The following is a 144,179-nucleotide window of genomic DNA, read 5'->3' as shown; positions in this document are numbered from 1 at the left end:
TTTCAAAGGAATGTTGAGAGGATTGGTCTAAACGTAATAACAAAGGAGACGAAATTCATCTTCCCAAAGCAAAGCTATAGCGTATCGTTTAATGAGAATACTATAAGAACATAAAATATGTTTTTGAAAACATGCTATGAAAACATAAAATAACTAGACAACATTGTAGACATCAACCCACCCAACTTCCAGTTGTACTTCTCTAAAAGGCAAAAAACTTCACCAGTTGTGACTGAACTGAAAAGCAAACTGTAGGGTATTACATGGCAGTGTGTGTTTAACTTAGCCCCAGCTTTTAAAAGTAAAAACAGCTGTGATTTTGGTTTTTGAGCAGAGGGGGCAAGAAGAACAGAAGAGGTTAACTCACCTAAACCATTTCTTTTCCTAAAGGATTCTAGACATGAGTAACACATTTCTGTAATCTAAACAAAGGAGAGGGAGTGAGAAAGGAAAATGGTGAGGGAAATTTTGAGCAAAAATGTCAAGTGGGGCAATAATTAAGGACCCCTTGTCTCTTGGAACACTTCCAGTCAACATTGCAATTTCTTGAATGTATTTTTCACTAAAAAGAACTTGGGCTGCTGTTACAGACATGTGCCTAAAATGTGCAATTTGCCTCCCAGTCCTATTTGCACTAGCAAACGATATGGGAGAGCTGTGCATATATCACACTGTGTTAATAAAATTTTATTTCACTGAATGAATATCCACAATCAAGATAGAGATATTATTCCCTCAAGTCAGTAAGTAGCATATACCTTCCATCCTGGCCTGTCCAGTGTTGATCTGGAGATGGCACTTGGGGTGAATTTGCTGTGTGCATTTTCATGCACAGGGGTCTTTTGTTTCCTGCCCATATGCCATTGGTGCGGCTTCTGCTTCAACTTGGCCAGGATGTAGTGGTAAGAAGGTTTTTTGTGCGAGGCTGTGTGTTTTGCATTCAGAGCAGCAGACATGGGGGCTGGAAAGAGGCGGCAAGAGAAATTGCCTGATTGCCCTTTCCCTCTCCCTGGATCTTCTTGCCTGCACCTTTACACTCTCAAGTTTTCCTCGGCACTCATTCATTCTCGGCTCCCCTTTTGCAATCAGAGTGGCGCACTCAAGCTTGTAGGCGAACTTTTCTTTTGCCAGGGAGCCAAAAGGGCATTGCCTTGGCTGGGCTGAAAACTTGTAAAAGGAGCCACCGCAAGGAGCCTTCTGTGGGGTGTGAGGTGTGGGGTGGTGCGGGTGCAGCCTGCCCTCCCTAGCAGACAATGAAAAGGTTTGAGTTTTCTGTGTGCCAGTGAGCTGGCCTGGAGAGTCACAGAGGAGTGTGTATTTACTAGGAGGCAAAGACCTTCAGAATGACCCTTTTATTTCTGCCCACTTGTGAAAGTGCCCACCCACCAGCTTCTCCCCTTTGGCTCACAACCCTACCCAGCCAGCCAGCAAAAACCAGTCCAGGAGAGGGGATGGGCAGAGAAGAAAGGAGATATGTCTGCCCCTTTCAAACCTAGCTGGGATCCAGCAGCCTTCCCTCTCAGGGAGGTTTGAAATGAGTCCACTTCTCCATCACCCAGAAAAGTGCCCCCCTCTCTCCTACCCCCTTTGGCCTGGGGTGAGGACAGAGGCGTATCTAGGGGAAATGGAGACTGGGTCAAAACCTGAGTTTTCCACGTAGAGGGAAGGGATGCTGGGCTGCTTTCTTTTCCCATGAAAAGAAATGTTGTTTGGTCGTGGTGGGGGAGGGCAACCACACATGGGGGGCTGAAAACTCAGGTTTTGCCCCAGGCTCCATTTTCGTGCTTGGATCTGGGAGGCAGCAGGCAAAGAGCAGAACACTGGGCTCTGGAAGTCCAGTGCTCAATTCTGTGTCTTCCATCTCCCAGTTCGGAGGTGGAGCTCTATGATGAGCTGCAAGCTGGGTCAAACTCTCCAACCACCCTGAAATCCAAGTTCTGTGTGGAATTCAGAGGCTGGGATTGTAGAACCAACAAGCAAATAATTGCAAGGAGGGGAGAGGGGATTATTTTTTAATGGTGGTGGATTCAAAGCAGCCTGAATCATGCTGAAAAAAATTGGGCATGATTCAAGATTTACTTTTTGGCTCATTGTAAATTGTCACTGTAAATTTTTCAGCTGAAGAAACTTTATCAGTATAAAGTTCAGCTTTTGCCAAATGCACACCACTACATAGAAGTCCAAGAAACAAAAAATTATGCCAAAATGTTAAACAGCAGCTAAAGTCAATAGGAAAAGAACAAAAGGAACAATCAGCATACTATTCAGCATCAGAGGAAGAACTTGGTCTCATTGTTTGGCCCTCCAGGACAAACTGGTTGGCCACTGCGTGAAACAGGATACTGGATTAGATGGACAACTGGTCTGATCAAGCAGGCTCTATCTGTGTTCTTGTGTTCTCATGGCCAAGAAATAAGACTAATGGTTCACCTGACATTTATTGTGAACTTCCTTCTGCAGTGAACCAATGAGCTCTATGTTTCGGCAAAGCCTCTTGGGGACTTATAGCCCCAAGAGTATGTTTGTATCATCTGTGCCCCATCATAGCTCAAGCAGAACAACTCAACCAAGAGTTGCCAATTCAGCCCTTGTGGGTCTGTGACAATGTCACTGACATATTGCCACGAGCAATGTGAGTTGTATCTATTCTGCTATTTACAGGACAAAGTTTTATATGGTCTGGGATGTACCTGTCAAGTTGTTTGCTGTTGTGAATGCTAGTTTCATGCCTTGATTATTGTTTTCAGATCTGTGCTGTAATGCTTCGTTGGCTAGCCATTGTGGGCATGGCAAGGGAAAAGCTGTAAACAAACAAATAACATACGGTAATTTGTTTTCCCATTCACAGCTTAGTAGTTGATCATGTGCCTTCTTCCCTGCACCCATTCTATTATTTGGTTTTAGCAATTCACCCCCTATAGCAATGTGCCTGAATGAGGCCTTCTCTTTATAATAGTGTGATCCAAGTGTCCAAGATGTACCGGTATTTATTTATTTATGGTGGAAGCATTTAAAACCATATGAGCTGACCCAGCTCTGCAATCAAAATATTAGCTTTAGACATCAAGTGCAGAAACATTCTTCAGTGCTGGAAAGCTGCTTATCTTCATAAATAGGAAACAGAAGATCAAAAGAGTTGTAGTAAATACACCCCCCCCACCCCCCCCACACACACATTCACTGGTTCAAAAAGAATCTGTACAGCTGAATGTAACCATGTGGGCAACAAAAGAAGTTTATTGTAGCTGATATATTATAACATATGTGTTCAGGCTTAATTTCTTTGCTTCATTTTTTCCTACCCTCTTTCTTTGGTTTCCCAAGACAGACAGTATTTTCCTTGCCTTGAGCAGCAGCTGGAAGCTTGTAGGTTCTTATCAGTGTTTAAGGGATGAAGTAGCAGAGGAGTGATTTTTATCTGGTGCTACAATGCTGCCCTTTAATGAATAAGCTATTATGAAGCAGGCAAAATCCAGAAACAAGGTTTTACACATTTCAGCGAAGGTTCCAGTTTTACCAGGTTGCATATTGCTTTGATATTATTTCACTTAATTCTGCATTGTTGGTGATTTTGAGTTGCTGGCAGTGCATCATCTGATGGAAAAATTCCTGATCATCAAAATGGAGTCCTTCAGATGAGCTAATTAGGATAAGAAAAGGGAAACTAGAGAGGGATGCCAGAAGGACATACAAACCCAGGGAGCAGCATTGAAGTAGGGCAAAACCCTCTTAAAATCACTGGAATTTCTGTTGTAGTCTCTTTGGGGGTTTATAAGCTTAGCAAACTGAGACTTTTCCCAGCCTTGTCTCAAATCCTACTGAAGATTACTATATCTTCAACTTGGATCTCACTGGTGGTTTTAGATTGTACTCTTAAACTTGCTGTGCTTTTAAATGATGTTTTTACATATTTTATTGTTTTACACTCCCTAAGTGTCATTTTACCTCAGAGGCAATTTTTGAAGAAAGGATAATTTATAAAGTACCTCCAAGGATAGGCACTGTACTGTGATTAAATGAACTGAAATAATTCCAAAGGATTAGGTAAACGTCCCCTGTACCCCTCAAAACATTTAGTAGCCACACTATGTGTGCAGAATGGTTTGCTATTGCCTTCCCCAGTTATCTACACTTTGCCCTGAGCAAGCTGCATACTCATTTTAGCAACTTTGCCAGGAGGGAAGTCTGAGTCAACCTTGAGCCAACTACCTGAAGTCAACTTGCTTCAGGATCATTCCTCAGGTCATGAGCAGAGCTTTGACTGTAGTACTGCAGCTTACCACTGTGTGCCACGGGGCTCATTCCAAAGGATTATCCTTGGAAAAATAAACAGACATCTAGTAGCACCTTAAAGACTAACAAAGATATATTCCAGAATGCGCTTTCATCAAATTCTCTAGCCAATGAAAGCTGTAATAAAATGTCATTAGTCTTCAAGGTGTCGCTTCATTCCTGGAACTTGCAGAACAGTCTATTTCCCTTCCTGTAGGAATATCTGATGCATCCCAGAAAAAGAACCACTAACATCAATTAGTTGGGAAATAAAAGAAGGGTTGGGATTTTTTTTACAGATTTTAAAATCTGTTTATTTTGTTGTCATGTTAAGTCACAAAGCTGTAATGAGTGAGCCTGCCATCACTTCACCTATTCGTGCAGTTTCAATTATATATATTAAAAACTGCAAATCCGATTTCACAATGCCTTGAGGTCTGATGCATCCCAGAAAAAAGAACCTTAACAGTTCAGGGCTCTACAGAGTGGATTCACATAATCAGGTTGTTCCCCAGTGCACCATAATTTGCAATTAAAATCCCAATTAAGATCTGTCTTGAAAATGGATTGACAAATATGCTCATATGACATATTGTGACAGTTACTGATTGGCGCCAGCCTACAACTTTTTCTCTTAGGTTCCCCCCCCCCTTCTAGTTAACAGTTTGTTTATTTCTATTTCTGTTTATTATTTAGATATTCATACCCTGTTTTTCTCCCCCATAGATATCCAGAGTGACTTTTGACAACATTCTCTTACCTCACAAGAAGGTAGGTTAGGCTGAAAGAGGGTGACTATTTCAGGGTCATCTGCAGTTCCGTGGGAGAATGGGCATTCAGACCTGTGCCTTTAAGATCTTAGTCTGAAACTTCAGGTTCATTTTTTTTCTTGTGAAAAAGAAGACCAAGTCAAATGAAGCCAATGTTGCATAGTTGTTTATGTACCAATGTCCAAAGCTTGGACAACAAGAAGAAAAAACTTGAGCTTCTAATGCAGATAGAGATATATGATTTAGTAGATGTTACAGAGACTTGGAGGGATGATTCCAGTGACTGGGATATAGTACTGAATAGGTATGAGTTGCTCAAGAAAATCTGAAAGGATCGAAGGGGAGGCCATGTGGGGCCATATGTGAGGAGAAGATTTGCTTGTCAGGAAATAATGGAGAAGGAGGACAGTCCAATGGAAAATATATCATTGAAGATAAGAGGAAGAAGAACAAACAGTATTGTGGTTGAAGTCTGCTACAGATGGCCTGACTAGGGTGAGGAGATGGATGCTGCCCTCCTTGAGCAACTTGTCAGAGTATTCAGACAACCTGGTAGTTATGGGTGACTTCAGCTTCCTTGATGTGTGCTGGGAGGCAAACTCTGCTGAGCATCCTGAGTCACACAACTTCCTGACCTAACTGGTGGACAACTTCCTTTTTCAAATGGTAGAGGAAGCTACAGGGGCCATGACCATACTCAACTTAGTATTAACCAACAGGCAAGATATGCAGATGCGGTGAAGCTAGTGGGGACGTTAGAGGGAAATGTTTTCCTAGTATTCTTTTTGCTGTGGGGGACCAAGAAAGTTCAAAATCAGACATGTATATAAGATTTTAATAGGGAAAACTTTAATGAACTCAGAGGCATGATGAGAGTCAAGTCATGGATAAGACTGCTGGCAGGGAAAGGAGCAAGTGAAGGGTGGGCTCTCCTAAAACAAGAGCTCTTGCAAGTTCAAGTCATTGCTAATCCAACAAGAAGGAAACATAGTAGGGGATCCAAGAAACCAATGTGGATGAACAGAATGTGGATGAACAGAAAGAAAAAGAAAATGTTCAGGTCTATCAATAGAGGCATAACATCCAAACTGCAAGATGTCATGGTCTCACTGTATGCTGCATTGGTCAGGCCATATCAGAAGTACTCTGCTCAGTTCTGGAGGCTTCAGTTCAAAAGAAGTGGACAAAAATGAAGTGGGTGTAGAAGAGAGAAATGAGGATGTTCAGGAGCTTGGAGAACAAGCCTTACGAGGAAAGAGTGAGGGGCTTGGGAATGTTTCGTCTGGAGAAGAGGAGGGGCTCTCATTTTACTTGCTTGTGTGTTCTTGTTGTGTGTGTGTGGGGGCGGGGAGGGGAGTTCTGTTCCACATATGTATTATTTCCACTAGTAGTTGATCTGATATTACACCATCTTATGTCTAGTATATCTCCCTGCAGATTTAAACTGCAAGTTTTTAAGCTTGACTTGAAGCTACGTATTATTGAATTAACCACTAAAGGGAATAAAATAAGTGCAGAATGACAGGAATGCACAAGTGAGGAAAATGAGAATGCAAAAAAGTCTGAGGTTGATGGGGGCCTTTTAATTATTTGAATGACTGTCACTAGGAGAAGGAGAGGGAGCTGTTCACAGCAGAGGATATGACTCACAATAATAGGTTTACCTTACAGGTGAAAAGAGAATGGCGAGATATTAGGAAATCTTTTTCACAGTAAGAGTAGTTCAGCATTGGAATCAGCAGCCTAGAAAGGTGGCGAGCTTCTCCTCACTGACAGTCTTCAAGCAATGGCTGGATGAAATTTGTCAGGTATGGTAGACTAATCCTGCATTGAGCAGGGAGTTGGATTAGATGACCTATATCAGTGGTGGCGAGCCTTTGGCACTCCAGATGTTATGGACTACAATTCCCATCAGCCCCTGCCATTATGGCCAATTGGAATTGTAGTCCATAACATCTGGAGTGCCAAAGGTTCGCCACCACGGACCTATATGCACCTCTCCAACTTTATGATTCTATGATAATTAATATTGATGCTGTAATGTATCTTTATTACATTGTTTTGTTGGGTTGGATCAGGGGTCTGCAACCTGTGGCTCTCCAGATGTTCATGAACTACAATTCCCATCAGCCCCTGTCAGCATGGCTGGCCATGCTGGCAGGGGCTGATGGGAATTGTAGTTCAGAACATCTGGAGAGCCACAGGTTGCAGTCCCCTGGTTTAGATTCTACCATTTGTCCTGTTGAATCCCCTCCAGTTCCCCTCCTTACTGAAACAACTATCCCATGTGCCCTTAATCCTCAGGGGTCCTACAAATGCTGGCATAGTCTTTTTGATGGTCACAATGGGCCCCTTTCTCCCTCTTTCACCACTGGAAACACTGGCAGGATACATCCCATATTCTGTCTTATTCTGTGTTATTCATGGTTAAAATTGCCACATGATTTTTGAGAGTATGGTATACAAATCCATTATAAACATATTTTGATTTGAACCAACAGGGGACAAGTTGTTCAACTGACTAGTTTATTGCACTTAAAGGTGGATGTTCTGGATTTATGTTCCAGTTTTGCAACAGACAGTTCATTGGTTATTGCCATAACTCTGTCTCTCCATTTATACAACAGAATAAATAACTCTTATGGCTATTAGGAAGATAAACAGGAAAACGATTATAAAGTACTTTCTGTATGGAAATGACAAGTGAAGGATTATAATAAATACAACAGAGAATCTGTGAAACACACTGATTTCTGTGCTATTAAAAATCCTGTGATTTTTTTCAGAAAGCTTGAGAACATGAGAATGCTAGCTCATTCTATATAAGAGAGGATTCCCCAAGGACTTGGATCCCTCAGGGGATATCCTGTCTGCACAGGAATTGATGCCCATGAGCATTAGTTTCTCATAAAGTGTCTGTCAAAACCCTACATTTCTGGAGGCACTCTGGGTTGTTGTGGAGGAGGGAGGTTGAGAAGTTCACACTCTCCTTGCATTCATGGAAAAGTTTCAATGGATCCAAGCCAATGGACTATACTTTATCATTCTGCTAAGCTAACAGTGGCATTATCCACTAGCACAAAAAAAAAATTGTCTAATTCAAGAGGCTCTTCCATAGCAGAATAGCCTCTTGTGAGCACTGGAAGACAATGCTGCTGTTCGCTGAACAGAGTAGGAAAATGCAATCTAGAATGTATTGTCGAAGGCTTTCACGGCTGGAATCACTTGGGTGCTGTGTGGTTTCCGGGCTGTATGGCCGTGTTCTAGCAGCATTCTCTCCTGGTGTAATGAGAAAATCCTGGTGTAATGAGAAAATAGTTATTAGGAAAAGGTTGTATTTTAGTAAGGAGGGTGGGATAAATGTCATTCATCTTATTTTAAGTATGTTTTTTAGTTTTGCTACATGATTTATCCTGGTCTTTGCCCCTCTGATGATCTGCTGTTAGTTTCTGAAGTAGCTAAATATACATGTCCGATGTGCCCTACATTCACTACACTCCCAACAGAAATGGGCTGCAAATAATACAGTTCTATTCTTTGTACAGCTGAGATCCAAAGTGGAGAATTTCTATCGAGAAGGAACTGCGAAACATCTATAGGAAGAAGCAACTCCATAACTCTCTGAATGACCAGATCTTTAGACGTGCTAGAAAAAAAAGTGTGGCCCCAGAATATTCACATTCAGATTATCTGCACAGGTCAATTAACTTTACCCAGTTCTGGTGTCAACTATAGACTGCTCATATTAAATGCTACAATTGTATGTTTGATTTGTGAAGCATAACCCTCTATGAAAGTGGCTGGAAATGCTAATTCATTGCTCCATTAGTGTAACTATAGGAACTGTCGGCATGCTATGCCCAGAACACATGCATCAGCACTGTCTCATCATGACTGCATTACTTCATATCCATGTCATTAGACATTAGATTGTTTGGATATGCTCCATTTTGAATGGCCAAGACCACCACATCTCTGATTAAAACAAAAAAATCATGTCTACATTTCTTTTCAATTCAGAGCAGTAGAGTAATAATATCCAGATGTTTTGAGCAAGGCTAGTGTACCAGATTAGTTAATGCACTCCACCCCGAACTTGAATGAATTAAACAAAATGTCTCAAGGGGAGTGAGCAAAAGTTAGTGCAATACTTTGAGTGGTGCCCTGTGTGCTGACTGGGGTTTTGAAGGGGTGAGGTCAAAAGAGCTATATGATGATCAGGAGTGCATTGCTAATTGCCATAACACAGGACTGATGTGAGCCAACTGGATTTATGTCAATTCTTAAATTCCACAGCTGATTGTCTTCCAGTCTCTGTAACCAAATTCAGAATAATCAGTTATACATGATGAAGTGTAGGAATATAATAAGGAAAAAAGCCATTTCCACCTATATTTCTACATGTTCTCATAATGAATAGTTTTGAACTGCCTACTTCTGCTGCTGGAATGGATAATTAAAGTGATGTGCTTTTACATAATCCTTGTGTGTGGGGGATGGTGAAGCCCCTCATGAGGCGGTGGAATCCTGGTGTAAATGCCACTTCCACTGGCATAAGGGGCACTCATGCCCATCCAGTGCAGAGGTACTTATGTTGTGCCAGCACCAAAGGGGCATTCCTGAGGGTGGAACTGGCTTTAGTCAGCTTCCTGAGCCCTTTCACCCCTTTTTGCTGCCACTGACTTATGAAAGCAAAATCACTGGTACAGCCCATTGAGCTGCATATGTCACTTGCAGGGGATAAAGGGGCAGCATCACTTTGCTTGTTGGCCATGACACAGCAAGCCTCTTAGCAGGCAGTGTGGTTGTGCTGTCCCTGGCTGCACTGCAACTACACCCCTTGTAGGATTGCACTGCCCAGTGCTGTACACACACAAACACACGCACGCATGCTGCTATGGAACAATACAGATTTATTGCTGCAGAGATAAGCCGTACATTTTTCCAAAAAAAAGCCAGGAAAACTTTAAAAGGCATGGCATTAAAGACGCATGAGTTAAATGTGCATGACTGACACGGAAGACAGGATGTCACATCAAACCAGCAAGCTCTGCTCCCTACATCATGGATCTTTTTTTTATCCATAGCCATTACAACTACATTTGAAAGTAAGCCAGTATTATAATTTCCCTTACTGTACAACACAGATTAATTCCAACAGCTAGTTATGGAGCTGAGACCACCCAGTGAATTTGTAACTGTGATGAGACTTCAGATGGACACTTCCACCTCATAGTCCATGTTCTTATTATATCAGCTGTGGAGACATTAGTAGCTTCTGTTAAATGAAGGCCAACTCCGACTAATATTGTCTGCATGTTGTGTATTTGAAAACCTTATTTTCTTTCTCAGAGCAAGCTAGCTATATGTTGCTACCATCAGATCCAGGTCTGTGGTTTATTTAAAAATATGCCACCTCAAATGGTACAACACTGCTGCATGTGATTCTTCATTTAGAGATGCCAAGATCTAAAAATTGAACCTTAAAGTAAGGGGGGAATGAGCTTCATCTGTATGATGTCATCACTGTTACAAAGGCTGTTTTTCAAAGAGAAATAGTGCTGGCAACTACTGCTGTCAGAGCTGCAAACAACAAAGTGGCCGAAAAACTATGGCTTCTTCCGCACATGCAGAATAATGCACTTTCAAACTGCTTTCAATGCTCTTTGAAGCTGTGCGGAATAGCAACATCCACTTGCAAACAGTTGTGAAAGTGGTTTGAAAACGCATTATTTTACGTGTGCGGAAGGGGCCTATGCTTTCAGAGACTTTGTTTTGGCTCCTCAGAAAACTACTTTTTTAGGTTGAAAATGTTTTTGACAGCATCAATTTCAATCCTTATTTCAAATGTCTTAATTGTAGAGATCTGGTACCTTGGAGCATGACAAAGAAACTACTTTAGGCTTACTATTAAGAGTGTAAGCTATGGTAGACCTTGGTTGTACATATAGTTTTCACCTGACCTATGGTTAGCCAGCACAGATGAGGTAAAAAGGGGAAAAGAGAGAGAGAGAGATGAAGGTAAATTCTATTCATGTTTACTCAATGGCTCTTAGATCCAGACAAGTGTGCACAGGATTGTATGACTTAATCTCATTACTTACCACTGCTGAAATCAAAATATTTTACAAGTTGGCACACTGACTGCCCCAAACGTCTAATTTTTCAGTGGAGGGCATATTTTACCTTCCAAGCTAGAAGGTGGGAATTCAAACCTTGTGTTTTGTTCTTGGAACGTGCTCTAGAGAAGTGGTTTTAAGTTACAGGAAATAGCCATGGAAAAACAACTCTCAAATGAACAAGGCTGCTTTACAGATTGACTTGTTGCCCACCCGTCTGAAATCAGCTTAGTTCCTGCAAGAGACGGGTCTCGGCTGAAAGGCCAGGGAGTTTTCTTGTGACCATTCTGTAGCAGAGCAAGGAAGTTCCCAAAAGAAGAAAACCTTTTCAGAAGCATGCTTATTTAGAAGCAGCGGCTTGGATCCCAAGGCAAATCTCTGCTGGTGGCAAGGATTTTCCTCATAGTTAGCAATCTCAAAGTGGAGCCTGGAGCTCTCTCAGAATGAAGCTGACCGCCCGACTACAAAGATAAGTAGAGGAAATGGCAGCTTTGGAAGGCAGATTCTTTGGCATCGCATATCAGCAGAACCCTCTGCCCTTCCCAAATTCCATTTTCGGCAGGGATCACCCCCAAATGTCCACAGACTTTCCAAGCCAGAGCTGATAACTCAAGTCAGCAGAATGGGGCTGCCAAAGGGTGCTAGGGCTACTCATATGTATTTGGAGGTTGAAAGTTATTTTGTAACAATGGAAGTGGCTGTTGCTGAATAGGTACTCCCTGCAGACAAAGAAAGCTGCTAAAGCAGCTCTGGCCCCACTGAAGTAGGAAGACTGGCTTTTTGCTTTGGGGATGGAGAGGCAAGCTGATGCCAGGAAATCCACCAGCAGGAGGCATGGGCACCACGTTAGAGGTCACAACTCTAACCCTTTTCCCCCATGTGCAGCTTCCCTTTCTGACTAAACTTACTATTGCCAGTGTTTCTTATTTTGCCTTCATAGTAATCTTTCTAAGTACCAATTTTGCTTGGGATGGCTCTTCATTAAATAAGCAGAGATACACCTATATGTGATTTCCCCAAAATAATTGTCTTACCAGGAGTCTAACAAGCACTTAAATTAATCTGAAATCCTCATAAGCAAGCCACTGCCATGCAAGTACCAATTTCTCACTGTACAGCTCTCATTTCTTTGTTCACTATTGTTGCAATCTTTCTTTTCTGAGGTTCAAAACAGTTTTTTTTATCACCTCAAGCTGTCTTGCTGAGATTTCAAAGGACAACAATATTGAGGATTTGCTCTGACTGAAAGTCTATGAAGTACCCTTTTAATACTGGGACTCCAAGATGCACTGTTAATCTCAGCTCTGTGCAATAAATCATTCTGAGCAAGTCACCAAACATCAGGTGGGAAAACTAGCACTGTTCTACTGCTTAATAAAATAATATATTTTTTTAAAAAAATAACTAGTTTTTCTGCTAGGGCCCTCTTGTCTCGCTCCATTTTAATGACCTGTGGTGAGACTTGAACCAGCTTTTCTAAATCAGTCAATTCTTCTCACTGTGCAATGAATCTCTCCCACAAAGTACTGAAGGGGGGGGGTTGTAATTCTAGTCTGCGGTGGCCAATATGAAACAGATGAGGCTATTACATTTCTTTCTCCTGATTAATTTAGCTTTGCCAGTTAGTTTAGGGTTTTTTCCCCCTCAAAAAACTATTTGCCCTGGAGCCTACCATAATACTGAACAAATCTGTTGTTTTGGTCATAGTGTTTATTTAGTGCTTTCCTTTGAGAAAGAGAATGTAGAACTGAATTCTGTGCCTGGACTTAACACAATGCTAATATGACAATTAAAATCCACCATACAATAATGTGTGAGAGTAATCTACTTTGACCAAGTATGTACAAAAATGCAGGCCCAGGGCATGACTTGTACTTTAACAGATTGCGAAGGGGTGTGAGGTGTGTTTGGTGTTAAAATTATGTGTGCTATATTTTTTAAAAAAATGGCCAGGAAAAGTCTAGATTGAAAAGCATTCTCCTTGGGCTCAGTTTTATGTATACAAAAGGGTTGAGGGAATATTCAAACATTGTAAATAAATAAAACAATGTAAAAGTATAATTATTCATTAGCAGTTCATAGAGGTGAACATAATTATGGTCGTTTCCCCACTCACCTTTTGTTGCGCACTACTCGTGGCAAGTAGCGCTGGGTCCAGCCGCACTCCCCACCACAGAAGCGGTGACAATGCAGCTGCTCCAATTCTGCCGCTCTCCTACCCCCTCATCACATGTCATTTTTGTTCCTGTTTGGAACGGCGCCTTTTGGAAAAACCCGCACAGAGCGTGGGGCAGTGGGGTAGCCCGGGGGGTGACTACGGGTTTCAATTTTACCGCCGCTTAGTGACGTGGACCCTCCCGTCCAATCAGGCCATGTCGGGGTGTATGCGATGCAAGCGCAGCTGGTTATTAATTTTTAAAAATTTTAACACTAGAAATCCACGTTTGCACATAGTGTTGAACACACATAGGCATAGACGCATATTGTGTGTGCTCAAATAGGTGTGAAAATGTTGATTTGTCCCTTTGAAAACAAAAAAAATTCCAGCCCCAGCATAACACAGCAGCCAATCAGAACACCCCCTGAGCAGATCGTGGGGAGTCCTGCCTGGCTGCTGCATGGCTGCCATGTTCATTGAACCAAGGGGCAGAAGCTGCCGTGGGGAACATGACCCCGCGCTCAAAAGGTCCTGGAACAAACGAAACCAGTGCATATCGACTGCCATCTTAGAAGTGGGGAAATGACCTATATCATTTTAAAGAGTCATTGGTTATATATGCATATATGAAGAAAAATATGTATATGATATATGGGGGTTTCATTTTGTACTTTTGCCCTCCTTCAAAAAAATGTAGATCTGGCCCTACTCAGATCTTCTGAAATATTTGGAAACTTAATGAAACATAAAGAGAAGCATCAATCTAAAATTCCCCTTTTCTTGTATCAAAAAAGCAGCCCACATTTTTGCCACCCGGCTCATATGGGTTCTCGAGAGTAAGTGGACACAGAGCAGACCAAATATTTTTTAAGTTTTATTAAAAAATAAAATAAAAAGTCAGCTAGAAATATCCTTTAGCATAAATAATAACATCTGCATAAATAGCAGAAGAATAGCTGGAACATAAGACAGGATAAAACACTCACAAATATGCAAATATTAGCACAGTCCTTGAAATCCATTTAGTGTTGGCCTCAATTTCTTCCAGCAAGCATAAATCAAAGAGAAATTACAGCATTTCCGGAAGGTTCAGAATTGAATAGAATAGCCACTCTAGCACCATTGTAAGTTTTTAATAAGAATTCATCAATCATGGTCAGGTGAATCTAATTCAACCAATCAGAGCCAAATTTAAGTGGAACTTTCCAGAGCCAAGCTGCTGGTCATACTTACACATCAGCCAATTAGTGACTTGGGCCAACCTGGCAAAGATAATCATGACATCTCTTTAATGTTTTGAGAAACTGATGGATAGCTAATACTCCCTGCTTGTTCTCACAACATCAAACAGGTGAAACAGAATCTAATTAAGAAAGAGCCTTCCAATTAAAGGAGACAAAAAAATTCACAGGCCTGTTTTAAAATGCTTCCCTTTTACAACCTAAGCAACTTGACCAAAGTTTTGACAATGATTGAATTTCTTGACACCTTGAATGAATTACTTACCAAATACATGGTATCTAAAATATGGTACAGCAAGAATACATGCAAATCTATAGTTCAGTGATCCCTCCAAGCAACTTAGATACTCCCCCCCCCCATTCCCAGCCACTGAGCTGCTGCTATCTAGAGGATCCTGATATTTAATGTAAAAAAAACTGTATAACATGGATACAGTTGGATATAGCAAGACTGTATAACATGGATAAAAGCCCTGAAACTACAGTCCTATCATGTGATCTAAGTAACAGGACCTAACTAAGAAAACAGGTTTTGAAACTTTCTTGCACTTACAGGACAGGAAAAGTGGAATTCTTCACCTAAATTCTTAGTAATTCCAAACTATTTCCCCTAAAGTTCAAAGAGTGATAAATACTTCTAAATTTAATCAGTTTTCACAACTATACAACATGAGCCAATATTATTGCAAGAGAAGGAATAAGGAAATGGCTTGCTTACAGCCACACTGTGGGTTCCTGGCAGTCAGCAATAGAAGTGCCTAGATGCATAAAGATTAAGAAAATGGCAGTTTTTGTTAAAAAAAATTATGGATTAGTGAAAAACTATATTAGCTGTACCTTTTATGGTAACACTGAAAGGGGGAAAAGACAGCAAGAGAATCATGCATGCTCTAGTGGTGGGATCCAAAAATTTTAGTAACAGGTTCCCATGGTGGTGGGATTCAAACTGTGGCGTAGCGCCAATGGGAATGGGCGGGGCACGATAGGGGCGTGGCCGGGCATTCCGGGGGCGGGGCTGTGGCAAGGACGCAGCTGCTGCACCGGTTCTTGGGCGGGAAACGAATGCACTCAGGCGGAGGCTGCCATGCACGCCGGTGCACCTCCTGCTAGACTTCTTCAAGTTCTGCGTGCTATTGCTGAGAGGAGGGGTGTAACTAAGGCAAAAATCACATGGCAAAATCACCAATTAGTAACCCCCTCTCGGCGCACACAAATAATTAGTAACCTAATCTCAGGAACCTGTGAGAACCTGCTGGATCCCACCTCTGGCATGCTCCCTGGAGCATCATCTCAAATGAATGTTGCTATTAGGATGACTGGATGGGCAGCTACAGGGGGAGATCTCTCATTCAGCAGCCCCGGCTGTGCTGCCCTGCAGTAGAGTTGCAGCAGAAAAACAAGGGGGAAATTAGCATTGTGTCATCACCTAGACATTATTTCCAGCATGAACCCAGAAGTGATGTCATTACATCAGTGAGACATTGTAGATTTCCCAGAGCATTGTGCCAAGGCAATGACATCACTTATGGGTTTGGGGCAGAAATAACATCATGGCATGTCCCCACCCCCTGCAATCCTAGCTTCCATCCAAGCTTTTGGAACTTCCACATAGGTGGCTGTCAGACAGCAGTGGACCTTGTTATTCTGCCTCACAGCTTCCCCAAGGACAAATGCTGCTTCAGATTCAGCTATATGCCTGGCAAGGTAGTTACTGACACAGACACACAGGGATTGGCCTAAAAAACATCATGACAGATTGAGAATTTTAACCTGAATTCCTCAGATCCTCTCTCAGCACTAAAACCACTACATACACTACAACGGAGAAAATAATTATGTTTTGAAATGAAGAGGATTTTGAGAGGGAAAACAGGTTTGACAGATCTTGTTCAGCTGATTTTTTAAATCTTATTTTGCAACCACACAGTGCTTTCCTCTGTCTTGTCTGTCAAAAGAAATTTGTTCAGCCTGACCCTAGGGATGCAGCCGACAACATATCAATATGCCTGTTTTATATGGAGAGCTTTATTTGCTAAGCTGAAGCTGTTCTCAAACACATGCACTCTGTTTGCTAAAGGCTTCTGTCCAAAGGAGCAGCCAAAGTAATAAATAGTTAACCCCTGAAAATGAGGCAATGTAATGCAGGCACAAGCAGTCAGAGGGACTGTTCTGACATAGGGCTTATTAATCCCAAGTTGATTTGTGTATCCCCTAAACAGCCAGTACTCAATTGAAGCAGTGCAACGTATACTCAGGTTTGAGGAGAGCAATTGCTTAAATTTATCCCCCATTATCCAACCTGCACACCTCACTAGATTTTCTTAGAGAACACATGGCAAGAACTTCACAGTAGCCAAGAAGCCATTTTATGCATGCGCTAGTATTGCTGGCTTGTCGTCCTTAACTGCATTTTCTCAAAAGGTAAAGGTGTGCATTCACAAGGAAAATACATCCGTTCTTTTTTCCAGGTGTGCCAGCAAGAAAACAAGGTGTGTGTGTGTGTGGGGGGGGAGAGAATCATCTTAACTATAAGGCTGTTTCTGCACGAAGGCGGAAGCGGCCGGGTCGGCGTTTACGACGCCGACCCGACGACGCTGGGACCGTCGGCACGGACGATCCTGGAAGCAGCCGGGCAGCCGGCGCCGCAGAGCGCCGGCACCCGGCCAACCCGGCATGTCCCCGGGCCTCCGGCGCGTCGACGAGGCCTGGGGACACATCCCCGCTCCAGCGGCGCCGGGCAGGGGGGCGTGTCCCCAGGCCTCGGCGACGCGCCAGAGGCCCGGGGACAAGGTAAGTGCTGGGTGGGGGAGGCGTCGCTAAGCCGCTGCCGTTCGCTCGGCAGCGGCTTCGAGGCGGCGTTTCCCCAAAAAGAGCGCTTCCAAGCACTCTGGGGAAACGCCGGCTTCTCGACGGGTGGGCGACTGCGTTGCAGCTGCGCCCCCTGTGCGAATGGCAGCCTGGAGACGGCATTTTTACCGTCTCCAGGCCACCATTCATTGCCCGTGCAGAAACGGCCTAAGTGAATGTTTGTGCAGTAATAAATGTCTGTGTAGTCTTCCTTTCAAGTATTATGAAAAGAGAACAATGAAAGGGCTCACTCTTTGGCTCTAAACTCTGGCTGATTCCACATGGGCCAAAACCAGCGGTGTGAAAATGGTGTGAAAACAGTATAAATCCTTTTACACCGTTTTAAACCCTTTTACACCATTTTCACACCGTTTTCATACTGCTGTTTTTGGCCCATGCGGAATCAGCCTCTGATAGGAAAGCGTGGCTAGAACTGTCTTGTCTCAATGGCTTCAGTTTCTCAGAAGCAAAAAGCACAATCAGCAGCTGGTAAGAGACAAGTAAACGTGAGATGGCCCTGCCTCCATACAGTTGCCGGATTGCTCATACAGTGCAAACACACAGAGGAAATGTCCCTTTGTATGTTCCCTTCCCATCATCAAGAGTGGCTGCTTTTCAAATGTTGCTCGTCATAGGATGAAAGCACATGTGGGACACTGTGTGGATAGATTCAAATGTGTATCTGTGTTGGTCTGAAGTAGCAGAAAAAAGCTGGACTCCAGGGGCACCTTTAAGAGAACAAAGTTTTATTTCAGATATACCTAGAATAAACCTTTGCTGGTTTTAAAGGTGCCCCTGGACTCAGACTTTTACTACCTTCTCCCCACGGTCAATTAATCGCGTGATACTCATGAGAAATATCAAGGTTTCAGCAAGAAATCCCCACTGCTTAACTGCTAAACACGGATTCATCCCGATTCTGGTGCTCCCTCTCCCCCTTATCACGTGTTTTTTAAGAACCTGCATGGAAGTGCACCTTTTTAAAAAACACACACTGAAGTCGGATCAGTGGGGAGGTTCAGGGGTTAAATGTGGGTTTGTTTTCCTGCTGTTGGGAGTGATGTGGAGCCTTCTAGCCAATCAGAGTGCAGCGGACAGTGCACGATTTGCACGCAGCCCTTTTTTTGCCTCGCGCCGTGGTGGCTATGTTAAAATGTGGCTGTGTGGAACGTGATTTCTGTGCCAACTGTAAACTAAAATTAGACTTTCATGCCAGCTCAGCTGCGTGGGTAAAGAGTGCAGAAGCCATGCATAAACGTAGCTTAGCGTGAAAAACAGCTAACCATTCTATCTACACATGCTGTGGTGACGTAGCTGCGCAAAAAAAAAAGTTTTTTAAAAAATTCCTGCCCAACACAGCACAACAGCCAATCAGGACAAGGAAGAAAGAGCCGCTGAGCAGATTGCGTGTTCAATCGCGCGATCGTGGGGAGTGCTGCACTGTTTGAAAGCGTGATAGACATGGATGTCCTCATCAGACACACGCTACAGTGGGGGAGGGTGAAACTGTGATGAAAAGGTGCTGTTTCTTTTGAAACCTGGTTGTATCTGGCTTTCATTTCTCAGTGGGGAAATGGCCTCTATGTGTCCATGTGCTGTGCTCATGAGCTGATGATCACACAGAGATGGGGTCAACTTATTCATGCTTACTCTTCTTCTGTGTATGTTCCATCAATGTAAGGAAGGGTCATGTGTTCAGGGCTACAGTGTAGCTGGTTGCATTTGTCTTTGGTAATTTGAAAGTGTAAACATTTTCAGTAGAGAACAAAATCCAATCACATTTTCCTCAATTTACAAGATTCAAGCCTGCTAAGAGTTAAATAGATGAAAGTGGAAATACACTATGCAGGATTTATCTCTATGTAATCACACACCTAACAAAATATGCTTTGCATCCAGCCTAAAAGAAATCGGATCGTCTCTTCCTTGTACAGCGGGTTTTCAATGAATTAAAAAAACTCTCCCAAAAGCTTTCATTTAAAATATTTTATTCATTGAATACATGATATTTTATTTATTTAAGTAGTTAGAAACATTTTCATGTCTTGTCAGTCAACTCTTAGAAAAAAGTGTTAGATATTTTAAGTTACAGATCTTAAAACATACATAACTAGTATTCACATATTATACATATTGGCTTGATGGACAGATTCTCCCAAGTGCCACTGCCTCTGCAGTCCTGATTGAAATGATATAGGGCTCCATATGGGAACAGGTCTTTGAAGTGTGCCCTATCAAATCAGCAATTAAAGGTCCACAAGAAAGGGTTTCCACAGCACCAGAATGACCCAATGAAACAGAACAGATGCGCCTTTTTTTGAAAATAGAAGCTCCCAGGTCTACCAGGCATTTGCACTAAAGGTCACCTTCTTTTAATTAAGTGTGATGCCTATTTCATTCTCAGGCTGTGAAAGCAAAGGGATTTCAGCTGTGTGTTTCATTTACTTGTTTATTTATGTTATCTGTAGCCCACCCTTCCCCTTACGGGCTCAGGGCAGCTTCCAATGTCATTACCGTAAAACAACAGACAGATATCTGGCTTGTGAACAAAACATATCCCAATGACAGCCAAACCTCAAGAAAAAGTCAGGGAAGGAGATGGGGAAGAGGGAGGCCACTTGATGGAACTGTTGCTGCCTCAACCATAGGCCTGGTGGAACAGCTCCCTGGGGAACTGTATTAAGTCCTGAAGCCCAGTCTCCTTTGGCAGGGCATTTCACCAGGCTGGGGCCAACGCCGTGAAGGCCCTGGTCGAGGCCAGCCAGCCAGATTTTGGGCCAGAGATTGCCAGTAGGTTTTTATCATCTGATCATGTAGGATTGCAACTATATTGTTTACAATTCAACTTAAAGCACAATGAAGAGGCTGTATACCACAAGTCAGGTGATTTCTTATTTGTGGGCCATGCCCAGCACCTGGCCCCAGATGCCACAGGCACAGGGCAGAGCCAGAGGAAGGTCAGACTCCAGATGAGTGATGGCTGGACAACTAGTGACTGCAAAAGGCTCAGAGGCAGCTGCCATAGTGACTGGGGAGTCCTGTGGAGCCCCCACATCCCTGCGGCGCTAACAGGCCAGCCGGGGTCCCTGGGCTGGGCGAGCCCTCCTGCGAGAGGACATGGGGCAGGGCCATGCCATAGAGAGTGGAAGAAATAAGAGGGTGGGTCTGGGAGGCAATAAGAGGAAGGAGGGTGGATTGGACGAAGGGGCTGGAGAGAAAGGATAAAGGGGGAAGGAGATATGGAAATGGGGTGGGTGTGATAGGCGGAGACGAAGTGGAGGAGAATGACGTGCAAGGTGGGAAAGGACAGAGAGTAAGAATGGAGGGGAAGGGAGAGAAGGTGGCAGAGGGAGAGGAGAGTGGAAAGCAGCAGCAGAAAAGAGGAGCAGAGACTGAGCAGTGGGTCAAGAGGACAGAGGAGGAGGCTTGAGTAGGGTAAACGGTAGAAGGAAGGGAAGAGGGGTCATGCGGAAGGCTGGTGAGAAGGACCAGTGGTAGGGTCAGCTTCCATCACCCCTCACCCTGTGGCTCAAGTGCCTCATTGCCTCCTCCCGCTCCCCAGACACCGGGAGTCAGGGCATGACACCACCCATGAAGTGATTGGTGGGATGGTAATAGACCTGGGACACGCACCCCGGGGGCGGGGGGGGGGGGGAGGACACCACAATGCAGAAAGTCCCAAGTTTGATCTTTAGAATCTTTAGTTAAAAGGGCTAGGTAGTCAGTGATGCAAAAGACTTCTACCGAAGATTCTGGAAATGCATAGGCCAGTGGTGGCGAACCTTTGGCACTCCAGATGTTTTGGACTACAATTCCCATCAGCCCCTGCCAGGATGGCCAATTGAGCATGCTGGAAGGGGCTGATGGGAATTGTAGTCCATAACATCTGGAGTGCCAAAGGTTCGCCACCACAGAGATAGGCTAATGCTCTGACTCAGGATATAAGACAGGTTCATGTGTCCCATTGCATATATAGTGTGGAAGTAGCAAGTCAGACAGCTTCTTTACCCTCACACTAATTTTCTGTTCCTGCTTGTTGTCCTGGCTTGTTAGTTCCTGTTACTCTGTAAAATGGCAGAATGGGGGAAAGAAATAAATGAATGAAAGAGGGCAAGAGGTATGGCTGAACCTCCCACTCTATACAAGGAACTGAGGGAGCCAAGGAAAGGAAAAGGGATCCTGCTGACTTTTATGACACTCTGTGCCCGCATAAGAATGGTTAGTGCCAGTAACTTCTAATCTTCACTACAATAAAGCACAGTCTTCTTACAAAGCAATCTACAAAGTTATTCTTGTCAGGTTTACTGCTGATAATTTAATAGTGTCATGGACATTTATGGAAGGTCTTAATCTCACTCTTAAACACAAACAGGACCCATCCTTCAGAGGTCGATGAAAAGCGTAAAGTGTAGACGACTGGGTAAGGCAGTGGCAACCTGCACCATAAACATAGTCTGCCTAGTAAATGTTGTGATATGACATCACCCCCTGGGTCAGTAATGACCTGCTGCTCACCTTTACCTTTTACTTCCCAGTAATTTGTCAGTTAAGGAGCCGCGTGGCGTAGTGGTTAAATGCTTGCACTGCCACTCACACAGTCAGGAGTTTGAGCCCCCTGTGGGTCAGATATCCTGGCAGCTGGCTCATGGTCAACTCCATCCATTCCTAGCACATAGCTAGTGGGTAAAGAATAGCTAGGGAAAGCAATGGCAAACTACCCCACAAAAACGGCTTGCCTATGAAATCACTGCTTGCAGTGGTACCCCAGGGTTGCACACGACTGAAGGGGAAACACCTTTTTAAAAAATTTGTCAGTTACTGGCTTGATCTCCCAAAATTCAGTACTTATTATGAAGCACATATCAGATACCAAGATGTTTCCAACTTCAGTTTTCTGTCAGTGAAGCAATGTTTCTATCAGTGGCGGAGAGAGCATTTTTGCTAACTCTCCCCCTTCCACTGTAGGCCCCAGTGGGCTCTCATGCTGATTGTGAGAGTTCCCTCCTATCATAAGTACAGAAGAATCTCAGCGGGGCTTAATAGGAGGGACATATAGGCAAGTCCCATTACATGAACTCTGCTCAAAGTTTGTTTGACCCAACCCATTGTTGAGAAGCAGTATCAGAAAACACAACCATTTGAATGCTGTGTTATAATACTGCTACCCCTTATGGAAGCATTCAGTCAAGATATTAAAGTTGACATCTCCAGCACTCTAAGAGGATGCAGCATACATTAAAGTCAGGTTCAACTGAAAGAAAGGAATTAATGAGACTTTATAGACCCTACAATCAATTGCTATTAGTTAGGACCCATTCAGCCAGTCTTACAGGCTTCCATCTTGAGAATCAAGTTGTTCATTCCTTCCAGCAATACATCCTTCATTTGCATGCACTGCTGCAAATCTCATTGGAATCTAGGTCGATTCCACACAGCATAATAATAATGGGTTACATTTGGTATTTTAGAATGAATTTTATCCCGGTTTCTCCCTTCACAAGGGATCAAGTTAAGGCCGGGAGGAAATATTCCAATTTCTTTCACGTGAGCCTGTCTTTTTTGTTTTTACAATGCAAATGTAGACTGCCAAGGCAACACTTCTGATTGGTGGATCCACAGCAACTGCAGAAAAACCAAACAGGACAAACACACCCTTTTTTCCAGCTTTGGAAAGGAGCTGGTGCAGTGAACAACATGGCAAGCACATTGTGATATACAAAGTAAAAACTTTTGACCCATAGTAGGCAGAACAATATGTCCCATCCACAATCAAAGGTGTGCAAAAAAACCCACAACACATGAGATGCTCACCCCCCATGAGATACCAAATAACATTTGACCAAGGGTGTGCATCTGCTCAGCAAGGTTCTCCGAGCACCTAAAACATGTAAAGAAAAGGAAACGAGGCCACGGTTGTGAATCCTTTGCCGTGCACATTTGGGTGAAATAGCACTCAGTTGTTGCCATGGGCAGAAAACGTGTTTGGGGAACATTTTGGAAAGGGTGGGTTGCCATGGTGGTCGGTGATTCAGCAGAAATGAAACTGACGTGACATAATGCAGGGAGAACAGGCAGCGGTGCGGGAAAAATAAAACTGTTGGGTGCCTGTGCGTTTCCTCGGAAGTGGGTTCAATGCGGGATTTTTGAAAAAGATCATGATTTTGGAGGTTTTTTAAAAACCCTGGATGAGGGAAATATCGTGGGACAATTCCACTTTAGGAACGGGACCCAGCAGAAGTCCTGGCTCAAACCAGGATATTTCCCTTTGTCAGCCCAATATATTTGTACTGTGTAGAATTGACCCTATATTCAGAGGATTGGATCCAGCATAAGGATCATGTGAAGTCCACACAAGGATTGGCAATCTTTCCAACTTCTTCCTACCTGAAGCAGCCATTTCTGACCCAAGAAAAGTTTGTTCCTAGGGATATGGGACTTATATGGAATAGCCGCGTGGTTCCTGCAGTGAGGAGAGGGGAAAGGTAAAAAATTCCTCTCTTCAGTCAGTGAAGCCCTGCCCTCCAACAGGCTGCCAGGGACAGGAGAAAGCGAGGAAGACCAGTGATTGTCAGCACATTCAAGTGATGGATGTCAGGATCCCACACATTATTGAATTCTACCTGCCCCATGAAATCCATTTGTGCTGCTGAGTAATATCTGACAACTGCTTCTGACTTCCTAAGTTAAATAAATCAATCTGATAAAGAGTGGGCATACAGGGAGGCTGATCAAGAAAGGTAACCAGAACAAGATGGGCAAAGAGGCAAATTGAGTTGATGAGTCAAGATGTGTTTGACATCCACAGGCTCGGATTCCAAGCCTTGTTTCAACTGTGCTATTTCCTTTCACTCTCCTGCAACTAGTGTCTTTCAGGGAGCTGAAAGGCAGGCAGCTCATCTCATTCTCTAGTACTGACCTCCTTACTGTTTCTGGAGCTTCCTATGTCTAGTGCTGTGGTGGCAAACCTTTGGCACTCCAGATGTTATGGACTACAATTCCCATCAGCCCCTTCCAGCATGGCCAATTGGCCATGCTGGAAGGGGCTGATGGGAATTGTGGTCCATAACATCTGGAGTGCCAAAGGTTTGCCACCACTGGTCTAGTTTAATGCTTCCCTGTCTATTTCCACATGGTAGGCTGAGGCCATAAAAATCCAGGCCCAGGATCCCCAACATGGGCCCATGGGCGCCATGTCACCCACCCAAACCTTTTCTGGTGCCCGCCAGGTGTTCTTAGAAAGTGGTGGGGTCAGGAGGGCCTTTTCCCCACAAGCCTTCTGGAGATTTGATTGGTTGTGCAGATTTTTAAAAATGTTACTGTGGCAACAGCTACCACCGGAGCACAAGAGTTGTCTCTGTGTGACTGAAGGTAAGTTGAGGCAACCATTTTGTAGATGGCTCCACCTCCTGAAGCAGCCATTTTGTTGCTACACCCAAGAACTCCAAAGATGCCTGAAGGCTAAAAAATGTTGGTGACCCCAGACCCAGGCTATACTTCTTCAAAGAAGTGGGAAACACTCCCCGTTTAATAATAGAACAAAACCTTTGTATACCATATTATAATATATCAGAAGGAAATAACTGAACAATGCATTATGCAGATGAAGGTGGCAGAGTTCTGTGAGTAGGATTCTTATTCTTGTAGTCAAGGATCTTTCCCACTGGTACTCCTCCTTCTGCAGGTGGAACTTCTTGCATTAAGAGAAACTGCCAGGGGAAAAGCAACATATCCCCTCCCCCCCCGCCCCCCGTGGCATTTTGTCTGTGAGACTCTAGTAATGGACCATCAGTTTCTTGGAAGCCCCAGGGAAAAAGCAGAGAGCTGTCATCTGTTTGTAGGGAACAATCCGTAGATTTGAATCGGATCCCCAGGTAAGACGCTCCCTATCCATAGTGCCTGAATACACCGGGGAGAAAGGCTATGCCAAACCACTCTTTGTGCAAGGATATTACATGCAGAGGGGGTTTTTTTTGGTTAAATCTATGATGGAAGAGCAATCATAGAAGTCATTCCTCCAAATGGGATCAGTTTGGAATTCTACCTCCTCTTTCTGTGTAATGTGTAGATAAACTTTTTAGTTTGATCATATCAATGAGTTCCACATGCACTGTGCAAGAGGGAAGGGTTCTGGCTCAGTGGGAGATCATTTGTTTTGCATGCAAAAAGTCCCAGGTTCAATCCCTGGCATCTCCAGTTAAAAATGGACAAGGTAGGAGTTATGAAAGATCTCTAAGATTCTGGAAAGCCACTGCCTGTCTGAGAGAACAATACTGACCTTAATGGCCAATAGCCTGGTTCAGCTTAAGGCAGCTTCATGTATGTATCTGCTCATGTACTGAAAATCATTGATCTTGTGCAAATGGAAGTTTTAGTAGCAGAGGTAGAACACTGCGTGTAAGCAAGGACTCATTTATACGATCCAAGCCCAACTTGCCAGTTTATTCTCGGGAATGGGGAAGAGAGACCTACTAGGATAGAATTCATAGCACAACTGTATTTGGATTCTTTTGATACTAAAGTTAATGGGCTCATAAAATTAAAAAAAATCAGAGTGCTGTATTGATTTTATAGTATTCATCTCTACATTCTAAAAGGACATGACATATAAAATGTTGTTCTGTTATAGCAGTGATCATCTGCTAAGAAAGGCTGTTGGAGTGCAAATGTCTCTTGAGAAGACAGATTTTCACATATACTGACCAAGTCAGGCATTTTCCTCCAGTTTTTCAAATGCTTGCAGAAATGTTCTTCAGTGGAACCAATTATATTTATTCATAAATACAGTTGAGTATGCAGCCTTCCTTCCCTTATGCCTCCCTCCCTACCATTTTCTGGCCCATTAAATCATATCTCCTCTGAGTTGGGGTTTTGAAAATACACACCCTCTTTAAAGTTGTTTGTTTTTACTGCAAGTCGTACACAGCAAGTTGGCACCATCCAGGATGAAGGGTTTGCCAGAAAGCAATGTCTCACACTCCAAGCAGGTAAAGTGTTTCTTATGCCAGACAAAACCTTCGGCTTGTTGGTAGTCCTCAGAAAATATGATCTGTAGGAGTAAACGACGGCACCGATTATTTCTTAAATAGGCCAAGTCCATTTTGCAAACAAACACCAAATGGAATAGTTAACAAAGAATGAACATATCATTACTATTTAGCATTTCACAGAAAAAAGTATGTAGAAGAAGAAGAAGAAGAAGAAGAAGAAGAAGAAGAAGAAGAAGAAGAAGAAGAAGAAGAAGAAGAAGAAGAAGAAGAAGAGTTTGGATTTATATCCCCCCTTTCTCTCTTGTAGGAGACTCAAAGGGGCTTACAATCTCCATTCCCTTCCCCCTCACAACAAACACCCTGTGAGGTGGGTGGGGCTGAGAGAGCTCAGAAAAGCTGTGACTAGCCCAAGATCACCCAGCTAGCGTGTGTGAGAGTACACAGGCTAATCCAGTGGTGGCGAGCCTATGGCACTCCAGATGTTCATGAACTACAATTCCCATCAGCCCCTGCCAGCATGGCCAATTGGCCATGCTGGAAGGTTTATGGGAATTGTAGTCCATGAATATCTGGAGTGCCATAGGCTCGCCACCACGGGGCTAATCTGAATTCCCCAGATAAGCCTCCACAGCTCAAGCGGCAGAGCAGGGAATCAAACCCAGTTCCTCCAGATTAGAATGCACCTGCTCTTAACCACTACGTCACTGCTGCTCCTGTTCCTGTTGTATAAACATATACAACAGGAACATTTTGGCCAAGTTAATACAAAGCCACATAAAATGTTTAGATTTAGTTTTTTAGAGGGCACCTCCCACATAGACTAAAGTAACATGAAACTCAAAACACATTTTTAAAATGCTGATGGTTACTGAAATGTGAATTCATTTCAAATCTACCATAATATTTTGACTATCTATGTGTGTGCAATGTGTCATCAAGTTGCTTCCAACTTAGGCAGCCCTATGAATTAATGACTTCCCAAGTATCCTGCCATGAAGGCCTTTACTGAATCAATCCATCTCATGTTAGATCTTCCTCGTTTCCTGCAGTTTTCAACTTTTCCTAGCATTATTGATATTTCCAGTGAGTCTTGTCTTATCATGATGTAACTGAAGTATGGTAACCTCAGTTTAGTCATTTTAACTTCAAGGGAGAATTCAGGCTTGATTTCATCTAGAACTCACTGATTCATCTTTGGAGATCCCTGGTTTCTGCTATATTCTCCTCCAGCATCAAAAGTAATCTATACATGCATACAACTAACGAAGAAGGGATCTCTCAAAATGCTTGAGTGGATCATGCCCCACGAGAAAACACTATTGCCCTTATCAGTTCTGGTTCAGTGTCTTCATCTCCTCTGAATTTTCCAGTCACAAAACAGAGATAAGTCTTCCCTCTGCATTTATCCATTCCCAGATACAGTGATTAGATTTCTCATTGTTCAACCATTCAGATGACCTCTGGAGCTGAGCGATTCTCTCTGCCACCAGTCCTCTAGCACCCAAGTTATCCACACCCCTCATATACCTTTATGTGCTCCCATCTAAAAGCAGCAGCAGTTCATTATGCAATAACATGAGCACAGAGTTCACCTGGCACATGACATTCTGCCTTTCAGAGCAGCGCACTGTATGGGAGCTGAACAGTACCAAGCTTAATTCATTCAAAACCTGCAGGCCCAATGTTCCCGGAAGCCTCTGACAGTCATAATTTCACCATTGCACTGCTCACTCTAGCTTTTGGTTGTTTTTTACAAAGCATATTTCATTTTTTTCAAGAAAAAGAAGGGTGGGATTATCTGTTGCCAGAAGAAATAAGCAACAGTATACACAGGCAGGATTAACCCTCCCCCCCACCCACGCAAAAAAAGAGGGAAGAAAATGTTCAAGGCTCTTTGATCATTCAAAAAAAGAGGAGGGGCAGTTCATCTGGCACGACTCACTCTAATGCCCGTTTGTTCCGTTAAAATGCTGAACATTGGAATTGTATCCCTACTGCAAAAAGACCATGTGTTTTATCCCAAACCTCTTTCCAAGCAGGCCACATATAAACTATGCTGAGGGGAAGAAAAGGAAGACCAATTTTGTACTGACTGGTAGCTTTCCTTAGCAGCTGCTTCTTAGGGAGGGGACTTTGAGCATCAAAACATACAACCAACGACCATCTCTGGCTATCATACCTCATCGCAGGCTGTGCAGCGCGGCCGGATGTTCTCACAGTAATGGCGTCCGCACCAAATGGCTCCATTATTCCAGAAGTAGATGAGATCAACAAGAGGTTCAGAGCACTTGGAGCACACAAAGCATGCGGGATGCCACTGGTGATCATAGCCTGCTCTGTCAGCATAGATCACAGGGCATTCCATGGGCAGCAGATGCTTGCAGAGGTCACAAAACTAAGGAAGAGATTAAAGTTCACAAGTTATCTTCAGCCAACTTTTGCAGTGAATAGCTAAGCATCATTTACCTCAGGCATAGCTGGGGAGAAATCCGTTTAACTTTTTACAGTTCTGATTTACAGTAACTTTAGACCACATGACATCCTCCTTATGTAACTGCTTATAATATATGGCAGGAGAAGTACCATAGCTGACACCAGAGTGTTGCAGTGAAGTCACATGTAAAACAATTGTTAATATAAAGGTAAAGGTAGTCCCCTGCGTAAGCACTGAGCCAGAGCTGACCAATAGGTGACGTCACATCATGACATTTACTGGGCAGACAACACTTTATGAGGTGGTTTGTCATTGCTTTCCCCAGTCATCTACACTTTACCCCCCGCATGCGGGTACTCATTTTACTGACCTCAGAAGGATGGAAGGCTGATTCAACCTTGAGCTGGTTACCTGAAACTTGACTTCCACTAAGATCGAAGTCAGATGATAAGCACAGCTCAGACTGCAGTACTGCAGTTCCTGCACTATGAGGGCTCTTCAATGGTTAGTATAGATCACCCTTAAAAGCCAATGAAGGGAAGAGAGACTACAGAGAATCTGTTCCACAAGAGTGTAGATTTGCCATCAGGTGACCGGGCAAGAGACTTAAAATTTTACATTTTCTTGTAACCCTGAACCCAATGTAAAGCATCACTCCAGCAGGACTATATTTAATTTGAAGATTGTTCTCTTATTCTTTCCGCAATAGCATCACTTCTGAATACTAATATTTCTAGGGGGAAAAAAGTCTTCTTATAATTGAAATATATTTTAAACCCGTGCTTATGAAACTTATCCTACTGGATTCAGGCCCAGGATAACACAAATGGCTGGTGACTTAACTACATTCTCAGTCTTCAAGTGAAGCCAAAAGTGACCAAAACAGGCTGAACTGAATGCTGCCACAACAAACAAGTTCCATTGGAAAGGAGTCATCCTACAGCATACATCTTTCTGTTGGTAGCAAAGGCTTTTTCAAAACCCCCGAAGAATACCTCTTAGCCATTAAATCTAAGGGTAGATGTACAAGGTCATCCATAGTACAAGCTTGGAGAGAGCCTAGCAAAAAGGATACTTCTCTTCTGAGGAGCACAATAACATTATTGCATGCTACCTTTCCCCATTCATCAAGATATGATTTTCCTGGGAATAATCATACTTATATATCAGCCTTGGAATACAATCCTGACATTCCTAAACAGGACTGATTATAAATAGACAACATTATCCAGTGAACAGTACTGGCAACAATACCAATTCCTTTCTCAGCAACACACTCAACTTTTTATCAGCCTAAATCACCAGGAAATTCTTCTGCACAAGCCCTGCTGAAATGAAATCTTTCTCATTTGCTCCCATTCATTTCAGTGGGGTTTGTGCAGAAGAACTTTCCACTGGATCGAGGCCAATGCCAACTTATTTATTTATGCTGGATGAATTGCCGTTAACACAGAGGAATAATTTCATGATCTACATTTACAGCTTGTTTCACGCTGAAGATCTAAGACTGAGGGACAAACAGAGAATTAATGCTTAATTTTAAATGATAGATAAAAGTAATAAAAAGGTCATTTCCCTCTCTCCAAACCCCAAGCCTATCCATGAATACCGTTCTCCATGTCAGTTGGCAACCAAAGGCTTCTGAAAGATGATCAGATGTAGGCTGAATAACTGCTATCAGAAATATAAACTAGGGTTAGGGTTAGTGGTCAGAGTCCTGGATTAGGTATAGTGGTCAGAGTCCTGGATTAGGATCAAGAAGACTCGGGTCTAAACCCCCACTCTGTTGCGGAAACTTGCTGGGTGGTTTGTGAGTCAGCCACAGTGCCTGCCTGACATAGCGTACCAGTTTGTTGTATGGAAAAAAAAATGGAAGAGCAGAGAACAATGTTCACTGGGAATAAAAGAAGACTATAAATTAAGTAAATAGTCATTCTATCGTGCCCAGAGGAGGGGGCAGGGGAACATGGCATATGGTTAAGAGCGTGTTGTAGCTTAATCATGGAGATGCTGAAGATTTCCTTTTCAAAATGGAAATGCTATGGTTGGATTCTCAACAGCTGCTGTGGAAACACATTTTTAGCATGCAAGTATCACATTGCAATGAACCTTTTTTTTTTTGCAAAAAAAAAGGAGCTTATTTCAGTGGAAATTTTTTAAAAAGGGAAAGATTCTCCATAATTCTCCACATCCCAGTTTCCCGCAAGCACATACGCATACCACCCTTTTCCTGTGAAGTGCAGCTTGGGCAACAACTGAACATTTCTGTGGAATATTTTTCTTAAAACACAGGCCAAATCTCTCAGAGAATGAAGGGAACTCAGGAAAAAAAAACCCTCCAAGGTTAGAACAGTGACTTCCTTCAGCTAGGCTACTTTTTTCAGCAGAGTCTCCTGCGCTGGCCTCCTGTTTTGATATTACTATGCAGGTACAGACATTCTCTCCATGCTGCTGCAGATCTAAGAAGAGACAGAGAAAGAACCAAAAGCTTTCAACAGTGTTGAGAGAACGGCCTGATCTGTGAAGGGACTTATGTACAGATGACCCTGCAAAGTGATTGGAAGTTGCCTCCAGGTTAAAGTCACTTCACATACACCAGCACTTAAGAGTAGTGGTTGTGATGAAGTAGAGTCAGCATTGCAAGGGTCAATGTACAAGTGAAGGTGTTAACATCTGACCTGGATAGTAATAGCATCTTGCTATGGACAGCACTAAAAATCTTGCTATGGACAGCACTCTACTTCTAGCAGGGAACCCAAACCTACTTGTTTGCTCAATCTTCATACACTGTTTGTCTTGTAAACCACCCTGAATTCTAGCTCCCCTTTTAATACCCAGTGAATTGTTTAGAAACATAATCTTTCCTTCATTTATCGAACCAAGTTGCTTCCAGCAAATCAACTGAACTGTGAGCCAGCATGGCACAGTGGTTAAGAGCAGTGGATTCTAATCTGGAGAACTGAGTTTAATCCCCCACTCCTCCACATGAAGCCTGCTGAGTGACCTTGGCTAGTCACAGTTCTCTCGGAACTGCCTCAGTCCCACCTACCTCACAAGGTGTCTGTTGCGGGGAGGGGAAGGGAAGGCGACTGTAAGCTGCTTTGAGACTCCTTAAAGGTAGAGAAAAGCAGGGTATAAAAAACAATTCTTCTACTCAGAAAAGGCTGCATCTGCCCACCATTATTTTCAAACTTCCAGGCTTTTGAAAGAGAAAACTTCATTTACTTGATGGCACTATGGATGACAACTCTTTAGTCTTATGCCACCCAAACTTTTCTTCAAGAGTTGGTCACTAGACAGTATCTTTGCTGTTCTTTGAAGCCTTAATGGTTTTTGAAACCTTTGGTGGTGAAGTACTTCCTTCACCCCAAGGAAGCTTTGCCAAATTCACAGCTTCTGTAGAAATTGCCTTATTTTCACTTTGATTATGTTCAAAGATTAGCTGGCAGTTGCCTTTCAGGTGTTGTGGAATTTCTGGGCATTCATAAAATCATACAGTTGAATGAAGACCAACCCCCTGCCACGCAAGAACACATAATCAAAGCACTCCTGACAGATGGTCATCCAGCCTCTCTTTAAAAACCTCCAAAGGAGACTCCACCACACTTTGAGGCACTGTATTCCACTGTCAGGAAGTTCTTGTTAATGTTTAGGGGGAATCTCTTTTCCTGTACCTTGAATCCATTATTCCTTGTTCTAGTTTCTGAAACAGCAGAAAACAAGCTTGCTCTCTCTTCAACATGACATCCTAAACATGCCTATCATGCCACCCCTTAACATGGCTATCATGCCACTCCCTAAGTCTCTCCTCGAAGGGCATGAATCCTAGACCTTCTACCATTTTGGTTGCTCTTCTCTGGACCTGTTCTAGCTTATCAACATCCTTCTTGAACCATGTTGCCCAGAACTGGACACAGTATTCCAGGTGAGGTCTGACCAATGAAGAATACAGAGGTACTATTATGTCCCTCAGTCTAGACACTAAACTTCTATTGATGCAGCCCAGAACTGCATTGCTTTCTTGGCTGTCGCATCACACTGCTGACTCATGTTCAGTTTGTGTTCTACTAAGACTCCCAGATCCCTTTCACATGGACTGTTGTCAAGTCAGGTGTCACCCATCCTATATCTGTGCATTTCATTCTTTCTGCCTAAGTGTAGTATCTTGCATTTATCTCTGCTGAAGTCAATTTTGTTAGTTTTGGCCCAGCTCTCTAATCTGTCCAGGTCATTTTGAATTCTGACCCTGGGTATTAGCTAGCCCTCCTAATTTGGTGTCAACTGCAAATTTGATTAGCATGCCTTGTATTCAATCATCCAAATCATTGATAAAAATATTGCATAGCAGTGGGCCAGGATACAACCCTGTGACACCCCACTAGTCACTTCTCACCATGATGATGAGGCATTGATGAGTGTTCGGACAGTCAACCCATTACAAACCTAGCAGTAGTATTGTCTAGCCTTCATTTTAGTAGCTTGCTTGCAAGAATATCATGGGACACCTTGTCAAAGGCCTTACTAAAATCAAGGTATGCTACATCCACAGCATTCCCTTAGTCTACCAAGCTTGTCACTCTATCAAAAAAGAGAGATAAGATTAGTCTTGGATGACTTATTTTTGAGAAACCCATGTTGACTTTTAGTGATCACAGTATTCTCTTCTAAGTGCTTACATAAGGCTGTCTGTCTTGGATGACTTATTTTTGAGAAACCCATGTTGACTTTTAGTGATCACAGTATTCCCTTCTAAGTGCTTACAGGCTGTCTGTTTAAGGATCTACTCTAGAATCTTTCCGGGTATTGATGTCAGGCTGACCAGGCGGTAATTGTTTGGGTTCTCTTTCCCCCCTTTTTTTTGAAGACAGGGGCATTAGCCCTCATTCAGTCTGCTGGGACTTCTGTTCTCCAGGAGTTCTCAAAGATTATAGTAAGTGGCTCTGAGATTGCTGCTCCCAGTTTCCTTAATACCCTGGAGATTTGAATTCATTTAAAGTAGTCAGATATTCCAGTACTACCTCTTTATTTAGTCTGTGCTTAATTTCCCCTACTTTATCTTCTGTTTCCATTTCCCCCTGTTTGAGCACTGTTTTCCTTTAGGGAAAATACTGAGGCAAGAAGCTGTTGAGTAGTACTGCTTTTTTCCCATCCCCTATTAGCATTTTGCCATCCTCTCCACACAGGGATCCTATCATAGCCTTTTTCTTCCTTTTGCTATGGACATAACAAAAATAGCCTTTAAAATTGTTTTTAACGTCTCTAGTAAGCCTGAGCTCATTCTGAGCTTTTGCTTTTCTGACTTACTCCCTACACATTCTGGCTATTTGTTTGAATTCCTCTTTGGTGATTTCCCCCTTTTTCCATTTCTTATACATGTCCCTTTTAAATCTCAGCTCAGTTTAAAGTTTTTAGACATCCATCCTGGTTTCCTTAGACACCTCCAATTTTTCTTCCTCATTGGAACTGTTATGCCTTCAAGATCTCATTTTAAAGAAACTCCCATCCATCATGCATTCCCTTCTCTTTTAGTATTCTTAACCACAGGATTACACCCAGTAGTTTCCTAAATTTACTGAAATCAGCCTTCTTAAAGTCTAGAATGCTTATCTGAAGTTCATCTTGTTTACTTCCCATGCTCTGTGCATTAGAGTAGAGACATCTAAGGCCATGGTTCATTCCCCTTGGCTGATTATTTATGTTTTTGTCCCTCCCACGGTTGGGTTCTTGAACAATTTGCTCAGTTCTTTCTATAAACTTTGGACTATTATCTCTAGCACTTGAGAATTCCTGCCTGATTGAATATTGCCTCCCTCCACCACATAGTTTAAAGCCCTCCTTATCAAGTTTGCGAGCCTCCTAGAAAAAATGTTCCTATCTACAGCCATGAGGCGCAACCCATCCCTTGAGTAGTTCATATTCATGAAAGTGCAGATCATGGTCCAGGGGGCCAAAACATTCCAGGCGGCACCACCTGCAAACCAGTTGTTCACCTTCACTATTCCTCTTCCCCTCCCTGGGCCGTGTCCTTCAACCGGGAGTAGAGATGAAATGACAACCTGAGCATCCAGATCCTTCAGCTTCCTTCCCAGAGCCTCAAAATCCCATGTGAAAGCTACATGCTGCAGTGTCATTTGTTCCCATGTGGATCAACAGGAAGGGATAATGGTCAGTGGTCTTGACATGTCTTGTCAGCCTCTCTGTGACATCACAAATGTTTGTCCCAAGGAGACAGAACACCTCTTGAGATATCTTGTCAGGTCTGCAAATCACTGCTTCTGTTTCCCTCAGCAGGGAGTCCCCTACTACCACCACTCATCTTCTCTGGGGTTTTGCAGGGGCCCTTCCATGGGATGAAAATTCTTTCACTTGCACATTCTCCAAGGAGTGAGTCTGTTGCTCATGTGCCTATTCCTTAGTTTTACTGACAAGGGTGAGAAATTTGATTTTGTATCTTCAAACTCACAGAATGCTCCCTGCCCCACTACTACTGTGTCACATTCCTCCAAATGCTCACCTCCTCTGTTTGAGAGCTGCCCTTTTCCTCAGAGAACTCCCCAGTGGGTTCTCCACCCAGTACCATGTGCTACACACTCTCCAGGAAACCATCATTCTTCCTAATGTGCTAAAGAGTACATACTTGTTCTTGAAGCTGCTGGACCTTCTCTTCCAAGAGAGCAACCAACTTCACTTGCTGCAGGTAAAGGTACGCATATCTTCCAGCAAAAAAACAAAAAAAAAACAAAAACATACCACAGCCATTGCAGGTGACTGCAGCCACTCCATGACCATCCATATTTAGTAGGCTTAAACTGTCCAGTAACAGATCTATGGGCCTTCCTTTCAAAAAGTCCCCTACTAAACTCCCCCACAAAAAAATGAGTGTTAGCCTTGCCTGTTCACTGAGCTCCAGAGACTTAGATCAAGGGGCTGAAGCCTCTGTCCCCAGTAAAGCCTCTAACTCACCTTATAGTCTTTCCCAAAAATTTGGTCCTGACTCTTGGAGAGTGCTCAAAAGAGCTGGCTTGCAGTTCAATAGATCTGGTGACTCTCCAGAAGTCCTACCGCTTCTGCCTGAGACAAGGACATGCCCCCCAAAACAAAGAAAAGCCCCCCCCCCAAAAAAAACACACACACAGGCCCTTAAAATACACAGTGGGGCTAACACTGAAGTGGTGCAGTATAATCTTTTAATTGCTGGTACATGTACAAGTAAGTAGGGCTAGCAATCTGGAGTAAGTAGGGTAGCACCTGGAGATCTATCACTGTTACAATTGATCTCCAGGCTACTGAGAACACTTCCCCTTGAGAAAAAGACTGCTACTTTAACCCTCCCCAGGCTCACCCCACAAATCTCCAAGTATTTCACAACCCTGCTTCTAAGCAACAGAAAAAGAGTAGCTAATATGGGATAGCGTGCACTGCATCATGCTAATTCCTGAGACCCAGGTTCAAGTCCCCAGACGGCAGGTTGGTTTTGCTGAGTGGCTTTAATCTAATCTAATCAGCCTAATCTAACTCCCAGGATTGCTTCAAGGATAAGATGGGGAAGTGAGAGCCATATACAACACCCTGAGTTCCTTGAAGAAAGGACAGAATAAAATATACTAGCTAGAATCTGTGTTTTAACTGTAGCTTTTCTGAAGATGCTCCTCTAAAATATCATTAATTCCATTGTCTGTTTCTTGCACAGTATCAAAATGTGCTTTAATCAGTGAGAAATCCAGCAGACCCCATAAGGCTAGACAATTTTCAGAACTAACAATTAGAAATTGGGCTACACTGTGAGATAAACTTTCAGTGACATTTTCTGGCATCATTTTCCTGCGAAATTTTATGAAGGGGTTGTTAACAAGTAAGCATTCAGAACACTACTTCTACTACATTATAAAAACAACCATTAACATGGGTGACACTTTGCTAGTCTATACTTTTTCGTTTGCTTTTTTGGGGATGTCAAAACTGCTCGCGGAACTGCCTCACAGTTGAGCTGTTTGCAGCGTCTGCACAAATTAAGCTTTTGTAATGATTTTTTGAAAGAATTTCACTTCTCCCCTGATGCACGAAAAAAATAAAATAATAAAGCTTGAAATTTTTTCTGGAGAAGAACACCACAGATATGTATTTACTTGAAAGGGTGAACTTGCAGTCAAAATAAACCTTCCTCGCCAAGATAGTTTTAACAAATGTGGTCAGTGGAAGCCTTCTTCTTCAGTGCGTTGGTAATTATTTCTCCCCTGCTTCAAGCCAGAGGAAATTTTTGCCTGGACTGAGTCTCTGTTGCATTCAATAATATCTGGTATATGAGTGTTAGAGCTTCAAGTCCAAAAGACCCCACTCCCCATCTATATTTCCTGGCTCTGGGGAGACCAGATGAAGTTAATTTGCTCAAAGTGGGGAGGCACCTGACTCAAGGCAAAGGAGGCTGGAGAAGGGAGAACAGTGGAGTGAAAAGAGGAAGTTCCGGAGCAATTTCTGACACCCACTGAGATTCTTAGCCTCACAAGTGACGGTACAGTTTCCAACCTCTAGGCGGCCCCACAAATTTCAATTGATGTCTGGATGACAGAGAGCACTTTGTCTAGAGAAAATGGCCACTCTGGAAGGTGCGCTCTATGCAATTATGCCATGCTGAGATCTTCCTTCTCCAGACTCGCCCTTCCCAGGCTCCTCCTCCCAAAACTCCAAGCATTTCCCACCCCTGAGGTGGCAGCTGTAGATGAAGGGGTCTAACAGGGGTGTGAAATTGGGCTAACAGTGTGTCTCATTATTGACTCCCCTCACCCAACGTTCCCATGTTATCTCTTCGTCCTCAGCATCAAAAGACATCCAATTTCCTGTCTGCTCGGGAAAGCCCAGAGGCATTTTAATTACTTTATTTGTAACAAGAAAAAGAATGGGAAAAGGACTCTCTAAGATGCCAAAAAAACAAGCAAAACCCCACTCATTACAGTTTTAAACCACACAAAAGGGAGGGAAAACATGCCTTTTCATCTTGGGACATCTTGTACGTATAGGAAATGGCCTCAAAAGGAATGCCATTTCCTCCTGCTTCTCTTCCACACTTAAAAAGAATCATGGCATAATTGGGCTTGGAAGATTAATGCATGCCCATGAAATCAGCTGCCCCCTCCCCAAAAGCCCAGCTGAAGGGAAGACAGTGGCTAGCTGCTTTGAGCTTAATCAGTGCCAATAACTGAGGGTTTATGTCTTGTGTAATAATCCTTGCTGCTCATGGCTTCCCAAGGACATCAAGTATGCACAAGTCTCAGCTTCCAGCACTTGGTGGTTTTCAGGATGGGAGATTTGGTTTCTTGCCTGGGGGTGCCCACCCCAAAGCAACCACCTCATTCTGAACCCAAGCACATCAGTATGAGAAACCTCCTGGTTCAAATACATGCTTGGAGATGTCTAGGGTTTCAAAGTTCAGATCATGTGTAAATTCTTGGCACTGATGAAGAGCACAGCAGATAACCACTGAATTACCATAAATTTGGTACCACATGTCTCAATTTTCATTCAGGGATATTTCAACAGCTGAAATAAGGAAGAAGTGCCGTAAGATGTGCCTACCAAACTTTGCATCATATTGTTCAAAGGCTGCACTTACAGAACATGTGATTACTATTTGGTAATCTGTACAGTGTGACAGCTTTTCCCACAGTGCCCTGGGAACCTTTAGTGTGCCCACAAACTGGTACTTCTGGGTCCAAGAAGTCTAGCTACATAACCAAAAGGCTTCAGTTTCAACACGGAATAATCTGAGACCCAGTCGTGCATTTTTGTATGAGGCTCCCACACCAAGCTTCATGAAGTCACTGAGTACTTACATATTCCTGTCTCTTGGCAGCATTAGCCAGCGTTCCATTGGTTGAAACTGTTTCCTTGTTCGCAGGGACATTTTTATCTTGCTGTTTCCCTTCATCTTTGGTGGCTCCTCCTTGACCCGGCAGAGCAACTTCTCCCACTCCGAGGGCCTCGCTTTTATATTGCTTTACAAAGTCTTCCATCAGCTTTACTTCATTCTCAGAAAGGCCACAGCAGTGGGAAGGGTCCTGGTCATAAATCGGAAGCTGTCTCATCATCCGCCTGCGCCGATAATAAGCTCCTTCTGTACCAGCCACCGGCTGCATTTCTTTTGAAATCAGTTCCATGTACTGGGTCGCCTAATATAATGGAACAGAAGAAACAGAAGGTGTCACTGTAATATAGCACATACAAAGCAAGTATATAGAACTGTCTCTCAATGCAGTGTTTCTCTTATTTTGAAGGCAATGCAACCCTTAGGGCGCAGCCCATCTCACAGTGAGAAACTGCTTTCAGGTGTAATGGAACAGTAGCTTCAGCTTTTTTCCCCCTCCTGCACTCAAGCCTTAGAAAACTGCATGGGCATTCTTGGGGTCATATGCCAGCAGCAGTGGCTCAGTGGCACAGCATCTGCTTGGCTTGCAGAAGGTCCCTGGTTCAATCGCCATTTCCAGTTAAAAGGAAGTAGCTGAGACCTTGGGGAGCTGCTGCCACTCTGAAAAGACAACACTGACTCTGCATCCATACACGGCAGCTTCATGCATGTTTAGCTTCATGCCCCCTCTCTGAGCTTGGGGACTTCCACCTAACCGCAAGTTGTTGCAACGTCCCAATTTTGGTTCTATTACAAAGTGTGATCTCGTAGCCCCTTGGAGAGGCCGTGGCTGAATGGTAAAGCATCTTTGTTCCAGGTTCAACTCTGACATCTCCAGTTACAGGATCAGGCAGTAGGTGATGTGAAATACCTCTGCTTGATACCCTAGAGGGGCACGATCAGTCCAGAGCACAAAATACTGACCATGATAGACTAATGGTCTGGTTTTTATAAGGCAGCTTCATTTGAAAGGCTGAAAACTTCTAGCTTAGAAAGTCCTTCTTCTTCCTTCTCTACACTGTGTCATGGAGAGAAGCACATCTTACTGAGAGATTCCTCTAAAGATGCCACCATTGATGCGGACAAAACATTAAGAACTAAAACTACCAGACCATGGCCACACAGCCCAAAACTCCCACAACAGCCAGTCTTTCTGGTTGATTATACACAAGGCATCTGTTGCGCAACGGGCAAATTTCTATCACAGCAAGATTTCTTGTATAGACATATTTCTTCAATCCCCACTTTCACTTTCTAGTCTTCCCGCAAGGAGCAGCAGTGGCGTAGGAGGTTAAGAGCTTGTGTATCTAATCTGGAGGAACCGGGTTTGAATCCCAGCTCTGCTGCCTGAGCTGTGGAGGCTTATCTGGGGAATTCAGATTAGCCTGTACACTCCCACACACGCCAGCTGGGTGACCTTGGGCTAGTCACAGCTTCTCAGAGCTCTCTCAGCCCCACCCATCTCACAGGGTGTTTGTTGTGAGGGGGGAAGGGCAAGGAGATTGTAAGCCCCTTTGAGTCTCCTGCAGGAGAGAAAGAGGGGATATAAATTCAAACTCCTCCTCCTTCTCCTTCCCGCGGCAAGCAAGACCACTTGATGTATCATATAACAGAGTTGGCTTTTGCAAGGAACAGCACAAGTAGGTATGTTTCTGGCTCCAGCCTACTTCCCCTGCTCTGCTTCTGCTCTCCCTGATAATCAGGAGGGCTTTTACAAACATTTTCCTGACAAGCCTCTTTTTAAAAACAAGCCATGCAGCAGAGAGAGAGAGAGAGAGAGAGGAGAGAGAGAGAGAGGGAGAGGGAGAGAGAGGGAGGGAGAGAGAGAGAGAGAGAGAGAAGGAGAGAGAGAGAGAGGGAGAGGGAGAGAGAGAGAGAGAGAGAGAGAGAGAGAGTGAGTGAGTGGAGGGGAAGGGAAGGGAAGGGAAGGGAGAATATCAGCTCTGTAGTATTTGGACTACTGAGTGTTATAAAATCTGTATCTTTAAGAGGGGCGGAGTTAAAAGAACCAGGACTCCTACTGAGACTAGCTGAAGGGGGGGAGGACTGGCATGCCTTCTCACATATTGACAGAGAAAAAGGGGGAGACACACTTCAGCCCCACCACGTAGCTAAAAGACCTGAGGTAAGTGTCCCATGAGTAATCAGCCTGACTTCTTACTGTATATACTCGTATATAAGTTGAGTTTTTCAGCACATTTTTGTACTGAAAAAGCCTCCCTCGGGACTTCCATAACCATCTCCAGTCCAGGTGTATTTTAAAAAATATTTTAGGGCTTTTGCTTTGTCGGCCGCTAGGGGGCACAGTTTTTAAACTAGCGGCACCAACATTTCAGGGTATCATCAGGTGACTGACTTCCTGATGATACACCCAGCTAAGTTTGGTAAAAAAGTGCCTGGTTTCTTAGGGGTCCAAAGTTATGAAGCCCCAAAGGGTGTGCCCCATCCCCAGTTGTTTCCAATGGGAGCTAATAGTAGATGGGGCTACATATTTGAGAGGTCCATAATCTCTTGGACTTCGCGTGCACTGGGGTCAAACCTCACTAAACTTTCTAGGGTGGTATCATCAGGATAATCTCTTGCTGGATACCAGCCAGGTTTGCGTTGATGTTTGGTTCAGGGGGTCCAAAGTTATGGATCCGCAAGTAAGTGGGTGCTCTCATCCCCATTGTTTCCAATGCCGGAAGCTAATGGTAGATGGGGCTACCCTTTTGAGGTGGTATCATCAGGAGGGTCTCCTAAAGATACTCTGAAATGTTGGGACTGCTAACATAAAACATTCCCTCCCCCCCGACAGGTTGTGTAGGATATGTTCCTTCTTAAAATGACACACATGCCTATGTGCAATTTTAAAAATATGTACACTAAAAATTATGAACTATTCTTTTTAAAAAAAGCAGGGTAGCTCTTTTGGAGTCACAGTGAAGCACGAGGCATGTTCTATTCCAGTTTTATTAGTAAGATCCATTGTTTTAAAACCCTTCCTTACAAAAAAGCTTAAGGCTTTTTGTGTACTTTTTAAAGTTATTGTTGTGATACCCATACGATATTAGTACCTCCTTGTTTGACCCTCTCTTTTCCCAATTCTTACAGAGCTAGTTTACTGTTTCTCTTTGAAATAAATATTCAAAAACATTTAACCTACTGACGCCTCAATTAATGTAATTTAATTGGTATCTATTTTTATTTTTGAAATTTACCAGTAGCTGCTGCATTTCCCACCCTCCACTTATACACGAGTCAATAAGTTTTCCCAGTTTTTTGTGGTAAAATTAGGTGCTTCAACTTATATGCGGGTCGACTTATACAAGAGTATGTACGGGTAGTTTTGCTTGTGAGCAATGGATGGCATCAAAAGACCAATAATAAACTATATTTGTTCCCATTGCAAACTTTGGATTGTTCCTAATGTCGTAGGATCAGACAGGAATTGAACAAGAAGTCTCTTAATCTCTGCATTTGCAATTCTTGACGTGGTTGTGTGCCCAAACACAGAGCTTGTAACAGAGATACTGTATCATAAAATTAGAGAACACTTGCCTTCTAAAAACAAAGTAGAAGCACGAGACTAACATTTTCCTTTTAAAAGCTCCTGATTTGGTGACAATGTACCTTCCTTGTGCCAGTTACAAATGTTTCACCTCTCCTCAGATCAGCCCGTTTTGTTAACATTAAGTTTGAAAAAGGCCAAGAAACATCACAGCACAAATCAGATACCACAAGAACTAAAGGCTCCAGCAAAAACTTCCTTGTCTTGTATGTTTTTTGACAGCCCTGGCTTCTAGCAATAACCAAGTATCTGCCTGGAGACATGCTTCCTACTTATGAAAGATTATATGCAAGTGATTGCCAATGTTTTACTGGCTACAAGCCATTTAAGGCAAGCTTGTTATAATGCTGCAGCACCAGCTGCTATACCGTAAACCTTGGTGCACTTCAGTGAGATGTTAATGACTCTTGTTTAATGCCTTGAGAGGAAATTGGAAGAAAGTTACCCAGGGCTGAATGCTGTCTTCCATTTGTCTTCTATAAAGACATTTAAGCCGATACATAAGCCAGCCATTTCCTGAGGCTATACCTTTGAACCTGATGGCCACCCTGGGAAACCCATTTTATTACTCCAAATACATTGCAATAGTTTACTACAACTGAAAACAAAGAAGAAAAGTATCCATGTGGTTCTTTGAGACCGCTATTTCTAGTATCTAGCGTAGTTGGCAATTAATTGGCCATTGGCTTTTGATGCATCGTCAAAAACTGTCTTAGAACAAGCCAGTCTCATCCCAAATGAACCTTTACAAGAAGATGTGGGCAGCAGAGGGGTTTTTTTTTCCTGGCCCAGAATCAAAAACAGAGGGAGTTTCCCTGCTGGAGAGCTTTCCTCCATTGTAGTGTGAATTGTGAAGCAGCCAGCCATCCTTCTTTTAGAGAAAACCTGCTCCCAGCTGCATTTAATTTCATTTCCAACTTGGGTCAGCATTTGCCTAATAAGCAGTATGCCTGTTAGGTTTTCAATATATACTCCAGATAGAGTGGCAAATTAGTGACATGGAATACATAACACAGCCCACTAGACATTAAAGGGAAAAGTCTGTTCCCCGAACAGTTTCACATCATGTAAGCAACAGTTGCACAAGCTAAAAACCAGTCATGGATCAGATCAATGTGAGACTCCTGTGACTGATTAGATGCAGCATTCATCCAAGATAGATATTTAGTATTATGCAGATGGCAAAAAGCGGTCTGTGCAAATGTACTGGGTTTGTTAGAGACAGCAGGAGAGACTGGAGACATGAATTCCCAGCTGAACGGGCTGACATGCATCACTAAGACCTGCCTGGATGAAGCAGTAATTCATGTCTTTCAGCAGTGACCACTCAGGTTCTCAGTGCAGAATCTGTCTAGACTGTGATGATGAGCATGGGGGAGTTTCATTGGACTCTCCAGGTGACTGGAAGCAAAGAACACCACTTTAATGTACCTAATATAGTGGATGTGTGACAGATGTGTTCCCCTTGAACTCTCCCTCATGAACACAGTCCTGTACTTGTCCAGTTTTTTTAAAAAACAAAACTATATGGTTAAGTTTCCACTAATGAAGAGGGAGGTGATTTTTGCAAACCTCCCGATGCAGATCTTCAACTCTCAATTCATACCATTCCTGGGGCTCCCTTTCTCTGAGGAACAGTATTTGGGGGTCATGTTAGGCTTCACCTGGTATAGGGGAGACAAGCAAGTCATGTTCTAGAGATCTTTTTTATCAATGGAGATTTACTTTAATTTATTTAAATTTGTCCCTGCCCTACCCCAGCCAAAGGCCGGCTGAGGGCGGCTTACGCTTAGACAATATATAATATACACTGTCCTTACATAATATTCATAATTCATCTGTATAACCTAATCAATGTATAATATAATACAGCATTTAAAATAATTCTGTCAAACAGTTAAAACTTCCAATATATGCTGACTGGCACAATTTCACACTTTGTTGTTTACTTCCACTGGGAATAATAGATTTAAGCCAAGCTATATCCATTTCAGCTCTTCCTGCTTCTACTACCAGTCTGTTTCATGAAGGGTAAAGTAAAGAAGGAAGAAGATAAAAAGGGAAAGAAAAGAGGGGGAAAGAAGGTAAAGGACCAGGAGGAAAGGTTGGGAGACAGGGAAAAGGAATAATAAAGGGAAAAGGAGAAGGGGGGAAAGGAAGGAGAGAGGGAAAGGGTCCAGCCCAATACAACCAGTTCCACAAAATCAACAAGAACAGAGCAAGCCTCACTGAGAATATTTACAATTAAAAATAACTAAAGGGGAATAGTAATCTTGTGGAAGGAGCTAACCAAAACAACCCTCCTTGCAAAACCACAGTATATGTTCCTCAATTATAACTAAGAGAAAAACCATATTCCTATTTACATTCATAAAACCACACATTTTAACATAATCTAAAGCCTTTGAAATTGGAATTCTGTAACTGTTACTAGTTTGTTCTGCATAGCCAAGAAATAAAGCCATGCTGCAGCAAAATTATTTGGTTCTTGTAGGTCTGTGGCTAGTTCAAACTAAGTCAGCTTTTCCTTGGTGAATTATTTCCAGATGAACCAGGCCTTCTTATCAGTGTACCTCTAAATCTTCTATTGAACAGCGATAGTTTTCCTGCTGCTGATGGGAGACAGACATTAGACCTCTTTGTGGTGAACTTTGTGGTCAACATTCAGGCCAGTGTTTCCTGTGTTACTTATCACATTCAGCTGAATGGCGAAGTGACTTTTATTCACAAAGTAACTGTTTCTTTCTTGGTTCACTGAATTTGGAAGGAGAATTTACTAGTTGGGTAAAAGGAACAGTAAATGCTTCATTCAATAGGGGCAATTCACCACTAGTGGCATTCCTGCTTATGTGTAATGATGGAAAAAAATCCTAAAATACGTTCCCTGGTTTCCTTACTGTAACCAAATAAATTAGACCCGTGATCCCATGTGCTAGCAAAACATACACAAAAATAGGCAACATGTAACAAACAACACTAAATATGAAAAAAAAACCCAATCTGCTGACGTTAGGTATGATGTCCAGAGACATGTGCTAAGGTTACTATTTTTTTCTTCAAACATTTTCTTATCTTTTAATTTCTACAGTACTAACAATTGGCTCTTTATGTTCTTTTATGTGCCAAATTCCTAGAATTTGAACTAATAATATCACAGCATAATTCAGGGGTACTTGCTTTCTTGTCTTTCCCACTTTGGATAAACAATGTACATTGCTTCTGAGGCCAAAAATTATCCTTTTATTGAGAATAATTACCAGTGCTGTGAATCCAACCACACAAACACACATACACACAAACACATGGCCTAGTGTGCTAGGCACAATTGATATCTGAAATTTGCAAAGTAGGTCCCAAAGGCATTCTACAGGAGCAGCAGCCATTCTGTTCATTTCAATGGTATCTTCCACTAGAAGACACTTAAAATTTCCTTACAGTATGCCAAAGTTATTAATGAGCTCATGGCAGGAATTGCAAGGATGAAGTTAGTAGAATCCAAACATATGGAGAAGACCAGCATCTTCCACTAGGAATGCCCAGAAAGGCTGGTTTTATGCACTACCAGCAAGCCTCCTTTGTATGTCTGCATTCGATTTCTACTTCCTCCCCTCATTTGGAAGCTTGTTGACCCATTCACAGACATTATTGTTTTCCCCTGACCCATAAATCAAATCTTTTTCCTAGGGCAGTGCCTAGCCTTCTCCATAATTAAAAACTGGATTTGTGTCAAAACAGATTTTGGCAGCATATTTACTCCATCAAATTTCTATCAAGGAACTGCCCTGATTGTTCTCTGCAGCCTCCCATCATGTTGTCTGCCTCTCTGGGGAATTATAAAAGATAAACACTGGTTTTACAGACATTCCAATTGTGTTAATGTTTATGCAAAGAAAAAAAGAGAAGTGGAAATACAAAGCTATTATCATGTACTGCTTCAGGCTACAACCGCCAGAAATCCCAACAAAGTAAGATTCTTTCTACCAAACAGAATACTTAAAAATTAGGAACATGGCTTAGTTACCGTATACACTCGTGTATAAGTCGACCTCATATAAGTCGAGGCACCTAATTTTACTACAAAAAACTGGGAAAACTTATTGACTCGTGTATAAGTGGAGGGTGGGAAATGCAGCAGCTACTGGTAAATTTCAAAAATAAAAATAGATACCAATTAAATTACATTAATTGAGGCATCAGTAGGTTAAATGTTTTTGAATATTTATTTCAAAGAGAAACAGTAAACTAGCTCTGTAAGTGGAAAAGGGAGTCAACAAGAACAATATGGAATCAACAGTAACTTTAAAAGTACAAAAACCTTAGCTCAACCAGCAAACAAGCTAAAACACAAGAGTTAAAATCCTTCAAAACTGGATTTTTGGTCAGGGGAGGAATGTTTACGTTAGCAGTACCAACATTTCAGAGTATCTTTAGGAGACCCTCCTGATGATACCACCCAGGCTTGGTGAAGTTTGGTTAAGGGGGTCCAAAAAGTTGTGATATTGACTATCACAATTTCAAATTCCAGACAAGATCTGGTAACTCGACAAGCTTATAGTGGAGAACCCTTTAAAAACAGTCAGAGAAACTCCACCTTCCCAAGTCCTCAGTACAGTATTCTGGAAAGACATACACTCACTGTATTTTTTTTAATGCATGTGTTGTCTCAGTAACTTTAAAGTCCCTACTTAGGATTATAAAAGAAATGTTCTGAGGGTAAATAAGAAGGGCCCTAAGAATGAATGAAACAAGCAAACATGATCTTTGGTCATACTGCAAGGCATCATTCAGTATCTGGATTAGCAGCATACCTTACTATCGGAATAAGGCTTGCTTTGATCTGCCTGACAACAGATCACATTTAGGGACGTGCGGCATTTTTACAGTCACATTTAGGGGTGTGCGCCATTTTTCTGGTGTTTTGGAAATTTTCAAAAGTTGCAAAATGCTGAACCCCCATCAGCTTTTTTCCGCTTCAACATTTTTCAGGTTTTTAAAGCTAAACCCAACAATTTCTGAGCCGCAGAACTGAATGCAGGTGTCCTAAGCCAGCCCCTGGGAGACAAGGAATCTGATGAACAGCTAGACGAAATCACAGACCAGGAGTTGGCTCCCCGAGAAGAGAAGCAAGTAACAGAGCCAAGCCCTTCCCTGCCAGCTGAGGAGAACCTTCAGCAGCCCCAGATGACCTAAGTGACGGGTCAGCTGCACAGAGGAGGTAGAGGCAGAAGCTCAGTATTAAAAGGAGAAGGATCTTGGACTGTCAGACAAACCGTAGCTGACTCCTGCCTGCAGCACAGCAGGGATTGGGTGAACCAACCCTTGAATTCAGCTCTGCTGGCTGGCCTGCTGCCTCTGAAGCTTGCTTGGGATTTAGAGGTGGACAGGGGAGCTGTGTGCAGGGATCGGGTCCTTTCTTGGCTGGTCCACTGCTTCTAAAGCCCACTTGAATTTCAGAAGTGGTAGGAGATCAGGCCATTTGGTCCTTGCTCACAGCTGCCTTGGCTGGCCCACCACCTCTGAAACCTGTTTGGATTTCAGAGACAGGAGAAAGCTAGGCACATGGATTGGTTGAACCCGCTTGGCTTTCTGAGGTGGCGAGGGAATGCTGCAAACAGGGATTGGCTGAGATGACCCCTGCACTCAGCTCTGCTATCTCCCTTGACGTCAAATGCCAAAAAAAAAAGCTGAAACACTTTTGGCTTTTTGGACAGCACCAGCTATTTGACTTCATCCTGACAGCTGGTTTTTATTTCTGGCAAAAAATAAACCTGAAAAAATGGTAATGGCTTTTGGGGAGGGGGGGTATTTTTGGTTTGACTACATCCAAATGCACAGCCCTAAACACTTTATATTGAAATTGCATTATAGTTAAACAGAATCACAATTCACAGAACAAGCATTCTAGGTTAATGAGAAATCTAGGATAAAATACCCACAATATTTCAAAATATTGGGCTAAATCTCAACAGAAGAAGATATTTGCTTTGGCATTGTGTAGGGGTTAAGAGTAGTAGATGCTAATCTGGAGAAGCAGGTTCAATTCTCCACTTCTCCATATGAAGCCTGCTGAGCAACCTTGAATTTACACTTTGCCTTGGTGTGGTAGGTTCTCTTTTGTTCCTTGTTGCAGCTCCACTACACCTTGTCATTTGTTACCCTTTCCAAGAACATGTGTGTCTGGGATTAAGATGTGCCTCAGGAGTTTGACAGGGGTCCAGAGAATCCTAATTCCATTCCTTTCAAGTGACCAACTTTTATGAACGCGCAGATTCGAGTTGAACTGTAATTTTAGAAGGTCACTGAAAGCCATTAGATAAGGTGTCTCTTATTGACCTCTACCTCCTGTTTTTAGGCAGCACTATATTTTGACAATTGATAGGGATGGACAATAGCACAGGGTCAAGGCCAAAATGGTCAAATGTCTCCGGTCTCAGAAGTTGGGTTCACTTCCTGCTTCAGGGAGTGGAGAAAGAGAGAAAACACAAATAAGAAAGCAACCATTAGAAACATAGAAGAATCTCATTTCATGGGGATGAAGAATATGAACAGCCCTCCTAAACCACTGGTCCATCTAATTTAGGACCGGTTTCTCACATTGGCACACAGTGCCATGGAGTGCAACAAACAGGGCATAGAAATCAAGGTCGCTACCCTGCCCTGTTGCTTCAGAATAAGTCAGCTTTTCACCATTTGCTGCAAGCACATAGAAAGAAGATTGAACATAAAGTAATAAGCGTTATTTTTGGTCTGAACGATACAAACTTGCATCAGTTCATCCCCACCCCCCAATATGAATACAACAGGCCCATGTGCCACCATTGTGCTTCCAGTTTGATCTGTCCCTGCCACTAGCAGCCACTGATGCGAGACAGTAGTGGGTCAAAAATCTAATCCAGTGTTGTGCTGTACCTTTTTTTCCTACCCTTTGTCCTGAAAATCTGCTGGGGACTGGAATGCTCAAGTATAACAATGCAATAAGAGGGAAAGGGACAAAATGCCCCTTCTCTTGCACAAGAACAAGTAATGCATTTGCTCCAGTCACATGGCAAGAGCAATGACCATATTTTGCCCAGCCATATTTTGCCCAATGACCATTTTGCTGAATCCCCTTCTCCACGAGCTCAAACTCAATGTTCTGCAGATCTCTCCCAGTCTTCAGTATCAGTTTTTTTGTTCTCCAGGGGAAGCTGATAAAAACAGCTTCTGACAATTCATGCTAGTCATGCAAGCACTGAATCACACCTTGGTTAAGGTTTTCCTAGCATCCTTTCCAAGAAGTGCTTATGAACTTTTCAGAAAGTAGCCTTACCAGTTTCTGAGTGAGTCCAGGAGGAGCCCATTCATATGTAACAGTATCAAAAGTCGGATCTTTTCGGGACACAATAGGATTAGTGATAATCATGCGGTTCCTTTTATAGATGCGAACGCCATCACCTCCTTTCACCCGAGCAGTTAGCGAGGAATATTTTGAATCTGAGAGCAGGCGGCCAATTTTCCGATCATCTTCTGCATCGGAGCTGAGACTGTGATCTTCCTGGCTGCATTTGCATGACTTGCATATTTTCCTGTGGGAGACAAAATGAGATCATCCTTTGATATAAGCTGGACCCCAATAGGCATGTGCTCTTTGGGAGGCTCCCTTGTGAACTTTAGAAATGCTGAAGGTTACATATCAAAATGAATCATGACATAGGACAAAAAGACTTTTGGCGACAAGAGCTCTATCCAAAGAGGAATGTTTGTCAGCTATAGACTAATGAGATTTGCAGTGATGCGCAGACTAAAATCCACACAGTAGAGACCCTAGGAAAGCCATGGTATACAAGGATCAACTCTTCTTTATAAGCTGACTGCCTGCATGAACAAGCAGTTGTAATGCTATTTCCCTAGTTTCATTGCTACAACAAGGAACATCCTGTGCTGAATTGTTTATTTCAATTCACAGAAGCATTTCAGGAAGGGTGTTAAAGACAGGAGGTTCAACTGTACTGTGTTCCATATAATGATGTTAGTATGGTCAGTTGAAGTGCAGCAGCTAAGAAAACTGCAAGCTTCCACATTAGAATATAATACCAAATGAGCATGAGAATTATCATTCGTTTTTACATATTGCCTTTGTCAAAATAATTATTTTGTGCATTATTGAACATGGTAATTTGATACAAGAACATTTATAGTTTATTGAACAAAATGTATTTTTTACTTTCAAACTTGCATTTTTAAACAGATGCAGGGGAGCAGGGCTAGGTAGGTTGGCACTAGTTCCCAGATGGAGAATCTACAACAAAGAAAGTCTGGCATGTGTTGTTCTGAGGTGGAGGAATACAGAATCTACTAATATCTTTATGTGGAACAGAGTATAGTCTAGTATTTTAGACGGAATCAAAGGTATCTTGAATGAGCTCTTCTTCAGTACTAGCAACATTACACTTAGGCAAACACAAATTGAAAGATGTTGAAATGCATGAAGTAAAGCCATTCTTCAAATGTTTTTATCACAGTGGCACAAAAATGGTAAGTTTCTTCTTTAAAGTACTGATGTCACATACGTTCAGTATTTGAGCTCTGATGAGCAAAGGTAGAACAGCAAATGACTGACAATAAAATAAATATTATTTTACCAGTTTGCTTCCAATGCTACTACTATAAATAGACTAAATCAATATATGCAAAACACAATTTACAATATTTCCGGGGGGGGGGGGGGAATATCAAGCAATGAACATTCTATATTAAAGAATTACAATCAGCAGTAAGTAAAAATAGGCTATTCAGCCAAAGGAAAGAGAAGATGAAAAAAGTTAAGAAAGGGCCCAAGTATGTGTATGTTCCTATCAAAAAGCTCAACAAACTTGATGGCATGTGAAATGTTTGGGGGTGGTAGTAGAGGAATTCCCTGTTTGAGATGCTAGACAGACCTGTCTTTGGTGCAAATTACTTTGTGCTTTTGTAAATATTTTGTGCTGGTGACTGATCAGATGCAAGCCAGTAGTTTCACTTCTAGATTAGAGTTTCCTTTGTGATTTCACTATAGTTTCACTGTTTGTGCATCCAGTCCCAAGGAGTTGCCGGTGCAAGTTACTTTGTTTGTGTGTGTGTGTGTGTGTGTGTGTGTGTACTGCCACCAAGCTGCTGCTGACTTCTGGAGACACCAGCAAGGGGCTTTCAAAACAAATGAGGAGCAGAGGCAGTTTGACATTGCCTTCTTCCACAAGTTTTCCTTGGAGGTCTTCTTTCCAAGTACAGACCCTGCTTAGCTTCTGAGATCTGACAAGATCAGCCTATATCATGCCCCCTTCCCTCCAGATCTATTATAAGATTACCTTATTTGCAGTGGAGCAAACTGGTCACAGGGCTTAAAGGAGACATGTGAATTTTATTCTGATTTCCAGGCTTCTTCACACATAATGCTTTCCCCTAATTTTCTTGTGTTGGGGGTAGAGTTGCCAATAGAATATTATTTAGTGTTTTGTGTGTGTGCATGTGTTTGAAACTCTGTATTCAATTTGCTAATTCCCTTTGCTATTATTAATAAATCCTTAACTGTAAATCATTGCTCCGTTTATTCTAAGAATCTGCACACCCTTACATCAAAGCTTGGACCCTAGTATACTTCAGGCAATATGATCCTAATCTCTTACTGCCCCAAATACTACTCTTTTCTTAGTTTCCTATCCATTTAATCCCTCCTTCTATCACCTTCTTCTCCCATTATTCCTCAACAGCTTACACAGCACTCTTTAACACAGTGGTTCTCAACCATCCTAATGCTGTGACCCTTTAATACAGTTCCTCATGTTGTGGTGACCCCCAACCATAACATCATTTGTGTCTCAGTTTCTAAGACCATTGGAAATATGTGTTTTCCGATGGTCTTAGGCGACCCCTGTGAAAGGGTCGTTCGACCCCCAAAGGGGTCGTGACCCACAGGTTGAGAACTGCTGCTTTAACAAGTTCACCCCATTCCCTAGCCCTAGCCTTTCACCCACTCAGCTGAGCCTATGAGAGTGCTGCTCCAGCATTCAGTCGCCTTTGACGAGGAGAATCAGATATTGGAGGGAACACAGGAAAAGGAAGGAGTCAAGTTCTGCCTCAGGGAAACAGCAGTGACATCTCAGGCCTGGGTCAGAAAAAAAAACTGCAGGCAGAATGAAAGGTAGCATGGCAGAGCAGTTTGGCTCTATCTCTGGGAGAGAATCAAGCACCCGATTGTTAGGCCAGTCTCAGGTAATGAGCAAACACTGTACCATTTAGTTTGACTCTTGGGAAAGGACAGACTGGGGTGAGTGGAATCCCGTGCATGTGAAAAGATCCAATCTAATGGCAAGTCTGTCAAAGTCTGTTTGTACCTGAAAGCATCAAAACAAAATGCAGCTGCACTATGAAAGCCATAACCAGCTTAAATTTATGTGCCTCAGTCAGGTTTCTCTTTTGATTACTGAGAGACCAATGCTATTGATCTGTTTTTTTAAATCTTGTTTGTTATTTGTTTATATACCATTCCTGCCGTAGTGATCTTCATGTTCTATTTGCTAACCAAAAAGCAGCAAACCTAGAGCCTTTACATTTGCCATTTTAAGCCCATGTGGTAAATGGGGGTGGGGGGATGGTTTACAAATTAGAACAAACTCGCTTCCCAAAATCATAAGAATCTGGGTAGGTCCTCTCTGTGGGTATTTTTTGGTGTCTGCTATAAACACCATTAGAATGTGCAGATGAAAATTCTGTCTGGCATTCTGAATAAAACATTTATAAAGCTCACTTTTGTGACCCTTGTAGTCACTAAGGTTGGATTCAGACTGTGATGATGGGAGGGGTGATTGTACTGAAACAAGGCAACACATTACACACAGGGCTATGGCTGTGTGTAATGCGTTGCCTTGTTTTATTGCTGTTTACGTTACACACTACCTTGTTAATTGTTCAGGGGTGATTGTACTTACATTGCCAACATTCTAAGCTGAGTGATCCCTGCTGCTGGGATTGCTAGGTCTCTTGTTACAGCAGAAGACCACCTTAATCAAGTCCCACCACTCTCACTGATGCCTGGTGGAAGAGTAGGACCAAAACTGGGGTGAAAATCAGCATCACAGTGAAACAATGATGTCACTTCCTGTGCAAACCCAGAAGTGACATCATTGAATTGGGGCAACACTCTAGGATTCCCCTCAAACTCTTTAGAGCAGTGTTTCCCAACCTTTTCGAAGTCAGGGTACCCTTGACCTCATTCTTCATATCTCACGGTACCCCTGCCGCCACCCTCCACCTTCCCCTCAATTTGCCCCTGCTTGCCAACCCCCCCCACCTTCCCCTCCCAGGGTAAAGGGAAGCACTGGGGGTGGTGGTGGCTGCTGACCTTGTGGCAGGCCCTGCCCCATGGACCAGCTCCATGTCCTTGCTAGGGCCGGTGGCAGACACCACAAAAATGAGGGGGGGGGGTGGTTTAGTGTTGCCGCGGTATCCCTGGGACATGCTCACAGCACCCCAGGGTACCACAGTACCCTGGTTAAGAATGGCTGCTTTAGAGTAAACCTAAAGTGTTGCCAAAATGCAACAGCATCACTTCAGGGTTCATGCTGGAAGTGATCTTGTGGTATAAGTGCAGCATTTTTTATCCAGACTTCATCCCTCCCCTGTGTATTTCCAACAGCTATCAGTGCCCTACTACCAGTGGACAACCCTACCTCCAGAACCAAAGGGGCTACTTACCTTACCATGCACTGTTTTTGTATCCTAGTCCATTTATGCTTTTGTATGAGAAAAGGGGTTGTCAGCTGTGGGTGGGAAATTCCTGGAGATTTTGGGGTGGAGCCTGTGCACGATGGGGTTTTGAGAGGGACATCAGCCAAATTGAATGCCATGAAGTTCACTTTCAAAACAGCCATTTTATGTGGGGAAATTGGTCCATGTAGTCTGGAACTCAGTTGTAATTCCTAGAAATCTCCAGGCCCCACCTGGACGCTGGCAACCCTAGTGTGGAACTTTAGTGATAAGAACCTAACGCTGGTTTTAGATCAGGGGGTCAGCAAACTGTGGCTTTCCAGATGTTTATGGACTACAATTCCCATCAGCCCCTGCCAGCATGGCCAATTGGGGATAATGGGAATTGTAGTCCATGAACATCTGAAGAGTCACAGGATGCAGACCCCTGTTTTAGATATAGGAGTCAGCATGGTGTAGTTGTTAAGAGTGGTAGACTCTAATCTGGAGAACCAGGTTGATTCCCCACTCTTCCACATGAAGCCAGCTGGATGACCTTGGGCTAGTCTCAGTTCTTTCAAAACTCTTTCAGTCTCACTCTACATTCTACAGCCATGGTGGCGAACCTTTGGCACTCCAGATGTTATGGACTACAATTCCCATCAGCCCCTTCCAGCATGGCCAATTGGCCATGCTGGAAGGGGCTGATGGGAATTGTTGTCCATAACATCTGGAGTGCCAAAGGTTCGCCATCACTGTTCTACAGTGTCTGTTGTGGGGAGGTGATTGTAAGCTGCTTTGAGACTCCTTAAAGGTAGAGAAAAGCAAGGTATAAAAACCAACTCTTCTTCATCTAGTGCTGAGACGAAAACATCTTAAGCCAGAGTTGAAAAATATTCTGAAACAAACCAGTCTAAGCATTTTTAGAAAGCCATTCCACAGTCACACTAGCTACAAATGACAAAGGCAGTGGAATACACTGAGAATTATTTTTTGCTGAACAGCTCCTGACCCTGATAGCAAATAAAGAGAATGGGATTTATTAACCTGTGTTCAGATAATTGGATCAGGGAAACCAATGTCTCTCACAGAGGCAGAAAAAGGGCATTACAGCTTATAAATCCATAGGCAGTATATTAGAAGACTAAATTGTGAGTGGAGTATAATTACTTTGGCACCATTCCCTCTTCCCCCTGCTGCGCCAATAAAGATCCGTCATAAGGCTGTTCATCTCCAATTGGCTGATGCCATGAAAGAATGTCTGCTTTCAACTGGGCTTGCCAAAGTTCAGTTCATAAGGAGTACTAGTGTTAAAGAACCAAGGGCAATTGCCTTCTTTTTAGGATTCCTGTCTTCTCTTCCACTCCCCAAGGTATATCAAGTCAACAGTGTTATTACATATAATTTATGAAGGGTTCTTTTACAAACTAAAAATAGTGCATAGAAGGAAAAAAAAACACTGCAGAAAGCCGAGAAACTATTTCAACGACTGTTCACAAATTCCATTCTCCAAAAGCATTTTGTGTGTGTCCTAAATAGGTTCTTGAAGACAAAAGGAGAAGGGGCAATGTGAAAGAGAATTGCGAGGCATAAAACTATTTGACTGGGACCAAAAGCAACTTGAAGCTTTGGGGCCTAAGGGAACACATCAAAGCGAATTAACTGTGACAAAGGAGAAGAGTGAACAGCATAGAAAACGCAGAAGAAGCTCTGCTCCAGTTAAACATTACTTTTTAATTTTTTTTAAATAGTTCATATAATGGAGCTAATTGCATAAGGAAACAACATAGGCCCATTCTGCAGAACCTACCATCTATGTAACACACCTACCATCTATGGGTGGCAACCCAGCCTTATCACTGGAATAAGGTTGCCAACTTTCAAGAGGGGCCTGAAGATCTGGAATTACAACTGATCTCCAGACTAGCTCCTATGGAGAAAATGGAAGATTTGTAGGCTGGACTCCACGGAATTACACCCAAAGGGAAACTGGTCCCTTCTACAGGGAACTGAAGAAATTCCAAAATCTTCAGGAATCTCCCAGTCCACAGTTGGCAACCCCATACTAGAAGCTCATAAACTTCATTCAAGTATCCTAGGCTTGCAGGAACCCAGTGGTTTCCAAGTCCTCAGTCAGACTCTCAATGGCGGTATCTGCACAGCCCAAATATAACTGCTGAGGAAAGTGTTCATTCCATTTTGGGGAAGAATTTTGCACAGGGCTCTTCCCCAAAATGAGTTCAGCCCATTATATTTCCCTCAACTTGGGTTTTACAAAAATAACTAAACCAACTATCTTTTTGGCGAAATCAAAGGAGCCACAGCAACCCAGTCTGTTTGCAATCGCTTCCTGGAGAGGTGTAATCTCCAGTGTGAAAGCAAACAAAGGAGCAGCAGTGGCGTAGGAGGTTAAGAGCTCGTGTATCTGATCTGGAGGAACCGGGTTTGATTCCCCGCTCTGCTGCCTGAGCTGTGGAGGCTTATCTGGGGAATTCAGATTCGCCTGTGCACTCCCACACACGCCAGCTGGGCGACCTTGAGTTAGTCACAGCTTCTCGGAGCTCTCTCAGCCCCACCCACCTCACAGGGTGTTTGTTGTGAGGGGGGAAGGGCAAGGAGATGGTAAGCCCCTTTGAGTCTCCTACAGGAGAGAAAGGGGGGATATAAATCCAAACTCTTCTTTTTCTTAATTAATAATGTGTTACAAACGTTGTTCGTGACCTGTGCAGAAACCACCTATATTAGACAGCATCTGGCTTAGCCTAATGAGGTGTATATTCCTATATACTATGCCTGCTTCCTTGTCCTTAAATGCCTAAACAATCCTGCAGCATATCAGAAATCCAAAATGTAAAGGTGTGGCCTGCAAACAAATTCATTGTTGTATTGTTGAAGGCTTTCACGGCCGGAATCACTGGGGTGCTGTATGGCCGTGTTCTAGCAGCATTCTCTCCTGATGTTTCACCTGCATCTGTGGCTGGCATACTGTCAGATCCTCTGAAGATGCCAGTCACAGATGCAGGCGAAACATCAGGAGATAATGCTGCTAGAACACGGCCATACAGCCCGGAAACCACACAGCACCCAAAATTCATCGTTATTTTATTTAAAGTCTGGCTAGTGCAAACTTGCTGCAACCCAGTTGCAAGGACAGTTACAAGGACAGTACAGGCAGAATGCTTTGAACTGGCTGCTCCTTAAGGATTAGTAATGGAGGCTGCATGTCCAAGGCCTTGATTTCAGCTTTAGACATTGGGTCAGGTTCAGCCAGTGTTCCCTCCTTCAAACTTGTCCAAATTTCTGTCAGTATTCACCTTGTGCCACATGGCTTTGGGCTATGCAAGCTCCTTAATCCTCAGCATCTCTTAAGGGCCAAAGGTACTCCACTTTCATTTTTTACTCACAGAATCCAGCAACTTTGGTAGCTCAATGAAAAAAACACCAGTGCTTAAGATTTGGAGACCAGCATTTGAAACCTGCTTCCTGTCATTAATAACCTACTGAACTGTGAAGCACTGCTGGTCTGATCCAGACTGCTCTGAGGCCATTTTTCATTCTAAAAAAATCTAAAACATCCCACTATAGAATCAACTCTGGTAACCAATTTTACTTCCCATTCCATTCAGGGCTCAGGGTTGATAATATGGACCCAAAGGACTACCTGCAATGGTATCTTGTCATCTAGGAGTCAAGGCTGGCTAGAGTGGTGTACTGATTAAGAGTGGTGGACTCTAATCTGTGAACCAGGTTTGATTCCCCACTCCTCCACATGAGGGATGGACTCTTATCTGGTGAATCAGATTTGTTTCCCACTCTTCCACATGAAGTCTACTGGGTGACCTTGGGTTAATCACAGTTCTTCAGAACTCTTTCAGCCCCACCTATCTCAAAAGGACCCTGTGGGAAGAGAAACAGAAGGAGTTTGTAAGCCACTTTGAGATTCCTTACAGTTGAGAAAAGCAAGGTTTAAATCCAAACTCCTCTTCTTCCAGTGAGGTTCTGGTGTGGGAATTATTTTCCTCAGGGTGAAACTGGTAAGCACAAACAGCAAACATCTCTCAGCAAAGACAACAACACAAGTCATAGTATTCCTTCTATTGTGAAGTATATGTATCTCATTCTTTTTCAGCTTCCTCGAAAAACCAAAAGGCCTTGGAGGGGAGGGCGCCTATTAGGGTTTTTTTAGCGCAGCAAGATCAAGTGGAGATTTGCTGAAGATTTTGCTGAAGATTTTAGGCTACTGACTTTTAAAAATTCTGTTCTTTGTTTTGTTAACTTTATCCTGATGATTTATACACAAATACCGTTTAATATATATAGCTGGCTTTTTGGCACTGACAGCTGTTGGGTGTCTGGTGCTTTTAATTGTAATTTTATGGGTTAATTTATTTTTATAGGATTGCATTTTATCCAGTTTACTAGAAGCTGCCTGTTGGAGAAGGGCAGTGTAATAAATTTGCTGAGTAAAATAAACCAAACACATGAAATATTACTTAAAATGCAGGAAGTTAAGAATCTCTTCCCTTGAAATTGCACCGCCCAAGTATGAAAGTGCAAGAGTATGAAAGGGAGAACATACTCATCTGACAATTAACTCATTTTTTTTAAGCTCTTCAGTTTGTAGTACGGTTTGGGGTGCCCTCTTAAGGTACCACCCAAATCTCCAGGAATTTTCTAACTCAGAATTGGGGGTCCTATGAGAGGCAGAGATAAAGTGAGGTCTCTAGCAAAAGAGCTTACCACAGACAAGATCCTACTTTAGCACATGGATAATGACACTCTGGCCTATCACCTCTTGTTTGGTTTTCCAGGTGATTCTTCAGGAAAATTAGTTGCAACTAGGGAATTGTAGCATTCATTCACACACAAAAGGAACGAGCGCATATAACCCCACCTTATAGTCATTCCCATCTATTCCAATTTTCTGCTACAATTGAGGAAGGGAGAGGCAGCAGCTAGGCAGGTCTCCTTCATGCCTGGATCACTTCATGAAGAGTAGTCTTCATGAGTTCAGTAGTCTTCTGTCACTTAGTTTCCCTTTATGTAAATTTGCATTGAAAACTCTTAGCACTACATGCATTTTTGTAAAGAACTGCTGACCAAGGTATCAGGATGAGGTCTTCCCAAGGTCCTTTGGATTACAGATGCTGAGGACCAAACCTAGAAACTTGTGCATGCAAAAGACTGTCCTCTAGACCAGGGGTGTGCAACCTGCGGCTCTCCAGATGTTCACGGACTACAAATTCCATCAGCCCCTGCCAATTGGCCATGCTGGCAGGGGCTGATGGGAATTGTAGTCCATGAACATCTAGAGAGCCGCAGGTTGCAGACCGCTGCTCTAGACTGACTGATGGCTCTTCCATTAGGACAATTCTCAGAACTTCGTGAGGCAGCTTTTCTTTTAAAACAATGGTCAATTTGCAATGATCTTGGCTTCAGCTGGAGAGAACTTGGACTTAAAACAAAGCATGCTTAAATTTTATACTCCTCTACTTTGCAGGTCCTAAGCCAGAGAGTATATCCTTTCAGATTTTATATATTGCTGCCACTTGCATCAACAGCAGGTAATACCATCATGGTTATTAAAAAGCATTTCCTGACTTGAGAGTAGCCATAATGTAGGTGAAGTCGAGCATGTGGTTTTATGTGGGTAGGATGATATATTGGCACTATCGCTAGTAGCAAATGGAATCGACATCCCAATGGCTTCAATCCAGATTGCTGCTTTTAAAAGCATTTCTGAAACCACATCTCAGAATGGTCCACAGTAAAAATGACTTATATTTTTTAATGAAATGAAGTCCATCTTTTTGCCATGATAGTATCATACTTGTGGGTAATGCAGTCATTAAGGCGCTAGATTATTTATAGTTCTTGCTTGTCACTCACAGCCAACTTTGAAGTATGCAATTGAAGCAAGTCTCAGTCAAGGAACAGCCGCAGCTCTGAAAAGTACATTCTACCACAACAATAAGTGAAACTTCAACAAGTGAATTTGTTTGCACTTACCACTTTGTTTCCCATTTCTTTCCCTCCCTCTGACTTTTCTGGTTATAAAAGGTAAAACATGGGGCAAACAACTTTTAAAAGAAAAAAACATGCATTATGTATTGGTACAGAAGGCAGGGTTGTTAGCCTTCAGTTGGGGCTTTGAGGTCTCCTGGCATTGCAACTCATCTTTAAACTACATAGACCAGTTCCCCTTGACAAAATGGCTGCCTCCTGAGAGTCAAATCTAGCACATTATAGCCTGCTGAAAGCCCTCCCGTCCTAAACTGTGCTTTCCTTAAGGCTCTGCCTCCAAATTTCCAGGGATTTGCCAGCCTGAAGTTGATGACCCTAATGGTTACATTTTGAAGAGGTTTTCTTTTCTTTTATTCTATTATTTCTTTTATTTATTTTTACTTTGTTAGTTTTATATCCTGCCCCAACCCCGAAGGGCTCTGGGCAGGTTACAACATATATATATATATTAAATTATATAAATATACTTCCCTTCCCCTTTGTTTCCAATGCTGCCCTGGGGTGTTGATATTTTCCTGCAGGAAAGAAAAAAAATCTGGATACGAACACTTTATTGGGAGGTTTGCGGCTTAATTTTGACTGTCTAATAAGAGTGTTCCGATGGAAAGACAACATTTTTTTTTTCCTTTCAGGGACGCCATTTCTTTTTTCTGTTTGTGGGAGGCATTACATTTATGAGTCTTTAATGAAATTGTCCACACAAAATCTGTTACCGTTGTCTGAAATTTTCTTTTTAATTTGTTTTTGTTTGAAGAATATCAAACCTGACCTCAGATACTAACCAAAGAAATAGACATTTCATTGAATTTCCTCCCACTTGCCCCTGGCCAGAAAAATCCTGCTCGAACTGCCAGATGTACGCAAACAAGTAAAGGAAAAGAGAACTGTGATCTCTGTCAATGGGCGGAAGAATTTTATACTAATGCTGATGCTAATATCCCAGGATTTCATTCCTGGATGTTCAGTAATGTAAAAGATTTGTACAACTGTTTCTCCTGAAGATGCCTAAGATTATATTATGCCTGCCCCAAATCCAGGTATTTTAATCAAATGAATGAGTATATTCCTTTAGGTCTATTCTGTTAAAATTTTATTACACTGTTAACTGGAGCAGACCTCAAGCCATAATGGAATTACGAAACAGTAGTAAAGCAGAACTGAGGAAACTGTGTTCGTACTTTTGAAAAAAATCCCTTAATTTGGAATAAACATTAGAAAATCCCAAAGATTCATCAGGAGAAACCTCTTCTCCACTTTTACCCAAGCAGACAACAACATTCAAACCCTGCCTAGTTCACAAGTAGCCATGAGAAATCTCTAGAACAACAATGACAAAAATGATAGCCAACAATGCTGTCTAGGTAGGAGTGAGGAATCCTTATGCTTCTGGAAGAGCACAAAGGTCACTGCAGGAGACAACCTAACTGTAATTAGTGTTATTCCGAAAAGAACGGCAGGAACGATACTGAATTTTACAAGCATCTTGGATCGCTGGTCTGAAAATGTTTTCCCACTGAAATCAAAACAAGCCGCATTCACTCCAAACTTTATAGTTTGTGAGAAGGCCAACTGAAGACATCCATCAAACGGCCTGAATATTTTCATTCAGAAGGGTCATTTGAGTCACTCCAAACAGTACCCTTGGGAGCAGAGGCCCAAGGAATGTGACATTTTTGAAAGATGACATAACCGCTGAAAGACTGGTGTCCTTTGACTGGAATGTCTTAACTGCTACCCACTATCAGAAAGAGTAAAGTCAGGAACACAAATTTAATACATGCTGACCTTTTGACAAAGAACAGTGTAATGACTCAAAGCACAAAGCCACAAACTAAGGACTATGAGGTCAGCAGCTAAATCCTGGAAATCTGAAAATAAAATAAAAGGTAGACAAGCAACAGACTAAAGAAAATGTGTAAAAATATTGCTTCAATCTTGTTTGTTCAGCTGAGCTAACTGCATGAGTTTTAAATGTAGTGTTTCAGTAATGGCTTCATGCATATTTTCCAGTTACAGAAATATGTTTTATATAAGTACCCTCAAGACACAACTGATTTATGGCAACCCAAACAATGGCCTTTCAAGGTAAATGAGAAGCAAAGGTGGTTTGTCATTGATTTCTTCTGCAGTCTTGTAGGTGATCTCCCATCTAAGTACTGCCCTTGTTTAACTTCTGAGATCTGAAGAGACAGGGCTATACCATGTTGCCTTCCCACCTCATAACTGCAGAAGTAATCTGTAAAAATGCTTCAGGAAAGCTGCTGCACCAACATTACAGTATTATTAGTTGGAGAAAAAAAGAATTATTAACTTTTTCAGATCTGTTATAGTATACTTAGTAGTGGAGTCTTCTTCTTTGGAAGTTTTTAAACAGAGGCTGGATGGCCATCTGTCAGGAGTGCTTTGATTATGTGTTCCTTCATCACAGGGGGTTGGACTTGATGGTCTTTTGGGGCTCTTTCAACTCTATGATTCTATAAGTACACCAACTAGAGACAGCCAGCGTGGTGTAATGGTTAAGAGCAGCAGACTCCAATCTGGAAAACTGGATTTATTTTCCTGCTCCTAGACATGAAACCTGCTGGATTACCTTGGGCTAGTCACAGTTCTCTCTGAACTCTCTCACAAGGTGTCTGTTGTGGGGAGAAGAAGGGAGTTTGTAAGCTGCTTGGAGACTCCTAACAGTAGGGGAAAGTTGGGATAAAATTCAAACTCTTCTTTTTTCTTCTTCTAGTAGCAAAGTTACATTTCACTAAAGTCATAGCATTTCCCCTTCCCCACCACCTTAGGTCATAATAGATTCAAATTGTATTTTGTAATGTAACTGATATTTGGGTATAGTTGTTCTAAAAATCGAAGTTGTAACAGACACAAATTGGGGGGAAATGTAACACATTAGATAGATTGATTACCTCCAAGAATGCGGTTCAAAGCCCGTACACATCCCCCTACATCTCAAGCAAGGCACGCCTCTTCCTGAATGTTGCTGGCTAACAGACATCTGAGGGAAGAAAAAAAAGGAGATGAAGGAATTATTTTAAAAGCTACCTATATTGATTTTACCATATCATTCTTCTGAAATATTGACTTTAGAATTACCTTCCCTTATGCTAAGAATCTGAAAGTTCAAAGTTAATACTATGTTGAAAGTTCATGTGTCAAGAATCCAGTTATAAATATTTCTGCTCCAAAGAATTACCATAATTGGGAAGCAGATTGTATAGAATTGTTGCCCATCAGAAGCTATTCTCCAAATGGAGACCCAAACCTTACAAATAAAGTTTGTGGTAGATTTTTTCAGTTCTTTCTGGGCTGTAAATGTGTTGAATGGGCATGTTAATTAAAATCCAGTCAAATTGAATCAGGGGGTCTTGTGGCAGACAGTGGTAAGCCGAAATATTGCAATCAAGCTCTGCTCAACACCTGAGGTTGATCCAGGGGCGTATCGCCCAGGGGTACATTTAGCCCTCCTCCTCCCCCTGGGTCCATACACTGACTTCATACTCCATATACTGGTGGGGGAGGGTGGCTGTCTATACGGGGGGGGGGGGGCACTCAGATTTTGAACCAGGCTACATTTTCCCTCGATACACCTCTGGTTTGATCCTGAATGGAAGTTGGTTTCAGGTAGACGGCTCAAGGTTGACTCAACCTTCCATCCCTCCGAGGTTGGTAAAATGAATACCTATCTTGTGGGTGGGGGGATGTGTAGATGACTGGGGAAGGGAATCACAAATCACTGCTTAAACACAATCTGCCTGGTATGTGTCACAATGTGATGTCATCCCATAGCTCAGTAATAACCCAGTTCTTCCACAGGGAACTGCCTTTATCTTTAAATCAAATAAAAAATTTAGGAACAGTGTATTGTAGTCACAAAAAAGGGAGCAATGAAATATACTCAGTATGGGGTTCCACCAACATTCAAGAATAAATTTGGCATTCAGAGACACAACCATAGAAAGCAGACTGGATTGGCTTATATTAATGCTCGTTTTCATGGGTGTTTTAAATTTAAAATCCTCAAAGTCAGGCCTTCTAGTATGAATGCCCTTTAACCTGAATCCCAGTTGAATGTTGTTTATTCAGTGACAAAGGAAAAGGTACTCCTCTGAGATTCAAAGGGCACTTTTAATCGCTGTTTCCAGCACTGAAAATAAATTCCAGAGGCTAATCTCTACAGCATATTAAGCACTGATACCCAGGTAAACACAAACCAATAATCACAGATCTACAAATAAGTAGCCACCAACTACTACACTGAACCAAAAGCAAATCGACTATGTTTATCAGATTCAAGTACAGGGATTACAATGTATATCCCCTTCATGTCAGGAAATCAGCATCCTGAAGGCTCCCCTTGTTCTGAATAATTGTAGCCCTTGTGAAATGCAATATGAAAGTCTGTAAGATGCCTCACACTCAAAAAAGGAAGGCTAGTTTATTCATAACAAGCACAGCATAGTACATTAGTACAAGCAACCCAGTACTTTAAAAATGGAACAAGTGCTTTTTGAACACTATCTATACTCCAAACTTGAACCCCTCAATAGTAAGGAGAAAACTGATAATTGAACAAGTTGCCAAATATAAGCAACATTATATTGGAATCGCACTGTCAGTATTTCAGTTCCATAGCACAAAAAAACTCTTGCAACAAATAAGGTGGGTCTATATTATCCTCTTGCTGCAGAAAGGGGATTGAGGGCGAAAGAGTGGCATGCCTAGTGAGCGTGTGTGTGCAGGTTGTGGTTGAGATGAGATTTTAAACCAGTGATCATGGTCAATTCTGTATTACAGAGTTATACAGATTCATTCTGGATTCCCACCTTATATCAGATATAGCAGTCAAACTGAACCAGCCTGAAACAGTTCAGGGGACATCATAGGGTCTGTTGGCGCAAGTCTCCTATATTTCAGTGAATATGTGGGTCCCAAACTGTTCCAGGTGAGGAAAATGACACAACAGGAAAGACAGTAGTTCCTTCTCCACGCACACCATGATTTTGATCTTAACTGGGCGCCACACATGCAGGAATTGACAAGAACCAATCGCTCACATATGACTGGGTTATATCACACAGGATCCAGAACCAAACTCTGATCCTTCAAGCATCTGCAAGAAAAACTCTTCAGAATGAAATGCCTTACTATCTCCCCCCCCCCCACATCCTAAACTACACATCATGATTGTATACAACAGCGGTTCTCGACCTGTGGGTCGCGACCCCTTTGGGGGTCGAATGACCCTTTCACAGGGGTCGCCTAAGACTCTCTGCATCAGTGTTCTCCATCTGTAAAATGGATAAATGTTAGGGTTGGGGGTCCCCACAACATGAGGAATTGTATTAAAGGGTCGTGGCATTAGGAAGGTTGAGAACCACTGGTATACATCATCCCAACATATACTACCAGCAGGACATCAGATACTAAATTCAGAAGTGCCACAGCAGCCAGATTCTGGTCAGGACAGCAGGGGCTCTTGTATTTCCACTGTACTATTTTCCCAACTCAAAAATGTTCCTAGGGAACAATATTTTCATCATCAGATGACGGGAGCTGCAAGTTTTTTGTGCACATGCAGCCCCCTCACAGGGCAAAACATGCCTCCAGGGCTGTTTTGGGTTGGAAAAGTGCAAGAGGAAGGCAGCAGTCCCTCCTCCCATAATCCAAGGTCCCAATTCAATTTGGCCTGTGGCTCTTCTAAATTGGGGTGCCACTGAAAACTCACAGGTGCTGTAAGGCTATCAAAATCCCCATGGTGATTATGTATAAGACACATAGGCCGTTTCCGCACGAAGGCAGAAACGGCCAGGTCGGCGTTTCTGACGCCGACCCGACGACGCTGGGATCATCCCCATGGACGGTCCTGGGAACAGCCGGGCAGCCGGCGCCCGGCCGACCCGGCATGTCCCCGGGCCTCTGGCGCGTTGCCGAGGCCTGGGGACATGCCCCCTGGCCCTGCGCGCCTGCTCCAGCGGCACAGGGCAGGGGGGCGTTTCCCCAGGCCTCGGCGACGTGCCGGAGGCCCGGGGACAAGGTAAGTGCCGGGTGGGAGAGGCGCCGTGAAGCTGCTGCCGTTCGCTTGGCAGCGGCTTCACGGCGGCGTTTCCCCAAAAAGAGCGCTGGGAAGCGCTCTGGGGAAACGCCGGCTTCAGGCCGGGTGGGCGGCGCCAGGGCGGCGCAGCTGCGTTGCAGCTGTGCCCCCCCGTGCGAATGGCGGCCTGGAGACGGCGTTTTTACCGTCTCCAGGCCGCCATTTAATGCCTGTGCGGAAACAGCCATAGTTTGGACCTTACCTCCTAGTAACCCTCTGGTAAGATTTATGGATTCTGTGAAATACATCTAGTACTTCAGAAGTTACACATGAAAATGAAAGCCAAAGCATAACTCACCCCTTTCTGGATTTTTATACATTTTTAACCAGTGTGCAGATTACATTATAGCCATAAACACACGAGGCTACACAGAGATGGATTTGCTTTTTCAAAATTGTTGTTTTTATGGTTTTACTGGGGTGCTGTGTGGTTTCCGGGCTATATGGCCGTGTTCTAGCAGCATTCTCTCCTGATGTTTTACCTGCATCTGTGGCTGGCATCTTCAGAGGATCTGGTTTTATGTTTTTATAATGTTGGAAGACATTCTGATCCCGCAAGGAGAAGGGTGGCATATAAATTTAATAAAGCAAACAAACAATGAATGACAGTTTCTCTCCTTGTTATATGCTGACTTGGAAGGGCTTAAATGGCAACATGAGAATTCATACACTAATTTGATAATTTGGGGCAGTAAGTTTGAAAAACACATTTAAGTGAGAATTTTATAGTCGGTAAGAAAATAGCTATCTTTGCTCACAGCTTTGCTATGATGAGCTACTCACAGAAAGCAGTGGATATATTTTTTATCTCACATACTGAAGGGGAAAGTAGGATAAGACATAGTGTGGTGTTATTTCTGGTTATTTAAGAATTTGTTTTGCTACATGATAACAAGGAGGAAATCTTATAAAGCAGACAAAGAGACTGAAGAACACTGGTGACTTGATCTACAAGCCAAATGCGTTGGGCTCTGAGCCATGCGCGCCCAACAAAGACTCAAAACACTATTTGGAAAATGTGGCTTGTTTCCACGGCTTTGCTGTTATGCTCTCCAAATGGTTTCCATGACAAATAGGAAAACCGGGTGAGAGGAGAAATAATATGTCCTTGGAGGAACTGAGAGGCGGGGAAAGTGTTGTGATAAGGCTATGTTATGCTTTTTACTACTCATTCATGAGGAATGGCAGGCTAAGAATCAATCAGAAATGACCCAATAGTCATAGATACAAGTTACAGGTCAGTTAAAGCTATGAGCTTACATGTGGAATAAAAGAGGAGGAGAAGGAGAGGAGAGGAGAAGACTGTGATGACCGTAAGGAGTCTCAAAGCAGCTTACATATTCCATCCTTTCCTCCTCCCACAACAGATACCTTGTGAAATAGGTAGGGGTCAGAATTCTTAAGAACTGTGACTAGCCCTAGGTTATCAAGCAAATTTCATGTGTACAATGGGGAAGCCAACCTAGTTCACTAAATGAGAGTTTACCACTCATGTGGAGGAGTGGGGAATCAAACCTCTCTCCAGATTAGAGTCTGCCCCTTTTAATTACTATACCATGCTGGCTCCTTTATGTTTAAAATGGAAAAAAAACACAGTCTTCAGAGAATTATCCTTTTAAATTAGAGTTGAGTGTTCAAAAGGATGTCCAAAGTGAAGTTTTTAAAGAGGAACTTTTACCAAGGAATTATGCTATGGAGTTCAGCCAACGTATCAGCCTTGCCCTCTCCCTGTCTGCCATCCTAAAACTTTTCTAGGCCTTCATCTACAGAAGCTCATTTCTTTACAACTAGAAAGAATTCTGATCTTCATGCAACACAGCTCAAGAGATTTCAACCTGTACTTGAAGCTTCTGCAGCCTTCTCACTAAGCAATAGCAAAATTCTAACACTTTGTGGTTTGTTTGTTTATTTATTTAGACTTTTATACCGCCCCATCCCCGAGGGGCTCCGATTTGCCAACTCTGTTACCCAAATAACTCCAGGTTGGGAAATTCCTGGTGATTTTGGGATAGAGCCAATTTCTCCTGGTAAACTGGTCTCTGTAATCTAGATATCAGTTGTAATTCTGGCAGATCTGCAGGATCCACCAGGAGGTTGGCAACCCTAACTGAATGCAGGACCAAGCAGGAAGCAGTACATTTCTTCACACAGATGCACTCTACATTGCCTATCACAGGACCATTCGGAAAGATGAATCCTGTATCTCCACACTGCCTTCTCAACCTCAAAGTGTGCCACAGGGGAATGTCTTGGTTCCACAGGCAGGTTATTTGGCAATGAACTCTGGGAGCTCCCTACATGCATCTCCCAGCATCTCATCTGGCTTTACCCTACAGCATCATGCAATGCACTGCAAGAATTTGTACAAGCTGCAGAAGTTAAGATACATTTTGAACCATTCATTAGATGCAGTCAGGTTGCAGTCAAGATAAAGGGGCAGACTTGTTTTGGGAGCGAAGTCCCCCCTAATGGGTTTTTTCGCATCCTTCACCTGTGTTTATTGGCCTGTGCTGAAGGGGTCTCCATGAACCTAGTCAGGAAAATAGGAATGTTATAACTTTCCCTCAATTTAACTCACAATATTTTATACAGCTGTGTGTTCCTTGGTGTAATTTGTACCTTCCTATCCATTGCAATACCTTTTTACATTCCCATATTGCCTTAAGGAAATAACATTCTCTGTCATTAACCAGCAATCCTAAAACACCATGGAATTGTTCAAGCTTTACTAGTACAGATCTTCAGGCAAATGCAGAAATCAGCAGGAGCCTTTTCCAACTACTACTTGTGTCTATACAACAAGCTGTTTCTCAATGCATAGCTGTAGAGCTCAGATAAGAAACTCACATCCCTAAAAAATCTTTTCCGAACAATGATACCTGCCAAAACTGATTTTGGGTACCAGCGAGACTGCCAACATTTAGTTTTCTTAAAAGCTGCAGCTACCACCAGAAAAAAGTCCCTTGTGTTCAGAAATCTGGTTCTCTATAGGCTACATTCCAAAACTTCATAATTAATGCTGGCAAGTCTTGGGAACGGAGGAACTGAAAAAGTCAAATTCAGCACATGGAAGTACATTTGCAGAAAGATGAATCAGAATCCTGGATGTTATTATTTGCCTTTCTCCAACTCCACCTATGTACAAAAGTTGCTTCTACAGTTGATGCAGTGAAATATGAGGTGCAAACTTGCAGTCTGAAAATGGAAAATCTGTCCAGAAATTCATAATCCCTCTAGATACAAAGTTGTCACTATGTCTGCAGGAAAAAATGGAAGAAAATTAAACTGTTATCTGAACAAGAGATACCATGCATTCAAGACCTCTTATTTTTAGCAATTCCTATTCACAAAGCTACTTATGACAACATGGCAGTGATGGGATTCGTAAGAAGAAAGCCTGTCTGCTCTAAGGCAAGCTGATCTGTAGTACCTTACAGCAATTATTATACCAGTTCTGAAGAATCCAACACTGATGTGGTCCAGCACTAAGAGTGGTGAAAATGGGTTCAAAGAGGCATCTCTTCCCTTGGTGGACACACATGATCCTTCCCCACACCTCCACAATTCTGGACAAATGGAGTTTGAAACAATATAAATGCCTATTAAACCTAGAGGACAAAATGGAGAAGATGTCACAGGCATCAGATCCTCTGACTTTTAATGGTCTGAAACTGCTACTGCTGCTCTGCAGCACCAAGACTGGATATCACCACAGTTGGACATCATAGCAAGTTGCAACTGAACTGCCCTTTACTGCAACACACACGCATAGATGGCTTGCTTGTAGAGTTCACATGCTTTCATGGTTCCTCCCTAAGGGTGCCACCTCTGGCTTGAGAAGTTCCTAGGGATCTGGGGGCAGTACCTGGGGAGGACTTTCATTTTAGAGTATCTGATGTACTATAAAGCCTTTCCTCTGAAGCTGCCATTTTCCCCATGAGAACTAATTTCTGTACTCTGGAGATCAGTTATAATTCTGGGAGAACTCTAGCCCTCCACCTGGAGGCTTGCAACCCTAATCTTCTCCCTCCATTCATGAATATAGCATGATGAATGCTAGAAGCCTTCTAACCCCAACTGCACTGCAGAACCAAGGCACTTTGATCATCCCACCCTGGGATTCTAAACCAGATTTATTTTCCGGTAAATGAGATCCAGTTTGCCAAGTGCTTGAATTTGGATATCATAAGCAATTTTATTTACAAAAGACGTCAATAAACTCCAGCCCTCCCTCTTTCCATAGCTCAAATTGGCTTACAAATTCAATTTTCTAATAGCACGTATGCAATATAGCTCATTATGACATCCCCTCCCCTTTTAAAATATTTTTTGACCGATGAGAACTGATTGGGCTCTGTATGAAAAGAGAGTAGGAAGAAGGACCCACTTTTAGAAGTGCAGGCAGTGCAAAGCACCATGGTCAAGGCCCCAGCAGCAGATTAGGAGTTTACATGGCTTGGTAAGATGTCTGGAGTTGTGCATGGCTAGGCGAATATGCTCAGAACTCCAGTGGTTAACTATACCAAATGTATTTCTTTCCATCAAAACAGTACAGCATCTGTAATCGATGAATGCCATGCCTTGCAATTAATGTTGCTTGGGACTCTTTCAAATGAATTGAAAATAAAGCAGCTATATTAATATTGAACATTCTACACATTTGCTTTACATATGTGAGAAATGTAAAGCAAAACAAAACCCCAGTTCAAGAATCTATTGTGAAGACAGCCTGAGAGTGAACATGGCAAGACTCAACATGCTTGATATGTGCTTTTTGGCAGCAGTTTTGATCCCTGTGTGTAAACATCTTGGTTTGTGATGCTGGGCTGCACCGCAGCTGTTAGCACAAACTAGTTGCTAGCACAAACAAATCCAGAATTGGCTGGTACTTCCCTAAGCAATGCAAGAACAACAGAGGTCTCTGCAGAATGGAGTTTTCACTGAGGGGTTAGGATTACAGACAGCTGAGCTGAGCGTTCTTCATTTTGGCACCTCCTGCTGTTGAACATACGTACGCCCTGCAGCCAACAAGGACCTCTCAGAGAAAGTTACTCCACCCTTAAGATGATGTGAATGAACTGTTACATTCCTCTTAACATTGGCTTGAAATTGAGTCAAAACTTGTTACTAGTCATGATCTTGTAGTACGTCTTGATCCAACTGAATATTCCATTGGTGAATGGCTTTAGGGCACTGCCAGATACAATCACTAATCCTGCTGCCTGCTAAGATCCCCAAGGCCCATACCTCATGTAAATGATGCTCTGTAAACCAAATATTTATTCTGGTGTTCACTATTACACAGACTTTCTTTCAAATCTACTAAAAGGGTCTACAGAAAGAAATTACATCACAGAAAGGGAGTTCCAGTCCACAAAAAAAAAAACCCCGTTTATTTTTGGCAAATAAAGGTTCCAGGGGACATCTATGCTTTTCTCCATGTTGGGAATTAACAGGAGGATCATTTCAAGACAGTTCTAAATGGTGGCCATTGTGTTCAACATAAACAGGTAACATGAAAGAGGAAATTGGGGAAACATTTTCTAAAAGAAACACTCACACTTCTGAGTTTAGTACCGATGCTGAGCCACAGAGTAGTAGCAGTTTAGTTTTCAAATAGTCAATGACAAAACAGAAGACGAAGTAGGGATTAGAGATGTAAGAAGACTGCAGACACTGAAGCCCCAGGGGATGGAACAAGGTGTTTTTCTGGTAGTTTCAGGGGGGAATGGAAGTTGTGGGGGGGGGGGGTGAAGTGGAATATACACAATACCTTCATATTAAGTCTAACCATGACAGAAGGCTTGAGGATCCTTTCCCATTTTCCCTGTCCGGGAAGGCTTATTTCCAGGGCTAGAATAAACTTTGGACTAATAGCCATACAAAGAGGAGGAGAAGGGGATGAAATCAACTTCTCTCTTCAGCATCGGGTTGCTTTCTCTCAGGACAAGGTTGGCAGCCACCATTGTTGCCAGACACCAGTTTCCCCTGCCCTAGATGGGACGGATGCAAGTGCAGCAGGAGCCTGTTGCTCTTTCCCCCTTGCTTTTGAGGAAGCAGAGCCATGAGCAGTTACCCTCTCCCCACCAAATGCAGGGTAGCTGCCCTGGTTTCCCATTAGGTAAGACTGCCCTGGACTTTCAGGAAGTAAAACCTTGTCTGAAAAAGAATTTCACTCAGTCTCTGGAGTTTTATTTCAAGTGTTACTCAAAATGTTCAGTTTTCTCAAATTTTCCCAGGTTTTCTTTGAGTCTTCACATCTGTAGTAGTAACAGTCACATTTCCCTCAGGGGTTGCCAATTTCCTCCTGGCCACCTGCATGGGGGTGGGAGGTAGCGTTGCCAGATCCTGGTTGAGGAACTCCTGGAGATTTTGGGGTGTGGAGTGTGGGGAGGTCAGGGACCTCAATAGGGTACAATTCCATAGAGTCTACCCTCCAAAGCAGCCATTTTCTCCAAGGAAACTGATCTCTGTAGTCTGAAAGTGAGCTGCAATTCCAGGAGATCCCCAAGTCTCACATGGAAACTGGCATCCCTATTCCCCCCTCTCTAATTCTATTCTACAGCAATTAATTAGTAGAGCAAATAATAGGGAACAGATGCAAATGAGTTGTTTTGTAGATCTTTACTAGATAACAAACCAAGTGCTCGGGAGCAACAGCCGCAGAAGGCCATTGCTTTCACATCCTGCATGTGAGCTCCCAAAGGCACCTGGTGGGCCACTGCGAGTAGCAGAGATCTGGACTAGATGGACTCTGGTCTGATCCAGCTGGCTTGTTCTTATGTTCTAAAATGAATTTACACTAAATATCGGAACAGCAAACTCTTATCTACACAAGTGCTCCGTTTGGGTGTCTGTGCCGTCTATATGTACCGGAGTGTCTGCCTCTCCTCTTTCGCTGGCAGAAGCAGAGAGAGATTTCCAGAAGCAATGGCAAACCACCTCTGAACATATTTTGCTATGAAAATCCTACAGGGTCACCATAAGCAAAAGGGGGAAAACAGGCAGGCAGTGGCTGAGCTGAAAAAGCTAATAAAAGAGACTTGCTAGGATGCTAGGAAAAGCCAGACTTGCTGAAGCACTGGCCACCATGCACATATTAAAATGGCTCTTACATCCTGATCAGTCCCCATGGAGAAGCTGTATTAGAGGCAGGGGTTGTGTGTCAATGCTGTCAAAAGGTTGTGCAGGCTGCTGCTGCCCAGATACCAGTTGACTACCTGTACAGTGTTGAGATCGTCTTCTCTGTCTGTATGCCATTGCTTCTCAAAGCCTGCCTGTAAGGACAGGAACTCCTTCCTGCTAATTGGTTGCAGCCAAATACTATCTCCCAGGTAGGGATGCCTGTGTCCAACTGGGACGTGGGAATCCCCTGGAATTACAATTCAACTCTACGCTACCTATATTGGTTCCCCTGCAGAAAATGGGTACTTTGGAGGATGGACCCTATGGCATTGTACTACACTGAAGTCCCTGTCCTCCCCAGACTCCATCCCCAAATATCCAGAAGTTTCTTGACCTTCTGACAACCTTACTCCCAGCCCACTTCCCCAACCAAATCTTCTGAATTCAAAGCAGTCCTTTGAGTGGTTGACTAGACAGGCCTATACCAAGGCTTGAAAGTGGCAATGGTACATACTTTGAAAGTACAATACCTTTTATTCATGAGATTGCCAGAAGGTCAATCAAAGTTTTTATAACCCAGGCCAGGAAGCTCATGCTATCAGCTTTTGTAGAGGCCGCCACCAACAGCCTGAGATAAGTTCTACTATTCAATATTCTACCTTTTCTGATATAAATTGTAATCCAACCTAAGTTCCTTGACAGTCAGTATAAATACAATAAGTAAACGTGTTGCACCATATTAAAATAGGGTTTGGATAGACTTTCTAAGATGGAGCTTCAGTGTAGCTATTCTTTATTTTCAGCCTTGCTTTGTCTTTAATATAATATTGGTTTTTGCTCAGGTGAGCCTTCTAATGACCCTTATCCCATCTTACTTTTTAAATCTGGCCTGTTTAGTCTCTGCTTCTATGTTGGGATCTCCAACATGGTGGCTGTGGGCACCATAGTACTCACTGACACCTTTTCTTGTGCCTGTAAAGTGTTTTTAGAAAGCAGGCATGTTGTTGCACAGCAAGACTTTTGACTGGCTGAGCAGATCTTTTAAAAAGGTGGCAACACAAGGATTGTCAACTCATGTCTGCAGGTAACTTGTGAGTAAGGAAGAAAATATTTTCAAATTATGATCATTTTTAAAAGGTATTCTGTTAAGTAGAGCTTCTGTTGGAAACTTTGAAGGGTTACTATTAGAGATAGGCATAACCGTACTCCATTACATTTCGTGGTTATCTCCACCTCCTGTGGCAGCCGTTTTGTGGATGTACCTCCATTCTCTATCAAAATTCTAAAGGTGCCCAGAGGCTCAAAATGGTTGGGACCCCCTGTTCTGTGTCAGTCCAAAGGCTTTCTGTAATATTCTGCTAATGATGCTTGCTTTTAGGCACAAACTGGGTGGGTATACAAAACACAACAGATTCCAGGGGATGTGGAGCCATCAAAAGTTGCATCCTTGTACTCAAGGGGTGTTGCTCAAGGGGAGCCTTAGCAAATCTAGGTTTATACTATCTGGAACACTTTACAGATGGAAGTACTTTACCCAGCTTGTGCCATAAGTCTGCCTTTGCTGCACTTAAATTTGCAACTCCAGCTGTACTAGTTACTGCCAGGTAAAATATTTTTGGCCTATTTAGGACTGCTGTAGTGTGGCAAGGGAATTCTCCTAAGAGGTGTGAACTAGGCTGGCTTCTTCTTGAAACAGCATAGTGAAATGCATGGGGAATCATACCTGGTTTGCCAAATTAGATCCACCTCTCTTGACCACTAAACTATGCTGGGTCTTAGAACTATCATAAACTACAGATTCTCCAAGGGTGCTGTCAGCAACAGGGTACAACATCAACCTCCATCAATGGATAGACTTTCTGCATAGAATTAAGGCAAGCAAAAGCATAACCAGTTGACTGATTTGCACAGTTTACCTGGCAAATTATTGCTAATTCTGCCTGTGGAGGAAATGAGGTCACAAAGGCATTATTTCCATCACATTCTTTTGATTGGAAGCTGGCAATCAAAAATCCCATCCCTCTTGGCATTTGGCTTCAATGCTTCTGTTATGGGGAACAGCCTTTTCAAGATAATATATTAAGGGTCATCTTCCCACTACCAAATAACCCTTCAGCAGAGAAGATAAACAAAGTGTTGCTTGTAGGACTGGGTTGTTACAACTTGGAGAAGCAGAAGGAGAGAATTCTGCAATAGCATAACCTTAAACACAGCAGCTCCCTGACTGTAAAAGCCACATTAGATGTCATTTTGTAATCATTAGTATGTTGTGAATCAGTTTAAACAAAGAAAAAAATACCTTAGCTGCAATAATAAAAAAACAGCAACAGAAGAGACTTTGCAAACCTAAATAAAAAAAATGTTACCAGACCTGTCAATCAGGACATTTCCACAGTGACTATCTTTACGCTAGCAACAGGAGAGCCTTGTCTATTGTTTCTATCCTTGTTTGAACTCCTGTGTACAAAATGAATGCAAAGAGTATACTGTTCTTAAGTTGACTTTAAGTCTAGGCATGGCAAAACAGTCTGGACAAAACAACCAAGTCCTAGTTCAAGGCTTCGCCCTGTGCTAGGAACAAAACCAAGGCAAATATTTGAGGTTCAAATAGTTTCAATATACAATAATCCCATTCAGTCCTGCATTTTCTCAGTCTGGCCAAAACTGAGGGCAGGGCAAGAACAGCTGGAAATGCTGTAAAAATAATTTAAGTCGGAGAAAAAGAGAAGAGTGCATCTTCAATCTGAATGACTTTAGATAGTTTTCTCATGCAATGCTCTCTCACATTCAGTGTTTTTCAAGTGATTCAAATTAAACATACATGAAATGTAGGGTACAATTGAAACTCTCCAAGGCCCCTTCCGCACACGCAAAATAATGCGTTTTCAAACCACTTTCACAACTGTATTGTCGAAGGCTTTCACAGCCGGAATCACTTGGGTGCTGTGTGGTTTCCGGGCTGTGTGGTTTCCGGGCTGTATGGCTGTGTTCTAGCAGCATTCTCTCCTGACGTTTCGCCTGCATCTGTGGCTGGCATCTTCAGAGGATCCTCTGAAGATGCCAGCCACAGATGCAGGCGAAACGTCAGGAGAGAATGCTGCTAGAACACGGCCGTACAGCCCAGAAACCACACAGCACCCACTTTCACAACTGTTTGCAAGTGGATTTTGCCATTCCGCACAGCTTTAAAGAGCACTGAAAGCAGTTTGAAAGTGCATTATTCTGCATGTGCGGAATGAGCCCAAGGGTTTCTAGCTCTGGGTTGGAAAATATCTGGAGATTTTGTGGGTGGGGAGGGCAGGGACATTAGCCTGGTATAATGCTGCGCACACCTCTTTCCAGAGCAGTCATTTTCTCCTGGGGAACTGACCTCGATCATCTGGAGATCAATTATAATAGTGGGATCTCCAGTTACCACCTGGAGATTGGCAACCCTAAATCGCTCTCACTTTCTGTACAATGTTATAGGAGATCGTGCAAATGACTATGTATTATCACTTTCAGTAGACAAATAATCTCACATCGATTGTCTTGCTAGGATTTAGAACAGCCCAGCAAGAAAGGTCATTCCCAGGCTTCTGCTGATGGTATACAGCAGGGGTCCCCAAACTACGGCCCGGGGGCCAAATGTGGCCCCCTGAAGGCACTTATCCGGCCCGCCAGGCATGGCGGCGATGGCTCCATTCATGTGCAGTGGGGGCTCGAGGGAGAGGAGGAACCGGCCCCAACGGCTGTTGATTGCAGTTACATGATGGCACCCCCAAATCTCCATGAATTTTCTGACCCAGAGTTGGAAACCTTACATGTGGCAACGCCTGCTCCGCCCTTCCCTCTCAGCTACTCCATGTGTTGCTCTCAGGCTTTCTGTTCCGCCTCACTCCCATTGGCATCAGCCAGGCTGGCGAATCGCTCGCTGGCTGCTAGGGAGGAATGAACCCAGGAAGAAAACTGATCCTGGGTTAGATGGAATGTTTCATTGGGAAAGTTCTGCTTTTTTTTTTTACAGGGGAAGGTATTCCACAGCCTCCCCAACAATATTTGGAGCCCACCCTGTACTTGACATACTTTGGTCACTGTTCTAAAAATAGACCATGACAGAAAGGCTGAAAGGTGAAATCAAACATTTTACAATCATTTGTGCATAGGAATTTGTTCATAGTTTTTTCTAGTCCGGCCCTCCAACAGTCTGAGGGACAGTGAACTGGCCCCCTGTTTAAAAAGTTTGGGGACCCCTGGTATACAGTAACCTCTCCTATTTTGATTCACTCTGAGATACATTCCACAAAGGTTGGAGCGGCCTGCATGGAAGAAAAAGAGATCTCTATAGAGCCCCAGTATTATGTCATGGTGGGGATTTGAACCCAGATCTTCCAGGTCCTGCTTTGATTCTCCAGTAGGTACACACCACTGGTTGTTTCCAATACATTAGCTTTGCTTACATTAGCTAATCACATTAATGCCCAGTTATACTTCTAACTTTCTAATGCTTAGTATGTCATTAATCATGGCATAAGGATGTGGATGGAACAGAACAGAAAACACCATCTCTTTACAATGATTTTTGGCAAATAGCTCTACAGCCATATTGCTAACAGTTTTGTATGGTGGAGAATCTAAACAGGTATAAACTGCAAGTCTGCCATCTTCCAATTTGCTTGTGAGCTCAGTGTACTGATTCTGGTCACAAAGCCGAGCTAACATGGATTTTTTTCTGCTTCCTAGTTCAGAGATCACAAAATATTGTTTCAGTTCTTCCAACCCTCACATCTGCTACTTGCTGGCAGCAATCAGCAGGCACATTTGTGCATGCCAACCCCCAACCCCCCTTCCTCTACTGCAGGTCTTTAAAATGGTATGTTAACATGCAAAGACATAAGGCAGAGAAAGAGTTTTTAAAAAATTTATTAGCCCGCAATTGTCAGCCCTAGCACTGACCATCAGCATGCAATTTCCTCTATGCTTTTAATCAGGATTATCCTATTCATCATCAGCTTCTTGATTGGCAGGAAAGGCTATTTCCTGCTCATTTAAGACTACACACCAGCAAACTCTGTGCACTAAAAAGACATGGATTGGAATCCTCCAAACACTAGATATGACACATTTGATCATGGACTGGAACACAGAAACTGAGCACATGGTCTAATGCTGTCTATGTCAATAAATCTGACACTGTACTGAAACAGTTCAGAAAATATTGCTGAAAAAGGGCTTTTAAAATATATATATTGGCCAGAAAGAAAAACACCAGTATCTGAGGAAACTATTCCAAGAGGAGCTGCCGGATTTCAGCCTCCGTCCAGCATGACAAAGATATCACAGTGCAAAACAGGCTCTGCAAATACCGTGCGACTCCAAGAGCAAATACTTGGCAGGATGCCTTTCTCCAGCAACAATGTGTGAATTCATGATAAGGAAAAAAAAGAGAGAGGCTTTTTAAAAAGAGAGAGCAGAAATGTTTTTACCCCCACTGGCTGAATTTGGCAAGAACTGAGCCCAAACTTTAAGAGCGAGAGATAATGGCATGACGTAGGCAGTGATCTGGAGCAAGAATCCCTCCAAACTAAAATATCAAATAGAATTGGTTTTATATGTGCATCTCCCCCACCCCCCCTCCACCACTTCCTTTCTTGGTCAATGTCAGAAGACTGGATTCTAATACAGTGCTGAATCAAGAAAACCTTCTTTCAAATCTGAGACTCTAACTGCGCCCAGTAAGTTTCACGGCTAGGTACTACATTTTTATCTTACCCTGCTTTCCATGGAACTCAGAGTGGCATACATCGTTTCCCCTTTCCTGTTTCATCCTGACAGAAATTACCCAGCAAACCTCATACCAGAATTTGAACTCAGCTCTTCCAGATCATAGTGTAACCCCTAAACACTAGCACAGCCCAACTGCAAAGCTAATCTGGAGGAAGCTTCATGGATATGTACTAACCTTCCTTCACAGCAGATAGGCTATATATTATACCCTGTTCAGGATAAAGATGACAAGAGATTTGTGAATTCATTCACCATTTCCTGGACCGTCTTTGCTCTAGAATGCTCTGCTTGGGCCCTAGTGGGGACAGGTAGGCACTACGACCCAAGTGAAGCACCCTAGAACAAAAAAGTCCAGGAAATGGTGGATGAATTCACAAATCTCCTGTCATCTTTACCCTGAAGAGGTGATACCGTATATACTCGCGTATAAGCTGAGTTTTTCAGCCCTGTTTTAAGGCTGAAAAATGCCCCCTCGGCTTATACACGAGTCACTGCTTACCAGCAATCACAAGTGCTTGTTGCTGTCCTCCCTGGAGGGCGAAGGAGAAACCCCCGCAGCCTGTGGGCTCTTCAGGCCTCTGCCGAGGCTGGGGGCGTGGCCCGGGATGACCTCCCTGCAGATGCACAAGCGGCTTGTTGCTGCCCTCCTCGGAGGGTGAAGGGGGAACCCCGAGGCACCCCGGCTGGCTGGACTTCCTCAAACCCGAGCCAGGAGGCAGAGGGAGCTCCTTATTTGGGCAGTGACTCCCCCTGATGTCACTGCCCAAATAAGGAGCTCCCTCTGCCTGCCGGCTGACTGGGCTTCCTCAAGCCCAGCCGGGAGGCAGAGGGAGCTCCTTATTTGGACAGTGACTCCCCCTGATGTCACTGCCCAAATAAGGAGCTCCATCTGCCTGCCGGCTGGCTGGGCTTCCTCAAACCCCAGCTTCCCACCCGCGGCTTATAAGTGAGTCAATAAGTTTTCCCAGGTTTGGTAGTAAAATTAGGTGCCTCGGCTTATACATGGGTCGGCTTATACACGAGTATATACGGTAGTTGTTACATCTGCTTGTCACAGCAAGTATGTTCTTAACATTTCTGAATGTACCCTTCATATTGTCAGGAGTGGCACCTGCTTTCTCCTGGCATCAAATGGCAAGGTGTGTGTGTGTGAGGTGCTAAGAATGACACCTGGGCAAGAGAGTACTGTTTCCGTGGGAATGGTGCCTGATCTCTGTTTTTCAAATGTAACCAGAACTGTGATAAGTTAATGGGCCTTGTTCTGTTCGATCTGTTTCTATGAGCTTAGTCATGTAGATAACTAGGTTGCCCCTGCTTGGCACTCCAGAAGAGAGGAGAGGGTGATGCAGGCTGTGGGTGCAGCCCAGCAGGAGACCATCACTATCCCAGCCTTGCAATACTTGCTTTCAAAAACAAAGCTTTTCACAACTCTCTTTCTCACATTCTCTGGGAAAACGGGAGGGGGGAGATTCTGGGGAAACAAAGGAGGATAAATATGACTGTAGAAGCCAGGACTATCAGACCTGGCTTCCTGAACATGAGTTCTTGTTGCCAACTCAATAAAGACTACTGATCCTGTATCCAGAGTCTGCTTATTGATTATTGGTCCAAGACCTAACATATATGCTAGTGCAGTGGTTCTCAACCTTCCTAATTCCACGACCCTTTAATACAGTTCCTCATATTGTGGTGACCCCCAACCCTAACATTTATCCATTTTACAGATGGAGAACACTGATGCAGAGAGTCTTAGGCGACTCCTGTGAAAGGGTCGTCGACCCCCAAAGGGGTCGCGCCCTATAGGTTGAGAACCACTGTGCTAGTGTGTCACGTTCCAACAGACTGGAAGAAGAAAAGGGATCTTCATGTTATAAATGTTGCTGGGTGCCAGTATTGGGATAGATCTGTGGTTTCAATCATATGTTCTGTTGTATGTGTATTGAATGTCACTTGAGAACTACTTAACATATGTATAAAGAAAAATCAAGTATTTACTGTACATGGATTGTATGTGCATCTACTGCGACTTGTGAACAGGGCTTAGATGCCAGTTTATTGCATGTTTATACAGGAGGGCTTCAAACGGCCAAAGGTGAGTCTGGGGATGAATGGACAGCCACATGATTGATTTTGAAGGAACACATGAACAGCCAGACAGAAATCTTCTAACAACTGGTACACTTTGGGCTCAGTAGGGTTTACTGCCAGGAAAGTGTTCTTAGAACTGCAGCCTAAGCTTCTAATTTGCTAGAAGGTTGCACAGCATTATCAAAAAGATAGTCAGTGACACTATCTATGGTGCTCATGGTTGGCTGCTTTTCCTATGTGCTTTTTCAACATTTCTCCAACGGCTTGGCTACTTTCATCTAGCAGTATATGAAGGCAGTGCCTATGCCTGCCCACCCAAGCCTTTATAGTGTTCGGAGTGGGTAATATACTCTTTCAAAACTGCTGATGCTTCAGCCACATTAGAATTTTATTATCCCTCATAAATATTCTATACGATAGGCATGCCGTTTCTGGCTTTTAATTATAGCTCGTTAAATCCAATTAAATGACTCTATAAACTAATATTTTATGTAATGGAAGCTTAAGGCCAAATTGAAATAAAGGTGCAGCTGGTATACATCCTTACATTTAGCAAGTGGAATTTATTTCTATAAAGATGTACTAGATAAGCTTACCAGGCATGCTTGGAACATATGAGTCCCTGGCACGTGTATGTGTGGGAATTATATGAAATCTCATGGATGTGTTCAACCTGGGAGGAACAATGATACAGCTTCTTGGCTTTCCTACAGCCTCTCAAAACCTTATTGAAAGTGCAGCTGGAAACAGTCAAGGATGCAGCCAACTGGATGGAATACCTTGCACAGGCTCCCTATTACTTTACATTCTCAGCACAAGCTTTGGAAGGGATTCTGGGAAAGTTTGATAGTCACCTAAACTTGAGGAGTGAATGAAACAAAGTTGAGAATGGACAATAAGTGACCAGGTTTTTTTCCTGACAGAATTCCTTTGTCTTTAATGCCTGCACAGCAGATAGGAAAACATCATATGATGGATGTTTATTTGTTGCTCATTGTGGTAGAGTTTGCTGTCCACACTGTGGTAGAATTGAGACTGTCCAGCCTGAGAGGAGGGGGGGAGAGAGGGTGGGAGAGAGAGAGAGAGAGAGAGAGTTTGGATTTTATATCCCCCCTTTCTCTCCTGTAAGGATTCAAAGGAGCTCACAATCTCTTTTCCCTTCTCCTCCCCACAACAAACACCCTGTGAGGTTGGTGGGGTTGAGAGAGCTCAAAGAACTGTGACTAGCCCAAGGGTCATCCAACTGGCATGTGTTGGAGTGCACAAGCTAATCTGGTTCACCAGATAAGCCTCCACAGCTCAAGGGGCAGAACAGGGAATCAAACCCAGTTCTCCAGATTGGAGGTCACCTGCTCTTAACCACTATACCAGGCTGGCAAAAGTGATGGTTTGCTGCACAGCAAGGCCAGTCAGCTTGACTTGCTCCAGGGTCATTTGCATTTCCTAGTCTGTCACAAGGATTTCATTCCCTTTAGCATGGGATGAGCAGCTGTTAGAATTGAAAGAATTCGTGAAGATGGTATTACTAAACGGTTAAGATACCTTCAGGAAGGTACTGAAGCAGTAAGACCATAGTTGGACTGTACCACTTCAGACAGCAGTTGGATGGTTACATCACTCCAAAGAAGGGTTCTAACCTAGCCTTTTGCATTGCGTGCTCATTTTAAAAACCCCAAAATGAGCAAGAACTTTGAAAACAGAAGAACACAGGCAGTTCTCTTCTGAAGAAGTACTCATGCAATGATAGAATTCTCTGCGCTAGACTATTAGTACAGAAAGCAAAAACAAATATACATTAAGGATGTTCCAGTGATTTCATCATCATCATCATTATTATTATTTTACTCTGAATGGGTTTGCCAATGTACCAAATCAGAAGATGGAGAGACTTATTTTGATATTCCTTGGTATTTCAATATTCCTGTATTAGATCTATTGTTATTTTGATAGGTCTAATATGGTACAAATGCTTGGAGTTGAAAGAAAGTTTTAAAAAGCCCTCCAGTTCATCCGGAAAGGCAGAAGTAGAGCTCTTTGGTCGCTCTCATGAATAGTAGAGATTATGGGATCTACCACACAGTGAGTGTGAGAATGGGGGAAAGACAGGGGCGTAACAAGGCAGCCCTGGGCAAACTGTAGCCCTGGGCAAAACCTGAGTTGGATGCCCACCCCCCATGGGCAGCCACTCCACCACGACCAAATTTTTTTTTGCACCAGGACATTGGTGCCTGCAGGGGGTGCATTTTTAGACATATCAGCACCAAAATTTCAGCATATCATCAGGACACTGTCCTTATGCTACTCCCAAAGTCTGGTGAGGTTTGGTTCAAGGAGTCCAAAGTTATGGACTCCCAAAGGAGGTGCCCCATCCCCCATTGTTTCCAATGGGAGCTAATAGGAGTCGGGGGCTACAGTTATGAGGGTCCATAACTTTGGCCCCCCTGAACCAAACTGCACCAAACCTGGGGGGTATCATCAGGACAGTCTCCTGATGAGACCCTGAAAGTTTTGAGACTGTGCCTTCAGAAATGTGCCCCCCCCCAGCCTGCAACCCCCATGGACAGCAATACAGAAAACTCAATGCAGAACAAAGATTCTTGGGCAAATTTCTGGGATGTTCCTGCAGGGGGCGCATTTTTGGATGTATCGGCACCAAAATGTCGGGGTATCATCCGGAAACTGTCCTTATGGTACCCCCAAAGTTTGGTGCAGTTTGGGTTGGGGGTCCAAAGTTATGGACCCTCAAAGGGGGTGCCCCATCCCCCATTTTTTGCTAAGGAGATGGGGGCTACCCTTTGAGGGTCCATAACTTTGGACCCCCTGAACCAAACTGCACCAAACTTGGGGGGTGCCATCATCTCCAGATGATACCCTGAAATTTTGGTGCCAATACATCCAAAAATGCACCCCCTGCAGGAACATCCTAGAAATTTGCCCAAGAATCTTCTGCATTGAGTTTTCTGCATTGCTGTCCATGGGGGTTGCAGGCTGTGGTGGGGGCACATTTCTGAAGGCACAGTCTCAAAACTTTCAGAGTCTCATCAGAAGACTGCCCTAATGATACCCCCCAAGTTTGGTGCAGTTTGGTTCAGGGGGACCAAAGTTATGGACCCTCATAACTGTAGCCCCCATCTCCTATTAGCTCCCATTGGAAACAATGGGGGATGGGGCACCCCTTTTGGGAGTCCATAACTTTGGACTCCCTGAACCAAACCTCACCAAACCTGGGGGGTAGCATAAGGACAGTCTCCTGATGATACGCTGAAAATTTGGTGCTGCTAGCCTAAAAACTGCGCCCCCTGCAGGCCACAAATGGAAACCCACTAAAATACCCAAAAACGAACCCAGCATTTTGATGCCCCCCACAAGGTGATGCCCTGGGCAGCTGCCCACCTTGCCCAATGGGCATTATGCTAGTGGGGAAAGATGTCCGTAACTGAAGCTCTGTCCTGAAGAGAATCTCCCTTCAGCGCGGGGCAGAGCACTAGTGTATAACTGGCCGAAGATTAAGCAGTACAAAAAATGGACCATGGGTAGGACTGTCCACTCTAGGTTGAAGATTTGTGGGAAGGCACTTGGGAAGGGTTTAAGAGGGGAGGAAGTTCAGCAGGAAAGAGATGTGCTACGTCCACCTCTAAAAGCTGCCATTTCCTCCAGGAGAAATGAAGCTTGCAGTCTGGAGATCAGTTGTAATTCATAAGAACATAAGAACTAGCCTGCTGGATCAGACCAGAGTCCATCTAGTCCAGCATTCTGCTACTCGCAGTAACCCACCAGGTGCCTTTGGGAGCTCACATGCAGGATGTGAAAGCAATGGCCTTCTGCTGCTGCTGCTGCTCCCGAGCACCTGGTCTGCTAAGGCATTTGCAATCTGAGATCAAGGAGGATCAAGATTGGTAGCCATAGATTGACTTCTCCTCCATAAATCTGTCCAAGCCCTTTTTAAAGCTATCCAGGTTAGTGGCCATCACCACCTCCTGTGGCAGCATATTCCAAACACCAATCACACATTGCGTGAAGAAGTGTTTCCTTTTATTAGTCCTAATTCTTCCCCCCAGCATTTTCAATGAACGCCCTCTAGAACCACTCTCTGTAAAGCATTGCAGCTATATTGCTGAGGTGTGGACTTAAAAAACAAATACAACTGCTGAATCATCTGCAACTCAGTTTTGAGACGTATGTTGCTAAGCCAGATTTTTAACTAACAAGCTTGACCCCTCCAGACTTTGTGTTCTTGGGTTACATCTCCATGTCATTGGCAAAATGTTTTCAATAATGTTCAAAAGGTGCCACAGATCAAGTTGAATCTTTGCTTTGACTTCAGGTTCTTCATTTTTGCATTGAAAAAGGAATATGTCCCATGGAGAGAGTTCTGTTCCACCCACAACTTCTCTTTTACTTCTGACATGCTGCTTAAGGCATCAGCAGTAATTAAGCCCAACAGTGAGTGAACGATAACAACTGCAGGACCTTGTAACAAGCCTTAATGGATTCCAGATTCTGTATTCACAAACTTGCTCCAACTGACTATATGACATTGCCAAGCCAGACTCCAAATTGACAGTAGTTCACCCCATGCCTATGGGGGAAAAAAGACCTCTTCTTACAATGCAGGAAATTAAGCAGTCATCTATGCAAGGATGCTTGGCGCAGCCATGTGTTTGGCATTACTGTGCTAGTCAGAAAGACTGATTGAAGAAGTTTTCTTTGTTTTTATTAGGCAACAACGTGCCTCTTTAGCAAAAGTCTGTGGTTTCTCCCTTGCGGGTTCATGTTGCACTATGGTGCTGAAATTGGGCCAGCCCTTTTGATTCCCTATCCTCTGCCGACATCTTCTTTCTCTTGCTTTAATCAGGAGATGGGGAAAACCACTTGGGGACTATGTCCTAGAGATCACAAATTAGGGATGGGAGATCTGGCCAAGGCTCAGGATCTTCTTAACTACCTGAGATGTCATACTAGCCCAAAAGGAAAGGGATATTCCCAGTGGCGGGATTCAAATAATTTAACAACTGCTTGTTTACAAGCAGCATTTTAACAACCGGTTCTGCAGAAGTGGTGCGAACCTGCTGAATCCCACCACTGGATATTACACTAGCCTAGAAGAATGGGCCGTGGAAACTCTCTTCCTCCTACACTACCTCTTCAAGAGTTCTAAAAGCGGAGATTACAACCCTTACTGACAGAACTTTCTCTTTTTGCATCTCCACTAATTTGAGGAAAAGGCATCAGATGTTTTCACAGTAACTAGACAAATTGCAAAGATGGATAGAAAGGAATGCACAAACAAGAAACATCCCCTTCGGGGATAGGGCGGTATACGAAATTTAATAAAATAATAATAATATAATATAATAATATATAATATAATATAATAATATATATAATATATTTTGTACTCAAGTACCATGACTGCGTAAGAAGTGTACATAGTGTTGGAATGGTGCCATCAGCTCCCAAAAGAGCAGTCAGAAATGTACATGATTGTATACATGGATGTATACTTTCTCCACTAAGTCCAAGTACCTCTACATAGGAAGTGTCATTGTGAAGTAGCCCTTTCCTTTGGGGGGGGGGGGGGCTCAGGCTATTGCTATATCTTATAATTAAGTAAATTATCTTTGCCATCCTTGTTTTAATGTAGATTAGATCCATTCCGCACAGCACAAACAAGATGTCTGGGGGACGTCTTAAAAAGAGGCAACTTCTTAACTTTCACTCCCCACACCCTAAATAAGATGTCCTGGGGACGTCTTTAAAAAAAGCCACCTTTAATTTGTTTTCTGAACAGTGCAAGAGGAGGGAAAAAGCTTTCCCCCACCCACCGCTAAGCCCTCTAGCCAGTTTCACCCTATGCTTTCACCCAACATTTTGTGTGCTTTTGAAGGGATTCTCCCTGCCTCCATTCGCTGAAGGTTGCCTCAGGACGTCTGTCCTGCAGGCTCTGGTCCTGGGTGCCTTTTAAGTCTGAAAAGCACATAGTTCTGCTGAGCTCTTCCTGCCAATTCCGGCAATATATATTTTCCTTTTTGGAGCAGCTATATTTGAAGACACTCAGACACACATATTAGGTAGACCTGCCCTCCGCTGTCCCAATGATTTTCAGTGGGAGCCCTCTGAGTGGCTAAGTTTCTAATATGTATGTCTGCGTATCTTCAAATACAGCTCCTCCAAAATAAAATAAAAAATAAAAACTTCCCAGTTATGCATTCCCTCTTCCTGCCATGGTTTCCCTGTGAGTCCCAGATTCAAGTCAAGTAACGCCTCAGACACCAACAAGATTTGAGGTATAAACTTTCAAGAGCCCCTTGGGGATTGGGCGGTCTATCAAATGTAAATAATAATAATAATAATAATAATAATAATAATAATAATAATAATAATAATAATAATAATAATAATAATGAGTCAAAGCTCTGTTCAACATGTATCTGATTAAGGCAGCTTTGATTCTCAAATGTTTACACACACAAAAACTTGCTGGGGTCTGAGGTGCTACTGGACTTGAATCTGGCTGCTCAACTGCAGGCCAACAAGGCTGCCCCGTGAAACTATCTTTGTGGGTACAGAGCTTGTTCGATTGAATTCAAAGAAATATAACTCCAAAGGATTTTAACGGCTCTTATTTGCACAGCCTGACTGTTTTGTTCAGCTTTACCTCTTTTTCCTACTAATATAACCACATTTTCAATTCAGTTGTTCTTAATAGATGTGGAGTGAGATGGACTGCCTCAAGACATAACTGTTTCATACCCCTTATCCAATTAAACAAGGTATTTCAATTTAATGCCTTCCTTCATGGTCTCACCTTCCCTTTTGTACATGTTTATTCAAAGTGAGACTCCCAAGCAAGGTTTTGATGGTCTTATACATTCTGTGTTTTTATAGGGTTTACGGTTTCATTTTTTCTTTGGTACGTAAATATTGTTATTGAAATTTTCAGTTTCAGTTTTGAAACCTGCTTATTCACCAGTATGAGGACAGTAGTAATTTGTCCCAAACCCAGGAATGTGCAGGGATAGAGGGGCCAGTATCAAGAAAGGGAATTTTAGTTGGACCATAGGGTTGGGGATGCATTTTGTACTAGCTAACAAGAGTGGTAGCCACATTTAGAGACTTTGAGAAATGTAGAATGGCAGGTCATCAACACATAGACTGTGAACTTTATCTAGCAACTGTAAAGTTGTAAATTGAAAGTACAGCATAGGGGAAGAACAAAGCCTGTATGCTGGATGCCACATTTAAGCTCATAGACAGATGGCTCTTCAGTGCCATTTGTTTGAAAGATGAGATCAGTCATTGGTGAAGGATTCCAGAAACCCTAATCTACGCCACAAGTTTAGTAATAACATCTCATGATATTGAAAATTGAAAGCTCAGGTAAGAACTTCCCTTATCTACTTGTAATCATCCACCAGTGCCTCAATTCCAAACCAGGGTCAAAAAATAAATTGAAAAAGGCTATGGGAGGACCTGTCATTCAGGTATGCCTGGAGTTGATCAACCAACACATACACACGAAACTCACCCAGAAACTAGCTTAAAATTTGTGTTTATCAGCAAGATATCTACCAATATTGTCACAGTTAGCAACTCCAGTATGTTTGAATTAGGGACTAACTGATTTCACAATCTAACCAGCTTACTTGGAGGAAATTTAGCTCATGCTTGGTAGAAGCAAAGACCCCTTTCGTTCCCACTATAATCACAGTATCATATAAACCTACAAATGCATGTTCTGTCCAATTCAGCTAGAATCTTTTGTTAGTTACATTTTACCCATCTTAATATCAATGAGCTCTCCATTCTATCAGGGAACCAGGGATCTCAGATGGAACGAGAGGGCACCAGGGGGTAACTTTGTTGAATATCTTGACCCGCCTAGATTCTGAGGTGCCAGAGCAGATGCCAGAGCAGTTTGAAATCCCAGTAGGATTATAATAGATTCTCCTCCCCCACAAGGTGATAGATCTAATGTCAAAGTACTGAGCAGAAAGTGACTCAAACATAAGATGGGTTTTACTTTCAACCCATCCCCAGAAACTGCTCAGTGCAGAAAATAGAGTCCAATATATACACTTGGATGTGTTGTGACCAAATACCTAGAACAGTCTCATTAAGAACATAAGAACAAGCCTGCTGGATCAGACCAGAGTCCATCTAGTCCAGCTCTCTGCTACTCGCAGTGGCCCACCAGGTGCCTTTGGGAGCTCACATGCAGGATGTGAAAGCAATGGCCTTCTGCGGCTGTTGCTCCCGAGCACCTGGTCTGCTAAGGCATTTGCAATCTCAGATCAAAGAGGATCAAGATTGGTAGCCATAAATCGACTTCTCCTCCATAAATCTGTCCAAGCCCCTTTTAAAGCTATCCAGGTTAGTGGCCATCACCACCTCCTGTGGCAGCATATTCCATACACCAATCACATGTTGCGTGAAGAAGTGTTTCCTTTTATTAGTCCTAATTCTTCCCCCCAGCATTTTCAATGAATGCCCCCTGGTTCTAGTATTGTGAGAAAGAGAGAAAAATTTCTCTCTGTCAACATTTTCTACCCCATGCATAATTTTATAGACTTCAATCATATCCTCCTCAGCCGTCTCCTCTCCAAATTAAAGAGTCCCAAAAGCTGCAGCCTCTCCCTCCCCACGCCAAACTGCACCCCAAATCTCCAAGCGTTTCCCAAGAGGTAGTGGGCAACCCTACTACCCGTTTAAAGATAATGGTACCAGGGAACTCGTTGATTACCTGCGTGGATGTTGTATTGATCCCTGGCATTAAATCCCTGGCCACTATCATTCAGCTAGGTTTCAAACAAATAAGACATGTGGTGCGACTAACACATGAAACAGCAAGATTTTATTACAAGATTTTAAAGCCAACTTTGACAACAATTTCTTGGAAGAAAAAAAACCCTGTGCTATTGTGGTGCCTTTTTACCTTTATAGTGATTTTTTTTAATTACAAGCTGAACATTAATCTTTAATTACAGCAAAACAAACTAAGGTATAACTTTCAGAGTGGAAAAAAAACACGTTATTTTTAGTAAACTAATACACATCCAGATGAACCGTTAAACTAAGGCAGTCAGTGTAGGGATGAGCCGCTGATCCAGCAGCACCGTAAGTAGAGCGCTGGAATGCCGGCGCTCCTACGATCTTCTGGTCGCAACCGCTCCTCTGCCCCTCACCCCTCGATGAGTCACAGGTCATGAACTACCTGGCTCACAACCACCAGGTGTCCCAGACAAAGGGACAGTGGGCCCTTGCCCCCAGGTGGGGATTAGGCCCAGACGCTGATGCTCCCTCCCGCACATAGCAGCCAGGTGAGATCATGCATCACATGATGATCTCTCAGTCTCCCGCTCTCCCGGTTTTCCCCGGTCCGCCCTTCTACACGCCCCCATGATAACCCTAATAAAAGGTGCCAGGGGCAAGCACGCGGCAGAGTCGCCAGGATCACCGACTTCCTACCCTTGCTGCGCTTCCACCAGATGATATCTCCGCTGTCTTCGCCTCGTTCTTACGCTGACTACGCTGGCACGACTTCAAGCTGGTGCCGAAACCCGGGAATCCTCGAACCTCCACCCTGCTCACCGTCGCCTGGGAAAGGGCCGCGGTACCGACGTCCGCTGGATCGGCGCATCCAGGGACCCTCATCTCGGTATCGCCCGTCCGCTGGATCGGCGCATCCAGGGACCCGAGTTCTAGGACACTCTCTCGTCCGACGAAACAACGGTGAGTATGGGAGCTTGCAAAAGCAGGGCTTATGACAAGCACGCTAATCTAACTAAAAGTGTTAGCTTAAATGCGGCAGGGTCTCCATAAGAGAGGGGAGCTGCGCGAAATTGGTTGAGGAGATTGAAGCTCAATGCCCATGGTACCCAGAAGGGGACATTGAATCTTAAGGGATTGAAAACATCGGGCGCACTCTTCGCACAGAGCCTCGCGCGCCGGTGTCATTGCTACTGACGTGGAGACAATGCTATGTTGCCATCAGCCTGCAGGTCTATGGCTCCTTGCTGTAGATCGCCTCCTTTCGACCCTTCAGCTTCAGTTTCACCCGAACTTTCATCCGCTAAATTGGATCGCTTCGTCCTCCTTCTGCCTCCCTCGCCTCCCCGCCTTTCAAATTCTCCCGCTGCTCAGTCAGCTTCCCTTCGCTCCGCCTTCATTTTCTAAAAGCCACCAAGTTCCTCTGTCAGCTGCCGCCACGTAATGGCGCGGGTTTCAAAACCCTAGCAGAGCGAATTAGCCACGATCTGCAAAAGAAGGAAACCCTGACGGAAGACGATGCCGACATCCTTGCCATGTGCCCCGTCCACTTCACAGGTAACGAGGGGGAGGACGGCATCGTTCGGCGAGTTGTCGAGTATCGCCCCCTAGGCTATAACATCCTCACTGAGTTCCGCAAGGCAATGCGGGATGTAGGAATCACTAGCCCCTACGTGAGAGGCATGCTGGAAGCAGTCGCGAGGAATCACCTAATGGTTCCGGATGACTGGAAAACCACCTTTCGCATGCTCTTGAACCCGGCGCAATATGTGATTTGGGAAAGCGAGTTCCGCCAGCAATGTATCAATAGGGGGGCCGCCTCTGGCGGCGCCTACACCGCCGCACAGCTTTACGGCTGCGAGGCTTTCGCCAACCCCAACGATCAAATTGTCCTGCCAGAGGCCACCCTTGCGGTCGCCTCTGACTGTGCCTACAAGGCGTTCATCAAGGTCCCCAGCGCCGGACAGCCCACCCAGAGCTTTTCCATCATTCGGCAAAAACCCCAGGAACCCTACTCTGACTTTGTGAATAGGCTCCAAGAAGCTCTCAAAAGGCAGGTAGATAGCGATGTGGCCCAGAACGAGCTCCTTTTGCGCCTCGCCAAGGAGAACGCCTCCACTGAGTGCCGCAGAGCAATCATGGGCCTAGGAAAGGATCCTGAGCTGGCCGACATGCTTAAGGCTTGCCAGGACATCGGATCCTCCGCCCACCAAGCCAGTCTCCTCGCCGCAGCACTCTCCACCGCCAGGGGACAGCCCCAAGATGATTGCTTCAATTGTGGCAAGCCAGGACACTTCCGGAGGGAATGTAGGCAGCCCGGCGGGGGAGCCTACAATCCTGATGGAGGGGGATCCCCCCCCCAGGAGGCGAAGACCTCCGAGGCCGCCAAAAACCCAGTGCCCCCAGTGCCAGAAAGGCTTCCACTGGAGAAGCGAATGCCCGTCGGGAAACTCGCGCCCTGGCATCTCCCCAGCCCAAGACCAAGGAGGAGAGTACTAGAGCAGCCCCAAACGCCAAGACCCACGCCCAAGCCACCCCCCCTCATGGCATTTCGCTCACATGCACCCAGCCCGTATCTTTTAAGTTCCCCCACGAGGTCCTCGTCGCCCCAACCCAGTATAGCGACCCCATCCCTACGGGGACCATTGGGCTGGTGCTGCCAAAGGCCTCCGCCGCTGAACAGGGGTTGTTCGTCATCCCCGGAGTCATCGACTCCACGCACCAGGGACCCATTCACCTCCAGGTATGGACAAACATCCCACAGAAGTTGCCCAGTGGAACCAGCTGCGCACAGCTGATCCTCCTGCCCCATGCGCTGCCCACTATCGACGCAATAAAGGCCACGAGCCCCAGCAGCCATCAGGGCGCAGCCAACACCACCATCGCAGTGGTGGAAACGCCCATCGGAAGCTCCCGCCCGTACCTGGAGCTCACTATGGAGGGGTGTCTGTTCAAGGGCCTGGTGGACACTGGCGCTGATGTGACTGTCATCAGAGCAGCCAAGTGGCCTGACCAGTGGCCAACCGAGACTTGTCCGCACATCTGGGGAGTGGGGGGGAAAACAAACCGCGAGACGGAGCATCCGCCCGCTCACGGTCCACAGCCCAGGACTCGAGCGGCAGCTCACAGTCCGCCCCATCATTCTGGACATCCATGTTAATCTCTGGGGAAGGGACCTCATGAGCCAGGTAAAAACGACCTTAGTCTGGGATGGATAAACCCATCACACAGATCATTGATCCTGATTGTGCTTTCTGAACTCATTTGTGCCTTCCAAACCCCTCTTCCTTCTGTTTTTCGACCAACAAAAGCAGGAGGGCCGATTGGCTGACTGGCCCTCCCTGGATTAAAATCTGGGCCCATCCTGGTACCGCAGCACTGCCAGGAAGGCCCTAAATTAAGGGGATGCTGCAGGCACAGATTCACTCATGGATCTGTGTGGGTAGTGGGTGCCAAAGCGCCGGGCAGCTGTATGAATTCAGCGTGCAGGGCCAGGCGCTTGGCCGAAGCCGCCCCTTAAGGAGCGGTTTCGGCAGGCGGCAATCCCCCAAGACAATTCGGTCACAAATCTAGCACCCTTTCAGCCCTTCTGCGTTAACCGCCAAGGTCACGGTAAGTACATCCTCGCTGAAGAAGAAAAACCCCCTCCCCCTTGTGTGTGGAAATCTACCCCTAATCGCCTGATTGCTTTGCCTCCCTGATGTATTCGCCACCCCCAGAAACGCTCCCAAAGTCCCTTTTTGTGTTGCAGATTAGTATGCATACCCACAATTCCCTCAGGGTCCGCTTCTTAGAGGTTTCCTCGACTTTCAGCCTTGACGCTCCTGATGACGCTCTGAAGCCAGCTCCCATCAGGATCGCCTACCCTCTGCCCTCCCTGTCAAACAACTTAAAGAAAGAGGAGTAGGTGGCCCCTAACAGATTGCACTAAAAGCAATCTCCACGCAGGCTGCAAAAATAAGCCTTCTTATATAGTCTTCTTATATCAAATATCAAACAATAATCAAACAAAACTTAATCTTGACCTCCCGCCATCTGCTCTCCAAGCCTGGCAGGACCCAGCCCCCTCCTATAACCTGGGGAAGGGGGTGTGTTTCAGTCCTTCTCCCTACAGGTCCCCGGTGGATCCCGACTAGCCATGACCGGTCAGCCCATGGAATGGCGCCAGGAGGAAACCAACCCCATCCCAGAGATGGAACGGATCTCTCTGGAGGATCCCGCCCAGCGGCCTCAACGGAGACGCCGCCCCCAACGCCCGGACGGCCCAGAGACCCGGATGACCTGGGGGGATGTCAAAGCAACCACCAACCAAGCTCGAGAGCTGCTGCGCCAACAAGGCTACCCCGAGACGCCCGAGGATCTCTGCGCTGCCCTCTTTGCGATCATCACCGCCAACTCGGCTGTCATTATCCTCTGCCTGCTCTGCTGCCTCCTGCCGGTGGCAGCCGGCCACCCCCTGACGAGCTTTGACCAGACCAACATCTGGGAGCAATTCGCTGCCACTGCCAACGTTTCGTCCTTCTGCCTGGGCCAGTACCTAGGAGTCGGGAGCTTGCTAAGCTCCTGCCTACTCCCCGTTTGCAAAGCCCCTGGAGACTTCCTAGCGGAGTCGGGCTTAAGCCCCTTCATGAATGCCTCATCAATCAAGTACTCTATGAGCGCCGACTGGGGACCCGTCGTCCAAACCCTCCCGGCCGGCGCTCTCTCCCTTGTCACCAAAACTGTCGCCAATCACAAATCCAACACCTGCGCCCGCATTGCCGGCGTGGCAAGACGAGAGACCGACCCGGGCCCGTTCACCGGCGCGGCCAACTGGAACTGCACGCACATGGAGGACATTCCCCCCGTGTACGGAAACATCTTGCTCCCCAAGGGTTGGTTCTGGACTTGCGGGGAGAGGACTTTTAACTACATCCCTGCTCGGCTTTCTGCCGGAACTCTCTGTTGCCTCAGCCGTCTCACCATCGTCCTGCCTCAGGCTCCACCCCGGGAGCCCGGGCGCCGCCGCCGCTCCACTCTGCCCCTCGACCCTTCTTGCCGGAGCGACGCGGTTGCCCTCTCCGAAGCAGAGTTCGTCTCCCTCGCGACTTCCTAGTGGGAGTCCCCGGACTCGCTTCTTACAACGCCAAGACAATTGGCCGGCTGGCCTGTGCCCTTGCGAAGTCCATCAACTCCACCTCCATTGCTCTGGATGCCCTGGCCTCCAAGCAGCAGGAGCTTCGCCAAGCGACTTTAGATAATCGTGCCGCTATTGATTATTTGTTGTTGTTGCATCACCAAGGTTGTGAGAATGTACATAATATGTGCTGTTTTAACCTCTCTGATAATTCCCATTTGATTCATATGAAAGTGCGTGAGCTGCAAGAAGTTGTATCCAATCTGAAATATGACGTATTGCCCCACTGGTGGTCAGCCCTCTGGAGCTGGCTACCGGGAGGGTGGTTAAGTGCTATTGTACAGCTCTGCATTGGTTTGATTGTGTGCCTCATCATCGGATCTTGTTTTATTCAATGTGTATCTAATATTGCCTGTAACGTGTGTAAGAAACCCCTCGACTTTCCTTTACATCGCAGCCAAGTTCTCATGTTGCACAAGCAGCTCGGCCAGCTTGGCCAAACGGCGGAGGAGGCAAGCGTCCCCTTAAATCGCCCCTCTACAATTCGGCCTCCCTTCTAAAACGTAAAAAAGGAGGAGATGTAGGGATGAGCCGCTGATCCAGCAGCACCGTAAGTAGAGCGCTGGAATGCCGGCGCTCCTACGATCTTCTGGTCGCAACCGCTCCTCTGCCCCTCACCCCCCGATGAGTCAAAGGTCATGAACTACCTGGCTCACAACCACCAGGTGTCCCAGACAAAGGGACAGTGGGCCCTTGCCCCCAGGTGGGGATTAGGCCCAGACGCTGATGCTCCCTCCCGCACATGGCAGCCAGGTGAGATCATGCATCACATGATGATCTCTCAGTCTCCCGCTCTCCCGCTCTCCCGGTTTTCCCCGGTCCGCCCTTCTACACGCCCCCATGATAACCCTAATAAAAGGTGCCAGGGGCAAGCACGCGGCAGAGTCGCCAGGATCACGGACCCCCGCGCTCCCGCTGCTGGCGCTCTCCACCAGATGATATCTCCGCGTCTCGTCTCGTTCTTACGCTGACTCCGCGGGCACGACTTCAAGTCAGAATTTAAAATAGTTTATGGAATTAAAATAAGAAATACCAGATGGCACCTCAGTGTCAGGGGGATGCTATCTAGGTGATTGAGATACATTCTCAAGAAATGTGACTGCTTAAAATAACAAATTAATGCTGCTAGAAAAATATATGTAGCCAGTCTGCTATATATATCCACTGCCATCAGTGCCATTCTTTCCTTGATCTCTATTTTATGGCCTCACACGCTTTGTAGACAACTAGGCTTCCCCTAGTTCTCTGTCCCATGAGAACTGTATTACATCCATTATCTTGTAGGGTAGGAAGCCAGTTGGCTTTCTCTTGCTACCTGCTGGCGACCTTAGGGCACCTCAACTCCAAAGATAGCTTTTCAAAACTTCTTGGGGAAAGGGAGGGGGCTTTCAACGGGGGACTGTAAATACCAGCTTCATCAGAATACCAGCTTTGCCATGTATGGTGCTTTGATACCTCTTTAATAAACACTATTTCAGTACTTCAGAGTTCGCTTATTGGGTTAAGGTTGCGAAATCAAACACTCAGCTACACTGTTGATTAAAACATTTACAATACTCTGTTGCTTGGCATAAAATGAATAGACATGCAAGACAACTTTTATCAGGAAATAAGCAAAATGGAAATTCCTTTGCAAATACCATAGTATGCTGTGTTTGGCTCAGTGGCTAAACCAAGGACAGAATGGAATCATCTGGAACTACTTAAACTGAAAGGAGGCTGTGGCATCAAATTAAGCCTCATTAAAAATAAATAACTATAAACTTCCACTGGTCAGTAACAACAACCTAATATAAGTAATATTGGTAGAAGAATCATTTTGTCACTCACTCATTGTGCTAACAATGCAGCTCAGTTTTCATAATGAGGAAGTCAGTATGAATTACTTCCTTACATGTGCCATGTTAGGTCCATGCACATACATTGTATTTGTACACCAGGAAGCAATTGTTAACTCTTGTCCCTTGTGCCAACAGTGCAGGGCTCAGTAGACTAAACACTGCATGACTAATGACACCTGTTCATATGAAGGATTTGAGAAATCACAAGCCATTTTAGGCCACCTACCTCCATTCTTGGCTGGAATATTTACATTACAAGCCTAAACTGAAACAAAATCTACCAACGGTGCAATCCTAAATAGAGAATTACATGATTCTAAGTCCACTGATAATAGCAGACATCAAAGGGTGTTAAAGCTTTCATAGCAAATCTTGCATCTGGCCATATTTTTCTCAAACTCACCCCACAATTTCAAGAGTATAAGGGTTTGGAAACTGATAATGTCAGTTCAGATGACTGGGACCCATGTGTGACGCATCTTATCTTTGCCATGTGAGACGTATAACCATACCTGAAAACAATCTTTTGTAACTTCCATTCATACCATGCACCCCAGCATTCGGAGAACATGTAGTAGCAAACATTTAAAAGACCAGTACAAGCCTCCTAGTCATCTTAATCCAAATCCATGCTAATACTGAAGAGGTAACACAAAAGTGAACCCCCTATTTTCCTGGATGAAATGGATGTATAGCATAGTAGAGATTCCCCTGGGAAACATCAAGGGGGGTGGTGAGGAATGTTGGGGCAGTTGCAGAATGGCAGAGAATTTTGAGGCAGTAGGGGGACAGCATAGGATTCCTGGGCCAGCTAGCAGAAAAAAGGTCTTGTCCTTCCATCCTGGTGACTGGTGAGCTTTAAAGGAAAAGCAGCAGCACTCTCCTTGCTGCGTAGCCCAGGTGGAAGGGGAACAAGGCAAAGAGGCCATTGCTGATAGCTTGCAAAGCAAGATTTTTTTTGCAAAAACATTATCCTCACTGTGTAGCCTCGTGTGTGTGTGTGTGTGTGTGTGTTACACTTTCATATTGCTAAAGCTGCTCAATAAATTGGTTTATTTACTTGGTCATATTTTATTTGTGAAATACACATGAGTTTTTACAGTGCTAGAAGTTGTTTTGAATTTGCAGTATACCTAGTACCAAGAAAGAGATGTGTGTTCATATGTGAGTGTCGGGGCACTAGGGATGTGGCCTGGGAGGAAAGGGGGCGGTAGCCCAAAAAAGTTTGGGTGCCACTGCACTAGAGTTGGGCAGAAAGAACATGGAAGGACAGAGGTTTTGTCACAATTGGCACAGTACCCTAAACCTACCATAAATAGGTCTCTTACTGGTACAGAGAATCCATAGGGTGGCACAGTCCAGCAGCAGGTGTTCGTGCCACAGCTATGGCAGTTGTGGAATGTATTTGCAACATAGGCCAGCTGAGGTCAACCTGTGGCAGGATTGGCTTTAGGATTCCACAGGCCAGTCATGTGTGTCCGGCTGGCTGGCTCCCCATTTCTGATTTCATGGTGCTACCAGCCAGGTTATTTTAACACTACCAAAATAGTACTCTGATTACTTCTCTAGACTATGGATATTTCCCAGTCTATTCATACAACTGAACTTGTATACCTATTCTGTTACACGCCAGACATCAGGTATTACGTCAACAGCCTCTTTGGAAAGCAACTATGTCTGATGCCTTGAATTCTTACTGCCACATTAATGACACTGGCTTATCATCCCAAATATCAGTTATATAAAGTTTCCATCTTCCTAGTTCCAAAATATATACACTAAGCCATACAAGGGAGGAAGAAATCTGTATTTTAAGTTCTCTCTTAAGAATACAAATCTTATGTCTTTACAATCCAGGGAGGGGGGGAAGCAAATGTGTAAGTTTCAATCATTATTGTCCACCAAAGGAAAGTGCTCCAAGAAGAAAGCTTCATTTGTTCTAGAACTGTTCTAAAAGAATTTCTTTTCTAAGGGTACATTGCCATTCCCTTTTCTTTCTTTTTTTTTTTTACTGAAAATCCATCTTGAGGGAGCTGGCCCTGCATGTATGGATAATGATGGACCTTAGATCTAAGAGATCTGGCTTATATAAGAATTTCCCCCTTAGGTTTAAATCAGTGATTCCCAAACTATTTTTCTCCCAGGATCAATCCTTCCCCCCCCCCCACCCCCTCCACACACACGAACACACGTCTCTTTCTTGGTATTAGTTCTACTGAAAATTAAAAAACAACACACAGAGACACAGGCCCCCATTCACCCCCTCCCAACAGGCTATACAGTGAGGAGAGTGCTACTTTCCTTTTTTAAAATCTTCCCTTGCAAAGCAGTGACAATGGGACTCTTTGCTTTGGCTTCCTCCCTCCACCACAATTACACAGCAAGGAGACTGCTGCAAAAAAATATTGCCCGGCAAAGCAGCAGTGATGGGACTCTTTGCCTTGGTTCACGCCCCCCACCCCCACCCCACCGGGCTACACAGCGAGGACAGTGCAGCTGCTTTTCCTTTAAAACTCACTAGTCACCACATGGCAAGGATGGAAGGACAAGACCTTTTCCCCACCAGCTGATCCAGGAATTCCTGCCTCCCAACCACCCAAAATTCTCTGCTGTCCCCCTACTGCTCCAAAAATTCTCACTGCCCCCTTGATGTTTCCACCACCACCACACCTTCCAAGGGAGCAGTACTACCCACTTTGGGAATCCCAAGTTTGAATGGAGAAGGATTATGACAGTGTTTTATCCCAGTCAATTTTTAACATCAAAGATGACCCATGTTTTTTGAAAGTGCAAAGACTGCTTAGATTTGCAAGTAAAATGACTTCATTTCAGAAGAGCAGATTCCCTTTTTTCCTTCCACATTATACTCAAACAATCTGCAACTCTTTACTCAGTTGTTGAACTACTATAATTCACCACTTGAATGCAATATCAAGAGCAAAATATTGGGTTCATCTGGGATTAGCCTACTTGGGTACAAGTACAAGTTTGTTTTTCTGGAGAAAACTGCCTTCACAGCTCTTTACACAATATAAGGACAGATGGCATTGGCTTAGATTCTACAGTAAAACTAGATTATCCCAATTTAAGTGGTGCATAGACTTTCTGTGCAAATTTTGGGTGTTCCAGAGAAGAAGTTCCCAGAAATTTGACTAAAAACCATGCTGGAACTGTGTCCTTTCCTTTGATTTTTGCCCATACTCCCAGAACTGGAAACTACCCTGGCACAACTTTTAACTCTACAGTGCCATGAGAGGATCAACCCACAATTATTCAGTGTTTCTGTAGCATCTTCCAGAATACCTGACACCGCATTTTAACCAGAGTTATATTGAAATAAAGCCTACTAATCTCCAATGGGGTTTACTTCAAAATTAGCATGCTAATTAGCACAGTCTGCAATGGGGTGTATTGCCAAACAGAGGGCTCATCAAATTACCATGGGTTCCTATACAATTACAAGCTTTCCCTTCCTACATAGGAGCTTACAAAGTGAGGGGTGGTATGCAAATCTAAGAAATCCAATCTCTTTGAACACATCAAAGACGCATCCAAGTGACTTAAGTGGGGATTACTGCACCTAGGAGTACTTTTGTCATCTTTTACATTTTACTACATAAAAAGAAAGGATACACAGGAATTGATTCAAGGCTCCTTTTCTGCATTTTTTTAAAGGAAGCAAGTCTGCTTTCCAACTGCTGGACCAGACCAAAACACAAGGAGAAAAGAGATTGTAGCCACATAAAGTAGTTTAGACAGTGACTGAAAGACCTTCAGGAAGAAAAACAATAATTCCTCAAAATAAAAACGGTCACTGGGAAGTTACAGGGGGAAAGTACACTCTCTGTTCAAAGTGCAAACCAGCATGCAATATGATTTGCTTCCTTCAAGTAAGTTGCACTTGGCATTATCAGTGGAGCAATCAAAGTAGTAACATACCCCAGGGTTGCCAATTGTCTGAGAAAACATGTTCTCTTCTACAGAGGCTTAGTGGGTTTTTATTTACCTGTCTGCCCTCAAAGGTCTGGTTGCACACTTCCAGGTATCAAGTCTCTATTAACATGATAGGGCAGTTATTTCACCAGGTTGCTCACAAGCCCAGAAACAGCCTTATTAACTGGACCGAGAAACTGAAACTAGCTTTGGCATTCCTGAATAACAGTTGGGGAAGAAACTCTACTCACCTTCTGAACTCCTGAACTCAGGTCCATTCCTCAGTTGTCCTTACTTCCTCTTTTTTTTCTTATTCAGAAATGAGAAAAATAAACTCGATGCAGCTTTTAATACTGACACCAGCCGCAGAGCGATCTGCTATAGGTGCCGGGGCGCCGCTCACTTGCTGAATCTAACTTTCTAACCATGAACTACCCTCGCGATGTTCCTTTAACCGGGACCCGCAACTCCCTTTAAAATCCTGACAGCCAATCAGAGGCGGAGTTCAAACTCTTTGAGCCAATGGGAAGTGAGGCTTTCTCCGCACATTCTAGGGTTTGCTTTGGTTAACCCCAAAGGGGCGGGTTGGAGCGTGCAGGGGGAAAGACCGGCGTCCGCGCTCCAGCTGTGAAGGGCGTGCCGCACATCTGTCTCGCTCGAATGCAAGCAGGAGAGTCGAAATTCCTTTCTGAATCACACGTCTCTTTCTCTTCCTTTTAAAGGATGACGGGGGAGAACCAATTCGCGTAATTAGAAGGAAGTGTACATGTGTGGGAGGGGGGTGCGGTGATATTATTAGCCCTCTACATCTAAAAATATATCCTTGTCTAAGTGGCGCTCTTTCGCCCCAGTTCTTCCAACCTCGTCTGGTCGGACGGGGACGTTGCAATAATATTTTCTTTCTTTTTTAAAAAAAAAACAAATATTTTTAAGCCATAGTAACTTGGGTTTATTTACATTGCTAGGGATGGGGGTTAGAGCATTAACCACCTGGGTGAGAACCTGCTTGGGCAAGATCTTTTATTTAGGGGAAATATTAAATACTTGGCATTCCTAAAAGAATGCCCATGTTTAGTCTGTTGCAGCAAAAACGATAAAGAGCCCTGTGACATCTTAAAAATGCACAGATTTATTGTGGCAAAAATTCCTTGTGGGCTAGGAATTGTTTTGCCACAGTTATATGTTGTCTTCTTAGTACCATGGCTACAGAAAAAAGAAAAATTTTTAAATGTTAACTTCATTTATACTCTGTCTTTCTCACCAGTGGAAACCCAAAGCAATTTATAACGTTCTCCAATCCCTCTTTTTATCCTTATAACAACCCCTTGAGAAAGAGGTATAGCTGAGCAAAGCTGCACCTGGGGCAGCCTGCGAGCCCCCCCCCCCCCCCACCCACTTACTTAATCTTACAGGTATGATGGTGCGGCATGGGGATCCATGGGGAAGCAGAACATTTGAAGGCCACCATTCCCACCTCTGCCTGCTCCTGAGGTGGAGGGGACCAGTCTGCATGGACCAGGCAGCCGCCGCCATTTCCCCTCCGCCAGATGGAGCGGAGGGCTGCCTCCAACGGGCAGAGGGGGTTTCCCTGCCCGGCGCTGCCGCCTCCCGCAGTGTGAGAGGCGGCGGCACCAGGCAGGTCAAGGCAGCCATTTCTCGTCGGGCAGAGGGGGGTTCCCTGCCTGGCACTGCCGCCTCCTGCAGCGAGAGAGGCGGCGGCACTGAGCAGGCCAGGGCAGTCATTTCCCCTCCGCCTGCCAGAACAGGCGGCTGCCTCCTCGGGCAGAGGGGGTTTCCCTGCCCGGCACTGCCACCTCCTGCAGCGCAAGAGACGGCGGCACCGGTCAGGCCAGGGCAGCCATTTCCCTTCTGCCCAACGGAGCAGGTGGCTGCCTCCTCTGTCGGGCAGTGGGGGTTTCCCTGCCCATCGCCACCGCCTCCCCCAGTGTGAGGGGGTTTCCTTGCCCGGCGTTGCCACCTCCTGCAGCGCAAGAGGTGGCGACACCGGGCAGGCCAGGGCAGCCATTTCTCGTCGGGCATAGGGGGTTTCCCTGCCCAGCGTTGCCACCTCCCGCAGTGTGAGAGGCGGCGGCACCGGGCAGACCAGGGCAGCCATTTCCCTTCTGCCCGACGGAGCAGGCGGCTGCCTCCTCTGTCGGGCAGTGGGGGTTTCCCTGCCCATCGCCGCCGCCTCCCGCAGCGTAAGAGGCGAAGCTGCAGCATCCTTTTCCCCTCTGCCCAACGGAGTCGGGCAGAGGGGGTTTCTCTGCCCTGTGCTGCCGGCTCCCACAGCGTGACAGCTGGAAGCACGGAGCAGGCTGCAGCTCCAGGCACCTTCGGCTCCCTCGACCAGCCCCTGCTTGGGGCGCCAGCCGGTCGCCTCTCATGCAGGGGTCGGCTGAGGGGAGCTGGAGGAAGCGTCAAGGCAGCTGATGCCTGCTCCGCCCTGTACTTCTTCAATCAGGCGTGTGTGTGTGTGGGGGGGGGGGTTGCGCTCCTCACATGACCTGGCAGCGCCATGCTGGAGACAAGCCGCCCCGGATGTCCCCATTGGCGCTACGCCACTGCCCTGAGGTAGACTAGGCTGTGACTGTGTTGCTGGCCCAAGATTACCCTACCAAGTTGCCATGACAGATTGGGGATTCAAACTTGGGTCTCCCAGATCCCAGTCCAACACTCTTTCCACTCCACAACTCTTGCTTTTTCCAGTGCCCAGGCCAGGCATGAAATGTCTGAGGTACAGTAGATCTATGATCTTCTTTCATCTGATGGTGAATTCTCTGTGGATACTTTCACACACGTTCCATGAAGGTTTATGAAGAATAGATGTGTTAATTATTACCACCAGGTTTTGCTGTTTGGCAGGCAGTAGCCATCGCGTTGTCACTAGACATTTTTGTTCCTTTCCTGCTTGAGTCAGAAGAGCTAAGGCGGGATATGATTATTTTCAGTAAATGAATATTAATAATTCCTTTAAATGAAAATGCCCTATGCCATAGTTGTCCTTTCATATGGAAGAGAAGAAGACTTTGGGTTTATACCCCACTTTTCTCAACCATAAGGCATTTCAAAGTTGTTTACAAATTCCTTCCCTTCCTCTCCACATGACCTGTGAGGGAGGTGGGCTGAGAGAGTTTTGAGAGAACTGAGACTAGTCCAAGGTCTTACAGGTATTTGAGAGAACTGAGACTAGTCCAAGGTCTTACACCCGCAAGCTTTTTGTGAAAGGTGGGGGGACACCAAACCTGGTTCATCAGATTAGAATCCGCTGCTCATGCTGAGAATTGGGGAACCAAACCTGGTTCTCCAGATTAGAGTCCACCTGTCTTAACCACTGCACTATGTTGGCTCTCTGAAATATACTGTCTTCTGGCATCACATTTGGGCGTCAGATGGAGGTGATGCAAATCTGAGTTTTGGGGGCAAATGAAGCTTCATAACACTTTAAACTGACAAGGTTTAGCAGTGTGTGCACATTAAAGTTTATTAATTAACAAAGATTTTAGACTGTGATACACTAGAATTGTTTTTAATTATTTTGATAATTTTATTTAACAAATAAATAGGGATTGGAGGGCTTTAAAGTACAGTTTCTTCTGATTTTCTGTATATAGCTCATTGTGGGGAAGCTTTTCAGTAACAAAATTTTTGAATGTCTTGAGGTAAGGCCTAAGGAATATGCATATGATGCTGCTGTTCTCTGCTATGCTATGAACCCTGTAAAGGCAAAAAGGCAATACCGATAAAGGGAGGGGGGGGGGATTCAAACAGTAAACAGCAGGGCTGTTGGTGGTGTTTGAAACCTCCACACTCAGCTTGCAAGAAGCCAGCTCTGGTGAACCTGGCTTTTGCTATCCTCTTTATTCAGAAATAACACCCCCCCCTCCCGTTTTCCCAAAGAATGTGAGAAAGAATTACTTCAGCGCCGAGGTGCCCCAAGGTCAGCAACAGATAGAGATACAGCCACCTGGACTCCTACCCCCACAGAGCAATGGAAACATCCCGTTTCCCATGACAGAATTAGGTGTCAGGGATAAGCCTAGTTATCTACAAAGTGTATGAAACCATAAAGGAAAGATCAAGGGAAGACTGTCCTATTACAGCAGTGGTAACATATAGCAGGCTGAGTACATATATCTTGTAGCAGTTACATTGACAGGAATGCATCTCAATCACCCAGATACAATCACTGCTTCCAAAATTCCCATCTGTCTCCCTTGCGATTTAGTGCAGAAGTCCTGGTTTGGATCCCAAACAGTGCAGAAGTCCTGGTTTGGATTACTACTAGATGCCATCTAGTAGTAAAAAATTATGTTGGGGACCTAATTAAGTATTGTTCCATATCTCATTACCAGACATTCAACTGTGATAGCTAGATTCTTGCAGCATTGGCCAGCAATGACCAATGCCAGGATTCTTTGGTGGGCGGCATTATAGTTTCCAGAAAGTGTTATAAAGCCTAGAAGCTCATTTGCCGCGCAATCAGATACCATAAAAAAGTTCACAGCAATTAATGGAACACATATGCTCACATCAACATTATACATAAGCATGTAATATGTATATACCAAAGAAAAAATATAACATTGAAGTTCAGACTTTTTCATTTCTTATTCTTCCTTCCTGTGAACTGAACTGTGAGTAAACATATTTTCTATACTTTGATTAAATGTGGCAGTGCCACTCAAAGATAAATCAAGATTGGAGAATAGATCCAGTCCATGGTATGCCATCTCTGTCTAATACTATTTTCTATCTTAACTTGCACAAAATGCAGGCCTGTCTATATTTATTTGCACCTCTGAAAGCCCTGTCTATATTCATTAACTATCCCATTTTCTTTTATATTGTTTATTCCCTCTCTGCTTTTGTAGCTGCTGTACTCCTGTTTATATAATTTGATATTATAGTCACACTACTTACAGACTCCTGTGACTATTAGTAGATGGTGTTATTTGCTGCTAGGAAATTTTGTGAAATTGCCTTGATGGGATATCAAGGTGGCTTTGATGTGACTGAGTGTATATGCCTCTGCACCACATTTCCAAACATGTTGAATTCATACATTTTGAGGTGTAAGTGTAGTGTACACTTTATATGTATGCCTAAATTTGTTATGTACAAAGCAGTTTCAGTGCCTGGTGAATAACTATTTAATTACCTTTGAACTAAGCAAGTTATATTTATGAATGTATTTTATGGTAGTGTGTAAGAACAGTTCCACAGTTGTAGTTTACTGATAAATCAAGTACAGTTATACATTTATTATACAGTAAAAATTTCAGAACAGTTTTAATAGTCTCCAAATGGCTGCATGTTTTGTAAACTGGTAGCTGGCTAAATTGATTAGATTTCAGTCCTTTGGGAATCTTTCCAAACTCTTAGGCAGATTCCACATGGGCCAAAAACAGCAGTGTGAAAATGGTGTGAAAACGGTGTAAACCCTTTTACATCATTTTTACACCACTGTTTTTGGCCCGTGCGGAATCCGCCTTAGTGTCTCCATTCTCTGTTAGATGAGAGTTGTTTGGTTTATCAATACTTGTCAATGGTTAAAAGGAGTTGACATAAAGTCCCCATTTCAAAATAAAGGGAGGTGCTTTGGCACTTGGTGGGTAGAAGTGTAACCAGAGGGACAGATAATAATTATTTTGTTTTAATATAATTTTTGATAGACATATAGTGACAGGGAGGATTTTTTTGCTGTGGAGGCTTTCCCATGCTGCCTGACAGCCTCTTTGGAAACAGCTGCATGGCACAATTGCAATGCCGCAACAGCCACCTAGCCTCTTGGCTGGGGCTGCCTGATAATGGGAGATCTGCAATTGGCCGTTTCCAGTTTATTAGCAGGCAAACATCTGCATTATCACAAAGACAACTATCCAGAGGTATTTCCTCACCAAATATAAGACCTGGACGTCTCGGAGGAAAAAGCTTGATGGCCCCTGATGGCCCTGGATTGCCATTGTATAATTCAATCTATGATGTAACCTCTAAAATTTACTAAAAGAAGCCTGTACTTTTCTGTGCTGAGGGTGTTGACCGAGCTGCTGAATTCACTTCTTACTGAATGAAACTCTGTTCGACCGCATTAAAACTTTATTTTATTTTCAATTTGAATTTTGTGGCTTCAATTTTATTTGCTGCCAGGCTGAAGTCACTGAAATCACTATTAAAGTTGCCCCATGCCGGTGGGTAACAGAAGTGTAACAGGCAATAATGAATTGTGAGAAAGTATTAAAGAACAGAATTGCATTTTGAAAAGGCAATCGCTATTTAGCCAGAAAGGAAAAAAAAGATCAGTAGTGAACGCATTTGAGTTAGAAATGGAGGGAAAGTAAATAGAGAGCTCTGAAGGACATTGAGATGGCCAGGCTGTGTGGTGGGCTGGATTCCAAACTATGCTTTCTCTGTCTGCCTCTGTCAAATAAGTCTGTGTTATGCCTGTCAGAGTGCATTGAAGAGACACAATCATTTTCTGACTAAACACAGATAATCTCTGTACAAGTCATACTTTGGGAATTGATATGACAAGCTTTGAGGGGAAAGGGCTTAATTACTGGAAAGTGTGCAGAAGGGAGATCATCCACTTCCTATGTGTTTCACAAACCACCAAAGTATTGCTGCCTTAGGTATATTCATGGCTCAATACAGCTACATAGAATCCTCTACGATAAAAGAAATACAAGGGTGACAAGATGGTAAATCAGAACTGAAAACCTAGAATTGGAAACAGTGTCTTAGCTAAACAAGATTCCTTTCATATTCGGACAAATGTTGAGGAAATAAAAGCCTAGACTTGGTGTCTCCTTTATATTCTTTTATAGTAGTTTTAAAGGAGTTTTGCCATTGCTGGAGTTTTTAAAAGTTGCAGGTTCTTTACTTTCCCTCATTTAATGCACTATGGTATTAGTTTTACACCGGTCCTATATCATCTTCACTTGCTGCCCATCAAATTCTGGTCATGTTCAAAATGTTGGTTTTAACCTTCAAGGCCTTGGGCCTGCATATCTGAGGGACCGCTTCTCCCCATATTGCCCCGCTAGATCCCTCCGCTCCTCAGAGGAGAACCTATTGGAGGTCCCTGGCCCGAAAGACATCCGGCTGGCCTCTACAACGGCCAGGGCTTTTACAGCCCATGCCTCTACTTGGTGGAACAGGTTTCCTAGAGAGACCAGGGCCCTGCAGGACTTTAAAAGTTTCTGCAGGGCCTGCAAAAAGGGCCTGTTTTACCAGGCATTTGGCCAGCCAGGCTGACCGCATAATCCGCATTACATCTAGGCCTCCTGTGGGCACGATAGGGGGTTGGGTTTTATTGCCATCCAATACAGTTCCCATTTTATAGTATATATTCTGTTTTTATTTTTATGATTGGTTGTTAATATGATGAGTTTAGTATGATTATTGTGACTGAAGCACTGCCTTCTCCTTTGCTGTTCACCAACCTGAGCACTTTGGGGGAGGGCAGTCTAAAAATCCACTTATGAATAGTAATGATGATGATGATGATGATGATGATAATGATAATAATAATAATAATAATAATAATAATAATAATAATAATAATAATAATAATAATAATAATAATAATAATAATGGCTAGAAAGCTAGGTAAGACTAGAGATGTAAAATTTATTCATATTCTGAAGATTCTTCAGGAAGGAATTTAAACATATGTGATACTTTCTCAGAAAGGAAGCTTTTGTTACTGCTTTGACAACTTAAAGAGTAGTCTGGGGGGGGCAGTTTTGTAGCGGCCAGGGATGGCAACGCCATGACACAGCTGTTCCACCTCTAAAGGGGCAGTGCAGGAGCCAAGAAAAACGGCAAAAAATTTTGGCCACCACCCTATGCAGCTTAATGGGGACTTTTAGAGGGTACATGGAGGCATTGCCAGGCCAAAATGCCACAGAAAGCTGACTAAAATTGGCTCCACTTTAGGAAATACCGCTGGAACACCACCACCAGTGCTGGGGCAGACTCCTGTTGTAGAGGACTGCCAACCAAAGGCAGCTTCCATTTTCAGGCACCACTGAGACAAACAGCGCCCTGCTGCCGATGTTAGTGCCCCTCCAGTCAGCATATTTGCCCCTTGAGACATCACCCAGGGCATCCACGCCCTTGTGCCACATCCAGGACTTTTTTTTTGCCACATCTCCCATAGATTTCAGTATTCATGTATAAAATAGTGCTATCAGGCATATTAATGAAATGTAAAAATCCTAACCTATAATTGCCTATGTGATGGAATTGTAACCCATGCCATTTTAGTATTTTTGTTTTGTTTGGATCTTAGGAAAATAGGGGTTTGGGGGGGGGAATAGATTTTTATTTAAAAATATCCTTTCAACAACAACAGCAACAATAACTTTAAACACGAACTCGAAAATACAAAATACCACTACAAACTACAAATACAAATCACCAATGATCAGATACATCCTCCATGATACAGTTGAAACACATCATACCAGTAAACATTTTTACATATTTTCACCATTGCAGAACTGTACCATCAGGGAATTCCCTCTTCTTAAACCGTTAGGGGACCGGTGGCGACCTGAACCACTACCACTTCTTCCACCATACTTCCTTTTTGGTATTTTTCCCTTTCCATGCTTTGATTTTCTCTAAGTTTGCCAAGACCTGTGACACCATTGCTTTGGAAGAAACCGGAAGGCCCATGCGGGCCTCCTCATGCCTGCTCGATAGAATTACCCACAGCACGACCAAGTTGAGCAATCTTACCATCGACCACGGTACCTTGTCGTAACACCCCGTTCTCCTCGGGCAGAACGGACCCCTCCCTTCTGACGTCCGCGGTTCCCCTGGCTGCCCAAACTCCCTTTTCAGGGGGGTGCATTTCACCCCAAAGTGTGGAGAAGACCTTTAGACACCAACCTGTCTAAAATTCACCTTTCCAAACTACTGAAAATAGGTGGAAAAAAACATTTTTAGCAGGAGCCCTTCCACCATAATACTGTTTATCTTCCAGATATATCAGCATAAAAGACTAACAGTGCTATCCTAAGTAGAGATATATGCTGTTTAGCTCATTGTCTTTAGGGTACTTAGACAAATGTAACTCTGCTTAGTAAAGCACAGTTCAGTCCTAGACAATGTTACTGTAGATTAAACACATTGAAATTAATGGGTTTAGACTGGAGTAAAGCTGCATAGGATTATTGCAGTATCAGTATCCTAAGGCTTCCCAGATGTCTTAATGGAGCACAGGATTGCTCTACTAACTGTGCTCATAGTGTTTATTGCTCCACAGGAAATGACATTTAGAAAGATGAAACTGCTGCCAAAAAGAGAATTTTAAACCCTGTTTTGAACATCAGGTCTTTGCATTGTTCTTTTCTTGGAGAACAGACATTAACAGCAGATTATCCTGTGGGTTAATTTGCCTTGGCCACATTAACTCCAAATGAGGCACAAGGCACAACTGGTTTATGGTAAACCAGGTATTGTGTTTATGGTGGCTTTAAACCAGAGAAGCCCTTGCCAAATCTGTTCTCTGCAGTGTGGGGAAACCGCTTTCAGCCCAACTTCTGATTTGGCTAGAGGTCCCTCCCCATCCACCATTCGAAACGTGTGGGGGGAAACTGCCAGCTGCACCCCGGTTAGCCAATCAAGAGAGGGCACCAGGCTGCTCCCTCTCACCTACAGCTTTTTTTCCTGTGACTGCAGGGGCAGCACGAGATTAACTCATCAGTATATTTAGGGTCATGTATGATTTGGAGTGTTTGCCTGATTCACTAATCATGAAGCACTTTTTTCGCATGCTCTGTGCTTTCTCCATGGGTAGGGGCTTTCCCCCCCATTAATAGGCCTGGTTATAAAACTGGTTGGGCCGCAACTAATTGGCTTTAATAGAGCAGGTTGCTCAGGATAGGTAGGGCTAATAAGCAAGCACCTTGAGACATTTGGAATGATGGGGGGGGGGGGCATGGCCAAAATAGGGCATCAAATTCCTTGTGGCTAGGAGCATGTGCAGGAGTGCCCCTGGGGCTGAGAGGCATCTTTTGAACCTGTAGGAACGTTGGGAGCACATCAGGGGAGATACTGTCCAGGCAGTAGTAAGCAAGGCCACTGGCTGAGTTTAGAGATAGAGTTGATCTATCCAAAAGGCAGAGCAGGCGGATGCATAGTGCAGCGCCTGTTTTAAAAAATCATCAGGTAATTGAAATAAGAAGTGACATAGATCATCCATTTGGTTAATTTAAATAGATTTAAATAAACAGAATGAACTCAGATTTTGTAGTCTCATGTGATCATTCTGAGGGGACATGGCTGATGTGTTCTTATTTGTAAGGTTGTGGTTACTCACTGAAGTGGAACATGCATCTATAGAGCTGTTTTTTGCTGTCTTTTTTCCAGCTTACCTTTTTGAAAAGAGGAATTGCAGAGCCAAGAAACGTTGTCAGGAGTCAATATTCTTTACAGATAATTCCATTCCAGCAGCCTCCAAAATAAATGAAAATGAACCTGAGAAATGACTGGAAGAAGTCTGTGAAATGAAAAAAAGCCCACAATTAAATCTAAGATTCTGCTCTCTCATTGATTGCCAATAAAGGAATGCAAGGCTTCTTTATGTGTCAATTTTACCTACAATTATTGGTGCTTAATTATATGTCTGTGATTTAACTGAAAGACAGTATTACTACCAGTGCTAGCAGGAAGGGAGATGCAGAAAAAGAATATGAGATTCTGAATCAGGTCCTTTGCCTTTAAAAAAAATTGAGTTGGGTTAATCAGTATAGGGATAACCAAACAGATAGTCATTCCTGTTATTTTTAAAAAAGAAACATCCCTCCCCCTCACATCTAATTAGGATAAAGAATAGTCATCACCATAGTGATCCCTTGGCCCCAATTTAAGGCAAATAGGCAAAAGCAACCATGACATTTTCATTTGAACAGTGGGTATTAAGACAGAACTGGTAATACTTCACTCTCTGCAATGAAGCAGTGAAAAGAAGCTGAAACATACAATCAGCCCACCATTCACTGTTTCTCTTGGGCACCGTGAATAGGATGGAATAGACTCCTGTGCCCTTCTGTGAGGCCAGAATGGGTTCTATGGCCTTTATGTTCTGCAGGTGCTGTATTACTTTGAGCTTTCTCTCTCACTTGGTGGGATCCCTGGAGAGCAGGGATAGGATGAATCTTCCTAGGGGAATGGATAGAAATTCTGTGTCGTAGCCCGAGGTCTCAACAACATGGCTAAGGTGGAGGGAGTCACTGGTGTTCTTTGTGATAAGAAAATGTCTATGCACCTGAAGTCAAACATCTACAAGACCATTGTTTGCCTCGTAGCACTGTATGGGTCAGAGTGTTGGCCTGTAATGAAAGTGGCTGAGTTACGACTCCATGTCATGGAAACGTGCATGATTCGCTGAACACTGGGTGTATCCCTCCTCGACCACATCACCAATGACATGGTCCGACAACTATTTGGCATCACACCCATAGAGGCAAAAATGAGAGACAGGTGCCCGCCCTGTGGCCATGTCTGACGAGCAGCCCCAGACACTGTTGCCAGCATTGCCTATCACATCGAGGTTACTGGCTGGTGGCCACTTGGAAGGTCAAAACAACGATGGCAAGATACCATCAATGCGGATCTGAAAGTTATATGCCTGCAACCAGACAATGTGCTCGATTGAGAGAAGTGGCGTTTAAAAATGGAAGCAGCGGATCCTGCATTAGTGGGATGCCAGGAAGAAATAGAAGAAGCCCAAGGTCTCTATTTCTAGGATCCAGGAATCTGCTCCGGATTGGGCCCAAGCTTGATGGGAAAAGACTAGCCTGCCACCCATCAGGGCAGAGCTGGCATCATGCTTGATAGGTCAATTACCGTGGTCAGGCTGCCCATTGCCTTGGGACGTTCGGGGAGGAAAGTCCTTCCTGAACTGTTGATGGCCCTGGCCCCAAGCTGGGTGCTTTGCCTCCTGCTGAAGCATGGCAGTGTGGTGTGGGATTGAAAGGAACTAGTGGAAGGTGCTGGTTTCTTATCAAACCTGCACAAACTTGGGCAAGGCTTTGGACTTGTCCTTTTTCTCTACAAGGATGCTATTCAACTCCTCCAGAACAGCTTGTTGTCCTGGAAGGGGAAGTCTGTGACCATGGCTTTAGACCCCCAGTCGACCTGCCAGGCCCTGAGCCACAGTAGAAGAGAGGAAGAAGAGTTTGGATTTATATCCCCCCTTCCTCTCCTGCAGGAGACTCAAAGGGGCTTACAATCTCCTTGCCCTTCCCCCCTCAGAACAAACATCCTGTGAGGTGGGTGGGGCTGAGAGAGCTCCGAAAAACTGTGACTAGCCCAAGGTCACCCAGCTGGCGTGTGTGGGAATGCACAGGCTAATCTGAATTCCCCAGATAAGCCTCCACAGCTCAAGCGGCAGAGCTGGGAATCAAACCTGGTTCCTCCAGATTAGAATGCACCTGCTCTTAACCATTATGCTGCTCCTTCTGTAGCCTTCTATTAGCTATGAATGAGGCCCTGGCCCTGGCGGAAAAGTCACCAAATCTAAGGTAGCATCTGCCAAGAAGAATGATACCTTCAAGATCCTGTTCACACTTGCAGCCACTCTGCGGTCTTGTTTGGGTATGATTTCCAAGAGCTTCCTAGTCCAGACTAGAGGTTCTGGCTACAATGGATGCTGTGGAGGAAGCCTTGATGGCCAAAGCCATGGCTTCATGAGCTTGCCTGGCAAATTGATCTGCCCTCCGGTCCAGGGTGTCCTTGATTTGGCCCTCCGTGTCCCTGGAGACCAGACCCGAGAACTGTAGGGCTGTTTCAGGAATGTCTGTGAGTAGGACCTGAAGGATCTCATTGGCATAGGAGGGCACGTTGTACAATTTCCACATATATCCCAGTATTTGCCTGTTAGCTGTGGGCTTCTCCTACTCTCTTTTGATCTGTGTCTTGAAAAATTTGGGGAGGGGAAAAACTCTCTTAGCCAGAGTGGTGGAAGGAAAGAACTCCTCACCCTCCCGTGTCTGGACCTGATGTCAGGCTTGAGGGCTCCTCTCCCTCCTCTGAGGCCTGTAGATGCAAGCAGAGCAAACAGCCACGGGAACCTGTTGCAAATGATGGCTGAAGTGACAGAAAATGGTGGGCATGAGCTGCACAAACCAAAAGTGAGCGCTGAAGGAGGGGAGCAGATGACCCCCCCCCATTTTAACCTGGACACTTTTTCTGCACTATGTGGACAAAAAGAGCCAAAACAGTTCTTTTTAAAATGTCTGCAAGACATTTTATTTGTATTGTGCAGAATGGGCCATTGTTTATACTATAGGCTATGCTACCACCTCATTACGTTTTGTGTGTACATTTATGTGGAAAAGAATAGTTTTTATATTGTGCTTTCGTCTACTGTAAGAAGACTCAAAGTCTCAAATCATCTCCGCACTCCACCTCCCACAGCAGACACCTTGTGAGGTAAGTGGGACTGAAAGTGTTCTGAGAAAACTGTGACTAGCCCAAGGTCACCCAAAAAGAAGAATGGGGAATAAAACCTGATTCTCCAGATTAGAGCCCCCCCCCCCCCTATATGGAGAAGCAGGGAATTAAGCCATCACTCTTAACCACTTTAACACTTTGGCTTTATGCATAAACTGCATCTTCATGGGGAAAAATGTCCTCACTAAAGACATCCCCTGCTGTTTATTTATAGGTCGTTTCCCCACGTTAAAAAATAATGTTGAGCCAAACCGAGCTCCTTTGAATCGGTGCTTTTGAGCGCGAGGTCTGACTCCCCACCGCAGCTTGTCCCTGTTGTAAACCTCGCGGCAGCCGCAAGCTTCATGACATGCAGCATTCCCCACAACTGTGCGTTCAGTGGTCATCGGCAGGGCGCTTCTCTGTTCCGATTGGCTGGAGCGCTGGTTTGTGGGTGGAACTTGGTTAAAAAAAACCTGAAATCGTCGACGAAACGTCGACATGCACAATCAAACTGAACCAATGCCTTTTTTCCTTTTTTAAAAAAATGGTTTCTGATTGGCTGTTGTGCTGTGGCGCAAAAATTTGCAGAACACAGAAGTGCCTGCTTTCCTTTCTCCTCCATTTCATGAGATGAATTTTCTGAATGAACAATGAAAATAAGCTGTGCAGACAAGTGATTTCATGGTAAAAAAATGGTGGAAGGAAATGCTGCGTGCACATTGTGCATGCCCCGCAGTGCCCTGATTGTTCCACGTCACCATGTGCAGCGGGAAATTCAAACCTGCGGTGACCCCCGGCTTCCCCACTGCCTTGCCCCCCCCCCCCCCCCCCCCCCGCGGATGCTGCGGGGTTTTCAGAAATGTCACTCGACCATCCGGGGGAGAAATGACGTGCGCTGAGGAGAACGGAGAGCGGCAGAGTCGGGGGCGCTGCGTTGCTGCTGCTTAGGTAGTGGGGAATGCAGCAGGCCTCCAGTTTATTTGCCGCAACTACTGCTCAACAAAAGGTGAGTGGGCAAACGACCATAGTCACATGTTGCATTGTTCTGGTACTGTTTGGAAAATAGGCTAGGGTTTCCAGAGCAAGGTTGGCAGTAGGCAAGAGATTTACTAATGTGTGTGTGGGGGGGGTGTACCTCACTGGAAATATTGTGAAGTAATCAACAATGTGATGATGTTATTTCCAGTGCGATGCTGCCCCTCCCCCATTTTCCTAGAATTTCTCTCCCACTGCCTGGTTGAGCAGTGACTGGCAGAGCTGGTGGGAGGTGGAAGATCTCTCACCAAAGCCGGAGATTCACAGCCCAACCTACAGCTGTCAGCTAAGCAGGGACAGCATCATGTTGGTACTAGTCCACGTGCTCCCAAGGCACCACAGTGGCTGGGCGCCAGAGGATTTGCCTCTCCACCCAGGGAGGTAATTTCAGCTGGTATAAGCTCACATCACCTCCAGAGGGGAATTCACCCTCCCCCTTGGATTGGGTTGCCCTTCTCCTTAATACAGGTACATATAAGTGAGAGTTACATAAAATGCAATCCTAAACAGAATTACATTTGCTAAGCCCACTGACCGCAATGGATTTAAAAGGATGTTACAGATGTTACTGGTAATGTAGTTATTAGTATTCAGTCCATTTTAGGTTTTTTTAATCATCCTCTTTGATTACCTGTTATTTATCATACCAAAGCTGTCATATGTGACCACATGGAAGCAACAGGCATTGAAAATACACATTTAAAACATTTTAAGAAAGGTGCAAGCAAAGAATGCCCACAAGGCATAACTAGGATCTGTTCTTCAGGATTAGAGCTTATCTCCAATGCTACTTACTATCTGCATAAGGCCACTGGGAGAGATTATCCGGAGCTTTGGGCTGCAGTGTCACTAACGTGCAGATAATACCCAGCTCTACGTTTCTTTTCCACCTAATTCTGAGGAAACTGCTGATGTTCTAAACTGGAGCTTGGATGTAGCAATGGGCTGGATGTAGGCTTGTTGCTTCAATAAACCCAAAATCACCCCAACCCTCCCCCGCCCCAAGTCGCAAGGAGCTGACTGCTGCCTCACCCAAAGAGTAACCTGTTCAGATCTTTTGTCGAAGTTTCTCTTTCATAATGATAAAAAAAGCTCTACTTAAATGGTTGTTATAGTGCTCTAATCCTTCTTTTCCCACCTTTGTTATATTCCCCAGTCAACAGGGTAGACAGCTCCTTGTTGGGAAATACCTGGAGATTTGGAGTGTAGAGTCTGGGAGGGCAGCGTTTGGAGAGGGGAGGAGAGGGAATACAGTGGGGTATAATGCCATAGATTCCACCCTCCAAAATGGCCACTTTCTTCAGGTGAACTGACCTCTGTCATTCAGAGATCAGTTGTGATGATGGGAGGTCTCCAGCCATCACCTGGAGTTAACAGCCCTACCAGTCATTCACATGGTTTAATGATGTATTAAGTAAATGCCAGCACTTAAAATGACACTTGCCTGAGCCATGAATATTAATTAGCTTCTATGAAAAGCACCACTGTTGGAAAGTCAAGCAATTTGAATGTTACCTGGAACCCTTCTGCTTTGTCACAGACACGAGAACAAATGGTGTTTACATTCTGCGATAGTTCAGAAGGCAAATGGTCCCAGGTCTCAGTAAATCTTTCTTGTTTAAATGCTTACTTGTAAGATCAAGAAAACAATTACAATCTTAGAAGAGAGCAGGGTCCTCCTTAGAGTTTTGCCTCCATTTGCCAGACAATCCTGAAAAGTTCCAATACATGCCACCCTCCCAAATAAAAAGTGCTGGGCACCTTCCTCTGTGGTTCATGTATGTTACATTGCAGATAAGACTGCAAAGGTTCATCTTTTCTCATTTTCTTGATAGGTTACCCTTTACAGGGATAGGGTGGGGTATAAATTGAAATACAAATACAAAAAGACCAAAAAAAGACACCACCGCCAATAGAGACCAAAGACAATATTTCTCACTTTTCTCCTGATCCTTGATTAAATGTTGCTTTTTTGATGTAGATTTAGTACATTGTTTCCATGGGAGGAAACATTTTCTCAGCCATTTCCTCTGTTTCAGTTCATCAGGTTTCTCATCTTGAATGGCTGTGGTTCTGTTTCTAGGTAGGGTCTGAATCCATCAAATCCCATGGTCTTTAGTACCAACCAATAAATCCAGCTATTCACCCTGCTTCAGATATTTTCTCTTCCATCTAATCTCTTTTGAGTAGGCAACATGCCTACAGTGAGCTTTGTGGTCTCTGAATCTAGATCCGTGGTGGCGAACCTTTGGCACTCCAGATAGTTGAGAGATTGTTGTTTCCTTATCAGCCCCTTCCAGCATGGCTAATTGGCCATTCTGGCAGGGGCTGATGGGAATTGTAGTCCATAACATCTGGAGTGCCAAAGGTTCGCCACCACTGATCTAGATCTTTGAGATCCCAGTCTATTTCTTTCACCACTACATCATACGTTCTCAGAAAAGACATGATGTAGTGGTGAAAGAAATAGACTGGGATCTCAAAGATCTAGATTCAGAGACCACAAAGCTCACTGTAGGCATGTTGCCTGTTCTCAGCTGAACCTATCTCATCGTATTCTTGCTAGAAAAAATTGGAGATAGGAAGTATAAAAGAGTATAAGATCTTCTATGAAATCCACGCAGTCTTTTTGGATCTTTGATCTTGAGTGGAACTGCTGCCATCCAGTGGTTAACTCTTTGTGGCCTTGACTGGCTGTCATAGAGCAATCCTACATGTAACCCTTTGAGTACTCAAGGACCAGGTTCAAAGTCTAGGGTAATTCAAATAAACTCAAAATGTAAGTATAATTTATAAAAATACATCAGAAAGCATTTGTGAAAACACTGGTTCACTAACCATTGACTAATAGCAGCGTCCTCTTCACAGTTCTTTGCAGAAGGTATAAACACAACACTGTGTGTTTTTCTTGAGATCAAGTTTGGAGCAGAGTCCCCAAAGACACTGGATCAGTCTTCAAGCTTGATTGTTGCCTAAAGAGCAGTTTCCCTTTTCTGCTGGCAAGACAAGGTGGGGGGCTCTGTACTGGGGGCAGAGGGGGGGAATAGCACCCAGAGACAAATGTTCTCCAGGCCTGGGGGCAGGGCTCAGGGGTGGGACCCAAAAAACCCTGAAAAATTTTAAGCAAATTGGATTTTTTTCGCATTTTTACTGTTTTTCACCTGTAGGGGGTGTGTTATTAAGATAGCAGCACCAAACTCTCCTCCTGAGATCACCCAAGTTTGGTGAAATTTGGTTCAAAGGGTCCAATTTTATGGAACCCCATCTCCCATTGTTTCCAATGGTGTCTAATAGGAGATGAAGGCTATCCCTTTGATGACTCATAGCACTGCCCCCCCCCCCCCCAAACCAAACTTCACCAAACCACAATGCTCTTACCAGGAGGGTCTCCTAAAGCCACCCTGAAAACTTGAAGAATACACACCCTACAGTCACCCCCAGAAATTCCTCAAATTCTCCTATTAAACTGACCTTGCTCCTTTGCAGCCAATGGGGAATTTCTAAAACCCAGAAATGTTTTAATGGCAACTATGCTACTGCCCTAGAATAGCGTGAGCTTTTTGTTAAACTTACTTTCAGTATTATGCAGCGCTGAGTATTAAATCTCTATAACCCATTTGTATGTTTGTCTATTGCCGCTTGGGTAAAAGATGCTTTAGCGTAAAGCCTGTACTCATTAATCTGAATCTGACATCAGTTATTCAGACTAAGGAAGAAAACAAATTAGGTCATCCTTTTCAAGCCACATAAACATAATTTTATTGGCTTTGAATTTTGTCACTGCAAACAAGAACTTTCTTGTCCTTTCTAAATACCGTCTAGGATCTGGTGTTAATGATTTAATCCTTGGTAAGTCACACCCTGTGCCAAGGTCTTTGCCAGATGTCTGCAGATTAACAACAATCCCCTGGAAATTATGAAGGTGAAACCTAGCTTCAGTGGTAAAGCCCATATGTTACTGGGTAGATTTATCTCTATTCATCTGCTTACCTTAATGTTAAATGTGTTTTGTCGAAGGCTTTCATGGCCGGAATCACTAGGGATGGACGGAGTCACTGCTAGATTAATGGACTGCCAATTTTTTTAAAAAAAGGGTAATAACAAGGTAATGAACAAGTTTAACTAGGATGTTGTGGGTTTTCTGGGTTGTATAGCCATGCTCCAGTAGTATTTTCTCCTGACATTTCGCCTGCACCTGTGGCTGGCATCTTCAGAGGATCTTCTGAAGATGCCAGCCACAGATGAAGGTGAAATGTCAGCAGAAAATACTACTAAAACCTGGCCACACAACCCGGAAATTCTACAACATCCTAGTTAAACTTGTTCATTACCTTGTTATTACCCCCCCCCTTTTTTTAAAAAAATTGGCAGTCTATTAATCCTGCAGTGACTCCCATTCAGAGGCTGTCAGCTAATTCGATTTAGGACACCACAACTCTTTAGTCCTGTCAGTTTAAAATATATCCTCTCTTAGTTCAACAATGCTTAGCACTGGCATCAGGCTGGAGCGTTTATTACAACACATCCCCTTGAAAGGAACGTCTGGCTGGGAGGCTAGGGACATTTGAAAATCACATTGTTTTTGCAAGAGTAAGGCATTTATTAAAAAAAGAAAAGAAAATAGAGGTTTTACATTAAACCGATAGAAATGACTCACACTCAATCACCTTCTGGTTTGATGCAGGCCCAGCATGTTAGTCATGATCAGGGCAACCATCATTCAGAGAGCTGTTCTGATGAACCTGAGCAAACCTGGACTGATCAGATTTGCACAATTGCTTGCTTGGATTGCTCTCACCCAGCCACAGCCACCCATCAGCAACCACCATTCCAGATTTTTAAAAGGCAGTTAGTAAAAAGGAAACAAACATTTGATTAGTTTGATATTTATGAGTTGAGAATTATACTCTTTGTATGCCTTTAGCGTCTGCCCATGAACCCAACTAATCCTTCACTGAGATCTCTTCTTGAAATTTGGTGATGAGGCAATGCACACTAGCAGATGCCAGTCAGTAACAGGATGCATACCATTGCACTGGCACACAGAGGGGATGAACTGCAAGTGATTTTGTGCTTTCAGTGTAAGTTGGTCAAGTAATCTGGGCAGGGGCAGGGGGGGGACACTGCCTCTTCTCCAGTATATGAGAAGATTTGGTTTGTCAAATGGGCATTGTCTAGAGTGTGAAGATGTGCGATGAATCCCAGTGTCTTTATGTGCATTTGTCCTGGCGGCATCCCTCTTTGGAGTGGCTGGCACAAAAACTGGGATTTGGACCAGGAGCCAATCACATCCCTTTGGAGGGCACAGTTTCCTGAATGTGGTGGTATATGATATGTGGCAATCCAATCCTTATTTGAAGGTTCCGAGCTTTTAAATTTTCTTCAGGATTCAGGAATTAGGAAATGTGAATAAGGATCTGGGACTAGGAATGAACTACCTGGGAACCAACTTTAGTCTCCTCAAAAGAGGTGTAAACTGCAATGACTACTGCTTAAGAACAGCACTGATTGAAATGGTGTGGATCTCAAGACAAAATTTGCCAGAGGACGTTGTAGTAAACCAGTTAGAGGGAAGAAGAGCCCAGTTGTAGTGGCACAGGTGGTAAGCTGCAGTACTGCAGTCCAAGCTCTGCTCACAACCTGAGTTTGATCCTGATGGAAGTCAGTTTCTTTGTAACTTTGTGCATAACATGTTGGACTGTCTTTAGTTTAGAATGCTCCATTTGGGTCCTAGCGCCTTTCTAACAGAACCAGATAGAACAAGGTTGACTTAACCTTCCAAGGTTGCTAAAATGAGTATCCAGTTTGCTGGGGGTAAAATGTGGACAACTGGGGAATGTAATGGCAAAGCACCCTGTAAACAAAGTCTGCCTAGTAAGCGTCATGATGTGACATCAACAGTTGTGGAGCTACAAGGGAACGGGGTGGGGGGTGCACATTGCATTGGGCGCACACCTGGGATGTGTGAAAATCACTTCCACCCTCGCCCCTTCCCCCCACACCCCGCCCCACCTGGCCCTGCCTCGCTAGGCCTGGCCCTGCCCCACCAGCCTTGCCTGGCCTGTTTTCAGCCGTCAGAAAGGTATTTTTCTGTCGGCTGGAAAAGTTAAGGGGGCGCGGGGGAGGGAGCGGGGCTGCAGGGGGCTGGAAAACACGGAATGCGCCCCAGGTGTTTCAGCATTGTCTCACTACCAGCTACTTCCAGTGGGATAATGAATACTATGAACAGAAAGATGGGGTTGCCATGGGTAGCCCTCTTAGCCCTGTAATAGCTAATTTCTATATGGAACATTTTGAGAAACAAGCCCTGAAAACAGCACCAAAAAAGCCCACCATATGGTTCCGTTATGTGGATGACACATTCACCATTTGGAGCCACGGAGAAGAAGAACTAAACAAGTTCCTGGACCATATCAACAAGATCCACCCAAACATCCAATTTACTATGGAGAAAGAAAATGAAGGAAAACTGCCATTTTTAGATGTTTTAGTCATCCGCAAACCAAACCAGCAATTGGGACACATGGTATACAGAAAACCTACTCACACAGACAGATATCTACACAAAAACTCCAATCACCATCCAGGGCAAAAAAAAGGCATAACCATAAAAACTTTGGTACATCACAAGAAAACAGAATCTGTGAACCCCACCTCCTACAAGATGAATTCGAATCACCCAAACAGGGCTCTACAGGCTAATGGTTACTCTAATACAGAAATCAGAAGGGGCTGCAAGACCAAGAACAAGCCACATGAACAAAGATAAAGAGCTATCTAGAGGGGAAGGTGTTCTTACCATTAATCAAGGGAACCACTGGATCGCATAGGAAAACTGATGAAGAAGCACAACCTACAAACCATCTACAGACCCACTAAGAAAAATAAATTCAACAGATGCTACGCTCAGCAAAGGATAAGAGGGGATCCTTTAGCTACTGCAGGAGCTCCATCGCATACCATGCAGCTGTGGACAAGTCTACATAGGAACCACCAAATCCAGTACACAGACACCGTATCAAAGAACACGAAAGGCACTGCAGACTATTTCAGCTAGAAAAATCAGCAATAGCAGAACACATGATAAACCAACCTGGACATAGAATATTATTTGAAAAAACAGAAATTCTGGACCACTCTGGAAAGCCACTACGGCCAGACTACACAGAGAAGCAATTGAAATCCATAAGCACATGGACAATTTTAACAGGAAGGAAGAAACTATGAAAATGAACAGAACTTGGCTGCCAGTGTTGAAAAATACTAGGGTCAAGACTGTGTCAAACCAGCTCCACACAAACACAGGATGACCATAGACAAAAGAAACAAAGGCCAAGCTACTTCTATTCAGATGCTCCCACCAGTGACCTTGCTATCTACAGGGTTACTCCCAGGCTATAGTCTTCATTGTTACTCATACTTCTATTCAGATGCCCTCAACTATTGACCTGGTTGCCGCCTTTGTTACTCACAGTCAAGGTTTCCCCACCCACCCTGGACACTCCAACAGATATTTACTCCACTTGCTTTCCCAACATCAGATCCTCTGAAGATGCCAGCCACAGATGCAGGCGAAACGTCAGGAGAGAATGCTGCTAGAACACGGCCATACAGCCCGGAAACCACACAGCACCCAAGTGATTCCGGCCGTGAAAGCCTTCGACAATACATTGCTGATATGGTTGAAATCTCTGGGTTGGGAAGCAGGTGGAGATATTTGGGGTGGAGCCTGGGGAGGGTGGAGTTTTGCAAGGGGAGGGACCTCAGCAGGTCATAATGCCATAGATTCAACCCTCTGAAACAGCTATTTTCTCCAAGGAAACTGATCTTGGTCACCTGGAGAGTGATTGCACTAGCGGGAAATCTCCTGAAGTTTGGCAGCCTGGGGTGCTTATACCATGGCTTTGACCCTGCTGCCCTGGGGTTGCTTAAATCCTAACAATGAAATGGGATTTTAGCAGCCTCTGAAAAGGACTGCAGCCAATATTTGTAGCTGTTGTTTTATGAATAGACAACTGTTTGAGTGAAACAAAAACATACTGTGTGTTAAGTTAAGATGCCTAGAGATTGTAGTCTGCAGTTTTATGTGACCATTTCCTTTAAGCAGTCAATAAAAAAACAGCAGTTCCTACAGAAACAACTTCTTCATCATTTAGAGGGACATAATGCACTATTTTATAGACGCTACTGGCAATTACTGCTGGGATTTTTTTAAAAAAAAGATACCACATTTTGCTAAGAATATCTTAGTAAACAAATAATACACAGACAAACACATAAATAAACTGAGCTCGAGATGTAGATTCTGATCTTGGGGCGTAATTAGGGTTGCCAGCTCTGGGCTGTGAAATTCCTGGAGATTTGGGGGGTAAATCCTGGTGAGGGTGAGGTTTTGACCCTCAGTGAGGATTTGATGCCATAGCGTCCACCCTCCAAAGCAGTCATTTTCTCCAGCAGAGCTGATCCCTGTAGTTTGGAGATAAATTTTAATTGCATAAGATCTCAAGCCCTTACCTGGAAGTTGGCAACATAGGCCTACTTAGCCCATACTGCACTGCTCATCCTGCCCCCCCTCCACACTTGCATGATGGTACAAGGGCAGCCAGCATTCTTGGGAATCAATGAGATACAAGGGTTAGTATGCCAGGCAGGCTAGGAGTTGGAAGATCTGGTTTCAGATCCCCAGTCAGCTGTAAAGCTCAGTAAGTAGTCTTGAGCTAGTCTTTTTCTGTCATCCCAGCCAACTTCACTGAGTGGTTATCATTATAAAATAAGAAAGGAACAATCACATGTGTTATCCTAAATATCTTGGAGGACACGTGGGATATAAATTGGTATTGTTTTCTATGATGAGATTTCCTAGAAGAATAACATACAAGTGGCAGTTTTCTGCCAATGGACTAACTGCTTTTTAAAAAAGCAAGTTACAAGGGAAGCTGGTATAGATGAATAGATTTAGTGCTGTGGACTATTTTCAGACTACCAAACCTACGCCAAAGGATGGCCTGTCTTTTCTTAGAATCACTGTGTGCACCATTTGGTGGCCCAGGGTTTCTACTTCCTGGCTCTGCCCTGTTACCAGCATCTTTGATTTGAAGAACTGATAGCAGTTCTTTGATTTGATCATTTTTTCCAGCCTTAATTAATATAATTAACAACCCTTCTATTTCCAGATCCTACATGCTTCTATCCTGACTCAAGAGACAAACATGCTGTTTTCCTTCAAAGTCACCATGGAGCATCATGTATCCGCTGAACAATTTTCTGTATTGCTGCATCATTCGTTGCTATAAACCAGAGTCATTGGAATGATATATTAAAATACAGCCTTCACTATTATATGGTATGTTGTGAATGTTTTGAAAAAGCTATTTTTAAAATTAATAGTACTGTGTAAACCCACACTAGACTGCTTTCCAGGGGAATAATATTCATTTAAAAATATGGTGTGAAATTTAGGAACATACCATTTTAATGATTCAGCACACTCTGAGAAGTCATACCGGGACTATAGTTCTTTAACCCAGTCAATCCATGCTGCTATATTTCATTGTGATGCTTACTCTCGGTTTTCCTTCCCCCTCCCTTTACTGGAATAGGTTGCCCAACACTGAAAAATAAGACACATCATTTTTTCAGGACAGCACCTGTATAGCCTGGATATATGGAAACTATTTATGCAGAGTGCCAGTCTGTATTTCCTTTCTTTCCTACAAGTGAGTGACTTTCATTATATCTGCAACTGACAGAGGGGTGGGGCAGTCTGTGCACCATTTAAATATTTGTTCCTAGTTTGGCCTTTCCTTGAGCTTGTGAATATAAAAATAGCTTGAGCCCAGCGATAAGTAGCATCATCGCCCATTTAAGTTCCTTTGGCACAGTTTTATTTTGCACTTTCTCAAAGAAGCTCAGGTCGGAATACACAGTTTCCCTTTCTTCTGGGAGTGGCCTTACAGCACTGACCAGCAAGCATCATATAGATCCTAATCAATCATTCTGACCTCTACGCTATACTGTGTCTCTTCAGGGCACGCTTTGACCTATACGTTGCTTATTTCAGAATTTTTATGGTTGATTATATGGAGGTGGGCTTTTCGCCCCCTATGGAGTATTTTTGGGTTGCCAACTGCTTGGAGGAAAAAATATACCTTTAATAGAAGTTTAATGGAGTAGTATTTATCAGGTGATGTCATTTACTTCCATTACATGAAAAGCTTCAACTGCCCAGTTCCACAAATTAAAGGGACAGGATATATTTCTCAAGACCTGTTGGCAGCCCTGGGACCCTAGAATGTCCTTCATGGCATCCTTCCAGTGTCAGCTTCTTAAGAGACTTTTGAAAGCTCATTTGAAGCCAGACTTGCTTTTTGTTTGATTCAGTGGGAGCGGAATCAAATATAATATGTGGGAACCTGCAAGGACTTACAGGAGGCATCTCATTTCCCCTTCCCCCATTATTTTCCCTTTTCTGAAAACTCCCACAGCAACGTCCCTTTTCCTGTTTCCATTTCCCATGCAACAGTCGCATCTGCCACTTTTTTTTCAAGTTTCCCTCATCCTCCCCCTATCAGCCTCTGCTTTGGAAAACTACAGCCCAGCTGTGTGATGCTGGCCAAGCCCACTTGCATGGTAGGGAACCCTCAAGAACTTGCGGGGAGGACCTTTACTTTCCTCTGGATCTCCTTTGTCACAATGTTTCCTCTTTTCCTTCTCCTGTCTACTCTCATGTCCTCTCAGTTTTCCTTGCCTCATTCTCATCTACCAACTCATCTCCCATCTTCAGCTGTTTTATCATTATCATTATCATTATCATTATCATTATCATTATTATTATTATTATTATTATTATTATTAATTAATTTTGTATACCGGGCTCTGGGCGGTTAACAACATATAAGTAGAGCACAATTTAAAACATCAGTAATTCACGGTACAAACTTATGGCTCTATTAACATTAAAACAACTAAAAACCCTTATAAAACACAGCGTTCTAAATTACAATTCTTTGCGTCCAGTCACTAAACCCTCCCCCCAGAAGGGGGTGGTAGGTCCCTCAGATGTTATGGGGACCACCAAAGAGGGGACTACCGAAGGGTGCCGTATTAGCGGCTGGTCCCAATTCAGTCTGTGGAACAAATTTTGCCTTTACAGGCCCTGCATCCCACTAAGCAACTCAGAGAGGGCCCTGACAGCTGGAGGAAGAGAGTTCCATCAGGCCGGGGCCAGAGCCATACTTCATTTATGCCCCACCTTTCTCCATAATGGGAACCAAAGCAGCTTACATTGTTCTTCTCTCCTTTTTTTCCCTCCTTACAACAACTTTGTAAGGTAGTTTAAGCTGAAAGTATGGCTGTCCCAAAATCACTCGGTGAGCTTCTACAGGAAGATGGGAATTCAAATCTGAGTTTCTCAGACCCAACTGTGAAACTGTAACTGCTATATAATTCTGGCTTTCAGAGATGGGTGCTGTTGAAGAGCAGCAAGCAGTCTGGCCTCAGTGGTTACTGTCAGGCCTAGGGATGTCAGCCTTCAGGTGGGACCTGGAGATCTCAGAATTACAACTGAACTTCAGATGTCAGAGATCTATTCCCCTAGAGAAAATAACTGCTTTGGAGAGTGGATTCTATGGCGTTATATCTGGTCCTCCCCTCCCCAAGCCCTGTGCTCCTAAAACTCCACCACAAATTCTCCAGGAATTTCCCAATCTGAAGCTGGCAACTCATGGCCTGGCCCTGACGAGTCCTCCTTCAGAGGCCAAAATAAGCTTGGAAAGGGCTCTGCCCCGTCCTGCTTGCTTTTACTGAAAGAATCAGCCCTTGGAACACTGTGGCAATAACCACTGAGGGAATTCATTGCTTAAAGCTACAGGCACTCATTTGATCATTTTCAGGTTATTTAAGCTCCCAATGGATTTTTTTTTTCAATTTTTTCTGCAAACCTGAGACATTGTTCAGTTCTGTAGAAAGATCTGTTCACAGGTCTAGTCACTTGATTTTAGTATCCAAAGATTTGGCTGACTTTGCTATTTGACTACAAGATGATTGAAGGATGTAGCTATTTCTAATAAGTCAAAATTCTCAGGGCCTCTTCTTCCTCTGAATGCATCATATACACTATGCATCTTTATCAGTCATCTCTTAAGTGTGCTCTTCATAACTGACTTCCAGGCAATATATTTCAGGTATATGCAAAGCAGCAAAGGAAAAGAGTCTTTTCTTGAAGCAACCAGACTTTTTGTACCTCACATAAGAAGCAGATTTCTCCTGTTTAGTCAGTGAGATTGTTTTTGTTGGATGGTTTTCTGTTCGACATTTACTGATCACACATCATTACATGCCTTAACACAAGCTGTCATTCTTTAAAAGTGTTGAAATATTAGGAAAACTGTGTATATTCTTGTCATTTCATCTATGTGATTCAGCATTTGAACCTGCATGTATAAACTTATCCTCAGAGGGCCAACAGATGTTGCTGGATTTCAACTGTTCTTTCACAAAAGCTCCTCATGTTTACTTCAGACTGAATCACACACTAGTGATCTTGAGGGTTTTCCCCCCTCTAAATTAAGTTTGTATGTTGAATATTCAATTTACAATATGATTTGTGTAGTGACATTTGCCACAGTAGAAAAAAAATGAAGACTCATTCTAGAGAGGTAGCCATATTAATCCACTACTACAAAAAAGAAATAAGAATCTTGTGGCACCTTAGAGACTAACAACATTTTATGCCAGTCTAAATCTTTGGGGAACTACAGCTCACCTCTTCAGGTGTTATGCAAACATATTATGCATGAGATGTGGAAAGAAAAAAAAAGCTATGTCAGAAAGGACATGTGGGGTTACCATGCCTGCTAATGATTGCTGCAGGAGCAAGTGTATGTGAGCATGTGGTGGTGGGGATTGTGTCCAAACCTAAAATCGATGTCACTTCCAGTTGATGCTCTGTGAGACCCCCCAGGATGAGAGAAGTTGCTAGATAGAGCCTGACCCATCACTTCCAGGTTAGGATGCATTTTTCCTCTACTTTTTCCCCACTGCACTGAGAAGCATCAAGAAGACAAGTGTGTGGATTAACAAGCAAACGCCTGCTGTGAAGAGGCAGATGGCAATCCTAGCATCATGAAATCCAGGAAATACTAGATATGAATTGTACACGATTGCATTTCACCTCCAGGTCTTCCTGCATTTCAAGGCCCCTTGACCCTGCTCTCTCTCTCTCTCTCTCTCTCTCTCTCTCTCTCTCTCTCTCTCTCCCCCCCCCTCTCTTCATAGTGATTCACTCAGTATCTGAAGAATTGGGCTCTATTCAATAAAAGTTGGGCTGGAATAAAGCACCTTAGTCTTTAAGGTGCTGGAAGACTGTGGTTTATTTTTTATTGAATTGTAAAGTGCCTTGATGTGGTAAATCGAAGACTTTCAGTTAGTGAGGTAAGCTGAATGATCACCCCTTCATTCAAGAACATTGCTAATTTATGTACTGAAAATAAACTGTTTAGTACCTCATAGCTGTTAAGCTAGTTTATACAGGGAGATGGTTAAACTCAAATTGATTTCTTCGGCTGCCAGAAGGAAGGAGTAAAAGATACTCAGTGCTGCTTAACAAAGCCTGCAACATAAATATGCCAGGGAGAGACTATCAGAATTATTAATGGTGTTTTCCTAACCTGTGTAATGAAGAGATATTCACTTCAAGCATTAGCCTGCAATGTGTGAGGATGTGGGATTTTGGGGTGGGTGGGAGGGGGTTACCTTTTTGCTCTAGGTGATTTAATTAAGCCAGATATAAATAACATTTCACTAAACAAGACCTTTTGGGCACATGAATCATGTCTAAAATATTTGTGGGGCCTCCTCAATTTCTCTCTGCTGGTGAAGACTGTGCTCATTAGGCCCACCAGATGTAGTCAGTGATCCAGTGAGAGTCTAATCCTGCCATCAGATAAATCATTGGAGTACTAATGCTCTTGTTTACTGACAGCTAATGTAACAAGACTGAAGCAGGAGCTTGATGAACTGTGGAAGGTATGTCCTTTCAAAGCTGGGCTGATTCAAGAGCCTTAATCAAAACAGAGTCTTGGCTAAAGGAAGACAGGCATCATATATTTAGCGTTGCCAGCTCTAACATGGGAAATACCTCCCGTAGCATATCATGGGATTAACTGTAAAACTGTAAAAGGGAAAAGCAGGATTGGGGGGGGGGGTCTTTCCTGTTTGGCAATGGGGGGACCTTTTTCATGTGTTTCACAATGTCAGAAAAAGGAGGGGGTGGCTAAGTAGTAGGACATCTGTTTGGCATGCAGACGGTCCCAGGTTCAATCCCTGGCATCTCCTGTTAAAAGGTCCAGGCAGTAGGTGGTATGGAAGACTTCACTTTGGGACTCTGAAGAACTGCTGTCAATGTGAGTAGACAATACTGACTTTGATGGACTGATGATCTGATTCAGTGTAAGACAGCTTCATGTGTTTATGTTGAACCAGCCTGGGTGGCAGAATAGAGTGGATTGATCATGGTAGGCAGGTTGAAATAATGGGCAAACACCCTGAAGCACTGGGTGTGATGGATGTGCTAGGTTTTTAAAATTATTCTAGCACACTGCATGCTGGGAGAGTTTTCAAAGAGAAAAACATTCTACCTGTGTCAATTAAGTCAATTGACGAAAATCTCTCTCTCTCTCTCTCTCTCTCTCTCTCTCTCTGTGTGTGTGTGTGTGTGTGTGTGTGTGTGTGTGTGTGTGTGTGTGTGGATGTATTTCTGTGAGTTCAGACATTGTTTATTGTTCTGCTTGAAACCTGGAATCTTTAATCTGTAAATGTGAAGAATAACGTTGTGTTTTAGGTTTTCTATGAAAAAATAAATAAAAAGTTGCAGAAATTTATTTTTTCCTTCAGGAGATTCATGTCCTGAACAGCCCATCACATGCCTTATGACTGGATGGGTTGGGATGGAGCACCCTAAGTGCTGAGCAGCATTGTTCCAAACCTGGTAGTGGCCTTGTGGTGCATGGAGGAGGGGGTGAGGCAGGTAAGAGCTAAGCAAGTCTCACTGACCAAATCTGGAGCCAGGATAGATCTGTCCAACAAAGGCAGTCATTGGTAGACTATATAGCAGAGATGCCCATAAAGTACGTTGCACATATATTAATAAATTATGACTCAGATCAACCTCACCCTGTTGTCTCATGTCCTTATTTGGTAGGGCACCGGAGGAATTGATTGACCAGGATTCCATATTACATAAAAAACCAATTTTGATTGGAACAAACATCAGTATAAAACCAGAAGAAGCCTGCTTGTTCGCCAGCTGTTTACATAAGCATAAGCATAAGCATTTTATTGTCATTGTGCACGCACAACGAAATTTACAGCAGCATTCCTCGATGCACACAATTTCAGACTCATACAATTTCAGACTCATGCAATTTCAGACTCATACATCATCATCCTCCACCCATCCCTACATAGCCCCAAATACATCAATATGAAGCAGCGGAGTTTAGGCATAGCCACAGCTCTAGAGTAGAAGCTGTCTCTAAGCCTCTTTTGTCCTAGGTTCCCCTTGGAGGAGAAGCGTACCTATGATATCTAGTTCTTTGCCAGATGGACAGCAGTTTAAAAAGAGAGTTATTACTGGGATAGAGGCGGGATCCCTTAGAATACATTTTTTTTTTTTTTTATGGGCTTTTATTTAGACTTCGGTCATTATAGATTTCTTCCAAGGAGGGAGAGGGCAGCCGATAATCCTTTGTGCAGATATTGATACCAAATTGACTTTGGAGGCGCCTTCCTATTCGCCACTGTGCAACTGGAGAACCATACACGGAGATGTCGGGTAGGTTAGGACACTCTCTATAGCACAAGCGGTAAAAAAGGGACACCAGAGAAGATTTTCCATCCTGAAAAGGATTTGTTTGCTTCCTTAAAAGTCTCAGAAAGTACAGTCTTTGCTGGGCTTTCTTAACCACCGCGGTAGTCTGTACTCCCCAGGTCAAATCCTCTTTAATCATAACGCCCAGGAATTTAAAACCAGCCACCCGCTCCACTTGATCTCCATTTATAGTCAAGGGCTGAATTTCTGAGCTATTCCTTCTATAGTCCACTATGAGCTCCTTTGTCTTGTTAGTGTTAAGAACCAGGTTATTTTCCCTGCACCATGAGAGCAGTCGGTCCACTTCATTCCGATAGGCAGACTCATCCCCTCCAGAGATGAGCCCCACCACCGTTGTGTCATCAGCAAATTTGATAATGGTGTTACTATGATAGACAGGAGTACAATCATATGTATAAAGGGTGAACAGTAAAGGTTACTGTTACCACATCCTCTCACTTTATGGCCTTGCTTGGGTTTCACTGACCATGCCAAGAACTCCTGCCACAAGTTTAGCACAGCACAGAGCAACCCTAAATTCTCTAATAGTTGCATCTAAGAATGCAAAACTATACTAGCTCTTGATTCTTTTAAAAAGATTGACAAATCTTCCAATACTATCCACAAGTTCTTTGAAAATTATCCCTTTAGCTATGCAGTTTGATTTGTAGCAACTATCAGGTGATATCATTTAGTTCCATGTCATGAAAAGCTTCAGCTAGGCATATCTACAGATGAAGCTTTTGTTAAAGAGACAAGATAAGTTTTCTCCTGGCCAGTTGTTAATGTTACCCACAAGTCAAACTACTGCCTGCTGCTGAGCAAGTCTATATAGGGTGTTAATATATTTTTCTTTTTTAAAACAATCAGTAAATTGACCTTTTCATAGAAATTCTACCATATTTCATTTTTAAGGATTGCTGGAGGACACTGAGAAGTGGTGTTGGAGCTGCTGCATTGTGTGTGTTATTTTGGACAGGCTAGCAGAACCCATAATTAGTTCAGGATGATGATATCACTTGCAGACATCAAGTGTCATTAGCTGATGGCCTGCAAGGCCTTGAAAAGTTGTCACCCAGACAGCTCCATCGCTACTTCCCATTGACAGCCAATAAGGGTGCCACCTTCCGCTTGAGGTGGCTAAATAGGGCAGCCAGGCTTTCCACTATAGCAGAAACCACTGGCCTAGATGGTGTAAGAAAAAAAATAAAAGACAGCATCATTTGTGCTTCCAACAAAAAACATAGAAGTGATGTAGGGCTCTATAGTTACCATAAGATTGGCAGTGATAAGATTGGCATATATTCTCAGAGCTATCCTACATCACTTTTAATATATATATATTCAAAAACATGTTTTGTAATATATATTATTATATATATATAGCTCTGAGAATATATATATATATATATAGCTCTGAGAATCACTGCCAATCTTATGGTAACTATAGAGCCCTACATCACTTCTATGTTTTTTGTTGGAAGCACAAATGATGCTGTCTTTTATTTTTTTCTTACACCATCTAGGCCATATATATAAATAAAATAAAATGTATATATTCAAAAACATGTTTTGTAATATAAACCATTTATTCCCCTGATTCCTGATATATTTACCTCAAAATCAGGACTTTTTTTTTAAAAAAAAATCAAAACTGTCCTGGTCAAACAACAATCTAATTGTACAGATAGATTGGTGAAAACCTGAGATCTCTGACCTGCTAAGAACCAATGGATAAAACTTCTAGTTTAGATTTTTCTCTAGCAGTGACTTGGTGAAGTAATTTTGGAATTTAGACCTAATGGGCTTAGGAAAGGACTTCCTTTTAAATGATAATGCATACTATATATGCAAAGCTATAGCCTACATTTGACCTGTCCCACTGATCCTTGTGGCTCCCTGGCTTTATGCCCCAAAGACAGACCTAAACAGCAAATCAACAATGATAATCAACAAAAATATATGCAACGGTGGAATTTCATATTCCCATCTCAAGGGAGTGAAACACAATGGTATACTAAAAACTGCTGCCACCTAGAGTGATTAACAAGAATTGCTAAAATGGGTCTCAACCAAGGATTTTTTTCATGTTTTTTCATGGTTAAAACTGCTGACCAATTTCATTACTAAGGGTCCTGTAGAGAACTTCTTGTATCAACTCACCACATCAAAACTGTTGTCATTTTTAAATCCTGGCTATTACACCATGTATTTAGGAGCTCCCAGTTCTGGATTGGGAAATTCCTGGAGATTTTTGGGTCAGAGCCTGGATGTTACCCAAACTAGTCTGGTCTGTTCCCCTTTTTTTGGCTGAGGCATTAGCTGGGAACAGACCTGCTATACAGGAGGGGTAACTGGGGAAAACCTGCCCCTGTTTATCCAGAGGTCACTCCCCTGATAAATCCACTCAAAATGGAGAAGGGTTAAAATTTAATTGAAGGATTAAAATAACAGTGCACATGTAAGTTGCAAATACACACAGAGAGAGTTTTGAGAGGCCTGGGATATATAGATCGATTATTGATAGGGGAAATAGAAGAAGGTTTTGAGGGGACGGTGATATTTACCATTTTAGCAGTGAAGAGGTCCAAGAGACAGTGCCAGCACTGCTCATGGGTGCAAGGAGGAAATCCAAGTGCAAAGAACTGTGCATTTGGGAGAAGGGTCTGGATATAGGAAAAACTGAGCTTCTGGCAATGACAGGAGAGGCAATTTTCCTGGAACAACACGAAGTTTAATTTCCAGGTACAGACTATACTGTGGGGAAAGGTTTCATTGGATTAAGACCTGAGAGTGCCCAACTCTTGGTGAGGCTTGGGCTGTGCTGATGAAGTTAAGACCAAGAGCATTCCAAGTCTGGATGAGCTTGGGATGTTAAACAAAGAAACTCAAGAGGGTTGATGGATCTCTAATGGTTGAGCAGGAGGCTGAAGATTAAATTAATGTTTGGGAGAAAGGGTACAGGATGAACTAGCCATTCTGCTGATGGAATCAGGGTGTGGTCATTTGCAAGTAACTTCTGAGGTTGGAGACAAGCTTGCTTTCTCAAGACTGTTCTGTTGTTATCCAGTTTTGAGTGACTGAGCCTTCAGGGAAGGCATTGGCTGCTGCTCTGCATGCTTAAGTTGGAAGGGGGAAGGCATGTGCCAGGCAAAGTCTTTGATATCATAGCCCAACTTGCTCTTATGCTACTGCATGAGTCTGGGCTGTCTATGATAAATTACTGGTAGGGCCTTAGAAATTCCCTTTCCCAGGTCTGACTATAGGCTTGCATGCCAACATGGAGAGGGCAGAGTTTGGGGAGGGGACATCAGCAGGGTATAATGCCATGTAGGTCATCTTCCAGAGCAGCAATTTTCTCCAAGTAAACTGATCTCTGTCACCTAGACATCAGTTGTAATAGAAGGTTTTGAGTCAGCCCCTGGATATTGGCAGCCCTAGTCAATATGCTTAAGTCGGCCAGCTGCTTACTTCCACTGACCCTCTAAATATGTTGCCCTGTGTGTTAGATGAAAATGACTAGCATGTGCTGATTCACTACTTCCTTTAATCCATAACCTTGGGAAAAAGGCAAGTACAAGATGCACCATACCATTTGACAGGATAGCAAAGACAACTGGATTATCAAGTGATTAGATGTACCCTGTGATAAATTATCACATGGAAAGTGGCTGTCTGTAGTCACTTTGTTTTAATTCTATAAGGTTAAGCAGTTTGAAAAAATGTTTGAACTGTCTAAAACAAATCTGAAATCCAATAACTACTGGGTGTTAAAATACTTAAGAGATATTCTATGTTATTTTTCTTACAGTATTTCTTTTTTTCTGGGCTGTGGAGCTGTTATTTGCAGATTCTATTTGCTTACCCCAACAGGGAAAACAAGTGGGGATCTTCAAGTCAGAATGCATGTCATTTTCATGTTTCTTGCTTTATTGCCTTTCCCCCACCTCTATCACATGGTATTTCTCTCTTTCTTCCTTTTCTGGCCCTTCTCACCCTTCCTTCCTTCCTTCCTTCCTTCCTTCCTTCCTTCCTTCCTTCCTTCCTTCCTTCCTTCCTTCCTTCCTTCCTTCCTTCCTTCCTTCCTTCCTTCCTTCCTTCCTTCCTTCCTTCCTGCCTGCCTGCCTGCCTGCCTGCCTGCCTGCCTGCCTGCACATGCAATTTTCCCTAAAGGGAATGGCTGTGGTAAGGAAGTAACAGTAATTCTGTGGTAACAGAATTCCCCTGCTCAGCCCTTGCAATATTCAGAGCCATGCTGAGTAACAACAATTTTTCATATGAGTCCCTGTGAGCAAAATAACTCTTTCCCTCCCTCCCCCAAGGCTGTTGGAAATGCATTGTCTGCAGACACACAGACTATGCTCCCTTTTTTTGGGGGGGGGGGATTTCCCCTCTATTTTTCTGATGGCTTTTTTTTTTGCAAATTTGGGGAGGGGCATCCCCCAAGTTTGGAGAAAAATCTCCAAGGTGTCCCCAATCCATACATTTAAGTTTCTGCAGATGAGGCCATGTCGAGAATCAGTAGATCCCCCTATACTATCATACTGAATCAGATTATGTTCCCATGTCCTGGCTATTTGGAAGGAAAAGAACAACAATTGGGAACTCCATACATGGATCTCATAGGGTTGCCTCTGGTTTGAATAACATGCAGAAAGGGGGATTTAAGCACATTAGTTCATGAACTTCTGGCACGCTCCCAGATTTCCACATCCTAGTTTGGAGACCCAAGAATGTGTCATTTGAACCAAATAAATGGCATGATGAATCTATGGTTCAGCTGCATGTAGAGGTTTGGAAGGGCTTTGAAACAATTTCAGGGAACACAAAGGATGCAAGGAATACATAAACAAGTTTCTTGTACATGTCACACAGATGTTCTGGAGGATGACCAAAATCTTTGAAGCAGATGTTTCTTTTAATGCTGAAGGTGCTAGTAAGAAGACTATTCCAGTACTGCTGTCCTCACAAAGGTGAAAGGGAAAGGGGCAATATATGCCACAGTTTTGAAGGGATTGTTACCCAGCTTAACAGTTATGAATATATTTTTCAAAGTAGCAATGGGGAATTACTTGGCTTGGCACTGCGAGAGGCAGACTGGAAGGGGATCTTTTTAGACAACTATACCAGAAATGGTTTGAAACGTATCCACAGAGAATTCACAAAAGACCAAATTGCAGTTTAAATATTTTTATGTAACTTTTGTTTGCAAGCAATCATACAGTGAGATGTTAAGGCACATACACACAGTTCCTAAGTATATAAACAGGGAGGAAAAGATAGGTTTTGGATGATAGAATAGGAGGGGAAGCAGGGGACTTATACGTTACCTAAAATCTGCAGAGAAGTTCCAGAAGAAAGTCTAGGAGAAGGCAAGGATTTCTATGCCAGCATAGAAACCCAATGTGAAGGACGATATCGTGTCTCACACCAACGTGACCAAGAGAGGTTCAGGCTAGTATTGAGCACTGAGGCTCTGGTGTGCCGTACTTTTATACCCCTTTGTGCAGGTAAGGTGGGAAACTCAAACTTAGGTTTCGTTTCTTTACAACTGCTTGGGGCTTCCTTGCTGGACTTGCGGGGTTGAGCTAATTGGCAGCTTTTATCTATTGTCTACTTCCTGCGACAATGGGGTCAATTATGCAGAGGTACTTCCTAAAGTCTCTGCCTTAAGTATTCAATTTTAGCTGAGGTTTGAGTGAATCAGGAAGGGAACTTGTTGTTAGGGAGATCATATGTAGAGGTTGAGGAAATGCATGGAAGAAGCAATTGTTTGAGGAAATGGTTTCTCAAGGGTACAGTATCAGGGGCTTCCAAAAAAAAAAACAGCTTAGCGAGGTGTGGTGTACAGATTCCATTATGTTAACAGAGTGCTCTGGCAGGGTGGGATAATCAAGATGCATGTCCTTGTTATGAGACGTCCAGATTGTATCACTGGAGTAACTCATAGATCTAATCTTTGCAAACAGACTGTTTTGCCTTAGGCTTGCTCTCAGCTTGCTATCCACCCATACAAACTCTGTTATCCACCCATACAAACTCTGCTATCCACCCATAGTCTTCTATCCACCCATACAAACATGGAAACTGGCATTTTGTAGCACACAGTATGGGAAATAATATTAAAATCCAATATTCCATAAGGCAGGGGATGAAGGCCATGCTAACAGGATGCTAGCCTGGCACTGGGTTCTTTGCATATGGGATTGGAGGTGGTGAGAGAAAACCCATATGGGATCAGTGTTTACCCTATCTTACCCCTTTTGCTGACTGGTGTGGAAAACAGAGGATGTCAAAGAGTAGCAAAACAAAGCACACATGGAAAAATTAGTAATAGGGAGAATCACTAAGGACTAAAGTGTTTGTAGCTCATCCAAGAGAAGTCTTCCCATTCCACCGGCCCCACTCCTCAGCAGACCTTTTCTCTACTGTTGGCTCCTCTACCCTCTGCTTCTTTGCTGCCATACTATCCCTGGCACCTGCCCTGAGCTCTCTTTACTTTTTGTTGCAGATTGGAAGTTTTAATCTGCCACTCAGTGCAGTTTTGCACAAGCCCCTCATCATGCAAATGCACACACAGCTGTCTTGTACCTGTGTCACAGCTCTTCTAGAGGATGATCAACATCTTTGAAGCTGGTGTTGTTGCTTTCACTGCTGGAGCTACAAGTAAGAAATAGCCATGGTCACCAAGACTTCAGTCTACAGTATGGATTTGCATTATAACAGTATAATTTTGTCTTCAAAGGGACAGATCACCTTTGAGATTACAATCAGCGTCAGCAGGGTTTTATGTGAAAGATCTTCTTTGACTACGTTGTCTTTGATTTTTTTTTAATCTGTCTGTACCGCCTACATCCTGGAACACCGGTGAGAATTAAATGCCACATGACCCATCATCTCCCAGCTACAAAACTTTGAAGTTATTGTAATGTATTTAACTTTAGGGCTTTGTTCTGACCTTTTGTGCTCAGAGCTATGTATCTTTACATCTGCTGAGAACTCTGGACACACATTAACAGGTTCATACTTTGCTTTAAGGTTTTTATAATACCTTGAATTTTGGAAATGGAACATCACACAAAATGTCTGTATGAGTGATAGTACAAAACTTGTAACCAGGTTATGTTAGGCTTGATCCTTTCATTAGGTTGGCTTATAATATTATCTAAAAGAGGACCTTTTCCAGTGCTACAGGAAATGATAGCTAGAGAGTTAACCTGTAAAAACATAATAAATTTTGACCAGGAATGGGAATATAAGAATGAAAAGCAGAGCTGCTGAGAGCAACCATAGGCAAAGATTATTTGTGATCTGAGGTTGCCATATTGCCTGGTTGACCATTTAGACCATTAATTGCTCTAGATTCCTATTTTTTCTAGATCCAGAGAGAGAAGGCCAAACGTGCAAATAATTTTATAATTAATTTATACAGTCTTGAGTTCTGCCTTTCCTTTGTTCTAACTAATGAGAGGCATCTTGGCTGTGATTGGCAGATAGAAGAACCCCAAGAGAATACTTTGCTTCCTGTTGCCGACTTCTTAATTTTAACTGACTTCAAAAAAAAATGAGTAATTTTAAATGTATCTTATGCCTTCTTGTGAATTTCCAAATTATTTTAAAAATAGTGGTAATTTTATAATTTATTTAATGGAAACAAGAACATACATTGTTAAAGAAATTTCTTAATGGTTGCAAGAATTGAATAAGGTATTTAATAGTTGTATCAGAATATATATGTGTGTGTTTTTTCCCCCATTACCAAAACTTGATAGTATCATCTGGATAGGAAGTTACTATCTGGTTCTTTGCTTGCTTTGTTATGTATTGTGTTTTTTTGCTATGTATGTACATATACTTAATATTTTAAAGCATGTACTATTGTTGCTATCTGAATGCTATTAAAGGTTTCAGTTCAGATATTTTTTTAAGTTGTGATACTATAATTACCACTAAATGTATTTACTAATTTTTCAGTATATTTCTCTTATTTTTTTCTTTCTGATGAGGACCAAAAGTAGCTTACAAAAATACACTTTAAATGAATTTACATATAATGTAAACCAGGGGTCAGCAGCCCATGGCTCGGGAGCCACATATGGCTCCCCCGCCCCTGCACAGCGGCTCTGCCTGGGCACAACACAGCTGTCCGGGAGTGGGGACTATCCCCTCCCTGGACCTCACAGAGAGTCCTGGCCAGCCCCCAGGCACAGGTGCTCTGGCGAGTGAGAGTGCCATGGAGATGACTGGCAGCAGCCCTTGCCCTTCTGCCAAGGTCGGCAATGGCAAGGGAGCAGTGGGTGACTACCGAGCTTGGCCCCAACCAGCTGGCTGGGACCGGAGGAAGGAGGAGCCCGGAGACAGAGATGGTGGTGGTGGCACAGCAAGGGGAGCTACGCCTGCTCAGCGGGATGGTGGCCCCAGCTGCAGAGGGCACTGGCAGGTTCCAGAACCGACACTCGGACGGGTGAGAAGGAGGGAAGCAGGAGGAGGAACTGATGCCTGGATGGGGCTGAGAGGCGGGAGCTTTATGGATTCAGCAAGCTCTGGAAGGGATAAAAGGTGGAGGGCTGGACACGGAAGAGGGCAGTGTACTGAGGAGCAAGATGAAGAGGGAGGAGGGCGTGAGAGACCAGGAGAAGGAAAAAGGACGAGGTGGGGAAAACGGAGGGGCAGGTGGTGCCAGGGAAAGCCAGAAAGAGGATAGAAGCAGGCAGGGAGCACTCCATGCCAGACAACTCAGAGGTCCTGGTGTCCCAAGCCTCACCCCAGTTGCCCAGGCAAGCCGTGGCCACAACGCCTGCCACAGCAGGCATGCAGCTGCCACCACTGAGCTGTCTGCTTCAAAAAGGGGTCCCCTCTGCACCTCCTGTCCCCCCAGTGCATGCGCCCATGAGGACTAACCCTAACCCTTTACCTGCACACCCCCACAAAAATGTTCAAAATGTCAGGGAAGCAAAATAAATATGGTGTGCATCTTGTGCGCAGATCATGATGATCTGAATGACAGCACCTGTCATCCAGGGTCAGTTGGCAAAGCCTGATGCAACTGAACCAAACCAGTCTGATCCAGTACAGTGACCTTCACAGTGATTGGTCAGTGATTGTATATAATCAGAGTACTATCAGTGTACAGTGTCCGTTAGGGTTTCTTGTTTACTGCGAGGCATGCTGCCGGTTTGTTCCTTGATTTTCACTGTATATAGCTTGCACCTGAAAGTAAAATTCCTTCTTTGAAGTGAAGCTACTGTGTGGTGTGGAGTTATTCGTCTGCCGTGCCAAGCCGTCTTCAACTGCGCTTATCTTACTCTGGTAACGCACCTATCCGCTGATAAACCGCCTACTCTGTCACAAAATGTGTTCTCTACACAAATAAAATACAATTTTCTCTGTAGGACCTCATGGACTCCACAAGCAACACACTACAACTGTCTACTCTATACAAAGTGTAAAGGCAACCCCCCCGCCCAATATATACAGTGTTATCCTCATTTCAAATGTCAAAAACTATCTGCGACTCCAAGTGCCCTCCCCTTCATGGAAAACGGGTCCAAATGGCTCCCTGGGTGCCAAAGGTTGCCGACCCCTGTTGTAAACAATACGAATTATGTTTGTCTCTTCAAAAATATAAAAAGGCAATGTTTGTCAGTCTATTCTGCAATTCCATTCATAAGGTTGACCTCAAAAGAAAAACAAAGTAGTCTTCATATTTTTAAAACTGAAACATAATTTTAGACGGTCCACTAATGAATCATTGCCAGATTGCATAACATTATCAGATGGATTGAGAACATATTCAGCTTCTGCAAACTTGGGGTGTGGGTAGAGCAGCAATAAAGTTTGCTGTTTGCAAGGTGTACGCAGTGTGGTTCAGTTAACTGGATGAGGTTATGGACTGATTTTTCAGTCTCGTAGTCAGTTGATTAACTGTGCACAGATGCCCTAGTAATAATGTGTGCTGAAGATGGTTGAGATGTTTAAGGTTGCAGTGCTATTTATGCTTATTTGGAAGTTAGTCACATTTAAATTGATAGAATTTTTTTCTGAATAAGAAATATGTATGTTTACTCCATCAAGTCACGGCTGACTTATGGTGATATCGTTGGGTTTTCCAGACAAAAGATGTTCAGACTGATTCAAGATCACCCATCAGACTTCATGTGGAAAAATTTACTCAAATCAAGTCACAGCTGACTTATGGTGACATCACTGGGTTTTCCAGACAAAAGATGTTTAGACTGACCCAAGGTCACGCATCAGGCTTCGTTTGGAGCAGTGGGAAATCAAATGCAGTTCTCCAGATTAGTTTGCCACTTTTCACCACTACACCACGCTGGCTCCTGAGTAAATTAGGAATGGATTTTAAGGCTATAGTATTGTTGCCATATTCTTCTTCCAGTGGGGGAACCCCCTCTTTGAGCCCTTGACCCCTACCACCTTTTTGTAGGCTGGTGGGAGAAAAATAAGATTAAAAAGTCACTGTTGTATTGATGGCATAATGTCTTTTCCAGGAAAGTGAAAATGACATCATGCGATTACCTGGAAATGATGCCATGCCATCTAGGATCAAGCGGAAATATTAGCTACTTATTGGAAATGCCAGGTCAGATAAAATAGTTGGTCTTAACGCATGTGATCTGATGAATAAGGAGAAAGTTAGATATCTATCTCAAAGTTAGATACTACTGGTTTTGTGAGATGGATAGCTCATATAAAAATTGTCAAACTACATCCGTTTCCAGTAATGATCATCACATCTGATGAATGATCAAATGATCCATTCATAATTATAATTAGAAAACTTGGGTAGCACATAATTGTCATTTGTATTGAGGCAAGGGATACTACAACAATTTTTTTATTATTCTGCCACAGAATAATCCATTTTATTTGTAATATATAGCTTCCACATACAGCAAAGCTACTTCTGCACAAAAAAGGCATGCAAACGAAACATTTTGAACCTTATTAACTAAATTTATGCTAACAATTGGAAAACATGTGGAGTAATTTATTTCTGATCAGAACAGTCCTTAATAATCACTCAGATGTTCAGACAAGAGGGTGGAAAACTCAAATTTGATATTTCCAGAATATCACAGCACTGTTCCTATTGTAAGTGCCCTGTAGCAAGCTTCTGCTAGTCAAAATAGACATTTGATGAACCACTGATTTAGCTAAAAAGAGGCAGATTCATAAAGTCTATGTACTTTGCTTTTTTCAGACACATTCAAAATGGAACCTGCATTTGGAGGTTCCAGCAGAAGTGAAATGGAAGAAGCAGGAAGAACTGAACAATCCACTCATTGACTAATCTCTGGAGCTTCCCTGTCAAGGGAAAATTTGTGTTTCCTTTTCTTCATCTTGAACTGAAATACACACTGTCTCAAGCAGATTACGTATAAGAAGACAAAGTTTTCATATGGAAGTGAGGAGAGTTGACCCCAACCAAGCTTATTTATTTAAAGCTGTTCTGCAAGCAATACATCTTCCTGAAGGCAAATAGCAAATTTCAGGTTAGGTTTCATGGCTTTGTAATTTTATCCTCCTCCTCATTCATCAAGATGACACAGCACCTTTCAGAAAGATCGTTTAATTCTCAACCCACAGTTTTGATAATGGAATTATAAAAATGGAGATTACATCTTAGATACCCACAGATTATTTCCACTGACAGAAGGAATATCCCACTGCAATGTGGGCTTTTCATGCCTCATGCCTCCAGCCAAGAATGCTCCCTCAAATGCTGCTTCTATAGGACAGGGGAGCCCTGGAATCAAAGAGGGAGTCAGGGGCCTTCAGCAGGAGGTGGGAATAGAACAAAATGGCTTCTTTTTGTTATTGTAACTTTTTCATGGGATTCAACTCCTGGTGCTACAAATGCTAGTCTAAATGTCACCAATATTTACATATTTTTAAACTTTATTTTGAGAATTCCTATGTCATCTTTCCATTGAATCTGCTTGTCTCTTGTTCCCCTATCTTTATTGTTCTAATTTCTGCCAGCCCTTTGGAGCAGACTCATTGCACTCTTCCCCTTTTTCTTCACTTCACCCCACACATTCCAGCTTTAGGCCGCTTCTGCACGGCCACGCTGGGGGTCGGGTTGGCGTACATGATGCCGACCCAACCCCCCCGGGACCGTTCGCACGAACGGTCCCGGTAATGACAGGGAAGACAGCGCCGCGCTGCGCCGTTGCCTGATCGACTTATCATCCCTGTGACCATCCAGCACATCGCCGAGGCCAGGGGGGCGTGTCCCCAGGCCTCGGCGACGCACCGGACGGTCGCAGGGACGGTAAGTTGATTGGGCAAGGGGGGAGCGATGGGGCCTTCCAGCCACTGCTGTTTGCTGTGACGGGTAGCGGCGCTGGAAATGCCAGCCGTTTAAAACCTCCGCCTTTCAGGGAGCGCAGGTGGGAAAATGGTGGCTTCAGTACAGGCTCTGGGGAGGAGCTTAAGGTGGCACGGCTGCAAAGCCAGCTGCTTCCCATGCAAACAATGTAGCTCCTTCGACGGCGGGGCAAAGCGGCTTTTGCCATCCCCAGGGCGCTGTAAAAGGCCCGTGCGGAAAGGGCCTAGATTGCGTCTGGAAACAAATTGAAAGCCAGTGCATTTAGAATAATACTGACTTTATATGGTCATAATAGAGGGTTCTTCTTCATAATCACTGCATTTTTAAAGGAATTGAAACGTCCAGGCTTCATGTAAAGGCAATCTTGTCTAGAATACATTAGAGCAGGGGTCCCCAAACTTTTTAAACAGGGGGCCAGTTCACTGTCCCTCAGACTGTTGGAGGGCCGGACTAAAAAAAAACTATGAACAAATTCCTATGCACAAAATGAACATTTGTAAATGTTCAAGATTTCAATTCTTTCTTCAGCCTTTCTGTCATGGCTCCATGGCTTTTAGAAACAAGTGACCAAGGTATGTCAAGTACAGGGTGGGCTCCAAATATTGTTGGGGAGGCTGTGGAATACCTTCCCCTGTAAAAAAAAGCAGAACTTTCCCATTCCATCTAACCCAGGATTA

The 144,179-nt window shown here is 43.6% G+C and overlaps 1 protein-coding gene across 1 annotated transcript; it reads right to left on the bottom strand.

Moving 5' to 3' along the window:
* Positions 1-26,155: 26,155 nt before the first annotated feature.
* On the bottom strand, positions 26,156-101,374 carry LMCD1 (LIM and cysteine rich domains 1). Its single transcript, XM_048490125.1, has 6 exons — positions 101,047-101,374; positions 62,913-63,001; positions 49,586-49,841; positions 38,656-38,991; positions 28,574-28,789; positions 26,156-26,453 (listed from the first exon to the last, which is right to left on the bottom strand). The coding sequence occupies exons 1-6, from the start codon at positions 101,071-101,073 to the stop codon at positions 26,295-26,297; spliced, it is 1,083 nt and encodes a 360-aa protein (XP_048346082.1). The 5' UTR covers positions 101,074-101,374; the 3' UTR covers positions 26,156-26,294.
* Between the last annotated feature and the right edge of the window lie 42,805 nt (positions 101,375-144,179).

Source organism: Sphaerodactylus townsendi, linkage group LG03 (assembly GCF_021028975.2).
Source record: "Sphaerodactylus townsendi isolate TG3544 linkage group LG03, MPM_Stown_v2.3, whole genome shotgun sequence".
Lineage (NCBI taxonomy): Eukaryota > Metazoa > Chordata > Lepidosauria > Squamata > Sphaerodactylidae > Sphaerodactylus > Sphaerodactylus townsendi.
The sequence above is the reverse complement of the archived record's forward strand: the minus strand, read 5'-3'. Positions and strand labels throughout refer to the sequence as shown.

Bases quoted from the DNA above. Each gene is read 5' to 3' on its own strand.
- LMCD1 (XM_048490125.1), bottom strand. From the start codon at position 101,073: ATGGACCTGAGTTCAGGAGTTCAGAAG. The intron at 63,002-101,046 runs GTGAGTAGAGTT...TTCTTCCCTCAG, and splicing joins TGAGTTCAGGAGTTCAGAAG to ATGTCTGTTAGCCAGCAACA. The intron at 26,454-28,573 runs GTATGATAGCCA...TTACTCCTACAG, and splicing joins GCTGCACAGCCTGCGATGAG to ATCATATTTTCTGAGGACTA.